General features: G+C 35.1%; 1 protein-coding gene across 4 annotated transcripts; it reads right to left on the reverse strand.

Moving 5' to 3' along the window:
- Positions 1–10,777: 10,777 nt before the first annotated feature.
- PCM1 (pericentriolar material 1) lies at positions 10,778–97,232 on the reverse strand. Of its 4 annotated transcripts, XM_069484907.1 has the most exons (41): positions 96,914–97,232; positions 95,200–95,270; positions 87,344–87,461; positions 85,639–85,884; positions 84,021–84,290; positions 83,141–83,311; positions 82,839–82,955; positions 76,076–76,253; positions 71,931–72,040; positions 69,826–70,042; positions 67,658–67,859; positions 66,533–66,706; positions 65,874–66,031; positions 65,515–65,750; positions 64,455–64,606; positions 64,183–64,312; positions 63,085–63,225; positions 62,000–62,190; positions 60,662–60,862; positions 58,744–58,963; positions 58,490–58,635; positions 57,795–57,985; positions 55,523–55,694; positions 52,552–52,910; positions 41,921–42,085; positions 39,249–39,305; positions 36,387–36,559; positions 35,904–36,035; positions 32,014–32,134; positions 31,430–31,588; positions 31,041–31,177; positions 25,121–25,255; positions 21,749–21,946; positions 20,083–20,142; positions 19,673–19,808; positions 19,231–19,391; positions 16,159–16,231; positions 15,378–15,634; positions 12,995–13,087; positions 12,795–12,909; positions 10,778–11,081 (listed from the first exon to the last, which is right to left on the reverse strand). In XM_069484907.1, exons 3-41 carry the CDS (start codon positions 87,437–87,439, stop codon positions 11,056–11,058), a joined length of 6,276 nt encoding a protein of 2,091 aa, XP_069341008.1. In that variant the 5' UTR covers positions 87,440–87,461; positions 95,200–95,270; positions 96,914–97,232; the 3' UTR covers positions 10,778–11,055. The 4 variants fall into 4 exon arrangements, with proteins under 4 accessions (XP_069341008.1, XP_069341010.1, XP_069341011.1 ...); XM_069484909.1 differs by lacking the exons at positions 10,778–11,081; positions 12,795–12,909; positions 12,995–13,087; ... (9 more) ...; positions 32,014–32,134; positions 39,249–39,305 and adding an exon at positions 32,422–33,054 and having other exon boundaries at positions 67,658–67,844; positions 95,200–95,267; XM_069484910.1 differs by lacking the exons at positions 10,778–11,081; positions 12,795–12,909; positions 12,995–13,087; ... (10 more) ...; positions 39,249–39,305; positions 82,839–82,955 and adding an exon at positions 32,422–33,054 and having other exon boundaries at positions 67,658–67,844; positions 95,200–95,267.
- Positions 97,233–105,557: the final 8,325 nt, after the last annotated feature.

Raw genomic sequence — 105,557 nt, forward strand, 5'->3', positions numbered from 1 at the left:
TGAGCAAGACCAAGCAGGTGCCCTAGCACCCGGCCTTCCGGAGATCTCACCTCTGTCTGGTGGACAAGGGACCTGTGGCATAGCTGGAGTGTACGTTCTAGGTACTACGGAGCGCAGCACACAGCCCCACTGCAGAGGTGGGTGAGAGGCACGGGGGCAGTGTGGGCTCCCGGTGAATTCAGCTCCAGGTAGCAACCTTCATATACAACTGACTCCTCTGTCCACTTGCTGACAGGCCAATTTGGAGGCATGCAAGCTAGCTGCCTGTGACCATTCTAACAATGTATGTGCTTTCTACAAAATAAGGCATCATTATTTTGAAAATACTTGATATGCAAATTTTGACTGAATTCAAAACACTTTCCCCAATATATTTTAGTATTACATTTTTCAATGAAAGAAAAGGTTATTAATCTTCAAATATAATTTCAATATCTGTAAATTCGTGGATGGTTGTCAATATATTTCTTTAAATTTATCACCCAATTGAACATACAAAATTGATCTTCAATGATTTTCAAAAATTTAAAGCGATTATAAAGTCTCGATCAAGAATTGTGTGTAGCAATTTCAAATAGAAAATATACTATAAAAAATGTTAAGTCTGTAGTTTAAAATATTTGATGGGTAATATCTTCCCTGATACTGTCTTTTGTTCGTAATTTATACATTTTATATAATTATTTAATATAAAGAAAATGTAATGAATTTTTACCAAATCCTCACATCCACTCCAATTTACCTTGGTGTCCCTTACAAACATGTCCTTGCTTATGTGTGCTGTGGCATGCAAATGGGTTGGAAAGCATCAGAGCTCTGATTCCTCCATCACCAGCTAGGTTGATGGGGGACACGTCATTTAACTTCCTTGTGCCTTCATATCTGCCTTTGTAAAATGAGGGTTTAGTCCCAATTTTCTCTAAGGGTTCCTCTAGCTTTATAAATCTACATTTAAACTTTATTTCAGGTTAGCAGGGAACTCAGTAGTGACCAACACCCAGGTGTGGCTGGACACATCAGGACCATTGTAGTGTGTGTTACTCATACACATAACATGGGTGAATCCAGTCAAAATTTTCATACCAAGTATTTCAAAATGATGATGCTCATTGGCAGAAAGCACGTTGAGCAGTCATGGGCAGCTAGCTAAGATGTCCGCAAAACTGCCTGTCAGCTGCAAATGACATTGTTTTTATACATACATAACATGTATAATACCATGTTTATTTTATATACATATATAGAATTTATATATATAATATATATATATGTCATTTGTACAGAGACTGACAGTAAATGTTTAATTTTGAAAACATAGTATCTGAGTTCAATGCCAACACTATTTGAATTTCAGAAAAACATAGTAAATTGAACTTACGCTCTATGATAGTCCAGTGAGCTACACAATTTCAGCCCTTCCCATATTAAACAAATGAGACTGGGCTGATAGCATTATTTCAAAATACTATGATAAGAGATAGGAGTCCTAACAAATCAACATGCCCAAGGTGTGAGGGGGTGAATGAAATCTCACTACATCAAGGAGTAATAACCAACGAGAAATAACTTGATGCCAATACCAGTTTCTGTTTTTCACATACTCTGGTACAATGGACTGTATTACCAAATGGAGTAAGTGAGACTTTTTACCTTAGTTACTGAGAAACAGTCTGTCAATCTAACATCCAGTGATTGGCTCTGTCATTATCAGTAGAGACTTAAATTTATTGTCTTAGTACAGAAAATCAAGTTTCAGTATTTGAGTTTAATTACATTTTTGTTTCTAATTATTAACTTACAGTTGCTGGGTGGGATCCATCTTCATGGATCTTAAGAAATGAAACGAAGAATCCTCCTTTCCATTTTTTTCCCTTTTTTTCCACTCCTGGTCACATAATACCCACACTCCCTCTCTGGTGACTATTGTGTCACAGAAGGAAGTTGCCATCATCAAAGAGGATCAATTAAATCATTGCCTCGGGCAAGGGCTGTTAAAAGTTGCTTGATAGAAGAGTTTGAAGCTAGACTTTGCAGCTATTTGGAAAAAGACATAATTCTCTTGTCTGTTTACAGATAATGTTATAATCATTTTTTTACTCTTAGTAAAGCCTACTAGTTTTCCTCAGAAAAGCCAGCACTGGGTTAGCAACAAAGGCTCAGTTCAAAGATAGCTATGAAAACACTGAGAGGATAAATGTGTTCTCTGGCTGCAGGTGAATAAAGGTTGGATACTCCATGGCTTCCACTTTGCCCATGTACCTTGGGGTTGGGATGAGGGGGTGTGTGAATAGCAACTAACAGCAGGCCTGGGGCAATAGTAATTAATAACTACAGGGTTGACTCAGGTGCTAAGGCAAATTCCTTAAACATTCAGGTACAGGGTGGTTTGTGTCCATATGGCTTAGCTCACAAACCACCAAAAAGTGGCTGATCACAGATTCTGTGACTCATTCACAGGCTTTAAATTCTGGTAGCAGCTACTCTTGACTGCTTGTTCGTATCACCACGAGCACTATCAGCAAGTAGGCAAATGAAGAAAATTAGGCTGAAATAAATTAAAATGTTCCTTGCTAGTATCGCTAAAACAGGAATAAAAACTAGGATGGGAAAGAAATTACAATATCATAATGACTTGTGGATTCTTTTCACAAATTAGTTACCAGTTATTCCTAACTAGCACCCTCTGAAAACTTTCCTTTACAAGCTTCCTGACTGGTAAATATTTAACCATGATTTTACAATAAATTATTTGAGTATCTTACAATTTTTTAACATTGTAATTGTATTGATTTTAAAAATCTCTGTGTATTTACTACACTCATGAGAATAGCAGCTAATCTGATGAGTTCTGAAAGATTTTTGGATGCTGGCTGTGTAAAGCTTCAGCTATCTTTTCATACTCCTTGCAAACTCTACCTAATGGGAAACACCAAAAAATCCTCTAAGAGCACATTGTAGAAAGACTTAGTAAAGCCATAATTAATGGGTCAGCTGTAATTAGTGGGTCAGTAGAGTTTATTAGTACTGTTAAAGCCGAATTACAGACCACTGGCAAGCTTATGGAGGCTTACTGAGGACGTGGATTTTCTGTCTTCTCCTAGGTTCCCTATCTCCCCAGCAGGTGCCTTTTGGCACACGGCCACACTTGCCGCAGCACACATGGCAGAGATTCAAAGGCAGCAAGCCTGCCCTCTGGAAAAGCACAGGCTACACAACAGGCCTCCAGAGTAATATACTGTGGGTTGCTCTCGAAGATCAACGGAAAATTTGACTCAGCACAACGGGTTAAGTAAAAATATTTAAAACCAGGACACAGAGGAAGAATTAGACAAATTCTTCCAGGCCACAGCGAGCCTAGCTAAAAACTGTGGTGTGTGGTTCATCTGAGTGGTGTGTGGCTAGGAGGGAGGGAAGTAGAGCAAGTAATCATTTGGCTTTTGATGTTTCAGTCACCCACGTTAAACAGAAGTCTTGGGGTTCTGAACTGCCTGGCCAAGCAGGTGGCATGGGGCTTCAGTGGTGAGCATGTCTGCTGGTGGTGGGCAAGCTCCTAGCTGCTCCTGCTTTCAAAGAGAGGCGCTGTATCGTCCTCCTCCTCAAAGAACAGTGCAGACAGTTCTAGCCCATGGTGATCAGTCTAAAGGCAGCAAGTTCTCAAGCCACACGTGGCAGAAGGGCCCACAGAACCTACATTATTATATTGAATACAAATTCTCAATGGATATAGTAAAGTACAAACTCAACCAGTTATGTACAGATTGAAGCACCCATGTGCCCAGTCAGCTTAAGTACTCCAAGCCAGAGGTCCCCAACCATTTTGGCACCAGGGACTGGTTTCATTGAAGACAATTTTTCCATAGACCAGGGGTGGGTGTGTGTGGGGGTGTCATGGTGGGGGTGTGTACGTGGTGTGGAGCTCAGGTAGTGATGCATGGCCCATTTCCTAATAGGCCACAGACTGGTACTGGGCTATGGCCCAGGGGGTGGGGACTGCAGCTCTAAGCAGAGTCATAAGCCCTTTTCCACTGGCTTCTCAGGTATGGCTTTCAATTAGTATTGTCCTCCAACCCAATCCCTCCCCAACATCAGTAGGATCATCTTACTGAACTTGATTTTGTCATTGTGGTGTATATTGCTTATGTCCTCAAAATAAGGAAAATCATTCCATTGATTGACCCTTTATCATTCCCCAACACTCTACCCTGATGTTAAAATAATACACTGCTAACCCATTTTGTCTATGCAGAGCAAACTTCGATTTTCCAAGGTACGGTAAAAGAACAGTAATCTCCCTGTAACAGACTGGGTTGGAGGAGGTGAAGCCTTGGGACATTTGGCCTTCTATTTGCAGAGATAAATAGGTAGAGGAGAGAGAATCCATTTGCTTAGAAGAAGAGCTGACATAAAGTTGTTTTTGTTTCCCTTAAGCTAGAGGTTAATTTAGCCACCAGGCAGTAATAGTGGTGGTGATTTAACAATTACCTCTGTTCTAGAACAACAGTTTATTTGGAAAAACCTACCTACCTCTTTGGCTTTTAACATGTCAGTATCTGACACTGAAATTGGCAATGTGAGAATACTGTGGATAGGCAACGTAAAGCACTGGAGTTATTACTCAAGTAGTGAATACTGTAGGCAAGCTGTGACACAAAGATGACAAATAGTGAGCCCCAACGCTGCCAGGCCCTGTTTGGCTGCTGAAAACACAGGCTCAACAAGGCAGATGTAAGATTTTACTTTTTAACAAAGAGAGATGGATGTGAATACAAAGACCATGACAGTTTCAAATAGTGACAAGTGTAAGAAGAAAAAAGATGATGTGATAGAGAATAACCAGAGAGTGTGAGACAAATTTGATGGAAACTAGAAATCTACTTAAGTTCAATGAACCCCAAGCATGACAAACACTCACACACAGACTATAATCAAATGGCTGAAAATCAGCGATAAAGAACAAAACTTAAAAGCAGCCAGATAAAAGACACATAACACAGAGAAGAAAAACAACAGCAGATCTCACCAAAAACACATGTAGGCCAGAAGATAATGAAATAACATTGTTAATGCTCTGAAAGAAAAAAAAACATTAAATTTCTATACTGAGTCAAAAGACGACCTAAATGAAGGGAAAGCTCTATAATGTGCATGGACTGGAAAACCCAATGTTGTTTACATTTACATTCCTCCAAACTGATCTATATGTTCAACACAATTCCAATAAAAATCCCAGCAGGTTTTTGGTTTATGAAAACTAAAAAGTCCGTTCTAAATTGGAAATGCAAAATATGGAAACGCAAAGGACACAGAATAGCTAAAACTTTGAGAAAGAAGAGGATTTATGATGCTTAATTTCAAGATTTACTATAAAGCTACAGTAGTCAAGATAGTATAATACTGATATAAGAATAAACATATAAATCAATGGAACATAATAGACGTAGACCCACACATATATGGTTAATTGACATCCACAAAGGTGACTGATAATAGGGAAAAGAAAGTCAACAAATGGGGCTGGTGCTGGATTTCCATTAATATATAGGAGGAAAATAAAACTTAATCCTTACCTTACACCATACTAAAAAAATTACTTAGAATAGATGATAGACCTAAATGTAAATGTTAACCATATAACTTCTAGAAGAAAACACACAAAAAAACCCTCAATAATCTTGGCATAGGCAAAGATTTCTTAAGACACAAAGTACCAACCATTAAAAATGTATATAATAACATCTTCTGATCTTAGAGAAATAAAAATGCAAGCCACAGACTGGGAGAATATATTTGCAATAAATATATATGACAAAGAACTATTATCCAGAACACATAAAGAATTCTTAGAACTTAAGTTGTCATTAGGATAAATTTCTAGAAATTAAAATGCTCTGCCAAAGACTGTATCTTGAAAAATTTTAGTACATATTGCCAAACTACAGGTGGTACCAATTTTTATGGAGCTTTTTAGTGAGAATGGAAGCAGCAGTCTCTTTCCAGAAACCCTTAGTAAATATTCTTAAATTTGATTAAAAACTAGTCTTTTTGAAAGGTTTTCCAATGACTAGTTTAAAATCAATTTATCTCATGTACCATTGAATTTACTGCATTTTAAAATCCACGTTAATTTCAAATCATAACAATGAATATGATTTACCTATTAGCAGACTTGAAAGCAATAGCTAAGTATGTATTTTTTTCAGCTGAAACTTTTCTGTCTGAAATGTACTATTATAGGAGTATTCCACCTGTCAAAACTGTTGAAGTAGAGAAGATTCCATTTGCCGTAACTAAATAAGATGTCCAATCCTTTTCAGTATTTCAGCATTTTAAAGACTTTGAACCTCTCTTTGGAATACCTAGAAAATTTACTCATTATTCAGTAGATATTGAACAACTCTACATTCTAGGAACTGCTCTAAAGACTAGAGATATTGCAGTAGACAAAGAGAGAAAAATTCCCGTCCATACAGAACTTATATTCTAATTGAGTGACAGTCAGACAAAAGTATATGCTGTTAACACCTGTGTCTTAAACATTTTTGGGAGATGCGGGGGCGGTAAGGGTGACAGAATGGAAAGATGGGGCAATAATTAAACTGACACTGTGGGAAAACTGCACATCTAAGATCCATGACAATAAAAGCTTTTTAGCTTTTGCCTCCTTAGCTAAGAAAATGGAAATCTACAAACAATATTTAGCCAGGACATGTTCACAAAGAACACACGGAAGCAACTGTGGGTTCTGGTAGACACTCAAGTGTTTAAAATTCTGCCTTGCAAATTGATTTATGTTGGTTAGAACATTGAAAAGTAAGCAAAACATCACTACAGGTTGAGCATCCCAAATCCAAAAATCCAAAATGTTCCAAAATGCGAAACTTTTTGAGTGCTGACATGAAAGTAAATGCTCATTGGAGCATTTCAGATTCTGAATCTGGGATGCTCAACTGGTGTAGTGCAAATATTCCACAATCTCAAATACTTCTGGCCCCAAGGCATTTTGGATAAGAAATACTTAACCTGAATTGTCTGAGAAAAATTTTGGCTCTTCTTTTCCTGTGCCTCCTCCTCTGACATGGATATATACCTTAAATTTGTACAGCACTTACAGTCAAACATTTTTATGAACACTACTCCAATTGACAGAATAATCCATGCCTATTTCTAGTCTAGGAAAATTCTGAATATGACTGAGACAAAGGTGATGGTCACATTGGTGAGTGAAATTTTTGTAAATAGTGACAGAGATGGGAGAACTCTAAGTTTATGCATTCACTGTCTCACTAAAGTGAGGTTTAACAAAAATGTTGAATACTACCACTGTGAATTGATATAGCACTTTGTATCTTTCAAAGCCTTTTTATGTTACCTGATCAACAGAAAAGCCTTAAGCAGGTAGCTATACTCTGGAGATAGTTATTAAAGTTGAGGACTTCTAGTAAAATAACTTAATATTTACAAATATATGATTTACTTTCAAATTAATCACATGTGACTTGTTACACATGTATATAAGGGACGACACTTAAGAAAAGCCTCAATGCAAGAAATGCATTTGGTATGTAAGAGAGATATAATAGAACTCCATTGTACAGAAACTTTATGCTGTGATTAATTTTTCAAATAACCAAATCAACAGCTCTCTAAATTGCTGGCCCAAAATTTCTTTTGTTACATTTCTAAGTCTGTGACGATGAAATGAAATGAACTGGTAAAACAATTAGAAATATATAAGTTGACTATCCCTCAACCAAAATGCTTAGAACCAGAAGTGTTTAGATTTTGAAAGTTTTCAAATTTTTGAATATTTTCATATGTACTTACTGGTTGAGCATCCCTAATGTGAAAATCCAAAATGCCAAAATGCTCCAACAAGTATTTCTTTTGAGCATAGAGCATTTCAGATTAGGGATACTCAACGTGTGTGTGTGTGTGTGTGTGTGTGTGTGTGTGTGTGTATGTGTGTACGTGTACACATGCATCAAAGTCATTTGTAGGCACAGAGCTTCCTTCTGTTCCTTAATTTTCAGAAAATGAGCCAGTTAGTAACACCAGTGAGTCTGAGGAAGAAATCATATATGTAAAATCAGGGAATGTTAGAGTAACAATTAGAGTTGCACAAAAACAGGAAATGCTGACTCTTCCAGTCCAGGCAACTGGGCACCTACTTTTGTATAGTGAAATAAGTAAAATCCAGAGTCAATATCCTTTTGACAAATGAGCTACTTATTTTAAAGAAAAATGAACAAGAAACAAGTCAGTGTAATTTTGAGTAAATATAAGACTACTCTCAATATAGTACATGTATTAATCATGCTTTTTATTTTCTGTATTTTATGATGTTTTGACATCTTAAAAAGCTTGCTGGTTAGTGAGGAACCACCCCTCACAGGGCTAGCCCGTTCTAGAGATAGTAAAGGGCTTGGCCAACAGCAGTTCTTTCATATACAACCAATCAATCCCAGGTCTATAGCCCCAACCACCACCTTATCTAACTCTCCTCACACACAAAGCCTGTATTTCCCCAAATCATCCCAGGGCAAGGTACCAGGCAATCAGAGACTATTCCTATAGCCAAAAGCCCACTGGAATCATTCACACTAGCCAATCTTAAACTGTTTGCCTTGCCTTGCCTTTCCTGAGGAAACTTTAATAAAGGCTCTAACTAGGCTTTCCCGTTGCTCTTGTTTCCTGCCACCTAACCAAAATTTGGTGCTTTCCCCTATGACCCTATGGGCATATGGTGACCTCCTCTTTAGAACCTGTGAGTATAATAAACTTCTTCCTTGCAAGTCTAATTCTCATTTTCTCCTGTGGCCACACTGAATTTTATCATACATACCATATCCAACATTTACATTCTTAGAACAGTATATAAAATGAATGTAACTAAAAAATAATAGAGTATATGTTTCACTGCAAGAAAAATGGTTACAAGTTGAATCAATCTTTCTGGCTAATCATATGTCATTTTTCATGTCCTGATTTTTTTTACATTTAAAACTATCAAGCCATGATTCTGGAACAGATTCTAAAGTATAAATGAGTATGTTAATTTAAATGAAAATACAATTCAGAGTTGTACATAGGATATACATTTATTAATAGTGAAAAAGCATTTACCCAAAAAGTGAATGTTTACAAAATACAAAGAGTACCTCCACAGTCTGGCTAGCTTATTATTTTAGGCATTATCTCAACCTGCATAGGGTTCTCTCTCACTCATTTGACCATTTCTCCCTCTGTCTCTAATCAAAATTTTATCTTAAAAATTAAGACAAACAGGAATATTTAATGCCTAACCCTTTAGCAATAGTTAATATGGAAAAAATACTAAACAAATTATCTGCTGTCAAGCCCTAGGTATTTTAAAACTAAATTATCTACTAAAATAGAAAAATAATAGACTAAATAGCAGCTATAACACAAATAAGCAATTTTAATAACGCTCATAGGTATTATGTTAATAACTAAGATATAAATACAATTCTTCCACTGTATCTATTTTTACTATGCATGCAGAGAGAGAGAGAGAGAAAGAGTGTGCACAGAAGCTGCAATATGTAAGGCTTGGCTTGAGTATACCAAGATGAAGTTTTTTCCCCCTTCCTGCTTAAAATCTAGAAAATACAGAATTTGAGTATTCACATAATGTAACTTACTGTTTCAACTTCCTTGAAGTTAGGCCAACTGGATAGGAATTCCTGATTCTGAATTGGTAGTTTTCTGAACAGGTTTTATTCAAGTTGGAGACACGTCTTACATAATTTAAATTAAGTAGCAACACACCTAGGGAAATCCTCATTTAATACTCCTTGATTTGACATTATAGTTTTATACTGAGGTATCAAGCAGGTAAGAATTTAAAGGAATATCTACCAAGTTCTTTTTTTATGGAGTATTTCAGTCAATTGTTAACAAATTTAAAACTACTTGGTACTAATTCTTCATATTTTATTCAAGGAAGAATCTATAAAGTTGACTTATTCACTGTTGACTGGCTCTTTGAAGCTTTACTGAGTATACGGAAAATTTGGGATAAAAAGGTAAATCATCTTTTAAAAGTTGATTTACTTAGTAATGAAGAAGTCACATAAATTTTTTTACTCAATACTTTATCTGTGAACCTGCTTTTCCCTCCCTAAACACAAAAGCAACTGCTGTGCTTTGGGTCTTAAATTATCATCTCAAAAGGCAAGTCTGTCTGAAGGCATACAGAGTCTCACTGTTCTGTTACATAAACTTAGTTGGATTTATCCCTACTTGAAAGAGTTTAGTTTTTCATTTTAAAATTAATCACATATTACTTGTCTGTGCAGAAATATTCTCTGATTATATAAAGATTTTAAAAAATTTTTAGACTGAGGCAATATATATAGGATTTGGAATTCCAGAAAATATCTAATACATAATGATGTACGTTCTAGATACTAAAGACATATGTTCTAAACTTATCCAATTTGAATGGATTAATATATATCTACAATAACTTCCTAGGTATCCTGGATATGTTTTTAACCTGCCCTATTCACAGTAATAGGATCTGCAGGTTTCTAAAAGAACTTTAGACCCCATAGCAGCAACACTGGCATTATTTGGAAGACTTGCCTAATGGCTGGGCTTTATAATAAATAATACAGTTCTCTAACTCTTAACCATTGCTCTTCTCTGAATAGCCTAAAACTATACATAGAACACTGACTTGCTATATAGAATTCAACATAATTTCCGAAAAAGATACTTTATAGATAAGTCCGAACTTTATTTAAAACTACATTTTAAATATAACTTTATCAAACATCACAATGAGAAAAAAGAATGAAGACCAAAAAGGAAAAAGAAAAATTACACAGTGTATCAAGGCTTAAATCTGTCCAGAATTCAGTTTCTGATGTTTTAAACTACCATGGGCAGAAATTAGCACACCTATCAAAAATGCAGTGTCAAACTAATTTACATTTTTATACAGATCAAAACAGATGTTTATTTAGTATCATTTTCAAATATGCATTGACTATGTAAAGAAAGAGAGTTAGATGAGCCTCTGAAGATATCTCATATAGTTTGGGCTCCCACAGTTTCTGAAAAACAGAATAATAATTAATGCCTTATTAATTATTATTGAATTACTAGAAATTAATTTAACATTGTTCTCTTCCATTAAAGCTTTTACTTTTAATCTCAGGTTATTTTATAGGAAATCTTGACTTAGCTTGCTAAAACAATTCCCTGATAGCTCACAGTAAAAAAGAACACGTGAGAGTTTTGGTTTCAAGTAGCAGACTAGCACTCTGGGAGGCCGAGGTGAAAGGATTGCTCAAGATCAGGAGTTCGAGACCAGCCTGAGCAAGAGCGAGACCCTGCCTCTACTAAAAATAGAAAGAAATTATCTGGACAACTAACAATATACATTAAAAAAAAAAATTAGCCAGGCATGCTAATTTTTACATGCCAGGCATGCCTGTAGTCCCAGCTACTCGGGAGGCTGAGGCAGAAGGATTGCTTGAGCCCAGGAGTTTGAGGTTGCTATGAGCTAGGCTGACACAACAGCACTCTAGCCCTCTAGCCCAGGCAACAGACCAAGACTCTGTCTCAAAAAAAAAAAAAAAAAAAAAAAAGATAGCAGACTGAGAAAATACTTCCTGTCTCTGTAAAAAACTCCACTAGAAAAAAAAACTGTAAAAAAGAATAAATCTAGATCAACAAAAGAAGAGTAGTTCTGAGAAAACAGAAAACAGAAGATATCAACGCATTACTAGAATGCTCAAAGCAGAGAGGGGAATACTGAAAGAGAGCAGAGGAAGCTGCAACCTAGAAGCACTATAAGAGGCTGCATTAAGATGGGGATCATATTCTAACAGGCAGAACTGGGCTGAAAACTGGGAATTCACTGAAGATTTGATATCTGAATGGTCTGTCCTTCTCCTAACCCTATTCCCAAGAAAAACAAAACAAGAAAATATCATATGCTTTTAATCAATTGATGAATTGATGGAAAATAACAAAAAGAAAATCCTTTGACCTTGATACAAGAAACATTCTGAAAGCTGCCCAGAGGTTGAGCTATCACACTCGAAAAGGAAAAAATATGGGATTATTGCTTGGCTTACAATGAATATTTATATAGAATCATCCTCATAAAAAGTGCAGAACATTTATTATAGTTGCTAAAAGTAAATATAAGTGTACTTTACAAGTATTACTTTAATAACCTTAATAACGTAAGAATATAGGTACAGGTGAACAGAGAAGGTGGAAGGAAGGAGAGAGGAGAAGTAGAGGGGTAATGACTAAAGTTGACGGAACTAGAAAAATGTATAAATTTAAAATAACGATAAAAAAAATAACCAAAAATAATACAAACACTGAGAGGAGGAGAAGAGGTAGGACTAAATACATACTTGTCACAAGAGAGTAAGAGACATTATTATCTGAATTTAAAACATTAAGAAAAATCATAAAATATTTACTCTCCTCCAAAAGAACTAAAAAATCATTTTAAAAAGTAGGTTTTTTTTGGTATTTATCATTAATTATTTGTTCCTTTCTTTCTTAAATAATGTGTATGCATATATTACTCTGCTAAAGCTGATGAGTTTAAAAATAGAAAAAAATCATCTGACAATGATGTTTTATAAATTATACAGCTGAACTAAAATTTTTACAGAATTATGCTTTTTTTCCAATATTTGGTTTAAATTTCCCAGGTACTAGTAGCACATTTAAAAAACAAAACAAAATAGAATTGAGATTCAATAATTTTTCAGTATAAGGTTAAAATTAGTAATTCTTACCAGGTTCTTTTAGTGTCTGAGAATTTCCAGCTAATTCTTCAGTCTGCATTTCACATATTTCACCAGATAAATGGTTTTTCTGTTCTTCCTCTACCATTTTCTTCCTTAGATCTGCCTTTGGAATGAAAATTAAAAATACAAATCATTTTTCACTTTAACAATATGTGTTATATACAGATAAGTTTAAAGAGAGCCAATACCTCTGAATATATTGTCAGTTTAAGTGGTAAATCTTCAAGTTTTACAAAATCTTCTTCATCAGACTTCTGACTTATGTTACCAGATTCCGCTTCCTGTAAGATAAATCATATTTAATGAAAAACATGCACTGTAACTCTGGATCTAAACCAAAGTCATCCATACCAAGAAATAAAGTGGATTCTTAAATATAAAACCATTTATCAGTAATTCTATCCATATTTGGTTTTCTTCTCTATTCAGCTCCATAAATAATTCAGAAACATAGATTTCTAAGGAAGGGCTACATGTCATAGCTGTGAGCATACTGTCAAGCTTTTTTGTTCTCATTTTAACAAAAAAAAGAGCCAGTTAATAAACACTAAAGGAAGAAATAGTAGTTATACTGAGGGTTAAAATAATTATAGACTACATCAGAGCTGTATCCAGCAGAATATAAGCAAACATTTACAAACATTTCAATATATCAACTCTGATGAGGCTCTATTAGAAATCTGAGATATGAATTTAGTAACTTCCTTTTGTGAACACCTCAAACAAACTGCCTTTCTTAAACTTGAATTCTTTTCTTCTCCTACTTCTCCCTTCTCATTTTTAATAGTATCATTACTCTACCAATTACCCAAGAAGAAATGTTAGGTTTTTCTTTTTTCTTACAATATTTCTCACCCATCCTATTCTCATTCAGCTCGTATTTCATGCTTATATAATAGTAGAGCCTCCTAACATATCTTTCTTGACAATATATCTTCCAGAGTCATTAGCTTTATCTTCATAGACTATATAACTTTGACCATTTCACTTTCTTGCACAAAAGCCTTCAGTAGGGATCCCTGCCTAAAATTCAAATTCAAGAGTCTCTATAATCTAACTTCAAGTTAATTAATTTCAATTGAATGTCTTCTACAGCAACTCTACACACTGATCAAATAATAAGAATAAATCTGGCCACATGTGATGGTTCATGCCTGTAATCCTAGAATTTTGGGAATTCAAGGCGGGAAGATCACTTAAGCACAGGAGTTTGAGGTTGCAGTGAGCTATGATGACACCACTGCACTCTAGCCTGGGCAACAGAGTGAGACTCTGCCTCAAAAACATACATACATACATACACACATACATAAATCTAACAGGTAACTCTCACGAGTTTTAAATGCATCATTTTACTGGTAATGAGGCAAACAAAACAGTTAAAGAGCTTCTCTTTCTATTAATGTTTTTGAAACATTAAAAACTACCTTTCTGAGAAATTATGAAATCATAACTGTAAATATATTTACAAATTGAAAATTTTTAAAAATGAAGCATATTCCTTAAACCTAAAAGTACTTACCTTGGTTTAAATACTGTTATAAATCTTTTCATATTTGCTGATAAGAGAAAGTAAATCATGTAAAACATATACAGCACAAGGATCCAAAAAGATAACCTACCTACTATAAGATTTAGTGGAAACAAAGGTCCAGAGTAAAACTAAACTCACAAACTCCCTACTGTTGAAGAAAAATCTGAGGCACAATAAAATTTTAAAGACTTTAATTGAGTAAAAAGTAATTTATGAATTGGGAAACACCAGACCAAAACAAGTTTAATGTTCCAATGACAAAACATCAGACGAAAGTATTTATTGGGAAAATGCAGAAGCAAAATAAATTGATTGGCTTACATTATAAAATTTCCTTGTTTTAGGTACCTAGTTGGAAGTTCCTAGTCACATAATTATGTTAGTTGGCTGTTTATGATTGGCTGGGATTAAGTGTTTACTGCTAACATAAGCATTTATCAGAAATGATCCAAGTTAAGTTTTGTTCATATTTGCAATTTAAGCCAGATTAAGGCTATTTTTAAGGCCTTTCGAATTCTTTGATCAGGAATTTTTTAAGCCTGGTCTCCATTTTAATTTTCATTTAATATTTCCACAAATGTGTATTTCCTAACATATCTTTCTCTCATTTACTGTGTAGAGATAAGGACTCTACTGCTGTCAAATTGTTTTATTTCACAGCCCAAATGCAAACCTTTAGGTTTATCAAAGATTTAGTGAGGAAGTCAAGAATGGGTAGTGTAAAAGAAAAATGATGATTCATGTATCATTATCATTTCAGATAACTTGAACTCTCTCAAAATTGCCACCTACAACTCATTTCTTAGGTTCTCAAAACTATAAAAACTAGAACAGCTTGTAGGTTTTGAGATGGTGATCTCAATTCACTATCTCCCTTCTGCTCAAATTTAAAGTATGAATAAAAAAATGTTACAAAAGGTTCTAAATCTACACACAAAATGGAGTTTAGTTTATATGCTGAAAATGTTAACCTGAAAATGAAGAAATACGCACAGAAATGAAAAGCAGAAAAACTTGGAAATGTAAATGATACTTACATAGTCATTTACTAACACTGGAGATTCAGTATCAGGACTTCCAGCCAGAGAACTTTCAGGAGTTTCCTGAGCAGACTTAACTTCTTTGACTCTAGGCACTAAGGTTTCAATTTCAGTTAAAGGTAATGGCAAAGGGTTAGGCTGTTTAGATGAATCAACAGTAGTAAGCGAGTCCTTATGGGCAGTGCTATTTAAAGGTTGCTCATTTTCCAAGATATTGAGGTAACAGGGTTTCACAGGAGAGTTATCTTGGTCATCTGTCATCAAAAGACATGCTTAGTATTAGTGTAATGCAACAGTGTTAAATTTTACCCTCCATTATTACAATATGCAAGAATGAGAGTAATCAAGATATTTAAGACCAAAAAGAAAAGATAACTACAAATTTTTCTTATCAATGATTCCCAAATTTAGTAAATTAGAAGCATCTGGGGATGTTTCAAAAATTAGATTCCTAAAATCCACCCAATTTCTAATGAATCAGGACTTTTAGGAATAAAACCCCCACAAATACGTTTTTGCTTTTTTTTTTTTTTAAATCCCCCACATTTGTACCTAAAGATGCTACTTACAGAATTTTTCTGTGCAGGAAAATATTCGTTGACTTTTCTTTAACTGCTGTTTGCAGTAACAAAGCCTCCTTATGTTTTCTACAAAGGATTTACATCAGGTCCAAAGTGCCTTCAAACTTACATTTGCTAAGCATTTAGAGTTTTTTAGCTTTTAAGTACATAAAGGGCACTTTCAATAATCTTAAAATTGAATACTTATTTAAATTTACCTTTACTAGTGAGTTCTTGTTCTGATGGGACATTTTTGCTTTCTGCTGTTTTTTCAAAGTCATGTTGTAGAATCTAGAAGGAAAAAGATTTTTAATAGTAGGGTCTAAAATACATGGTCATTTTATAAAGAGATGGTTACTCATGTGTGGCTTTTGTCCAACCAGAGACTTTCATACAAGGGGAATTTTTCTCTTTTGCTACAGACGAGGTCTCACTATGTTGCCCAGGCAGGTCCTGAACTCCTGGCCTCAAGTGATCCTCCTGCCTTGGCCTCCCAAAGGATTATAGGCATAAGCCACTATCCTTGGCCCCAAGAGAATTTAAAAAATATCGTTTAAAAGTATTTCAAGAAGGAGGCTTTGGCTGCAATTTCAAGATGGCTAAGTAAAAAAGGTTTCCTTTATTTCTTAAACAACCTCAAAATAATACACAGAGCTAGAATAAAATAGATTCTATTATTTCTTTCAGACTCTATCTTAAATGAAACTACAAGACACATATATAAGTAGACATTAAGTGAATGGGAAAGGAACTAAGTAGGAGGAGGAGAAGATTAACAAAGTTAAATGCCTTCAGCAGAGGAATGGAACAAAAACTGTGTTTCACCTCATAACTGGAAGTATCAGATCAACAAAGAACAGAGTATGGTGCGGGGCATGGGCTGGTGATGAAAGGGGAGTGGTGGTAGTTGTTTAGAACTATTTAAGAAAAATGTGGACATCTGGGTTCCCTGCTCCAACTTCAATATAAAATGGGAGATTATAATAATATTTTAGAGAATTGAGATTATAATAATATTTTAGAGAATCAAACTGGTGAGCCTCAGACCTGGGGGCCAACTGGGACTAGGGGTGGGGTACAGAAGGCACAAATGAAGTATCATACTGAAAACAGAAGAATTTAGTGCAAGTCTGTATAATGGTGGGATCTCACCCTATTCCCACATCTAATTCCAGAATACCAGAAACCAAGCTTATATATAGCAGGCAGAAGACTAGAAGATCCTTCTTTGGAGAATCTAAACCACCCCAAAGGGAACACAAATAGATTCTGACATTTTGGTAATTTCTATGAAAATGCTGGCTCTCCCCCAAATGCCCTGCAGTGAAGCCCAAGAAACCCTCAACCCACTTTTTGGTACATCATTCTTTACTATAAACAACCAAGGTTCAGCACATATTTGAAGAAAGCCTCTAGACAGATAAAAGAAGATACTGCTTCCATAAAATAAAAAAGCACTATAAAAATGGAACAATCAGGGAAAAAAAAGAAAAAAGTGTTTATAAATTAAAAATATGACAGCTAAAATAAAAATAATTTCCTATAATACAACTGTTAAGGTCAAGAAAATCTCCCAGAGAGTAAAACAAAAGGTAAGGCAATTAAGGACAATAAAAGGAAGAGAAGAGAAAATTAGACCATCGCATGAGGGCTAATAACGTCTGATAATATTAATTCCAGGAGAGAAAAGAGAAAATGGTGTGGAATAAAGAAAATAAAAGAAAATGTACCAAACCAAAGGACATAATACAGACTTTAAAAACTACTCGTAACCCACTACAGTGTATATCACTGTAAAATTTCAGAATTCCAGGAGGAAAAATACACTAGGGAGGAAAAATAAGACATACCATAGTCCCCTCTCAACCATGGGAGCATACTATGTTTTTCCCTATCTATGATAAAGTTTAATTTATAAATTAGGCACAGTAAGAGATCAACAACTAATAATAAAATAGAAAAATTATAACAATGTGCCAGCATCACTACTCTTGCACTTTGAGGCCATTATTAAGTCAAATAAGGCTCACTTGAACACAAGCACTGTGCTACTGTGAAAGTCCATCTGTTAACCTCAACAGCTAGTAAGCGGCTGACGGGCAGGTAGCGTATACAATGTGAACATGCTGGACAATGGGATGACTCATATCCCAGGCAGGACAAAGTGGGCCAGCCAGAAATTTCATCATGCTATTCAAAATGGCACACAACTTTAAACTTATGAATTTTTTATTTCTGGCATTTTCCATTTAATATTTTCAGGCTGCAGTTGACTGCCTGTAAATGAAACGGTGGAAAGAAAAACTGTGACTAAGGGGGGGACCACTGTGAACAAAGGATGAGAACTAATAAAGGCATCAGACTTCTCAACAACACCAGAAACTAGATAAAGATGGAGTAACTTCAAAGACCTGAGGGAAAATATTTTCAACATGGAAGAAGATTTTCTCAGACACATAAAGTCTCAAAATATTTATATTTTATGCACTCTTTCTCAGCAAGTTACTGGGATGTGCGACACTAAAGTAAAGCAATAAACCAAGAAAGACAAAGATAAAAAGTGGATTCCAGGAATAGAGATAAAGAAAAATGATAAGGAGATTTCTAGGCTGACAGCTATTCAGTAGGTGTAAGGAACAGACAAATCGGGAATGAACCAGAAAGTGGGAATGCATCAGGAAGGAAAAAAATGACAAATTTCATTCACGTAGAAAATTCTACTGGGAGGTTATACAGCTATTAGAGGATATAGCAAAGACTTGGGTATATGTTCAAGGAAAATGGAGTAAATAAAAAATTGGGACAATTATTAAACTCAAGAGAGAAATAAGACTAGGCAATAAACAATATTTACTTGGTTCAGCAGTCAGTAATATTTACAGTTTGGTTAACTCTAAATATTTGGTTAAATATGGATTTAATCCAAAGACATATACACACACGTGTGCATATTATTCAGAAATACAGAGGTAACAGCAGAAGAAATTGTACAAAGTGTTGCCTATGAGGCAGGATGAGGTGGAGGTAAGAAATGGAATAATTTCATTCTTGTTACATACTATTTCCATGTATGACTAGAAGAAAAATATAAGAGATTAAAGTGCTTTTAAAGTTAAACATTGAAGAACATAAAAATAAACTAGTGTTTCAGATTCTAACAAGCATATTGAGACTTGTATTCGTGAAAATGATAATGAGGAAAATGTAAATTTTGACATTTTTCAGAAGGATCTGCTTTCAGTAGTTAAAATAAGGCTGGTGAAAGGTATGTTGGTCTACAATGGAAATACCTGATCGTCATGTTCATTTTCTTCTGTAGTTTCCGTGTTAGCCTGAAGTGAAGTCTGCACATCTACAGGGCCCTCTTCAAATTCTTCTATTTCTTCATCCTCATTCTCATCTTCTCCACTTCCATAATTAGTTAAAGCCTGAGTTTCAGCCTTAGACAAATCTAAGTTGAGTAATACATAATTTTTAGCAAATTTCAGTACTTAAATCTTAATAGCTACCATTTGTCGTATTCCCGCATGACACAGGTGCTTTACATACAATATGTGAAATCCTTAAAACAGTAAGTACAAGAAAACTGTGGTGCAGAAAGAAAAGCCAGTGAAATTCAAAATCAGAGTTCTTTGACTCTTAATTCTATACTTGTTACAGTCTGCCAAACTCTTCCAATAAGTGATCTACAAAGAACTAATATACGAACATAGTACAGAGCCTTTAACTTACTAATAGACACTGGGCATCCTTCACTTTCTTCATCTTCCTCTTGATCAGAAATATCAGATCTTACATTTTTGGGACCTTTGCCATCATACACCTCAGATGTTTGAGCTTGCTTAACTGTTTCAGTCTCATCTTTGTCCTAGTCACAAATAAATTTGAGTAATTAATTCCTTAAAGTACATTTTAAAAAGGTCTATAGTAAGTCTATCATAAAAATAATCATCATTGTCTAATAAAAGTACAAAAAAATCAATTCTGATATCTAGTTTTGTTTTTAAAAGAAAAAGGTTTATTAAAAGAGTAGACATTTGATGATGTACACTGCTCTCAAACACTAAGGTAAAAGCTACTAAAATTATTTAATACTGTGTTTCAAAAGCATTATTTTTAGGCAAAAATTAATTAGCACATACTTTGTCTTCATCATCAATCTCTCCAGCAGGTGAGCCATGATCTTCAAGAATCCTTTTGGCCTACAAAGCAAATCAATTAAACACAATTTAGCAATACACTTAGGTATTCGGTAAACTTTAAACCATTATCTAAAGAGCTGAATGCTTTCTTAAAAATGTAAATTCAACTCTTTTATTTAAATCTTTTAAAAAACAAGACAAAACCAACACTGTACACCTGACTACTCCTTGACTATCGAACAGGTGTCTCAAACTTACCAAGTCAAAAACAAAAATCTTGATTCCCTTCTCTCCAAACCCCATCCTCCCTCAGTCTTCCCAATCTCAGTAAATCACACTTCATTCACCTAGATGCACAAGCCAGAAAATTAGGAACAGCCTTGGTTACTATCATTAACCACATATTAATTGACTCAATTACACTAATCTAAGACATTAAATTATCATTTCTTACCCGAACTACTGCAACAGCCTAACAACTGGTCTCCTTGCTTCCATCTCTACTCACCCACAATCTCTGTTCAATATGGTATCCAGACAAATCTTTTAAACTGCACATGGGATTACATCATTCCTCTATTTTAAACTTTCCCATGGGTTTCCATCATACTTAGAACAAAAGGCCCTTCCCACAATTTCTTAGGCCCCATAATTTGACTTTACCTACCTCTGTTACCTCATCTCCTACATTCTTAGCATGTAATGTGTTCCTGCCCTCCCTGGCTTTCTGTTCTCCAAACTGCTCACTCCTGCCTTAGAACCTTTACACTTAGTTTTCTCTACATGGAATGCTCTTCCCTTTTATCTTCATTATGAATTTTCTGTCTTTCACGTCTTACCTCATGTTTCATCCCCTCAAAGAGCCTCATGAGACTGTCTATCTAAAGTAGCCTGAAAGGAGACTGCTTTCCAATCATTTATTATGATATGTTATATTATTTTCCAATCATTTATTATGGTATTATGACATTTTATTTTCTTCAAGTTCTTAGCAAAGGCTAAAATTATCTGAAATTAATTTACTTATATCTAGAATATAAACATGGCAAGTGTGAAATAGATAGCTTGACTTTGTTTACTTTTGATTCTAAGGAAGAATGGCTATCTTTTTCTGTCTGGGTCTTGGCTTGCTTTCCCTCTCATAATAGAGGGTTAAGAAAAGGGTGCAGATCTAGGGGAAAAGCCTGCTGGTATGCCTCAAGTTTGGGGGAATAAACTCACCAATTTCACACGTGATCAAGACTAATGTGACAGTGTAGAACAAACTACAGGGATATGCAACCAAAGCCCTAACTAATAAACAAGCATGTGTGTTGGCTGGGAGTGACCTCTGGGTAATATATATTTGCAGAAAATATATATGGCAGGCAGCAGGATCCTAGTCCTCCTCTCCTCTTTGGAGGTCTGAATAAGGGACAATAATGTGAACTGGCTATCTGACAACGTACATTTAGCATCAATTCTGGTCTGTATTCCTGATCTTTAGCCAGTGCTGTTATTCCTGAGATTCTGTATGTGGCTAGCACATGTACTAATTTACAATCTGACTGATTACTAAAAATAACTTACTTTTGCTGAGGTACAATATGATTATGGTTATTATTAATAATGATCAAGAACTATACATATGTGCTAATTATCCTAAAATCAAATGAATGTTATTTACCTCTTTGGCATAAGACTGTATCACTCCAGCTGCTTCTATTTTCCTTTTGCATCTCTGTTTAACAGTTATACTATTATTATCCAAATCTTGCATGAGCTTAAAGAAAGCCAACTCATTAAACAACACTTCAGATATCTCTACAAGAAGATCTTCTCCACAGTCTTTCAGTTTTCTGCCAGCAAATTTTGCCAGTGAATCCTATTCGAAGGAGACCAAATAAGTTTAAGATGATAGTAAAATTCAGTTGTGGGTAGAGCAATACAGATGATTAACAATACCTATGTAGAGGAAAACAATTTTATTACTTTTAAGTATTGAAAAACTCAAAACTAATAGCTAAGATTCCTAAGGAAAAATAAGTTAACAGTATAAAGAATATTACTAAGCAGGAATCTTGCTAGTTCTGCTTAAAGAGTATATACAGGGAAGGAAAAGAATAGATGTGGTCATCCGTAAGTTTAGCCTCTACCTAATATAATTGGTGGGCATAAATGAGTAAGACAGGGGATTCTTAATCCCAAGAAAGCTTCCATACAGTACAGTAATAAATGACATGAGAGGAAAATACAAAGTCTTCCATATCTAAATGGTACCAATAGAGTACTTTTTAAAAGGCTGTTATTTCACATAAGCCAATCAGTCATTTTAATTTAAATTTTTCTTCAGAATCAATTTAAAAGTAAACTTTAGCTCTATTCAGGTTGAAATAAAGAATCATGGCTGGGCGTGGTGGCTCACGCCTGTAATCCTAGCACTCTGGGAGGCCGAGGCGGGTGGATCCTTTGAGCTCAGGAGTTCAAGACCAGCCTGAGCAAGAGCGAGACCTCGTCTCTACTAAAAATAGAAAGAAATTATATGGACAACTAAAAATATATATAGAAAAAATTAGCCGGGCATGGTGGCGCGCGTGCCTGTAGTCCCAGCTACTCCGGAGGCTGAGGCAGGAAGATAGCTTGAGCCCAGGAGTTTGAGGTTGCTGTGAGCTAGGCTGACGCTGCGGCACTCTAGCCCGGGCAAGAGAGTAAGACTCTGTCTCAAAAAAAAAAAAAAAAAAAAAAAAAGAAAGAATCACATTAAAGAAAATAAAATTTCAAGATCCTCTAAATTTATTGTGCCAAGGAGGAAATGAAGCCCTGGAGACTGAGTAGCATGTTTGCAACTTCTGTTTCTTAGTTTATTAATTAACTCTCTTCCCTCATTGTTCTTGTTCTGTAAATATTAATAACTCGGAGAAACCAGAGACTAGACCTCCCCCCATTCTAATCACTGATCTTTGGTATAGATTAACTACCTCCTTTATTGTCCTATACCTAACTCAGACAAGAAGGCACCAAAGCCCCCATGACTGCTGCATCTTCAGTGTGGAATGTTAAACATACCTTTCACAAAAGAAAAAAACCGTTTCAACTTATCATATCGTTGTAGCTATGCATTAAGCCTTACATAAAAAGATGTTGAAATCCTGTTATGCTTCCTTAAACACTGTCTACATAAATGATCCCAAACTTCTACACTTTGGAAACACCAAGTTCCATTCTTTGGAATCTATGTTTCCCAGGTGGCTTTCCTCAAACTTTGTGCATAAACTCTCTTTAAACCAGATTCTGACCCTTTTGATTATTCAAGATTGACAATCCTCAAGTAAACAAGTCTACTATATTCTAAAAATTTTTTTTTATAAAATCACTTCTCTTTTCTTTCTTCCTAAAAATATAGACTATGCTATTTAAAAAACAAGCAAATGACTATGATGTTCAATGTCTGTTCCTCTCCCCTGTCAAAAGACTAGCTTACCTAGTATTACCATAGGAAGAAGTACATATGCTGGGTGCTTGGTGAAAAGAAATGCTTGAACTGTTTTCAGAAGGGAAAATGTAGACAATAGTAATTTAAGCTTTAAAATTTTCAATATTCTGGGCAATATTTAATATAAATTACTTTATTCTTCAAGTATGTCCCCTTGTGAAAATATCAGGATGGGGTAAAGGAAAAGCAGTCAAACTTTCTTAGACTTTTATTTCCAAATTAATGCTTTGGGATCTGCTCACAATTATAACAGCAAATAAAACTGAGGAAGGGCTGACTGGATTTTGATAAAAAATATTTAAATTATAAATAATTTCTCTTTCAGCCTCATTCTAAAATGGAGTTATTTCTTTCTATAGGAATAAACTAGCTACTGAAATTTATAAAAATACATGTAAAAGTTATCCTAAACATTTTTAATACTTCAGATATTTCTACAAGATCTTCTCCACAGTCTTTCAGTTTTCTGCAAGTAAATTTTGCCAGTGAATTCTATTCAAAGGATTCCTACATGCACACCACCATCAATGTCTTATATTCCTTATGTGTTAGTAGTATTAGATTAAATAAAGTGAGGACAATTTAGGAACTAATATTGAACGTATACTTTAGTCTTAATACTAACAAAATGGAAAATTATATTGACAGAAATTTGCATCAAGCCTAGGTTTTAAAACAGTTAAACAGTGATAATGCTGTATCTCTAATCAGCTGTAAACACAGAAACAGAAATAAGTGGATGTTTCATAAGAAAATTTTGTAATATAGATGAAAAGAAAATGTATCATCTAATTTGGAGTAACAATACACATCACTGAACTATCTCAATGGGGAAATATTTGGGTAGATATAAAAGTAAAGATATTTGTTATATGAGGTAAATAAGGTAACCTTACTTATTAACACAGGATCTCTCAACCTTGCCCCTATTGATATTTAAGGCCAGATAATTCTTTGTTGTGGGGTACTGTCCAATGTACTGTAAAATATTTAACAAGATGCCTTAGCCTCTACCCATTAAATGCCAGTACCTGCCCTTCCCTCTATCCTCCCTACCTCCTTTCAACCTATTTTCTGTGATAAACAAAATGTCTGCACACATTGCTAAATGTCTCCTGGGAGGCAAAATCTCCCCTAGTTGAGAACCACTGCTTTAATATAAGATTACTGTTACAGCTTAAAAAGTCTCTACAATTAGTAGCTGATTTCTGGCTTCCAAAATTTCCCAGATTAGTCAAAAATTACTTTAGAAAAAGTCACAGAATACTTTGTAAATATTTCAAACTTAAAATGTTCTCATTAGATACAAGAAAAATCAAACCAATCAAATTTTGTAAGAGTTGAGACATGCCTTAGAGATGATCAAGTTATATGAAGATACAGACAGGTCCTAATACATATTTTTTTTTTTTTTACCCAATTAAAGGACTAACCTAGAAAGTATTAAAATATCATCTCCCAAATGCCTACCTGAATAAATCACGTAATGTCAGAAAACTGCCCACCACCAAAAAAACCCTAACCATATGGTACATAGTGGTAAGTCATAAAAGTATAAACTCTTACCTGTAATATACTTCCAAGCTGTTTATGAAAAAACTTTACAAACTCTTTGCTCTCATCATTTTGCTGGGTAAGGGTCAAAACCATGCGTCTTACTGAAGTTAAAAGTTGAGAAGAGCATACTTCATCCATGTGCTCCTGAGAAAAATCCTAGTTGGTTAGGATATAAACTTACCTATTGTTTAAAAAATATTAATCCATATAACATGAAATTTTATTTTTCTTGCACAGATGCTTCTCAATTTTCAGATATACGTTTAGAAATATATATTCATAAGAAAAGCCAGACTCCCACTCTACACACGTTGAGAGAGGTTTGGCAATTCTGACACACCAGAGCAGATAATAGCCAGTAAAAGATCTGGCTAATCCAGTACGTTTCATCACTTCCTTTTTGTACCTTAAGGAGAATTACCCATGCTATAGTTTCTATTTTGACTATCTTCTTGTTTGCAGTTCAGTTAATTTCAACTACTCTTACAACCATACTCACTTTCTACCAAATTCCCTATTATCTTCTAACTCAGGGTTTCTCAACCTCTTTACCACTGATGTCCTGTGCACTGCAGAATGTTTAGCAGCACCCTGGCCTCTAATCTCTAGATGCCAGTAACACCTCCTCGCCCCCTCCACACATCATCCTGACAACTAAAAATGTCTCTAGATATTATGAAACGTCTTGAGGGTCAACATCACCCCCTAACTTTCGTAACAAGCCACTTCAGGCCAATCTCTTCTTAATCTTCCTTTAGAAGCAGGTGTGAACTATAAAATAATCCAAATCATGGTTAACTTTTTGAGGTGAGTCTATAAATCATCTATATTAAGTAATCTCAAGGTTCTAATCCCTCTTCTGCTACTAAATTCATTTAAGCAACTTCTATAACGTTTTCTCAGTTCTTTTTCCCCCACTATACAAACCTATAAAATGAGGTGGTCAAACTAGATGATGTCTAAGGTCCCTTCTTTAGAATTAAGTTCAATTTAAAATAATTCATGTGTCAAGACAGGTGACTTTTAAAAAACAAAAAACGGTCTCTGTCTTCAAAGAGTCAAATATTAGGGGAGGGATCAGATATATATTAACACAGAATTAATCACTACAAGCTCTGTGCTATCTAGCAGATAATACTTTTAACTGCAGGGACTGTTTCTTATTTATCAACTAATATAGAGGCTACCTCACAGGAGACATTACTTGTGGAACAAATAAATACACAAAAAGCACACATCAGGTGCCGTAAGGAGCTATGGGAGCACACTAGAGGCAACAACAAATATCTCTGAAGAAGTCCTATTTCAGCCAGGCAGAAAAAAGAGTATTTTATATCTTGGAGAGAGGAGACAACTTGTACAAAAGGCTCATGTGTGAAAAAGTAACTGCAGATACAGGAACTGTTGAGTAATTTGAAGTGACTGTACCTAGATGGACAGTGGGGAAAATATACCAGATCCACTGGTGAAGCCTTTTGAAGGCTAAGGAGTTTGGTTATGACCCTGATTAGTAAACACCTGCTTCTTGCCTATTATGACAGGTAGCCCAGGCAAAAGATAAGGGTATAAAATAAGGTTATGCTATTGGAGAGCAATAAAACTGATTGCTATTAGGGAAAAGAGTCCATTTTTGACTGGCGAAAGCAGGATAAGTCTAACTTAGGTAACTGTGTGTAATGCTGACTAGGTATAACTAAAAAAGAATTTTTATAATCCTATAAAAAAGTCAAGATCTAACGTAAAATGAGACAAAATAAATAAAATAGTTAAAATCAGATCATTAATTCTACTCATTTTCTTGGCCTCAGAAACTTCTGAAATGCTGAATTACTAAGAAAATCTTCATAAAATATCACTTAAATCAGGGCTATATAGTTGAAGTGAAGAGGAACAATTCAGATTTTAAGGAATATGTCAAGATAAGTCTTGTGTTTCAGGTAACTGTAGCAATTCTAGTAGTGTCATCAGACTTTAGCCAGATAAAGTATCATTAATGTTTCCCAATATCTTAGACATTTAAGAAAGATTACTTTTAAAAAATGATTGCAATTCTTTTAAACTCATGACTTTTTGAACATTTCATAAACTATTTTACTCAAGTATTAAATGTCTTATCACCTAATAGATTCTAAGCAGAACATATGTCTTAAGTAACTCTACCACCAAATCAGACACAAAATATTAAATGCAATAAATTTCCTAACTGAAGGCTGCATTCCCTAATCATAAGGTTAAATCATTTAGATTTTTTAACCCTTAGAAAATAATTGTACATAACAAATAAATATTACTACAAATATACCTAATTTAATAAAAAAAGACATGTTTATAAGTATTCATTGTATTACTCATGAAAGAATAAAAGTGCAAAAGAGGTAACACTTTATGCCTGGGATGAAAGCAAGCCGTAACTTAGATAATTTAAGTCAATTCACTTGAAGCAATGGTTTCAAACTCTTAAATAAATATTTACCTATCTATAAAAATATTTATATTTTTATTACTCATAAGAGTATATATTCTATTTTGCAAATATATATTTATAAGTAACAGGAGAGAAATGCACAGAACTGGTAAAACTTATTTATGCTCTATCTCCTCAAATTCTCTCTACCCTGTCTCAAGTCCTTTTTGGGTGGTAAGTACGAAGAGATAGTATTCTAGTGGGAAGATATATGCAAATAATTATGATCCTTTGTCATAAGTGCTATAATGAGGGTATATACCAAGTACCCCAGGAACAGTGAAGAAAAGGAGGAATTATGCCTGTAAAGACAGGCAATTACATCTGCACAGGCTTCTGAGGGATAAGATTAACTGCCAGAGAAGAGGGTGAAGGGGATTCTAGGCAAAGGAAATAACATGGGCAATGTGCCTTTTTCAATAACGTCAAGTAGGACACAAGGTACATGGGAAGGAATAGTTAAGAGGCTGGGACCAAGAGGTAAAAGGTTTTGTGAGTGATGCTGACCCTGATCTTTATCCTATGGGCCAGTGGTTTTCACACTGTACCTTATAGAGTATAAACAACCTGATTAGTTTGAAAAACACAATTGAGGTGTGAAGGGTCCATCCATTCATTTATTAATTCTTCCAGTAAGTACTGAGTGCCTAATATATGCACATACTGTTTTTTCTCAGTAACCAAAAGAGATGACTATCTCTGATATCACAGAGACAAACATCAGACATTTTTTTTTTTTTTGAGACAGAGTCTTACTCTGTCACCCTGGCTAGAGTGCAGTGACGTCATCATAGCTCACTGCAACCTCAAACTCCTAGGCTCAAGCGATCCTCCTGCCTCAGCCTACCAAGTAGCTGGGACTACAGGCACAAGCCACTGTGCTCGGCTAATTTTTCTGTTTTTAGTAGAGACAGGGTCTTGCTCTTGCTCAGGCTGGTCTTGAACTCCTGAGCTCTAGTGATCCTCTTGCCTCGGCCTCCCAGAGTGCTAGGATTACAGGCCTGAGTCACTGCACCTGGCCCATAGAGCTTATATTTTAGCAGGGAGAGACAGATGAAATAAATAAGCAAATATTAAATAGGTTACAAGGCGAAGTGCAAGCGCTATGGAGATAAGGGAAAAGCAGGTAAAGGGTAAAAGGGAGGTTTATTTAACAAAAAGTTAATACGTGACCAAAGACTTGAGGTGTTCTAGGGAAAAAACCATGCAGGTAGTCGAAAGAAGAGCATTCTAGGCAGAGGTATGTATTAATGCAAGCAAGTGCCATTAATATAAACACTTTTTAAAAGTGCTAACAAGTCTAGCATGAGAGCTAAAAGTTTAGAAGATGTAGCAAACAGACAGTTAAGACCATTTAGGAACTATTGGAATTGCTCAAAAAAACGCTGTGTTTCTGTTTTTTACATGGAATAATTTAGGCACGCAATAAGATGACCCTATTTCTCCTCTTGACTATAAAGTCAGATAGTCTGCTGTATCTTCAGAAAAAGCAGTTTCAACAATTGTTTTCTCAAAGATCTCTCTTCTCTCAAAATATCCCAAAGAAAGCAATTACTTCCACTGAAGGAGGAAATATAAGTGCAAAGAAGCAACTCTCTGTTGTCAAAGTACAAGTAGGTTGTATGAAATGAGCCCAATGACAACGTATTTTGTAGTTTCCCATATCTGGATGAAAAGAGAACACTGACTTTTAATTTCTAATTTTTTAAATGTCATTTTAAATTAGAATGCAAAGAGTGCCATCTCAGAAAGTAGTTCTGTCTTCCTATTCCATTTTTCGCACACTTCTTTCTCTGCCCTAATCAATGTTATTAAACAAAAGTAATAGTACTGCTTACCAGTCTGATATTCTTACCATTGGTAGGAATATAAACTGCTTAATTTTACTGAAGGACAATATAGTATGTATCAAAAGCTTTAAAAATGTTCATGCCCTTTGAGCTAGAAATTCTATGTCTAAGAATTGTTTCTAAAGAAATAAAAGTGATTGTTACCGACCACGAGAATTTTAAAAAAGTGAATATATTTTTAAATTTAGTTAAATCATCGAAGAAGTGTTTATAATAGTGAAAAAGAAATCAGAACAAACATGAATGTATAACAATAGGGACTGGTAAAATCATTAACAGAAAATTCTATTCTGTGAATACTCAACACTCAAAGCAGCAATCAACATAACTACCTGTTGGCAGACTTGGTCAAGTCTGGCTCTTGCTCTTCTGCACAACTTCTAAATGTTGGGTCACCTGATGCTATGTCCCAGTTCTAGGTCCCTTTCTCTTCTCATATCTAATGCTATAGCTGTAAGGGGCATCTATATGCTATAAACTACCCTATGTCTATCTCCAGCTGTGCCTGGAATTAACTGAGTAACCAAATGGCTACTTAACGTCTTTACATGTTTCACTAACAACTCAAATTTAAACTCTAAAATAGAACTCCTGATCTCTCCCTTCTCCCAAGCCTTCTTTGTTTCAGTAAATCCTATTTCCTCCCAGCCAGTTTTCTCTTATCTCGCAACACGCTAACCATTAAAAGAACCCATTGAGTTCCACAATATATCCCTTTACTGCTGCCCTTGGCTAAACTACTGTTATTTCTCATCTGATCTCATCGCACTCCTGACCCCGTATAATCAATTCACCCAAAACAAACCAGACTTTGTTTCTTTCTTGCTTAAAACCTTCAAGGAGTTTTCCAAAGTTCAAACTTCTAATCGTGGCCTATAATGTTCTACATACCCAGCCCATGCCTCCCTCTTCAACTTAATCTCTTAATCTCACAAACTTCCTCCAACCATACAGGCCTTCCTCCAGTTATTTCAACATGCCAAGCTAATTCCTACCGTCAGGCCCTTTTACTCTGTCTAGAATGATATTGATTTAAGCTGACTCCTTATTCATATCTTTGCTTAAATGTTCCCTCTTCAGCTTTCCCTGACTATCCAATCTAAAACAGACACCATCATATCATCAAATTTTAAGTCTCTGCATGGTATGTATCATTATCTGATATACATTTACTTATATGTCTTATATTTACTTATGTTATTTTAGTCTGTATTCCTATTCTAGCATGTAAACTCCATGTGCACAAAGGCCTTGACTTGTTCACTGCTATGTCCACAAAACCTGGCATAAAATAGTAAGTCTACAAATATTTTTGAATGAATAATGTATGAATATTGTATAACCATTAAAAAATATGAGAAAAATAATGATTTAGAAAGAAGTTTATGGTACAGTAAATGAAAAAAAGCAGAATATGCATGTATGTGTACAAAACAGTACAGAAAAGCTCACAAAATGCTGACAGGGCTATAGCTGGGTAAGAAAATTACGAGTGATTTTCAGTTTTTTTCCTTTTGTTTACCTGTATTGTCAGAAATTGTTACAATGAAGCCTTTTACATGAATCAAAAAACAAAACACAGAAAGTTTATTTGTTCAAAAAAATTAATGCTTACCTTCAAAAAAGGAATAACTTCCTTCATAATTGCTTTAATTTGCCGGTCCAGCTGCTGAGTATCAATTCTAGGACATGGGACAGTAGAAACTTCACTGATAGGTGGTTGTGAACTATAATTTTCAATAATAGGAGTTTCTATTTTTAAAAAGAAAATGATACATTAGCAAAAACAAAGCCTAAGACATTATACATATGTCCTTATGAAAAGTTTTAACCACTAAATTCTGATGATTTTATGCTAAAATAACACAAAGAAACATTTATGTAGTTTTATTACCCCTAACAACTAAAAGAAAGCAGTAATAAAATTACTGTTATATATCAGGTAGGGTTTTAAATTTTTTATACGGAATTATGATTATTACTTCTAATCAATAAAGCACACACCTTCTAAATTATTAACTGTAGTAGCAGCAGTAGCACCATCTTCATCCTCAATAATCCTGCAGGCGCATCTCATATTTGAGTTACTTTCGGCTTCAGTCTTCATACGCTCATACTCTCTCATTCTGGCTAATGCTTGATCTAGGTGAATCACAGTGTTGCCTGCATTCGGAACAAAAATATTTTAGAATACGTAAAGCAGACTTTTTCATGTATTCATCAAAATGTATTAATAAAAAAACAATGTCACAACGTAAGGAAGGAAAATTTGCTTTGGTAAGTTCCTTCCAGACACTATACTAGTTGGGCATTTCATATACATTATCATATGTATATATTTTTCATAAGAACATAGCAAGGTACGTAACGTCCCCATTTCTATAGTATATGCAGAGTCAGAAAGGTTAGATTGTTGGGCCACAGTAAAAGAGTTAATATTCTTGAATTTAGACTGATGGACACTTAAGTCCATGTTCTTTCAACCACATCTTGCCTTTTTAGACTTTTGTTTCCTTATCAATGCAGTTCAAAGACCGTACTGGATCAACTTAAAGTTGTGTTTTAAGGTTATAAAAAACTGTGCTTACCTAGATCATCTGTTGCAAAAGGCTCGAAATTTGAAGATACAGACATGACACTAGTATTATCAGCATCATTTTGTTCACTTATTTTATTTGTTTCTCTTTCAAAGTTCTTCTCAAAAGTTTCCTAAGTTATAGTAAAATAAACAAACAAAAATCACTAATATTTATTTTAAAAATTTTATAATAAATATTAAGGATCTAACAGGGAAACTAAGTATTTGCACAAAACTATACACCTGAAAGAGATATTCATAAGTTACACAAAATCCAAACAAGATTATGATATAACCAAAGTTATTAAAGGTTGAATACAGAGTCACAGAACATAAAAATATTAAGTAGCCTTGCAGAACATCTGTCATTATGTAGTTCAAAATATACAGAGCCAGCTAATGATTAAATTCTAAATTGGCAAAGTTAACATTTTAAGTTATTTTTATAACCTCATGGACATTCTGCTATCTCCAAACTCTAATAATAATGTCTAGTACCTTAGTATATATACCTGGTTGTCTCATATCAGAACAAAAACATGACATCATTCATATTTTGTTAAAAATTAACTTTATTGAAATATAATTTATATACAATGCACCCATATTAAATGTACAATTCGATGAGTTTTGACAAATGTGTACACTCATGTAACCAGCTTCCCTAAGATAAAGACCATTTCCATCAGCCCAGGAAGTTTTTCACAACCCTCTACAGTCAAGTTCGACCACACCCCACTAGTGATTTCTATCTCTGTAGATCAGTTTTGCTGATTCTAGAACTTAATATAAATGGAACTATACAGTAAATGTTCTTCAGTGTCTGGCTTCTTTCGCTCAGTACTGTTTCTGAAATTAATCCATGTTGTTGTGTGCTTCAGAAGTTCGTTATTTTTAATGGCTGAATAGTATTCCATTGTATGGATATACCACAGTTTATCCATTTATCTGCTGATGTTCCAGTTTGAGGCTATCATGACTAAAGACGCTATGAACATTAGTGTACAAGTATTTTTGTGCACATATGTTTTCATTTCTCTTGGATGAATACCTAGAAGAGAAATTGCTGGGTCACATGCCAAGTTTATGCTTAACTTTATAAGAAACTGCCAAACTGCTTTCCAAAGTGGCTGTGCAATTTTACAATCCCACAAGTAGTGTGAGAGTTCTAATTGTTCCACATTCTCACCAACACTTCTTACTGTCAATCTTTTTAACCATTTTAGCCATTCTCATGGGTGTAAGCTGGTATTTTGTATGGTTGTAATTTGCATACTAACCACTCATACATCTTGTTTCATGAAGTGCCTGTTCAAATCACTTGCCCATTCTTTACTGAGTTGTTTGTCTTATATTTGAATTGTAAGAATTCTTTATGTAGTCCGGACACAAGATATTTGTCAGATATATGTACTGGGATTATGCTTTCCTAATAATATCTTTTGAAAAGCAGAAAGTTCTTATTTTCATGAAGTCTTATTTATTAATTTTTTTCTTTTATATTTGTGCTTTCTGTATCCTAGAAAATCTTTCCCCATGTCAAGGGAATGAACATTCCCTTGCATTTTCTTTTAGAAGTTTTCTAGTTTTAGCTTTTATGGAACTTTAAGTCACTTCAAACTCATTTTGTATATAGTGTGACGAGGAGTAGGGGAAGTCTCACATTTTGATTTGATTTCACAATTATTTCTTTCTCCTAGCTATTGATCTTTTTAAGTATTCTATCTTGAATTATGAAATAAAAGATTTGTCCCTGATTAAAGGAAATTCAGGCATTAGGGAACATATTTTAAGACCTAGGCAAACCATTTTGTTGCTCTTATGGATGTGCTTTTATCATTTTATTACATCTAAAGTAGAAGATGCAAAGTATTCTTTCTTCTTTCTAAACTTCAGTTCCTCCACTCCGTCCTCAACTTTTAATTCCCAGATGCCCATTCTCACTTTCATTTCTCTCTTCCCTGGGCAAGACTCTTACATACCTTGAAATGTGTATATAAAAGATCCATAAATTGAGTTCAAAGGGCCTTGCCCTACAAGCACAAAAATTAGACTCCAGATCTATCCAATATGGTAACCACTAACCATGTGGCTATTTAAATTAAATAAAATTTAAAATTTAGTTCCTTAGTCACAATAGCTACATTTCACATGTTTGCTAGCCACATGTGGCTAATAACAGCTACTGTATTAGACAATGCAGACACAAAACATTTCTATCACTGTGGAAAGGTCTACTGGACACTTCTGCTCTAGAGCTATGGGTACAAACACCGAACGTTGTGCTGCTGATGATGATTAAATGGCATTAGTAAAGGGAAAATGGTGATATTAATGCTGAATTTAAGTTTTAGAAGAAAAATTAAAGAATTGATTTAGTTATTTAAAAGTAATACTAAGTACAATTATTTATCCCAAGTCCTTAATTATCCAGTATTATAGCATCTTTAAATTTCATTTAACTTTAAAACCTTCTCAGGTTAACTTTATCCTAAATTGTACCTCAATTTTCAAAATGTGCTACTGATGGTACAGACCAATGTGCTCAAATCTTTTAAAATAAATGGAAGTAATGCTGCCTATGTGAAACTTGGATAAAAGGGAAAGCAATGGAGTTAAGGTTATAAATAACTGAAAAATATGTCTGAGAATGGAGACTGTTCATTTTCTTCCAAGTCATTTCATTGCCCAACAAATCTTAATAAAACATCTACTTTTTATGTATTTAGCTGGACCACATTTCCCACAAAAATTAGTATACGATTTTTAATTAGTTATAGTAACAATTAGTCAAAAGGAACAATTACATATATTAATTTATATAGGGCACTGTAGAGTCAATTAATACTATGTAGTTTTGAGACAGAGGTTTATGATCATAGTAGTACAGGAGTTAAAGCCTAGTGGGAAAACATTTTAAGCAGAAAAGACGATATGAGGAAATGTTGTTTTAAACATAAGTATAAACTAAAGAGCAAAAATTCAGAAAGTCTGAGTACTTATAAGGAAATTACTGTATCTGAAAGAGACAAGATAATCTTTTGAGAAAACACTGTTGTTTCAGAAAAAACTTACTGTGTTAACATTTCAACAATGGGCAGAAACACAGTAATATCCTTCCAACTCTCTACCTACAGCAGATATTTACTAATCAATATACTTTTACCCATCAATCTCCAGGTACAAGAGTTGTCATAAAAAAGAATGTATTTGCTATCCCAGGACCATATACAATATTTTACAATAAAATCAAGATTTTAACCTTTAAAAAGGTGATTCCCAAATCCTTAGCACATTATCTCCTCAGTATGCTAGCAGTTTTGTCATTCATTTAATCAACTATGTGCTAGGTGCTATCTGGAGGGCAAAGTTTACTGAATTTACCATTCTCCTCGCCACTCAAGTCCTCCATTTCCAGGTCCTTTATACTCCATTCAAAATTTTCTCCATCGATTAGAATACATTAAATTACTTGTTTTCCCCTACATGAATTTCTTTGGTCTAGGCTTCCTTTTTACCCAAAGACTTGATTTACCTTGTATTAATTTATTCAAGGGTTCTTGCTGTAATATGATTGCTGTGTGGTTTATTAAATGTCTTAAATAAACATATGTTTATTCAAAGTATGTTAAGAATTAGCCCCTATGCTGAGCAATGAAAATATGACTATTTTAGACCCCATAATCTATCATTTATACATTATTTTTGGTGTCTGCTACCATATTTTGATTGCATTCATACTTCACCCTCAAAATAAAGTAATATATTACACCCAGCTTTTTTAAAAAAAGCTAAAAATCAAATATATTAGGTATACTCACAATTTGACAATAACCTATTTAACTTTTGTTTATGCATACTGAAATTATGCCTACATTTCACTAATCATTATCAGCTTACATCATCAGTAGTAGCAAGGCTCTCACTGGGAGTAAGTTCTGAGTTTGATGCTATCCAAGTACCGGAGTTCACTGACTTTACATTTTCTCCTTCTTTGTCATGGCTCTCAGAAATATGTCTGGATACTATGTCCTAAATAAGGAAATAAGACAGTTATTTATACAAAACATATAAAGCTTAATCACAAATTGATGGTGCAAATTTAAAAGCAGAAGCAGATAGAAGAACAAATGCAATATTTCTCACCTCATAGGCTGAGTGTGAGGAAGAAATAACATTAAAGATAAAACATTGAAAATTGCACAAAAGGAGACTTTATCTAAAGCTTCTTAAGCTATACGTGAAGTTTTAAATAAAATGTCAAGAAAGCACAAAGAAAACAGATCAAAATGTATATGAAACAGGGACATGCTTCAGTTTAAGAAAGTAACCAGGTATAAATTCATAAAGAAGGTGATAACAAATAAGGGTAGTTGTAGTTACCTGCAATGCATATAAAGCCCTCTGTCTCAAGTAGTCTGTATTAAGTAGCTGAAGCTCATGGAAGAGTTCAATAAGAAAATGAGGACGAGATTCATTTTGAGAAATTAATGTAGCTACTTCAGAATAAATAGTATCTCGCAAAGCTTCAAACATGGAAAAATCACTCCCAGTTTCTGGAACATATTAAAAAACAGCACGTTAATATTGATGAAATACCTTCATGACTATTTCTATTAGCTTACATCATTACTCTCAGCTTTAAATTACTTAAAAATCAGAACACAATTCTATTTCAGGGCTTTTAAAGTAGAAAAAGCAGCTTGAAGTTGCCAAGATAAATATATATTTAAAATATCAAGATAAATATATTAAATAAATCTTTAAATGTATGAATAACATTACCCAGCATTACTAAGGACCATGTTTATTTCTGGCTATATAAAATATATGGAAAATTTTATATACTTTTAGCACTTGACTGAAACAAGCTAAGTGCAAATAATTTTTTTTTGTTAATATGAACGTTATTATAGAAAAGTAAACTTGCTTATTTTTGTTAATAGTAAAAAGAATAAATTGAATGCTGTCAATGAAAGCTACCATTTTTAAGATCTACCTAGTTTCGTCTATGAGATAAACCAAATTCTCAAACTTCATCTATCATGCAGAAAAGTATTATGCTTATAAATAACTGAATATGTAACTAAAACATAATAGGTCAATTTCACTATAGTGTCTTTTCTACACACTTGGTATAAATTGGAGAAGGCAGTGATCCAACAGAATCAGTCCACCATTTAGCTACAATTTTGATATATGCATTTGTTGGTAACACAGAATTATCGCTCAAAGATATATAAGTCATACCCTTAATTTTAGGAATACAAATTAGGAACCATTTCCATTTTGAGTTCTCTATGGAAAAAAAAAAAATCTCCAACCAGTTCCTGTAGCTATCAAACTCTGTAACTCTTCTAGAGCAATGAGAGCAAACCACAAATAGTTAAATAATTCAACTTCCCCAGAAATCAGGGGTAAGTTTCTAAGAAAGAAAATTGAAAATGCTTGTTTTTATATATTGCTCTCTCAAAAAGTGTACGAAGATCATAAAGATTTAATTCATTTTTGCCAGAGAGGGATAAGAAAATGCAAAACGAATGTGCTCTGATGGAAAAACTTTCCACTAACTCACTAAGTAATTTTACATCTTCAAGTCTCGATTTTCACAAGCAGAAAATAACACTAATAATGTAAAATATTAATATATAATAAAATACTAATTCTATATATCTTAACAATAAAAATATGCAACTTCCCTATCTTGCCTCACTTATGAATTTGAAGTAATACATTAAAGTTCTCTTAGTTTTAAAATGCTCAGATGTGATATATTATTTTAAAATTACTATCATAAGCAGGAATCAAAACTATCTCTCTAAAAAAATCTCTATTAATAGGAAAATCTAGATAAAAAGATATAGTTCATATGCAAACTTTCAATTTATATACTATACTTCAAAAACGTTTATTTCAAAGCTATAAAAACAAAGTATATTTAATGACATCTTTAATATCTCTTCATGTGATAAAATTATCAATCTAAATTACATATCATTAAAAATTAAGTTTTTCCCAACAATAAATTATGCCAACACAAGCTTCATCCCTCCTCCAACCCCCGCTTGCAGTCAAGAGGTGGAAAGTTTACAGTAGTTACTCCTCCTGGACTGAAACTGATTAGCTGTGGCTAGAAAAATCCCTAATTTCAGTCAGATTTCTCTGATTTTTTTTTTTTTTTTTTTTTTGAGACAGTCCTCACTCTGTTCCCTGGGCTAGAGTGCCGTGGCATCAGCCTAGCTCACAGCAACCTCCAATTCCTAGGCTCAAGTGATCCTTCTGCCTCAGCCTCCCAAATAGCTGGGACTACAGGCATGCGCCACCATGCCCGGCTAATTTTTTTTTATATGTTATTTTAGTTGTTTGGCTAATTTCTTTCTATTTTTAGTAGAGATGGGGTCTCGCTCTTGCTCAGGCTGGCTCTTGCTCAGGCTGGTCTCGAATTCCTGAGCTCAAATGACCCACCCGCCTCGGCCTTCCAGAGTGCTAGGATTACAGGCGTGAGCCACGGAGCCCGGCCTCATCTTGTTTTTATATACTATTTTCAGAGTTTTTTTCTTTTGGAAGTGCCACTGATATACTCAGCTTTGTCAGTTCTGGGTCCTTGTTTTACTTCTTTATATTCCCCTAAAGGTTCAAATAGGCTTTTATTTTTAACTCATGCACAGCTGCAGGAGGAGTTAAAAAAAATGTACAATTCTAAATCATACGTATTTAATGAAAATACGTAGATTGGAGACAAAAATAGCATTTTGGAATCTCTGCAATTTTTCATGATCTTTATTTATCATAGTCTTTGCATGTCATACTTGTTTGTGTTTGAAGGTTAATTTTTTTTATAGATGTTGACTGGAAACAAAAAATAAACAATAATACAAAAATAGCTATTTTTGTATTTCTGTTTCTAATAATTATAATGCTTTTAAGCATTTAACAAGTACAAAGTAAACAACAAATACTTTATCATAAAAAAGGTTTCTACTACCCTGATGAATGTGTTGGTTAGGTCACATACACTAACAGAAAAGGAAAACAAGAAAAGCAGTCAACTTTACCAACCGAGAATTATAAATGTAAGGTTTCAGAATTTTGAGTTTGAACTCTCTTTCACTTTTACAATAGTTACATAACATATATACACTAAGCTAAATCTAAAAAAAAAAAAAATCAGAACAATAAAACTAAAAATTTTAGGACCAATGGAAAAAAATTAAAAGTGGACACCAAAACTAAGCAGATTGTTACCTGGCGCTTCATTGCATGCATTTCTGTTAGACTGCTGTAGTATTCTCCTAGCATGTGCTGTAGGAAAGGGCAGACATAAGGATGAACATAAAATGTGTATGAGTAGTAAAGACAGGGTCTATAATATGAATAAGTGAATGAAAAAAAGAAATAAGCAAATTTCTTCAAAATTGCTTGCCTCAACTAAATGTTATCACAAGGTATGGCCTATGTTCTATTTAAAAATAATCTCATCAAGAAAAAATCTCAAAGGGTTTGCTATAGATTTATACTAATGTGATTGACAATGACTAACAATAATAAACTTCTATCATTTGTTTTCAGAAGCATACACATCAGGGTGAACCTCCTACAACTCCTGCGGCAGAAGATGACTGTATAATTTCATACTGGCAGTCACACATGCTACACTCTAGTAATCATACATCATGGGTAGAGTTACAACATGTTATGCTGTAAAGAGTTTTAGGGTAATGGTTACAACTAAAAATACATCTTTTTAGAATGTGAATATGTAAATACACACAAATGTAATTACACTATTCAAACATTTTTTTTTTTTTTTTTTTTGAGACAGAGTCTCACTCTGTTGCCCGGGCTAGAGTGAGTGCCGTGGCGTCAGTCTAGCTCACAGCAACCTCAAACTCCTGGGCTTAAGCGATCCTACTGCCTCAGCCTCCCGAGTAGCTGGGACTACAGGCATGCGCCACCATGCCCGGCTAATTTTTTGTATATATATATTTTAGTTGTCCATATAATTTCTTTCTATTTTTAGTAGAGACGGGGTCTCGCTCTTGCTCAGGCTGGTCTCGAACTCCTGACCTCGAGCGATCCACCCGCCTCGGCCTCCCAGAGTGCTAGGATTACAGGCGTGAGCCACCACGCCCGGCCTCAAACATTTTTTAATTCACCAAAATTCAATCATTATATTTTTCCAAGTGACAGTAATAAGGTCTGAATTACTATGATCAATTATTAATTTTTTAAGTAATTGATCCTTGATTTATTAAGCCTTTCAGTTTAATGCCATTTCCCAACCTACACTCAACTATTTATTCTAAGATATCACTACTTGGTAAATATATTGAAAGTACATGAAAATTATAAAATTTTGGTGACATTCTAGGTTTGAGACAATAGAACTGACATTTTTGCCAAAAGGATCCTGGACTTTACAGACCAGGATTCAAAGTTCAGCTCTACCATCTCCTAGCAATCTGAGCTTGAAGAAGTCATTTCAAAATACAAACAAATGTGATGTTTCCTTTCCAATTACAAAAATAATAAATACTCACTATAAAAGTTTTAGAAAGTAGAGACAAGTTTAAAGATAAAACCACAATTAATTAACCCTTTGGTACATTTTCTTCCAGTCTTTCTTAATTCAAATTTTTGTTTATATATTAGAATTATATTGTTCAGACAACACTAAACCCCAATTTTTTTCTCCACTTTGGTTTCTTTAGAATAGATTCCTACAAGTAAAATTACTGGATTAAGGGCATGACTTTTGAAGCTTTCCAGAAAAGTTGAACCAGTTTATATTACTGGCCCTTTATGAGTGATGGAAAAAACGGGTACCCTCTCTGACCATGTTTCCTCATCTGAAAAATGGAAATAAAACCAACTCAACATTATGAGGTTCAAAATAGATGTGTTGGTAATTTGTAAATAATAAAACATGATACAAATGGTAGTAGTTATTATCATTTTCAACAAGGTTCTTGACAACTGAGATTATCAGTCTATATTTACTGTCTCCCTCTCTATATTTCTTTGAGATGTATTTATTCTTTATAAATCAGGAAGTACAGATACTTAAACTAGAATGGTAGCAAATACACGATCTCATTCAATCAATAAACAGAGAGCCTATCATGTGTCAAGTATTAAGCAGAAATTTAAGATACAAATATGAAAAAGTATTATCTGCTGCCAGGGGACTCAAAAGGGTGAGTACAGACACTTAAACAGGTAAATACTATATAATATGATACAGGCAACAAAATAGGTTTACACAGGCTACAATGAAAACAAAAAGGGGAAAGGAGAAGCTATCTCAGCTTGGATTAGAATGCAATTTCAGAGTTCCAGAATTAAAATTTTACTATTAGTCCAAAACAGAAAGGGGCTTCCACAGCGCAAAAAGGACTTGAGACAAAAAAATAATTATTGAGGTAAAAATTAGCTATAAAAAAACCTTTAGTGCCGCTGAAAGAATAAGGCTCAAGGTGGAGGGTGGAAAGAAATGAGTCTGGAGGGGCAAGAAGGAACAAAATCCTCAATGGCCATTTATGTTATATTACGGCATTCGGCCTTTATCCTGTAGGCATGATGAGCCAAAGGTTTTAAGCAGGTGGGTGATATGATTTCACATCTAATTCTTATTCAGATAAGATTTTCAGAATTCCAAATTAGTTCCACATTAATGTCAACTATCCTTTGTTTAGAAAGAATTTTTATTAAAATGCGTTGAAAACTAGTATCACAAAAACAAAAAATATTTCCAGTTTACATTTCTTAATACCAATGAATGTGCACTGTAATCTCTACTATAAAACCTTCCACATGACAAATGTGTGATAGACCAGTTTTAAAACTTGGTTTAATACAGCTTTTTAAATCTAAGATGAAGACCTCCTTGAATTAAGGCAAACCAAAAAAGAACATACCTGAAGATATTTCTGTAGACCTACTATGTTTTATTATTTTTTCCAGCTGCTCATGATTCTTTCTGCTGAATACTTTTGCTTGAACAGGCTCTTCAGTCTGGGCTGAATGTCTGTTCCTACTTTTGCAAGGTTCACATGTGCTAGACATACTGGCACTTTCATACCCTTGAGTAAAAAAAGTGACAACTGTTATAAGCTGCAACTAACTCAAACTAAAAGGGAAACTGATTTCCATAGTGAAATAGTACAGGTAACTCAATTTAGAATGCTATGATGGCCTGGTATAAATAGAATACAAAACAGTAAATATTACGTCTTAGAGATATCTTTGCAATAACCTTTGGAAGCATGGGGTAACTAATAAATTCTAACACTTCATTGTCCTTTGATTATCTGTCCTAATGAGTACATCCCAATTCAAAGTATAAGGCAGACCTTATATGATCCAAATTCTCTACTACACTCCAAGTTAACAGGTTTTCAATATTAGGAAATACACAAAAGAATCACATTCAACCTATACAAATATCCATAGGGCATGGCGTGGTGGCTCATGCCTGTAATCCCAGCATTTTGGGAGGCCGAGGTGAGAGGATCACTTGAAGCCAGCAGTTCAAGACCAGCCTGGGCAACATACCAAGACCCCGTCTCAAAAAAAAAAAAAAAAAAAAAAAAAATATATATATATATATATATGTATCTCTACAATAGAGAGAAGAGTAATGGGCATTAGTCAAGTATGTCTGCCACTCTTATACCTTTTATGTGACACGACTTAGCTTAAAAGGTCTTACCCACACATAGGTCATACATATATTCTACTAAATTTTCCTTCTAAGTATTTTTTAATATTTATTTTAATATATGATACAAGGTAGGAATTCAATGTCTTTTGTTCCACATGTATAGTTGGTTATGCCTACCCTCTTCCCATTGAATTAAAATGCACATGGTCAATATCTTAAACTCCTGTATTTACTGGGTTTTATTTTTAAACATTCTGTTCAACTTATCTATTCCAATGCCATTTTCATTCTTTTAGCCACAGAAGTTATACAGTATGTTTAAACATCTGGCAAGGCAAGTCCTACCTGGCTTCGCTTCTTGACTATTCTTGGATATTTGGTCTTCCATATAAGCTTTGAGATTTTTTTTCTATTTTAAAAACAATCCCGGGGGATTCAAAATGTAATCAAATTAAAAGTATTTATTAACTTGAGGAGAAATGATGTCTAACAATTTTATGCATATCTACCTAGGAATATGGTTACATTTTTACATTTGTTCAATCTTCTTTAGTGTTCTTCAAAAATATTTTATAGCTTTTTATAGACCTAGTACTTTCCTTGTTAAATTTACTCCTGAAGTTTTTTCCCCTTCAATGTCTTTGAGTACTATTAATACCATGTGAAAGGGCAGTCTTACTAACAGACTAACAAGGAAAAATAAATTTCTAACTGGCGGACACTCAGAGTAGCATAAACCCTGTCTCTAAGGTTAGTAACGTGAATATCTCTCCTACAGAGGTGTTCACCTAACAATTAAAAGAAGCTAAGCTAACAAAAGGAGCATAAATCCTCATTAACATTCCAAAGGGAAAAGTAGTTTCCTGGAAAGGGGAGGAAAGGAAAAACTGTCTGATGGACCCTCACTGCCTATATAAGTCTTTTTGAGCTTGTTTAAACAGCCTTGAAGCATTCCTGGGCCAGCTGAGACATGAGCATCCCCCACCTCTTCAAGGAGAGATGACACCAGATGTCTCCCACTATTGAGAAGAATGAAGAAAACAACTCCTGTTATCAACGTACTACATGAGAGACAGAAAAAGACAAACTCCGCAGTTTCTCAGCTGCCCTCTACTAATAGAGCTACAATCTTAACCAATCCCTCCCACCCCTCCTCAGCCTGCCCTAATAAAGAGGCAGAGTCGTTTGGCCTCAGGGCCAGCACCCTCTTTATTTTCTGGGGCTGTGCCCTCCTCTTCGGAGAAGGAATAAATAAACTTGGTGCTTCTTTCTATCCTAATCACTAAGAATTCTTTCTACACCTGTGAATGGACACACTTCACACCCGAACATTTGGCTACCCTTAGTGGGACTCAAGATATTACTTCTCTAACCCATATGGGGAGGGAAGCTGAGTCACTCAATCTAAACTGCTTCCTCCCCTCAGGTGGAGCTCTTAGGATTTCCTTTTCCTTGCCTTCAATATCATCTGGAACTCGGTGAGTCTCTTGGTCTCTGGAAATTCTGGGAATGGTCATGTGCACAAGGTGGAAACTGCTTCCTTTTTGGTTTGGTCAAGGGAAAACCCAGTGCTGGGTCTACCACTTGGGAGGGTAGCATGGAAGGATACTTCCCAGCCACTTTTGGGGCAGGGGGGATCTCCCCCCATCAATCTTCATTCACCGTCAGGGATGCCTGGCTTTGGGGGAAGATCAGAAGGTTCAGGTCTGGTTCAGAACTCAGGACACCTGTTTTTTTGGCCAGATCCAGGTCATGGTCTGACTCAGGCTTCATGGACACCTGATGTCTGGTCAGAATTCCGCAGGTCATCTGAGTAGGTGACGCCTTTTCATATTTCTGCCTTCCACGTATGACCATCCCTAAAACATCCTTTTCTTTCCCCTAGCTGTCATCATGGGCAGTGTTCAACTGGCTCCACCCAACGTCTCCCCATTGGGCTGTCTCCTTTAGAATTTGAAAACCTTGGAATTCACTGACCTCTGTCCCAAACATTTAGTCTTCTTTTGTAATACAGCCTGGCCATAATACAGGAGGTGTGGCCTGAGAACAGATCTCTAAATCGTAACACCATCCTGCAACTTATTGCTGTAAGCCTGGCAAATGGTCAGAAGTTCCCTACATACAGGCTTTCTTTGAACTTGCTAAACATTCTGTTCTCCATTCTACCTGCCGTATGCTACTTCTTATTTCTATTTCTCTACCCCCTTCTTCTTCTGATACAGATGACATTTTTCTTTCAGCTCCCCGTTTTCCCTCCATACCAGCCCCCTCCTTCAGGGTCACCTGCTTCCCCTTTAACTCCACCGTCTTCATTTCCCCCTACTTCTCCCTCTCCTGCTTGCTATTCTTCGTCTCCACCCCTTTCTCCTGGCTGCACTGGTTCTGGCAGGCCTGTTTCAGGATCCCTCTCTGACTGTGCATCACCTACTCCTGCTGCCGCAGAGGGTATTCTCTGAGTCCATGGCCCTTTTTCTATGTCTGATCTGTCTCAAATAGAAACTAAACTAGGCAGCTTCTCAGCTGACTCTTCAAAATTCTCTAAAGAGTATGAATATCTCACCCTTTCCTATGACTTGTCGTGGGGAGATATTCGTATCACTAACCTTAGAGACAGGGTTTATGCTACTTTAAGTGGCTGCCAGTTACAAATTTATTTTTCCTTGTTAGCACGTTAGTAAGACTGCCCTTTCACCATGAGAAGACTATTTCCCCCCACTTCCATTCTACTGGATATTACTATTATAGAGAAAAATACATGCATACTTATTTCACAACCAGCCACTTTAACAGTTTAACCCTGTAACTCTAGTAGCTATTTTCCAGTGTCTCTTGGGCTCTCTTGGTATACAAAAATACTAATAGAAAAAATATTTCTAGAATATAGAATTTATTTCCCTCCTTTTGCAATATTTATTCCAATTATTTAATAATTCTAATTATTTGTCATAACACTTTCCAAACAATGGTAAATAATGGTGGTGGTAGAGAGGGGAATCCCTGTTTAGTTCCTAATTTTGATAGCTATATCTTTGCAGTATTTTCATTTACAATGGTGCTTGTGATTGACATTGGCTAATAGTCTTTATTATATTTAAAAATGTCTTCTTACACTCATTTTATTTAGAATTTTCATTACGAAAGGCTTCAAATTTTGTCTGCTCTACTGCTATATTACATGACTTCGTTCTTTTAATTTGATATAATAAACTATGTTGACAGATTTCCTGGTAACAAATCATATTCCTAAAATGAACTCTAGTAACAAATCTAATGTCCTTTCGATACAATGACAGATTTGATTTGCTAGTGTTTTGTTTTTACTTTTAAATTTACATTAGTGAGATTGATCTGTTTTCTTTATTGAACCGGTACGTCTCTTCTTTACCTTCCCCTCTCTAAAGATATCTATTCTGATTCCTATGTTGTTTCGGTAGTTTTCCTCAGTTAGGATACACTAGTATCTTCTTTTCATCCTGACAGGGGAAGGGTCTCTTGACCGAATACAAAATTCTTGAGTTATAGTCCTTTTCTAACTGTGTATGGGTCATTTCACCTTCCTCTACTTCTACTTGTATGGTAAGATTGTCTGATGTCAGTTTGGTTCTTTTTCTTTGTATATAACTTGTTCTTTTGTATGAAAGCTTGGGAAATTTTTACTTTAAGTCAGTAATTTTATCAGACTATACATAGGCAGGTGTTTGTGTTTTCCTCCCCCACTTCCCTCCTGGCTGGACAATAGTCAGCTATTTTGATCTGCAATCTCAAGTCTTTCTTTATCCCCTTTATTATGTATTTAATTATTGCTTCTCCATTTTTTTTCCTTTAGAACTCTTTGTATATCAGATATCTAAGATTTGCCTTTAAGCCTCTAATCTTTTTCCTCTTGATTTTATCTCTTAATACTTTTGTTCTGTGTAATGACATAATTCTTCCCCTTGATTTTCTAGGCCAGTAATTTGATAGCATGCATCCTCTTTTTCAAACCTAAAAATTAAAAGTAAAAATCATTTTTTCTACTTTTAAAGAATTTGTTATAATCCAATCTGCTTATGTGCCCTTCTTATTTTGTTCAAGTGTGTATTTCCTTCAATAATTCTGTTTTCACTAGCTTTCACCTGTTCTAGTCTGCTTCTGTCATCTCTCTGGTCGCGACGCTAGCTCCCTTTTATATGCACTGCTATATTCACTGGCCTAGTCATGACTCTCACCTTCCCTTAAGGCCGGACCCAAAGGCCGGGTAGCCTTAACGGTGGCACGCTGAGAGTATGTGATCTCATTCCCATGGTCAAGCAACATTCTGCCTAGCAAGTTGTCAGTTTCCAAACAAGGCAATGAGGGCACGCTTCTCTCTCGCTTAGTCTCCTCAGCTGCAAAGACTAATGCTCTTCCACTTGCAGGGGTAAAGAGGATTGCCACCTACTTGTTTAATAACACCCCTGCCTATTAGTAGCTTGAAGTGGCAAAAGATTGCTCCTCTTAAAGGTGAGGGGAAGGGCCCATAATAGGAGGAGTTGCGTAGATCTCCTCCAACATAGCTTTCTCCATGAACCAAGAAACTCTGATCTTTGCCCCGACAGTCTACGGAAGCGTCAGCAGAACCCAAAAAGCTTTACATCTTCCAGATCACGGCAGCTGCTCTGCTAATAACAAATAGGTTCCCCAAGATATTAATTCATTCTCTATGATATCCTATCTGGATTCAACCCTTCCTTTCTATTTCTAAGGCTATCATTCAAGTTAGGACTTCACTGTCTCAAATTTAAGTTCCTGGTTTCTTCATTGGTCCTTAAAGTCCAGCCACTCCTACCCAATCTGCATGAAACTTACTAAAAAAGGGGGCCTGCCCTCTTGATTACTATTGATCTTCACATAAAATTCATCTAGCAACAAAGGGTGTGACTGCCAGAAGTAATATGTAAAATGACATGACTGGTAGTACTACTGTCTCTCTCTCTCTCAAGACAGTAATTTAAGTCCCAGTATGCCGGTCTATTTGTTCATTTAATAATATGCAACGCTCCGAAGAAAAAAATGTTAAGTATGTTATTATAACAAGAACATTTACATAAATGAAATTAAACTTTTGACTGCTGTTACTGTATCACATGAAAAGTGCTGAATGACTTTTAATCGAAATTAAAATATACGTTATGTGGCATATACAAAATTCTCTTTGGGGAGCCCCAGTATGCACTTTAAAAAAGACATACATACAGTCATCCTCCAAAACAGCTGAAACTGTGAAGAGAAGCACGCTATAATTATTAAGACGCTATAAATAGAGGAAAAAACTATGATTTTATATGTGAGTCCCAAATTAAAAATATCATGGGCTAGATTTCCAAAGTTAAGGTACTAATGAGTGATTGAACTGTTATTCTCTTGGGCACTTTAATAGTAATCATCCAGGGAGAGTAGCAGAATTAATGAAGGTTAGTATTTCAGAGTAACACGGGCTAGGCCAGCCAGTTTAACAGCAATAGTAACACACAATGCTCATCACTGTAAGAGTGTTATTTCCTATCCCATTTCACCACTCTTTCCCTTATCTCTATTCTGTTTTTCTCAGCATGAGTGGCTGACATAATTAGAAGAAACAGTACTACTTTTGCCTCCACTGAAAGGAAACGGCTCAGCCACGGCACCCTGGAGATCTTACATGTATCCAAAGAGGTCACAGAGGTTAAAGACTGAACCGCAGCTAAATCTAAGTCATGGCAGAAGGCCATATGATCTTCCTGGAACACGGACACAAGAGGCTTGTGAGAAGTTGTTACATGGCCATTTCCCACTCTCCCTCCTCTCTCTCTGAGATGCTGTCAGGAGATAGTTTCTCATCTCCTCTCAGGTTTGGATAAAACATGAAACCTTTCTGCCTCACCCTCCCAGGGTATATCTGCAGACTACAAAACAGCTTAACTGACTCTTTAGCAGAAGGGTGTCCTGCCCCTCAAGGCACAATTGTCACCTAGTCCCTTCTGTGTCACATTTTTCAAGTGTAGAACAGGGAAACAGAGAGCTGGCGCCTTTGGCTATTCTTCCTTTCTCTGCCCATGTAAGTAATAACTGTCTGAATGTGAAATGGGTTTATTGTTTTTCTACCAGCCAAATTTGTCAAACTTTGCTTTTTTTAATGCTTGACATCCATTTCATGCCAGTCTTCATCAGTGAGAAACAAGAAAGGGAGGAGGGAAGAAATGGAAAGAAGAAAGGATGGTTAAGAACCCAAAGTCAGTACATTAACAATTCTATCCAATTTTCCAAAAAGAGAATGAAGAAAATCTACATTATATGCTCCTACTCCTCTCTAATAATATCAAAAGAGGGACTGGGCCTGGTACAGTGTAACCAAATTATAGTTCTGACAAGTGAAAAACCCAGCAAGGCAAGAAATCACCCTCAACTACTTATAAGGTCTAAATATGAGCTAAAGTTTAAAAGATGATTATTACATAATTCATAAATTCTTACTTCACATGCAATTTGTATTTTTACATATAAAGACCTAAGGATTAAAGTACCATCATGGGAAACTTAAATGATGATTTAGCATGCCACTTCTGAAAGACTATCAACATGTACAAAAAACGTAACACCAGTTCAGTCTAGTAAGTTTGTGACAGTATAACTGGCTGTACTTTACCTCTCGAGACAGTAATTTAAGTTCCACTATGCTGTTCTACTTGTCATATCCTTTACCCTTTCCCAATTCCTGTCATCCTGCTTCTTCCCGACTCTATTTTTCTTATTGTTATTACAATTTGGAATGCTTCCCAATCTTCTTTCCACCAACCTCCATTTACCACTTCCTTTGAGACAGAATAAACATCCTTTTTTTCAAACAAATCTTAGCTATTCCTACCCAACAAAAAGAACAAAAACAACATACATCAGTGGTTTAGTTCAGTATTTCTCAGAGTTTTATGAGCATATACTCATACTGAAACACTTGGAATCTTGCCAAAATGCATATTGAAGAAAAATGCGTACTGATTTAGTTGGTTAAGGTAGAGCCCACAAGTCTGCATTTCTGATAAGCTCCCAGATGATGCCAATGCTGCTTGTTCATGGTTCACATTTTGAATAGCAAAGATTTAGCTGATTAATTTGATCCTGACACATATTAATCTGGCTCAACTATATACAGTTTGATTCTGCTGTCTTTTATTTTTATACTTAAATATGAAGGAAGAGAGCACAAAAAATACAAATGCACCAATATTTCTAGACTTAAACCTTAGCCTTAAGTTGGCTAAGGTTTCTCTAAAACCTTGCCTCTCAAAGTGTAGTCCACAGACCAATTCTGGCAATACATAAGAGTCAGGGCCGGGCGCAGTGGCTCACGCCTGTAATCCTAGCACTCTGGGAGGCCGAGGCGGGTGGATCGCTCAAGGTCAGGAGTTCGAGACCAGCCTGAGCAAGAGCGAGACCCCGTCTCTACTAAAAATAGAAAGAAATTATATGGACAGCTAAAAATATATATAGAAAAAATTAGCCGGGCATGGTGGCGCATGCCTGTAGTCCCAGCTACTCGGGAGGCTGAGACAGGAGGATCGCTTGAGCTCAGGAGTTTGAGGTTGCTGTGAGCTAGGCTGACGCCACGGCACTCACTCTAGCCTGGGCAACAGAGTGAGACTCTGTCTCAAAAAAAAAGAAAAAAAAAAAAAAAAAAAAAAGAGTCAGACTCTCATGTTGTAAGAGAAGGCTGAAATTTAAAAATGTTAGTTTTTCTTCATTTACGCATATGACAAAAAGCATTTTTATGGGGGCAAGGCACTAGGGAATAAAAAGTTATGAGTTACCTAAAGGGCCTCTCTAAAATGGTCATTATTTACTTAAATGTTCTCTGGTGGCACCAAAAATAATCTTGGAGAAAGCACAGTATTAATAGTTGCCTAAATGGTTTGAGATCACTGATTAATTTAACTAAATAAATCGACTTCTCCCAAACCTTTATAACTGGAAAATTATTTCAAGGATGTTAATGTGTGTGTTGAGAAAAATGTCACTCCTGTTCAAATCTGCTTGTTTAGCCATCAGTAAGATTCTTCACATGGGTTAGGAGCTAGAGCCAAGGACTTCAAGGACATGTGAATTACTGAAAGGAAAAAAATATGCAAACATTCTTTTCTACATCTATAGTTTTTATCAGATTTTCCAAAGGTTCCCTTACTCAAAAATGATAAAGATGAATGCTGCCAAAGTTTACAAGTGTATTTTCTACTACAGGATTTCCCCATATTACTTATACGTATTGTGAACTTTCAAAAGAGGGAGTTAGGAGAGTGCAGTGATTTTTCAAACTTCCCTGTTTACAAGCCTCGAAAACTTTGTTCTTAAGCACCAAATATTATCTCCATAAACTCAGTACCACCTCTTAAGGCCACAGCCAAAAAGTACCACTCGCAAACTTGAAAAGAGTATCTTTTAGCCATAATATTACAGATTTCAGTTAATAAAACTATTTTTAACATCGTACTAGACTTTAGTAAATTCTTCAAAAATCATATAAAACCTATTTTTTAAAAAAGAGATACACACTGTGAAATTTCAGTACGCTGGAGAAAGAAAATTCTGAAAGTTTTTGAATGTCAGCAAATAAAAACATTCCACAAAAATCAAGAATTAGAATTAGAATGGCACTCGATTTCACAACTGTAGCACTGGAAATTGGAAGACAATGGAATAATGTCCTCAAAATTTTCAGGAAAAATGTATTCTAACTTAGATTTCTATAACCAAGAAAACTATCCAGCAAATTAGAGTGTTGCAAATATTTCATGTCCCCAAAAATATATTCTCATACACCATTTCTAAGAAAGCTCCTAGAGGCCATATTCCACTAAAACAGGAAAGTAAATTGAGAAAGAAAAAGTCTGAGATCCAAAAATGGGGGATGAAAGATAGATGGGTAAAAAGAATCCCCAGAACTATGATTAAAGATCTCCAGGATGACAGCTGTGCAGCAGGCCAAGGAAGCAGCAGTCCAGAATGGCGCAGAAGGAAGGTGAGCTCTGCTAGGGAAGTGTCCCAGACAAAAAAAGGTAAATGGTATATATTTGAAATATTTAAATATAAAAGAGATTTTTCTTCCCTTAGTCTGGTGATTGATTCATAGATATATGAACAAAATATGGACAGAAAAATGAGACAATCATTAATCCTAAAAGGGAAAAATGTATATAAGATATATGATACCTTTCCTAGGTATCATAGCATATGATGTATTCAACTGTGAACATTAATATAGTTATCATGTAAACACTGAATATTTATCTAATTAAAAAAAGGTATGCAGTTAACACCATAAAGAGAACTTTAATATGATACTCAATAGCTAGACTTAATAAAATAGGGGTTTAGTTCCTAAATGACTAAAAGGAAGCCTGTTTTAAAAGTAGTTTCATCTATATGATATTCAAAAATTGCAATCAATGTATTTAAGAAACCCACACTTCTTTAAATGAGTCAATCAAGAATCTAACCAAAAGTTATGGCTAAAGAGTTGGATGCAAAACCAGATGTAATATCAAAAGAGAAAAAATAGTAAAGCTTGGCATTTCTGGCAATTTTTCAATAACCTAAAAAATTTGAAGAACATCCTCTGAGTTCATAATGATCACATACATAGGAAACGTAAGCAGCTTTAATACAAAAAAGAATAAATGCCATGTTATGCAACATTAATCTACACCATTAAACCCAATTTCAAATATTGAAGTATTTTATAAAGAGAAATTAAAAAGGTAACTAAAAATGACTGTTCAAGTAGGTCTAGAATAGCATCTGCCCCATCTAGCTGTAATGAAATTAAATGTGTCAACATGTCACAGTAAGATTACCAACATTTATGCTGATCAACATTCAACAAATTTCAATACTTACCAATATTTTTAACTCTGCTTTTCAGCTGAGTAGAATTCCTCCTCTTACTCTTGGACTTGGGAGTTTTATCTTTAGAAGCCAGGCTGGCCTGTGCAGATGCTTTTCTTGTCTTGAATGTTTTAGTTACTGTTGCTGGATCTACTGGATCAGGCATACTGCTAAAACTTTCTAATGATTCTTCATCAAACTGGCGTCTTCTCCTGCTTGTATCTAACTGATTTTTGCGGTTACCGTTTGCAGTTTTCTCTACAGACACTGCAAATCCAGTCTTAATAAGTGGTTTTTCTACTTCACCTTCTTGGTCATACAACCACGGTGTCCTACTACTTTCTACATCCTCTTCAGGCAATTTTTGATTCCTTAACAATGAAAATAAGTTTTTATAAATTATATTTATAAAGTCCCTTATATACTGAAAATTCCAGATGAACTTATAGTTTACTAATGATTAGATTTAGGTGAATAAAAGTCAGCAGGCTGTAAAAATATTTACACAAAAATATGCACTGAATATGCAAATATTACATAATATTATTACAAATATTACATAAGCTAATATAGTAAATTACTTTAAGCTTTACTTCTGAAACCCTTCTCACTAAACCATTTTCACTTTCATTTCAAAGTTCCATACCAAAGATCCAGCAATTCATGATGGAAAATAAAGAACAGTGGGAAAGAGAAATCAGGGAGGATGGAACATACAAGAAAAAAAACACAGAAGAGTGGCTGGGAAAGAGCAGACGGTCTGGGAATATAACATGGACCTGTGTCACCTAAAGCAGTTGAAATAAAACCAGAATTTGGTGAAAACAATTAGTCACTCAACTAGTAATCTGTTTCTCCACTCATTAAGTCTATTTTAATTCCGTTGGACTAGAGTCAGTTCACAAATTTTATCTGCTGAATGCTGATATCCCTTAATATTTAATGAGTAATCACTGGTCATCTAAGTTTGGAAGAAAATAGGCAGAACAAAGTTAAATAGGCCTATAAGATATCAAAATTCTTAATATGTCAACATACTTTATAAACATCTTAGAGGAGCAGTGAGTGAGAAGTCCAAAATGTTGTATCACAGAACCTAGCATGGACAACAACAGTGTTCCTAAGAAAAGTCTGGGAGACAATGACCTACAGGGTATAATTCAAGACAAGGGTTAGAAACTAAATTCAAGCTGGTGCCTGTTTTTGTATGGCCTGAAGGTAAGAATGGTTTTTATATTCTTAAATGGTTGGGAAAAAAATCAGAAGGAGGAAAATAGTTCAAGAAACATGAAAATTATATTAAATTCAAATTTCAGGGCCCATAAATGAAGTATTATTAGAACACAGCCCCATTCATATTTACATACTATGTCTGATGTTGTGCAAAAACTGGCACAGATGAATGGCTTGCATAGACACTGTATGCCTGCAAGGCCGAAAATATTTACCATCTAGACCTTTTACAGGAAAAGTTTACTGACTCCTGAGCAAGACTACACGGTTTCATCTGACTTCTTGTTATTTCCAGTCATTTAATTCAAGGAACCTATGATAGTTGAGATTTTGAGAGATAAGGTCTAACCTGAAGTACGTCAAATATCTAAAACAATATTAGATACTCAGATCCATCTTAAAAATGATATAAATACCTAAAGGAAAACCAGAATAATTATTTACTATCAATTATATTTAAAACATGGATAATAATGAAGCAGAGACCTTCCAGTAGGAAGGCCTATTCACTGAAGCTTTGAATAAATGTTTACTGCTTATGATAGATATTCATCCAGCCATCACTTCTGAATGACAACTGCACTAACTAAACACTGTTAGGCTCTGATGATAGAATACTTTTAGATAGCATGAGATATAATAGGAAACAGTGGTTAAGACAGCTAAAAGGAGTCAACAAAGACATGGAGGTTAATCACAGGATTTCTAAAGGTGAATATAAAATTGGAATTCTAAGAGTTTCTAATCAATTAAAACATCCCCAAAGTTCATGATTTAACAATTAAACATTGTCAAAAAGCTAATTTAACAGCCTAAGACATGCCCAGACACAAAGCTAAAGAGAAATGTAATGTGAATTACATAGTTCCAAAGGACTAGGAAAAACAACCATAAATTTCTGACAGAATATTAGGCTCATTTACCTCTAATATTTCATCCTTCTAAAAAGTGGGTTTTTTCTTAAGTAAATAACAAATACAATAAAAATGCTACATGATTTTTACCAATTGGCTATTTAAATCTTTTTCTGGATTAACACAATCATTAAAAACATTACTTATCTAGCTATAAAAACACCTACACAGTGATTGGCCTAAGCCAATCTTTCACACTATTTCAGTCAAAAATTGTATTTTGGAAGTTTATCACATTAAAAAATAATAAATGTAAGAAACACAGAGGAAGGCCGGGCATGGTGGCTCACGCCTGTAATCCTAGCACTCTGGGAGCCCGAGGCGGGTGGATCCTTTGAGCTCAGGAGTTCAAGACCAGCCTGAGCAAGAGCGAGAATCCGTCTCTGCCAAAATTAGAAAGAAATTATATGGACAACTAAAACTATATATAGAAAAAATTAGCCAGGCATGGTGGCGCATGTCTGTAATCTCAGCTACTCGGGAGGCTGAGGCAGGAGGATTGCTTGAGCCCAGGAGTTTGAGGTTGCTGTGAGCTAGGCTGACGCCACAGCACTCTAGCCTGGGCAACAGAGTGAGACTCTGTCTCAAAAAAAAATAAATAAAAGAAAGAAACACAGAGGAAAAAAAAATACTAATTATGATTAATAGCATGATCATCAAAACTTACAAAAAGCTGTTTTTATAATCTAATAGTACTCAACATTATATTCCCAGCACTATCAAGCCAAACAATCATACACATTCTCCCTAATTGTGTTTTCAAACTACATATAATTAAACGTAATCACAAAAGTGAATGTTTAAGCAAATAACTGGTTATGTTCATAATCAAGTACCTTGGTTTTTCTGCTCCAACAGAGGAACTGCTTTCAAATGGTTTTGGAAAAGCCATATATTCTGTCTTCCCTGAAGAATTTTGGGCTAATGGTTGCTGCTGTTCACTGGGTGTAGAGATATTCTGAGAAAAATCTCCGAAATTAGAAGGAAATAAAGGGCTGAAATTCATACCTAATAAATAAAAGCAAAGGATAAGAACAATAAAGTGCCGTTAGCCTTAAAATGAAAAGACAGTTTTAATTAATTATGCCATTCAAATTCATCAAAAAAATTGATAATTTAAATAAAGTAGTATTCATTTATTCCATCACTGTTTACAGCTCAGCCCACTATAGTATAGGAATTGGTGTTACAAAGATGACTAACAATCCCCACTCCCTTAAAAGTTAGAAATAATAGAACCTGATATTTATCCAATTATTGCTGGGTGCCAGACTCTATTGTAAGTACTTTACATGTTACTTTGTTTAATACTAAACATGTTCTGAAATAGGTGTTATGTTCATTTCATCAGTGAGAAAACTGGCTTAGAGATCAAGTGTCTAATAAATGGAAACGCTGGTTAGATGCTGGGTCTGTATGACTCTAAAATTTATGTTCCTTCTACTCTAATTTGGGGAGTAAAATAAAATTAAATGATTGTTACCGAATAGTGCTACGTATCACATGAGTCTGTAAGGGACTACAAACTTGGGGAGGAGGGGATCAGGAAGGCTTCACAAAATCAAACTAGGTTATGAAAAATGAACAGTCTTTGCACTGTTGGTATAGATATGAAGTATATTACAGTGAAAAGGAACAGCACATGCAATTTCTTATTTATTACTTAAAGCCTACTCATATTAGGTTTACTGCCAATATTAACTGACACTTAAGACCTAAAAAGCTTATTAAATTTTTTAATGCTACTGTCTTGAAAATACTGTTAAGAATATTTATGTTCACAAAGCCCTCCCAACCTTTTTTCTCCTTCTATATTTCCTGGCAAACACCTTCAACTCCTCCTCCTTCATGATTCACTCATGTAACTAGTCACTTAATTTATTCATTCTACCTGTATGTCTTTTTCAGTTACTTCTTTTTCCTTACCCTTACTGCCAATATCTTAGGTCAGGCTATCATTCTGTCCCTGATGTTACTACAACAGCCTTCTATTCACCAGCTAGACTCTCAGCTCCTTCCCTCCCATTTCTCAACACTCCCACCAGTGTAATCTTTCTAAAACATAAATCTCATGTTATCCCCTGCTCAAAGTCATTTGATGGCCCCCTCTTATCTGCAATACCAAGTCTAAACTTCTTTGCATATCACAAAATGCCCCTGCCACTCTTCAGCCAATCACTTACTCTTGCCCTGCCTTACCCCTAAACACTAGCAACAATTCATTACCTCTAAATTCCCTTCCTGATATACTATTTCATTGCTTTGTAACTTGAAGCAGTTTCATTAATTAGAAAGTCCTTTCCGTTTTATCTTGCTAGAAATAAATTCTATTCATTCTTTAGCTTAAATATCACCTTTTCTGGAAAAAAACTGCTTTCCTGACACTTCCACAAGCATTTGCACCACGGCTACAGCACCCGTGAGACTGCATTATATGCATTACTTAACATTCTTTCCTTCCTCACTAGATTCTTAAATTCCTTAAAGAATTAGTGTTTCTCATCTTTGGATCCCAGTAAATTATATAACATCTGGCATATTAAGAGTACAGAAAAAAAGTCAGAATAAAAGCCTATATTATACGTGCTCACCTTTAGTTTAGCAGTATAATCTCCCTAACTAGACATGCTGCTCAAGAAGAGCATTGTCTTATTCATTTTTACTCTCCCAATGTTTGACATAGCGCCCTTGTGTACAGCAGTTACTGGGTAGGTTAACTCTCTTAATAAAAAATTGGAGCAATCATTCCTAAGTAGTTTACCCAACTTTGTTAGTAACTGTATCATTCGGTTTAAATCATTCAGCTTAAATTTTCATTATAAAGAAACAATGTAGAAAAGAGTTTGTAACTTTCTTTGCAAACATTTCCTACCATTCCAAAAGAAAATGTTAAAAATCCATGCAATAGACAAATTATATTCCTTTTCTTAAAGCATGAAATGAAATTTATTGAGGAAGGACAAGATAGGTTCACAGAGCAAGAGAAATTTTTTCCGAAAAAGGTGGCATTTTCACCATAGACAAACAGAATCTCCTATTGTAAAAAGAGGCCAAGAAATCACATTCTCACTTTGCTTTTATTTTCTCTTTAGGTTTTTAGTTACCTACCTGGTGCAAATGGTGAAAAGTTAGTAAATCCAGGTAAATTAAACAGATTTACAGGCTGTGTTGGAAAGCTGAAAGGACAAAATAAACTGGGAGAAGGGGGGTGTGATCCACTACTGCCTCTTTCCTTGCTTCCAGGTTTTTCCGTACATCGACTTTGTTGGTGCATAAGTTCATTTAGCATTTGTTTCAACCTACAACAATTTAGGTCATCAATAAACTAAAAGTCAGTTATATTACCATCTATATAAAGTACATTCAGAAAGAATATATGTAAGAAATGATTCAATGGCACACAGGACAGACTGACTCTGATACTACAATACTTCCTTGCTCTACAGGCTTAATTCAATAACTTAGCCTTTAAATAACAAGCGCTAAAGCACTTTTGCTAGAAAGCTGGTGTAACTGTAAGAAACTCACTTTTTTGCCTGTTTACAGCTTTATTGCGGTATAATTTACACATCATACAATTCACCCAATGTAAGCGTACGATTCAGTAATATAAACTTTAACAAACAAAAGTCCACAGTATTAAAAGGAAACATTATGCAAATTATTGCTTATAAACCTCTCAGGTGATAAAGAATGTCCAAATATGCAATTTGAGGTCTATTTCTCCCAGAAGATAATTGTAAAACCTTCATTCAATTTTAGTTCTTATAATACAGTCTCAATACTTCTAAGAAAGAGATTACCTCTGAACATTATTCTGTTGCCATGTTAGCTGAGTATAGCACTGGTTCAACTGGTGCATTATAAGGTGTACTTGAGGAGATGCTACATTGCTGGGCATAACACTATAAGGACCCGTGAGAAGAGTTTGTAGCAGACAAGACAGAGTCTATTAAAAGAAAATTTTTGTTAACAGTTATTGATGACTTGAGAAAAATTTGTATTGCTTCGAAAGTAATGAAGATAAAGAAAAATTTATTTTCATATTAAATTGTACCTGCTGGTCTTGCATCAAAGTCTGACAAATATTGACACTGAAATCAAGCTGTTTCCTTAGCTGATTGATCTGTTCTTGCCATTGTTCTTTCTCTTCTACATAAGAGAGCTCTGACATCCAACGAAGGTTTTCTTGCCGTTGCATGCTGATATTCTGTTGCCTTGTCTTGGCTAAAGGACGATAATTTTCATCTGTTGAAAAACGGCGATTGTTCTTCCACCTAACACAAGATTTAAAGCATTAAAAGTCATCATATGTAATAATTTGATTTTTAAAATATGGCAATAAGCCCTGATACCTTGGTCTGTGAACTGCTATTTTTTTTTTAAGGGACAGGGTTTCCCTCTGTCACCCAGGCTGGGGTGCAGTGGCGTAGTCATAGCTCACTGTAACCCCAAACTCCTGAACTCAAGCAATCCTCCTACCTCAGCCTCCCAAATAGCTGGGACTACAGGCATCAGCTGCCATGTCTGGCTAATTTTTTTATTTTTTGTAGAGACAGGGTCTCACTGTTTTGCCCAGGCTGATCTCAAACTTCTGGCCTCAAGTGATCCTCCCACCTAACCCTCCCACAGTGTTGGGATTACAGGCACTAGCCACTGCCCAGGACCTCAATTTTCTCTTTCAAGTTCAAAGGACTTATAAAGTATGAAAAATAGAAAAGGGGAAAATTCCAATTTTTTACCCATGTACAATTATCATTTTTAATTACTTTCCAGTCTTTCTCATTTATGTTTTTATACAGAAGTGTCCAAATAATTTTATATTCTACAAAATGAAAATATTTATAACAAGCACTTTTCCATTCTTCACGCTTTAAGTTTAGCCACACAACATTTCATCAAGTGGGGCTACTATAACTACTTTACCACCTTTTACTCATGAAAAGATTTTCACTACTATAAATAACAATTTAATAAATATATTTGTTGACAGTCCTTTTGCACTAACTACAATTTTGTCATTTTTGCTTAATTCCCAAAAACAAGAATGAAGATGAAAATTCATGAATCTTGATCCAGTCCAGCTGGGATCACAGGATTGCAGCCACACCCTTCTGGTACAATAAATAATATATCTGTTCTTTGTCCCTGGTTCCTGACACAGAATTCCTAAAACCCTTAGCATCTCCTGAGTGATAGACTTAGGCTATTCAGAACAAGCCCCTTTCAAGCAGACCTCAGTTTAAGTTAATGAATAGACTCTCAGAGAACCCTACATAGCTTCATAATGGGAGAGAGGTGGTGGTCACCACAAAAACCAACTAGGTCATGAGAGGGTTATAATTTCCAGACCCACTCCCCTGACTTCCAGGAAGGAGAGAAGGGTCAGTGACCGAGCTCAGCCACCAATGGCCAATGATTTAGTCAATCATGCCTACATAATAAAACCCCCATTAATGAAACCTCTGACCAGTGGAATTCAAAGAGCTCTCAGGGTAGTAAACACATCAAAGTACTGGGAGGGTGGCGCACCCAGTGAGGGCATAGAAGCTCCACATACCTCCCTACCTCATACATTGTCCTAATACACCTCTTCAATTTGGCTGTTCATGAGTTGAATCCTTTATAAACGGCAAACGCAAGTGTTTTCCTGAGCTTCGTGAATTGTTCTAGTGAATTATCAAACCTGAAAGAGGGTGTCAAATGAACTCCCAAATTTGCAGCCAAGCTGGACAGAAGTGTGCATACCCTGGGGACCATGCACTTTAGGCTGGCATCTGAACTGAGGGCAGTCTTGTGGGACTGAGCCCCTTAACTTGTAGGGTCTGCACTAACTCTGAATAGGTAGTGTCATTATTGAAAGGAATTATAGAACACTGAATTGGTTTGGAGAACTACAGAATTACTTGGGTGTCAGTCAGACAGAAAGACCTGAGACTCTAAAGCAAACAAAAAATTGAAACACTGAAACTAACCTATTTTTAGTTTCCTTTACATTATAGGAATTATGAGTCACACTGTTAGAAGGATATGTAGAAAAGTTATCATTGGAACTGGCATCTTGTTCTTCTTCCTCCTCTTCATCTGTCCGAATAATTCCTTCAGAGAGGTAACCATCTTCATCTCCTTCTTCATCTAGGGCACACTGGGTAGAACCTCCCCAAGTTGCCATTGTTCTGGCAAGTAAAAAGCATAAAACAAGTATTCTGGAGATAAGCAAAATACTTTACTATCTACTGTATGCCAGACATTGTTTCAAACATAAATATACATGTCTATATAAAATTTCATTTACCTATAACTCTATGAGATGGGTAATACTCTCCCTATTGCTGTAATATAAAATATATTTAGTTTGTCTTCCACAAAACAGTTCTTTTTTTTTTCTCTTTAAAGAGACGAGGTCTTGCTCTATCGCCCAGGCTGGAGCGCAGTGGCACCATCATAGCTCACTGCACTCTCAAACTCCTAGGTTCAAGGGATTCTCCTGCTTCAGCCTCCCAAGTAGCTGGGACTACAGGTGCACACCACCACACCCAACTATTAATAATTTAAAAAAATTTTTTGTAGAGATGGGGTCTCCCTATGTTGCCCAGGCTGGTCTTGAACTCCTGGCCTCAAGCAATCCTCCCACCTCAGCCTCCTGAGTCACTGGGATTATAGGTGCAAGCCACCATACCCAGCAGAAAAGTTCTTCTAAGAAGAAAATGAGGCTTGGTGCAATGTTCCAGAAATGCCATCTGAGGACATCAAAAGGTAAGATCATAAATAAATCTGGATTTCAAAACTTTAGACCTGAAAATTATTATATAGCTAAGTATTTGATCTTACAGATGATCAATTCTTTTAGAGATACTCTAAACATGGCAATTTCAAACTTAAATCCTAAAAGTAAATGTTTTACATAATATGTTTTAAGATCCTTAGGAACCTTACAAAGAGTAGATGTTTGACTTAAGCAAAAAACTGCTTATCTCTGGCCTGCCAGAAAAGACTACAAAATATCAAGCATTTTCTTTTCATAAGCTTAAACCTTAACTAAGAAAATAAGGCCTATACATACAAGGGAATCTATATCATCTGTTTGATCAAGGGTCACAGTAATTTAAAACAAAAGAGAAAGCTGATGCTATAAGAAATCAGAACAGAAAGTGGCTAGACTCAGTTAATTTAAGTCACAAAAGTGATATTTAACACTAGCCTCACTGAAATAGCATCTCTTGTGCTGTGGTGCGGAGGGGAAAAGAGGCTGCCTAGCCTACACGTCTTAGGTAGGGGATGTTTAAAAAAAGTGACTTATACAACTCTCTTACTTTTCTGTTCTACTTTGTTGAGGAGTACCCAGGTTCTCAGATCCATTGCTTCTCAGTGACACAGCCACTGGAGATGTGGTTTCAGCCAGACCTTGCCTCCTCTGATGTTCAGCCATCAGAGCTTCAAGCTGCTTTCTTCTCTGACGCAGCTCTTCCCTTAACATTTCGTGTCTTCGCATTTCCGACCACAACTAAAAATTAGTCAAGTAAATATTGGATTTGCTGTAGCCTTAAAGAATAACAGGCCAATAATACTGGCAGTATCAACAAAACTTCCTATCCTTATTCTATCCTTTTCAGACTAAGATATCCATGTAAAATAATATTTTAGTTATGAATAAGAAAAATTAGGCAATCATTAATTCTTAATAAAAACAAGCAGTACCCAAATATACTTCAGAAACTATTTAGAAAAAGTTATGACATTTTCTACAAATTACATATATAAGTAGAATGCCAAAGAATAGGTCTTTCTAACCGAAATGATTACTCTCTGCTACAACTACCCTCTTACATGTAATTCTGCCAAATATTTACTAATAAAGAACGAGAATTTTTTTTTTTTTTTTTTTTTTTGAGACAGAGTCTCACTTTGTTGCCCAGGCTAGAGTGAGTGCCGTGGCGTCAGCCTAGCTCACAGCAACCTCAAACTCCTGGGCTCAAGTGATCCTCCTGCCTCAGCCTCCCGAGTAGCTGGGACTACAGGCATGCGCCACTATGCCCGGCTAATTTTTTCTATATATATTTTTTTAGTTGTCCATATAATTTTTTTCTATTTTTAGTAGAGACAGGGTCTCGCTCTTGCTCAGGCTGGTCTCGAACTCCTGACCTTGAGCGATCCACCTGCCTCGGCCTCCCAGAGTGCTAGGATTACAGGCGTGAGTCACCGCGCCCGGCCTAGAACGAGAATATTTTGAAAAGATCCAAACGTAGGTATTATTTAGAAAAAATTGGTTTCCTCCCCCAACGAAAGGACACAAAACAGACTACCATTTAAGAATATGTTTTACAGATAATCAGTTTCCCTTCTGAAGATGTGTCTTAAGACCACCTCAAGAACAACAACAGGGTACAATTTACAATACCTCATTATCCACTACTGAAGAATCTTCTGGCTCAAAAACAGATTTGCTTGTACTGATCTCATTTTCATTAACAGTTGGGGTTGAAGTAACAGCAGGCATATATTTTTTTGTGGGACAATTACCCACACTAGCAGCTGACAGCTAAAAAAGAATTGATAAAAAATTATTGTGAGGAATTAAAGCAACTATATTAATTTCACAGAAGTAGTTATTTTACTTCTTCTTTAGAGCTCTAGTGTCAAATTTAATCTGTTATTACCAGATTCCAATTGTCATCACCATACAAACATAATCTGATATAAGAAAACAAAGATGTCTAAAGTTGATAAATATAATGGTAACTCTCAGGAAGAACAAAGACAATATAAATAAAATATTATGGAAAATTTTATATATTCAACACAACTCTGCCACATTATTCCTCCATTATTCAGATTGGGGATGAGGGGAAAAAGGATTAAAGTGAAAAAGAGTCTAGAAAGTAAACACTTATATTAGAAATACGTCATTTGATGTATTTCTCTTTCTTTGAAAACAAAATCTAACTGAAGATAACGCTAACCAATAAATTTTAGGAAAACATCAAAAAGAATTGTTATTCCCTTCCTATATCATTATCTGATTATCTGATAAATGGTCAAAGATATCTTATTCTCTGTTCAATCTCAAAGACCCATGTATACACACATTGAATATTCAAACTACATATAATTACTTTCCTTAGATAACTCACAGGGGCTTAAAGGCTTTATTATGTAATTTTAGGACAGTAAAAGATGGAAGCGCTGGTCCATAACTGCACAATTTGAAGCAGAATATTTTAATATAATAAATAGTTATAACTACTTATGTTCTCAATCTATTAGCCTGCCCAATAAGTAAAAGAATGGAAATAATCAGACTCAATTCCTATGTGCCATCTTTCATATCGTAAATATATATCCCCAACCCATGTCATTAGTGCATCCATTTCAGTAACCACAAAATTGATATACATCTGTCACTTAAGCACTTGAAAAAGACAGAATACTTCTAGCTGACATTAGGTTTTAAACATCTTCTGTCAAACAAATGGAAAGAAATAAATTTCATAATTACCTGCAGGTCAGGACATGCCTTTTGCAATGCTTGAATTTTCTCTTGAATCTCAATCAGTTTCTTTCTTTCTTCCTGTAATTGTTTTAGCTCTTTCTGTTGCTGCTGTAGTTTAGCTTCGTAAAATTTCTCTCTATAATTAAATTGATACATTTATGGACTCTAATAAAATCTGACGACAGCATTAAGCACAACATAACACATTACTTACCTGAGTACCTTCTCTATGACAGGCACTAAATTTTTATTAAATGAAGGCCAAATGCTTAACATACCTTGCCTTTTCATTTACTCCAGCATCTTTCTGTGTTTTATTGGCATTTCCTCTAGTATTATTTGAATTTTGTTTGGTGTCTTCTTCAGCTGGGTAGAAATCATCCAAATTTGAAGTATTGGCAGATATGACTCCTTCAGTTGCATCATCATCCTAAAACAGCATCATAATGTTAAAACAATCTTGATATCTAAAGACATTATCTAATTCACACCTTGGTAAATACTACTGGTCTATAAAATTTACACAACATTAAAAAATTAAAGCAATAGAGAAACTATATGAGTTTGCATACATGTTTATGCCACCTCTTCCTATAACAGGAAAAATTTGGAAAAAGCCAATTCCCACCATGGTTAAACAAGCCACATGATATCAATATAATAAAATGTCATCAAGGGTATGGAGAAATGGGCTCTCTCATATACCACTGCTTAGAATATCAAATTATACAGTCATTCTGGAGAGCAATTAAGCAGTGTCCATTAAAATTTAAATGTACATAAACTCTAACGTAATAATTTCATTTCTTCATATCTATTCTTGAAAAACACAAATGCATCGAGGCTTGTAAAAAAATGTTCGCTGGAGCATTATTTTGAATAGTGAAAGATTGGAGAAAACAATTATCTATATATAACACCTCTTCAATCTACTTCACTGAGATATTATAATAAAAGTTCTACATGATATAAGGCCAGAGTCCTCAGCAAAAAACAACAACAAAAAACCCTTGTTTTTGTAAATAAAGCTATATTGGGCCAGAGTCACACTCATTTGTTTACACATCATCTACAGCTGCTTTTGCATTGAGAAGTTGTGACAGAGAGTGTATGACACACACAAAGCCTAAAATCTACTAACTCACCCTTAAGAGAAAAAGTCTGCTAACCTCTAATGTATGGCACATACAGTGCTAATAAGCATTTAAAGCTGGCATATAATAAATAAATGTGTATGAGTGTAGTTATACCAACATAATTACCAGACACATACACAAATTTTACTTTATGACTGCACTATTTGACAAATAGTTTTTTAATAAACCAAACAATATTCACCTGTACCATGGCAACAAGATCTTGTAACTGTCTAAGTTTCTGTTTCGCAGCCATAAGTCTATTGATCTTCTGTTCAAATTCAGCATCTTCTGGAGCCTCATCAACCAGACTGCTCCTATGACTAGATAATGAGGCTCCACTACCTCCCTCCTCTTCTGCTTCTTCCTCCTCTTCCTCATCGTCTTCCCCTTGTGCAACAGGAATCCCCTGTTCTCCTTCTCTATTATATCGACAATCTGCTGAAAACATGTATACTAGAAATCAATAATTTTTTTTACAAACTTAAGAATACTAATGAAAGAGAATCCACTTCACAAGAATAATATGGCAAAAGTATCTGTGAATATAATCAATCATACCTAAAGGAGGAGGCATGTTTAGAGCCCTTATGTTAGCAGCAGATCTGTTGTTAATTTCACAATTGGAATTCACTGATCTCCCATCTCTATTATTAGAAGCACAATGTGCATTACTATTACTATTGACTTCATTCCAGGTGGCAGCTACTTGTGGATTTCTAGAAGAAAACAGTCTGAAGTTATTTAAAGTACAAAAAGAATATATATCAAAGTTTTAGAACTGCTGATAAATAATTTCAAACTAAGAACATCATTGGCTATTCCATTTAAATTCAAACTCTGAATAATCACTCCTGCTTTTCATTAACTTCTGCATATGGGCTACTTGGAAATTTAAGAAGAAAAACAGCTGAAAAATCAAATTACACCTGAAAATAAAAAGGTAGAAAAGTGCTAAAGTTAGATACTTCTTATGATTTATTTGAATTTGATCTAACAAACAACAAATTACTAACCTACTGTACACAATACTTCCCTATTTGTTTTTCTTTATAGGGCAATAGTATACAGGACATGCTCTGACCAAAACAGTAGACTTACAAGAGAAAAGCTTAAAGAAAAGGCACATAGTGAGCACTCTAATGAGGCATTTTTTTTCCACATTAAAAGTATTAAGTTAGGATAAATATGTTGGGAAAACATACAAAAAAAGTTCTTACCGAATGTTAGTAACAGGTTCACAATTTTCATGCTCAGAATCATATTCTGACTCTTCAGTTTCTTCATCTTTCGTGTTTTCATTTACAGCATCTGTCATCATATCTGATGTTTGTTCATAATAATGAACTAATTCTCTTAGTTCATTCAATCTCTTTCGAACTTCATTTAACTTCCTGATAAACAAAAAATATGTATTAATACCCATTTTAGCACAACGAAGCATACATTATTTTCATAAAATAGCAGCCAGCATAAACAAAACTTAGACCTAGTCAAATATCCAGGGGGTGTGACTATAAAGTTTTGAGTTTAATGTCAAGTGTGGCTTACTCAAAATCTCACCACATTATTTTCTTATGTTGTGTTAGGGACAAAAATATAAGAAAACTAATTTCAATTTAATTGTTCACTTTAAGCAGGTACAAATATTAACAGCAGAAAACTCAATGTCAAAAATCTTTCCAGGTTTCTTAAGTATCAAAAGTGTGAAGTATTATTTAATTTAAATACTACCTCACAGGCAAATCAGGTATGCAGACATTATTAAGCATTTACAGAAGGTTTCTAATTTGTCGACACATATGAGATTGGTACACCATAAAATATGTTTAACAAAACTAACAATTAAATTTGTTTAGTTCTTACTAAGTTCCAGGAACTATGTCAGTTTTTTAATCCTTAAAACACATTTATGCAAGTATATTATTATCCCTATTTTGTAGATGAGGAAACAGAGGCTTAGTAAGGGTAAGTTATTTGTCCACAGTGACACAGAGTTATGATACAACTTCAGGTCTGTCTGACTCTAGAGTCTGGTCTCTAAACCATGTAAATATACACATATTTTTAACTATAGTCCTATTTCTGATCCTTTATTTTAAAAACAAGAAAGTAATATCAGTTTGCAGAAACTGCCTGCTACAATGTCTTATTTCTCTTAGACAACTCAAATAATGCACACAGAACACACACCCCACTCATTTACCCTATCACTTAAGAATGTTTATCATGTTAAATAAATACAGTTTTGCCATAATTTTCAACACAATCAAAAAAAACCCAGCATTTATCTTTATTATTTAATTTTAATCTAAGTAAACAATGATTGTAAGAAAATGTTTTACTGGAGTTTTTCAGTTGAATTTAGATGGCCTTCATTTTCATTCTCATTCTGAGAGACTAGAGAAGCAGCTGGATAAGGAACAGATGACATGAGGCTATTGGACTCTCCATTAACAACGGGTGCCAAGCCTACAGGAGCAGAGGGAGCTGAAGTTGTACTTCTCTGATCCACACTCCTTTGTGGAGAGGCTGAAGAAGGCACAACTACAAAAAAGAAAAAAATTACCAGTTACCGTGAACAAACAAACATGGCATCAAGCAAGATTTATTCAGTTTGCTCACATATAGAAAAATAAATGGTAAAAACCATTAACATCTTAATTTCTGCAGATTTAAATTTTAGAAACATATGGATAAATCCAGGGCACTTGTTTATCAGCATACTCCACAACTAAACACATCAAAATGCACACAGAAGATACATTTGTACTTCTTTCTTCCAGAGTCTCTATCATTTTTACATTATAGTCACTAGTTAAAACTAAAAGAAAAAGACAAGATAGAAATTGATAAGAACTATGAAATTCTACCTTGGAAAAGTAACCAGAGGAGTACTCTGATAACTTGGTTCTAGGTTAAGTTAAACAGGGCCACTATGTATAACTGTGCAAGATTCAATCTCTAATCTTTATACGGTAGTCCTAGGTGATAGATCTTTATGAGGTTTTCAAACTTACAGCCCAGAGGAATTACATCTGGCCACCAAGAAGGAAGTTTTCCGACTCCAGGAGACAAAGCAAAAGTGTTAAAGTGACTGTGATATTCCCATACCATGAACTACTAAACAGCAATATCATTTTCTAATTAGATGATGGCAAATCCTCTATAGTCCTTGATCTAAATCTTAATTACTTTTCTATTTAATTTTACTATCAGACAAAGATATCTTATGCCTTCAAGGGCAATTAATGAAGATTAAGAATCTTTGCACTGCTCTGCCTCCTACCACTTAAAAGCTATTGTCATTTGTCAGGAACTTTCTCACAGGGACCACCATTATTTGTTGTTCACTTTAATGCCACAATTACTGTAACTGGTTTCCAGTAGTCTCTTCACTATATTCCTTGACCATTCTACCTATTGCTACTGCTCTAACACTGTTTCCCAGTATATTCCTTGACCATTCTACCCATTGCTACTGCTCTAACACTGTTTCCCAGTGGGAAAAAAATGACATTTACGAGTCATCAGAAGGCAGTGTTACTTTCTTCATGTGTGCAAAACTGACCACAAAGCCTGAAGCACAACTTTTGAATTTTAAGTTTTTCTTAGTTGTGTTCATCTGTTTGTAAAGGATAAGGACTGGGATTATGCTCTAGAGAAGGAGCCTAGCAGAAGTCAGGGAAATGAAAGGAATATAAGAAAGGAGTATGGAGCAGGAATAATAAGGTTCTTTTAGGGGTGGCAGTGAAACATGTGTGTGGAGAACAAGAAACAAGGATTCCAGAGCTGATGTTTTTACACCTTGTCTTTTTCTTCAATAACAGAGCAACTAGAATGTTGAAAAGTAACAACCAGTTGAGGTTGCCCCTACTGACTCCAATTTCCAATGTTTGAGCCCCTATTACTATTTCGGTAAGTGACAGGGACCAGGCTTGACAAGGTAGTAAGATACCAACCAAAGACTAGTAACTAGGTCTGACTTAGACATAACAAGTAAAGTATCTGTAGAGCAGAAAAGATAGTTTCTATAGTCATAGCTGCCTGAGATTCATTTTTAAAAAATGAATACAAGTCCAGTGGGTTGTAAGTTGTGGACAGACTTTCTGCACTAAACTATGGGCACTACATAAGTTTTTCATACCTCATTATGTTTTTGTGTAAACACTCTAAATCTATGTTTTCACGGTTTCAGGACTTTTAAATCAAAGTACTAAATGTATTAGTTTTTCCTTAAGAGAACATTTTGAATATGCTAAAAAATATAGTATTATTATGTCCAAGTATCAAATAGTTACCTCCTCTTCTACAATTTTCAAGGCCCAACTTTATTCTTTCCATTTTCTGAATTATAAAACAGATTTAAATCTATTTGACTATTATTGTATATTATAATTTTCTTGAGGAACCATATATTGATTCATTCATCAACTATTTACTAAACCATTATGTGACAGCATATATACTTCTGTTGTCCTCTACCTAATATTGCTGAACCAGATTTACTTACATGATGAATTATTTAGATGCTGATCTCGAAGTGTATGAAGTTCTCCAAGCAATTTGTCCATTTTTTGCTTCTTTTCCTGTAACACTCTCATTTTGCTAAAAAGTTGTACTTTCTCATCGGGTAAATGTTCCGAAACCGATGGATTCCTGCTCTGGGAAACCTCCCTAGTTAGTGAAAGACTTTCTGCCTGTCTTCTATTGTCTGGAACAGCAGGAGACTTATTTAAAAAACAAGAAGAAAAGTTAAGACTAAGGCAATTACAGGTTGTATTCTCATTTTTAAAATGTATAAATATTCTTTATAAAAAGAGAAATATCTGCCTACGTTATGCAGGTGGCTATAAGTGTATGCCCCTCCTATTCCCAAATTAAATACTATTTCCTGATATGCCACTATAACATATACATACAGTCATCCCTTAGTATCCACGGGGGATTGGTTCCAGGACCCCTGGGACACCAAAACCAACACATGTGCGAGTCCCTCATATAAATAGTATTCACATATAATCTACACACATCCTCCCATATACTTTAAATTATCTCTAGATTACTTATAATACCTAGTATAATGTAAATGCTACATAGTGTTATACTGTATTATTTTTTAAATTTACATTTTAAATTGTTGTATTGCTATTTTTAGTTCCCCCCCCACAAAAATACTTTTGGATCTTCAGTTGGTTGAATCTACAGACGTGCAACCCACAGATATAGAGGGCTGACTACATGTGGTTTTACATATATGTATAGCCAAACAGTGGTCTTGAATTCACTGGACATCTTTACCTGGATCTAAATTAAGTGGTAGCAATACCATATGTTACATAGAAAAAAATCTCATTCTATCTCTTGTATCTTTTTAGAACTACCACTATAAACTTTAACTTCTTAACCTATCAATTTTTTCTATCACTTCTCTCCTATCTTCCTCTATTTAAAAAAAAAAAAAAAAGAAAGATTCCACTACGGCTTAGGGAATCATATAATGAATACCTCCCATCACGCTTAGTCAAATTTTAACATTTTCCCATATTTGCATCAATTCTTTCTTTTTAAGAGAAACATTAACATTACAGATTTATCCAAAGCTCTACATGTAACCTTCCCCAATGTCATTACCCCTCTCCACAGACAACAATAATCTGGCATTAGGTATCTACCATTCTCATACATGTTTTTATTTTATAAGACCTATGTATGTATCCATTAAAAATGTACATTCTTTAACATACTTTTAAATATAAAGTAAGTGGTATCCTTTTTAAACTTGAATTTTTCATTCATTATAGCTCTGGTTCATTTACTGTAACTACTATATAGAATTTCACTCTATGTTTATAATTCATTAATCCATTTTCCTATTCATGGACATTTAGGGTGTTTCTGGTTTTTTGCTATTAACACAATGCTGCCATGAACATTCTTATATTTACTTCCTTGTGAACATGTAAGGGTTTCTCTACAATAGGCCATGGCAGGGTCACCAGAAAAAATTTACTAGACATCGCTAAATAACTCTCCCAAATGATTGGACCGTATTCTTTTATTTTCACTTGGTCAGCAAGAAGGCAGGAGACACTTCATCATCAAGCATACTCATTTCCAGTGGAGAGGTATTAATTCACCCTTTCTTACCCAGGGCCCATATATTGAAAATTTGCATTTATATTATTATTTATAAAGTTCATGAAATTTTAACACTTACTCTCAAATCACACTTAAGAACCTTCTTAAAATTATTAGTAAACTATTGTAAGGATATAGATTTAAACCTAAGTCTTAAAGGTTGTGACTAATAGTCTTTTAGAGGAAAAAAATGTGTCACCTAGTAACTTACAAAGGGAAAACTTCACTAATCACTTCATTCAAAGTAGATGTGCCTCTAATTAAGTGTTTCTCAAATATAGTCCCCAGGGCACCAGTACTGAAATCACAGGGGGAAAAGCCCACCCCAAATCTATGGAGGTAGAGGGACCCCACTGACCAGAAACCTACATTGCTTAACAATTATGCCAGGTGATACTTATACTTACTGTAGTTTGAGAACCCCCTGTACTAATTAATGTGATTTTAAACTCAACTATATTGAAACAATTAAGTTACCTGAGAATCACGAAGCTGATTATGGAAACGTTGAATTAAATCATTCAATTCTTCATTTAGTTCTGATGTGATACTAACTCCAGATAAGCTACCTGTAGTTTCTGCAACAACTGGAGAGAAAATTAACAACTATTCATTAATATAAATAAGTCAAACATCTTTTTTCTAATTTCTGAGAAGCTAAAAGTTTTGAGAAAAAATTAAAAATCTCACCTAACTTGAAACATTCATATTCATCTACCAATAATCACTTTATTAGAAGTTTCCATCTAAACTAAACATAAAGGGACAATCACAAAACTCTAGCATAGTGGTTCATCCTTTTCTGTCCCAACATGCAAGGAGGGCTACTATTACATCCCAGTTAATAACAGTGACTCAATGGAATGGGGGTGGGGCAGGTCTATCAGTCTGTTTGTGTTGAGGCAGTAAGTGGGAAAGTGTAGTCAGGAAAAGCACAGCTGATTCTCACAGGTCTCAACCTCCATATCCTCTGATAGAATCAATGCTCTAAGTACAGGGACTCGCGAACTTTTCTTAAAGGTTCAGATAGTAAACATAACAGGCTATGTAGGAAATACGGTTTTTGTCTTAACCACTCAACTCTGCCACTGTGGGGCAAAAGCAACCACAGATTTGTAAATAAATCAGCATGGCTATGTTCCGGAAAACTTCATTTCAGGCAGTGGGCCAAATTCAGCTGCTATAGTTTGCTGACCCCAGCACAGGAATGGATAATTTATTCAAGTGGCTGCTTGTGATACAAGTCATACTAAAAGGCTGTGGTTTTTACCTTCTTAGTTTAAAACAAACAAAAAAAAAAGCCCTCATATTTCTAAAGCAGCTTTCTGATGACAATTTTCATAAGTTATTGTTCTACTACCCAACCACCTCATACTTATTCTCACTTCCAACTCTGCAGCTCTAAAAGAGACACTGGTTATAAATTGCTTCTATTTTAAAGGAAAATACTTGCTTTTTCCACCAAAAAATTAAAATTTCAAGGCTAGATGGAATCCCATGTAGCTAGTCCAAACTCTATGTTGAAAAGAACGAAATGACAGTACAGATAACAAATGCACGACTTCCTAGGTAAATGGTGAAAGAAGCGTTCTCTCCCAAGATAGTGATGTTACCTCCCTTATACACAAGAAGATTAAATATTAATACTGTAATTATGGTTTTTCATCATATTTCCCTACAAAATCTCATAAATATAAGAGCAAATGTTTTACAATTACTAAACTAAAATTCTTTTTGAAGTATATGAAATAAATTCAAACTCTTATTCACCCTGATTTGTAATAGTATACTATTTAAAAAAGAAATTATCTGCTTACTTTTAATAGTGCATATCCAGAAATAGAAAGAAGACCCCTGACTTAGAATCAAAGAGATTTGATGCTACTAAAATTCTGTATAAACCCAGGCAAGTCAAAAACTGTGTTAGAGTCCCTTCTCTACAAAACAGAAGAATAAAAGCTCTGATTACTAACCTCCAATTCTGTGATGAGCAAAGATGATGCAAATGTAAATATAAGTATTTGAGATTAATGTGACTATCAAAGGAATCTTTGAAATCTGATACTCTAATTTTGAAAAACACTTAAAAGGTTAACCAAACTAGTATTAGTCATTATGTTAAAATATTTTAATTATCTATTTCTTAAATATAAATATAAAAGCTAACAGTACTTTCAATTTTATAAGGAAAAATGGAGACAAAAATCTTTGTAATTATTACTACATACTACACTATATAACACTATCTAATTATTACAAAAGAGTAAGTTACTTGAAAGTCATAAAGTGCTGGGAAATAGGCTAAGAGACGTGAAAACTTTCAGGGGTTTTGCAGGGCTTTGCCTTGAAGGAATCTGTGGACGTGTTAGTTCACAGAACAGAAGCTGCTTCCAACAAAGGGGGGATTGTCAGAGAACGTTTGCAAAGCAACGTTTCTTCTTTGCTGCCAGCCATCGCCTTGAGCTTTTTTGCAAGGCAGAAGTTCGGTTTGGGTCCTTGGCGGAGAAGCTGATTAAAACGCCTGCCCAGCAGATAACGTGCAGCTGGAACTATCCTAGACTTCAGGGCTATTCCTGCTTCATTCCTGACTACATGTCTCTGTGCTCAGAAGAAATAGATTAGAGTAGTACACAGACTCAGTGTTCTCATTTTATACATTTTATCTTTAATTTGTATGCTCAGCTAGGTCTGTTTCTAACTTAGGGCTTAACTTGCTTATCTTAGAAAAATTGTGTAACCGTCTATTCTTGCAGACAGAATTAGGTAAGGTTCCCCTGGGAACCTCAAAAAATGAACTGTACACGTAATTCTCTAACAAAAGACAACTACTTGCTATAACAATAAATACTGATGCAGGACTTCACTTGTGGTCTCAGAGTTCACGAGAATGCCGGAGATCCCCTAACTCCCCCATCATTTAAATTGCACTTTGTCTCCGTCTCAATCATTTCTCCGTCTATATTATTTTTTTCTTTATTTTCCATTATTTTCAAATCCCTTGCGACGATCCTGCCTTGGGACCTGTTTATCTGGGAGAGTAGCTAACTCCTGGCAGTAAAGTTCCTTATGAAAATGCAAATGTAAATTAGATGTAAGAATGATCAGACAGCTGAGCCAGTGGGTTAGGTTTGGACTGCAGGACAAACTGATTAATAATGTCAGTGAGGGTAGTCTCAGTGAGGACCCAAACTCACTGGCAAAAATAGAGTGATCAAAGAAGATAAATTATTATTAGAATGGAATAGTGGGATAACTACTAGAAAACATAGCTTAGTTTTACTGAGCTTTAGTAAGTTATAATCTTATTTTCAATTTAATGAGAAATTAAAACACTTAGGTTTGAGGGTGATGAGACAAACTTACAAAATTAGACTCAATACTAAAGAATTCAATACAATTTTCACCTAAATCGTACATGGTTATGAAAGGAAGGAGAAAGAGAGAAAAGAACATTTCCAAGTCTCAGGAAGGCTGTATTTTATCTCAACTAAAAAAAAAAAAAAAAGCCCTCATATTCCTAAAGCAGAACAGGAGGTCTGTCCAGAAAATATCCAGCCATGTAGTATGAAAAATAGAGGCATCTACTGAAGAAGGTACAAGATACAGGAAATACTGTAAATAGGACACAGGACAATGACGCCTCAGTCCCTTCAAAGTAGACACCTTGAGACCTCACACGATTCTCCCAGTGTCTCTTAACCTAACCCGTACACGTTCACAACATTCTCAGGTGTTCTGCTTATTGCAGGCCTTCCAGAATGCGGATCACTTTCAACAGATTCTCGGCCATCTTCGAAGTGTTTGTGCCACAATTGTATTTGTGCTACGCTCATTGCATGGTCCCCAAAAGCCTTCTGAATCATCCAGTTTCCACTTAGGACTGTTTAAAGTTAACATAAAATTTGACGCAGATTTGTTGCTCTACTCACTCAGTCATTTTGAACGCAACAGCCACACAGTACACATGCTCACCCAACAGTGTCTAGCACCCCACTGACTAGTACAACGAAGTCATCATTTGTTCACATATGCGCACCATTCCACTCACCTTGGCTTCCAGGTTACAAGTATATCGCACAATATTCTCATTATAATAACAGCTGGATGCTTTCCAGACGGACCTCATAAATATAGTTCAAAGGAACTAGCATATCAATTGGATACCTAATTGAAATAACAGCTACTACTAAATTTGAACACTAAAAATGCTCTATAAATTTATTCATTGCCTCACTTAAGGTTTTAACTCTTCCCTGGGAGACAAGCAAAGAACAATCCTACATGAATAAAATACAAAAAATGGAAATAAAAGCATCAAGAGCCCTATCAGTTTGAGGTACAAAAACAGAACTACAGCCTGTCTCTTTTACCTCTTAAGGGTACTCTCTGATGAAAAGGAGAGTGAGCTGGCTGGCTGCACCGTACGGTATGATGGCCAGGAGTTGTCCCTGCAACTTTTTCTGCATAACCAGAGAAAAGTACAGGACAGGGTAAGCCTCACACGTAGGTTTCTAAACTAGTCAATGATCAATATCTGATTATATAACCACCAGCATCCACCTTGCAATATAATTATTTATTGAGCCCTGCTTATAAAAACAACATTCTAAGATGTGGCATACCAGAATCATCCATCACAGCAATAGCTTGCTCTGCTTTATGCTGCAAAGCTAGAAGAGCAGCTTGTCGTCCCTGCAGAGCTCTCAGTTGCTCCTGCTGTTGTAACATCCTTTTTAATAAATCATGTTGTTTCTTCAAATTTTCTATCTCTTCCATAGGTTCTTGCTGAGGATCTCTGGCCTGGAAAATAAAACCAACAATACTTATATCTATTAATACTAAAATCCATGTTGCTGTTTCAACTATCAATGGCAAAGTACATGTAGAGATAATAAATTAGTATTAAATAATACAACCTAGATACAGTCTTAGTAGACTTGAAAAAAAAAAAGAGTTAGAACAGAATGATGACACAGAGACAGCCTGCCATGTTAAAAGTTAAGTAATTTCACAGTAAAAGACTATAAGCAATGGCTTAGCAAGAAAAGGAATTATTAACAAAAGAAAAGAAAAATGCATACAAAAGTTAAGACACGAAGGCCAAGAGGGCAAAAGGAGTCACCACACACAGAGACACACACACACACACACACGCTGAGGGATCCAGGCCCTACAGGAATGTAAAAGCATGTTATACTGGACTGATACCCTGAAAGTCTCTTTAAAAACAAATCACACTAAGAATCTTTCTGTGCCACTCCAAGAGATGATGTTTAAAACATCACAAACAACAAAACCCAGAAAACAAACAAACCCACTAATGTCTAATAAAAAACAAATTTCAAAAATACATTTTTATTTGATAATCTTATGAAAAATATTTTAATTGCATCACATCAGGCACATAACAAAACAGAAAATTTTATATTCTATATCAAAGGCATCATTACTTTTTTTTCTCTTAAATTATGCCTATCTCTTAAAATATGCCTACAACATAAAATAGAAATACTTCCAAATTCCCCGAAAATGCTAGGAGGTTATCATCTTGTTTCAAAGTAGAAAGATTAAACAGGTGCCAATTATAAGAAATAATTAAATTTTAAATGTAATATTAAAACTATTCAAAATGTAACCCAATAAAAAAAAAACTAAAGCAAAGAGACAAATTTAAATACAACCTGGAAACAATACAAGCCAAATTATGCATCAAATGTATACCATAATGGTATTTTTCATCATTGATTTACCTCTAAAAAATCTTTTATTTGAAAAATTCAATAATTTTACATAAAATATTCCACTTTTGTTGCACGCAGTCAATTTTAACTCTGAATTGCTAACAAATTTGTGTTGGAGTTATATACATTTTAAATAAATGATTCCTGCCCATCTCTCTGCCCCAAGTTACTAAGGAGAGCAAAGTTGTTCAAGGATTTCTTTCGAAAGTAAAAATGCACTGATCTATATTCCCTATGCACATTTGAACTCTACAAAAATTAGGGAGAATACAAATGGTTCCAAAGAAATTTCCTTCTGAGTGATATCTCTTACCAATACTACACAAAAATCTCTTACATTTACCTCCCCAAGTAGAAGTCATCAGTATTGCAAATAAATACACGAGTAACTGTGATAACATTTTATACAGTGACTTGGAAACTTGGAAATAAATAAAATTAGTAAGTGAATAAATAAGTGCATGGCACAAAGTTAAGGACTTAAGAAAGTTAAGATCAAACAGGAAGCAGACTATGATTACACTATTTGATATAAATATCAGAGGAATATGTTCAGTACCACATCTACCCTGGACTATCTCTAGACTCCATGAACTTGGGAGAGAAATATATACCTAGATCTTGGTGAAGCCAATATTTATTATGGGTTTTTCTATCGTCTTGAATTTCTAATAAATGGAATCCCTTTTCAAATTAACTACTGTTTACTCAGTTCTCTCCCATCCTAAACAAGTGGAGTTACCTGGTTAAGATTTACATTCAGTCTGTCAAAATTCACCTTCTTAGTTCTGTCTTATTTCAAGACTGCTTACATCTTAGGAAAAAAATGTTTTTGAAAGGGTACGGATAACTATCAATAGCTAATCCTCTCAAGATTCACCCAAAAATATTTCATAATAACTTCATCAAAGTCATTGGTAAAACTTTGTAAAACCAGACCAAAACAGGTACAGATATCAATGGAATGGCTCAGAGAAATCTTTCCAGGTTGATATCAATCAAATACTCCTCTGGCAAAGTATAAATGATAATTAGGAGAAAAAATAATACGTAAATTAAAAAAAGTCATCTAGGTGGGAAAAAAACCCTAAAGAATGTGTATTTCCACCTAATTTATGATATTCTCACCTCCCCAAAATAGCTTAGACTCAGGGTTACCATAAAACAATCTTATTTTAAAGTTTATTAAACAATTTAATAGTATGTAGTTTTAATTTTTAACAAGGAAACTTTTAAAAAACTTCTTCAATCCTTGTTAGCCAAATTTATTTGCAAAATTGTGATGCCCTAATTATAAAGAATTCTAAACTTTTTATTAAAATAAACACAATTATCTTCAGATTTTTCACTAATCCAAAAATAAATTCCCAACACTTTTGAAATTAGTGGAGTATTACTACTGCTTAATAACTTTTGCATACATATAAATAAAATTTGAGACTGATACTTAGGAAGGCTGAACCAATGGAAGGGGATGGGAACTATGATCAAATATAAAGGACAACAGGAGAAAATAGAAATAAAAATATCTAGGAGTAAGAACATGCCAAAAAGATGGTACTTAGAATAGAAATCCAAAAAGGATACTAGGAATATAGCCATCCTTCAAGCATTTATTTTTATTTGAACTTATATTGAGTCACCTTCACCAACTACATTTTTAGTTTACAGATAAAAAAAAATAACTTAGGCATGAAATCTTGAATTGCATATATGTAACAGTCCAATTTCAGAAAATCCAAACTCTTGCTTTTATCTACTCCTGAAGTACCCCTAATGATTATTCACAGATCCAAACATATTTTTACAGCTTCTGACAATTATGTACTCCAACTTTTTCATGTGAAAGATGAGGAACTATAAGCCCAGAGAAGATAAAGCTATGATTTATCCAATGTCACAGTTAGGAGAAGTCAGTTTCCTAGGCTCTAGTTTAATGTTCTTTACACATCATACTGTCTGCCCCAAAATTATGTGCTTGGGTTCTAAACACAGAAGTATAAGAAACAATCTCTAAAAAAGCATAGCTGGTTTGGGTGACAAGTCTAGCTCACATGAAATAACTAGAAATGATGAAAATAATAGCAAAACAAAGGGACATGGTACAAAGAAAGCTTCTAAGTTGTCTAAGAGCCAAGATGGGGTATGGGCGATTAGTGTGGGAAAACAACTGGGGGCATGGATACTTGTCAAAGGCTTCTTTTGTAAAATTATGGGAAGTGTCATCATGTCTATAAAATATTCCATAAAATGGAATTTGCCCTTGGAGGTAGCTCTAGAACATCAATCATTTCATATCAAGTATAACTCACAGGCTGCTTTCAACTCTGAATCTCATGTAAGACCTCAACATTTTTTTTTTTTTTTAACTATTCTAACAGAATACTACATCTTGAAAGGAGTCCAAGGAGGGAATGAGGATGAGGTAGAAAGAATAACAGATCCCGCAGAGCAGAGAAAAAATAAAGTTAGGTAGTAGGAGTTAAGATTTTTTGTAAGAAATTAAAATCACTTTATGAATAGAGTACTAAAATAATAATACAACTACACTGGCATGGCCTTAAGAATCAAGATTAAAGAAAGTCAAATTGGAATAAAATCCAATATTCAAGTTGAAGAAAGAATAATCTTCGTTCATAAGGACACTATTCAAAGAAACTTAAAAACAGAAAAGTGGTTTTTAAAAGTAAATATAATGCATCAGGTGAAAAAAGAACTGGCAGATACTATGCTGTAATAACTATCAACTCCTGTATTTCGTCTGTCACTGTTCAGATGGATTAGGAGAAGAACAAAATTCCAAAGATATCATCGGGTTTCACGTTCATTGGCTCTTCTCTAATAGTACTAGTTTTTAAAGCAATCAGCTATTTTATTTACTTTTCTGTTGAACTGGGGCACCTTTTGCTAAACACTTTATGTAATAAGATCCCCATAATTTCAAACTTCATCCTCAAACTCCTGTGGGAGCCAGAAAAAAACAAACTGCCAAAATACCTAGAAGTTAAGTTTTGCCATTTTTAAACAGCCACACACACACAAAAACCCCACATAAAATAGCTATAAAACAGAAAACAAAGACTACTTTGGTAATAAACTAGTAATAAAAAATACGAAAGTTGTCTTGTCTACAATTATTAAAATAATACTTTGCTCTTGCAAAAGGAGATGAGCACTTTTATAAATGCTACTTTTATTCAAACTGTTTTAAGTGGAACTACAAATAGTTGCCTTTATACCTATCTTGAATTCCTTTATCCAAATCATGAAAAATTAAAAGGATATTTAAACAAACATTGGAGAAAAACTTGTAAAAACATTAGTAAACAAGCCAACTGGCTAAATACTTTAAAAAAAAAAAAAAGAATGAAAGGAGTTTCCAACAACAAAAGCATAAACCAATATATGTATATATATATACACACACACACAAACACACACGTATATATACACACACACATACATATAAGCATTTCATTCTTACAAAGACAGGAAAGCTAATAGCTTGCTCTATTTTTTCTTTAATGGATGAACACAGGAAATAAGACAAAAATTAAAGCACTATCTTAATTCCTAAACACAAATATCAGAAACAAAAGGCAACTGATGTGGAGGTTTAAGAATGTATTATATTTTGAGCCCTCAACTGCAAAAAAAGGAAACGAATAACATTCTGAAAACTGTGTTAATGTAAATTAAAAACAGCTATCAGATATAATCCTTGGAGAGATATATAAAAAAGAAGAACTAAGAAAGAACAACACTAAGGGACATTTTACTAAAATTACAGTATGATAATTAACAATATTAATAATTTATATATGTAAGAGTAACAGCAGTAACAGAAAAGTAAATAAGGAAGAGGAAATATGAACAAGAGGTGCTCATTTAGACTTCCCAAGTTAATATTATGAAGTATACCTTTGAGGGAAATCCACGTTTTCGGCTATATTTCCTATTAGGCCTCAGTTCCCTGTCATTCTGAGGAGGTCTGTCACCTTTCCCTTTTGGACTTGTAGTAACGTCAATGTCTGAAACCTGTTCTTGTGAAGCTGAATTCCCTAGTTTGTCCTCAATGCACGGCCGAATTCTCAGACTAAAAGATGCCTCCTTTATTAAATAGTGTAGCATATTAATTTCTTAACACAAACTCCTGTTTAACATATAAGCCAGCCTTGTAAACAAATATAAAAAATTTAATAGTCCATCTTTTTAAAAAAAAACAATCCACCACCACCCCCAATTGAGTTTAACTTAATTAATTAGACTTTCAAGTTTCTGTAGACTAGACTGTTGCTTAGTGTAATTAAAAAAGCATCATTTCCTAGGCAATTTCCAAGCTATACAGCAACTGCTAAAGCATATTTTTTTAACATTTATTCTGCTACATGTTATTAATCCACTTTCATGATTTTATGTTACGATTTCATGTTGAAAGGAAATTTCATTATGAAGGAAATTTTCATCATAGTGAATAGTTTCAATGCCAGTATATAAATTATAATAATCAACTATACAATTTCCCACTCTTCCCCAACAGAATTCCTTTACCCACATTACTCCAACCCTTCCATTTCTGCTGGAATATAAGGAAAAAATTATTCCCAGCACCACTGTAATTAGAAAAACAATTTCCCCACGGTAGAATCCATTCTTGAACTGTTTGGATCAGACCCTCTGAGTGTCTCCTGGTGAAAATAATATAGAGAAAAAAAAAAATTCAGATTTCCTCTTCAAATTAGGAAGGGCAGGGAAGAGAAGAGGCAGATAAGAAACTATGCAGACCAATACTAAAAGGAAACAAACCCTCAAATTCCTGATGCTGAATGGTATTCTGGAACATACCACAAAGTAAAAGATACACAAGGTTATCCTCTCAAAAGAAAAGCTTTACTGGTCTGTTATAGGTTTTAAAGCTTAAAAATGCATCGTTATAAGCCCATCTATTAGAAATGCTTAAAAGCACACTAATTCAGAAGCATACTAAGTTTATTTTATAAATCTTTCTTCAAAGTTTTGTAAATTCCTAATTATTTTTCCTAAAAACAGAATTTTCATAAATTTGATTTTGCAGAGTCAGAAATTATAGTATTATTCTGTGAATAAATCACAATGTAAATGCTATCTTTTTCCCATTTACTAGCCTTTAACTCATTTTTTCAGTCATCTAATTTTGCTACTGTACTAGACTAGAAATTGAGAGATGAAAAATCATAATACCCTTAAAGAGCCCTCACTGGCAAACGAACTTGGGAGACTTTTCCAATAGACCATATGCTAAATAATCACTAATGATACCTACAGCCCTTATATTCACAATGAATTTTAACTTTCCCAAAGCTTCTCAAAATTAGCAAAGTTGTGCTTAACAAAACAAACTAGAAAAACAATGTTTCTGTAAGCTGACCATCAAAAATTACTGGATTTTCAAATCAACCAATAAAACTATTTTTAATGTTAATAAATAAAACTTGTAAATGTCTGTGATTAAACACAGAAGAATATATACAGCATTAACAATTTGAAGGTTTCTTCCCTGGAATACATTTTTCATTAAGGAACACCTAAAAAACACCATCTTGAAAACTGGGGGAAAAGTTTAAATCTTCATTTCCAGCACATTAGTTACCAAAAAGCCGCTTACCGTGGTATCTGAAGCCTCAGACTGCACATCTATGTTTAGCGATGTGCTCTCAGCTACAGAACCAGATCCCACAGCTGAATCTATAGTCCGAACATCCTCCTCCTCATTTTCTCTAGCCTGAAATATTTTAGTGGTATAAATCATACAACTATTAAAAAGGGCAATAAAATGTTATAATGGATGGCACGATTTTCTGAAAATATGTTAACTCCTCTGGGGTGGCATCAGAATGTCATCAGTATATATACACTGATATACCACAAAAATAACTCAATACATTATTAAAAAGGTCTAAAACTTACTAGGATTTTTTGGAGAAATTTCATATATGACTTTTCTTGCTCTTTAAGGTGATCTATTAGATGAGTAAGGCGCTCAACATTAGCAGATCTTTCATTTTTCTCCACAAGATCTTCCCTCATGGAACTAGCTTTAGTAATATAATCACGAATTTGAACAAGCCTGCTTACAATCTGCCAGGGAAATAGTAAAAAGAAAAATAAGTATGAAAATACACAATATATAAAACTGAGTAGAATTCAACAGCAAGAGTTTATAAATTTTTATTTCAAAGAAAATAACCAAAAATATTTCTAGGTTTATTGTGTGAATTCATACATGCAAAAAATCTAAATCAAACTTAGATTTTAATCAAAACATAATTGATTTCCCTGAAAACTTCAATCACTGTCAATTTAAAAATAAGTTTCAAAATTATTTTAATCTACATTACCTGTATAAACTGCACACCAAACTAAATATTCTTTCTATAAATTTTCCTTCTAATGTTCATATATTTCTTTATTAATAAAGTATTTACTTATACATACTTTTGAAAGTACTTTTCAAAATGATTACAATGCCATTTAAACAAATTCTTACAAAAAAATCCATTAGCAGTTTGCTCCCAAATCCCCCTTTACTACAAATTGGCAATACAGTTTTTGGCAAACAAAAAGAAGCCTTAATTAGCCTGAATATGCCACATCTACAATGACTTTGGATTAAAAAAAAATTACTCCATTTTAAATAAATCTGGTAGATTAAAGAGGAGGGTCACGGAAACACTTTTAATTCCACCTAACTAAAATTCCTGTAAGTATAACCTAATATAATTTTTAAAATCATGTTTATACTTTGAGGTTTGTGAAAACAATGAGCAAAAGAAACAAATTTTATCACCTGACTGCTCTCCATTGCAGGTTCTCCTCTCCCATCTTCTTCAGAGACTTGACAGTTTTGCAAAAGGTCATTACTTAGAGCAGAAGCAAACAACTCTTTACATTGTGCTGATCCAATCGTTTCTCTCTTTGGAGGGCTTATAGCTGTATCTTTGCTCTTGTTAGTATTAATCTGCATAGGCAAAAAGTTGAAGGGCTTTCGGTTTTCACTAAGCTGACGTTTGTTGTTAGCAGCTGTTGCTCTACCTTGAGAATCACTTCCAATGCTTCTCTATATATGGAAAAGAAATCAAATCACACAAACATTAATCTTTCAACATATTTTTTTAAATTCCAATGTTCTTAGTTTCATCATCATATATTGATTTAGGAGGTACATAAAAACAGCTTTGTAGTAACATTTGAAAGAGCTTCAGATCTACAAAGTTCTGTCATTAAGATATCAAAATTTGATTAGCATCTCCTAGTCCCCATTTTGTTGACACAATTCAACTGATAAATATGAACAAGATTAGTCTAAACAAAGTACAAACTAAGTATCCCTTATCAGAAATGCCTGGGACCAGAGTGTTATAGATTTCAAATTTTTTCAGCTTTTGGGATATTTGCAAATACACAATGAGATATCTGGGGATGGAACCCAAGTCCAAACATGAAGTTCATTTGTTTTATCTATGCCTTACATACATAGCCTGAGTATAATTTTATACAGTATTTTAAATAATTCTGTGCACAAATCAAAGATATGACATTTTTACTGCAACCCATCACATAAGGCCAGGTATGGAATTTTCCACTTGTGGCATCATGTTGGCACTCCAAAAATTTTGGATTTTGAAGCATTTCAGATTTCTGATTTTCAAATTAGGGATGCACAACCTGTACTAGGACTATGGACCACTTTTGTAACTCATATTGCTATTTATTACTTGTTAACAGAAGTTTTATAGACCTTAGACCCAATGAAATCAATTAATATGAACATTAGCATAAAGATTTGTCTATGTGAAACACTGTCTGAAAAAGTATTCAGCTCAGTGCCTGGCATACATTTAAGTGTTCAATAATTAGTACATAGATGTAAATGACATACGATTACCACCACTGTCATATTAGACTTGAATCTACCTTTCCGCATATTTGGAAACCTGTATATCTCTGCAAAGTACAGATGTGATAGTAAAATATTTGTCAAGAGTTCATTATCAATTTTAAACTGTATTTCAGTGATTATAAACACAAAATAGTTTTACTTCAGATCTGAGGTAATCCAGCACATCCCACACTTAACCAAATATAATAAAGTGGATCTTTCCATTTACTTAATAGCAACTTTATTGAGCTGCTAAAATGTAAAATTTAGTTTCATAATGAAATCACATAAGTTGGTCATATGACATAGTAATAAAATCCAGAAATACTTTGCTTTAGAAAGTTTAGAAACAGGATTTCATTTCCCTCCAAAGGACATAGCATGGTATCATCATCACCAATTAAATTCTTTCCATACGCACAGAAACTAAAGAAAATAAACAGCTCAATTTTTATTCCTAAAACAAATTAATCCATTTCAAATATTTCCCATAGTCATAACTTGATTTTTAAAATAATTCACAAACCTGATCTAAATCACTGAAGTTTATCCGCTGTTTAAGTTTCTCTAATTCTGCCTGCTCTGGGACAGACATCTGAGTCATATATCTACTGTGTGGAAACGTATGTGGAGTCTTTGTTCTTCGTCTTCCAACGCCTGGTGATGACTCCGGAGAAATATCATTAGTTACCCTTTTATCACTTTCTACACCAAACTTTTTCTTATTCTTTTCTGATGATCTATTTGCTTTCTTCTGTTGGCCACACCAGTCCTTTAAAAAAGTAAAAGCAAAAGTTAATCTCCTCTCTATCAAACTAGGAAAATAATCTGGTATGCTTAAAACATTTTAGTCAGTCTTAAAATTAAAAATGACAAAACATTTTTCACGTCAAGTATATATGCTTAGAAACTATCATTTACTTCTATTAACTCATTTTTCCCTCATTACATTTACCCTAATTTTATAGCCTATCCTTTAGAAATAGATTACTTTCCTATCAAAGATCATTAATGAATACAAATTCCCAAATCCCAATGCTAGAATCAATCTGAATATTTTCAAAGCATATTTAAAAATCATTCTTTCCTCTTTATAAACTGAATAGCGAAATAAATTATACATACATTTACTGGCCACCCTTAGATTTAAGTCAGTATGTATAGTAAAAAGGATACAGACCTGGAATCAACCTGGGTTCTAAAGTGATTACTGTTTACTGAAGAAACACTCCATTGTGTGACCCTAGGAAATTTACTTAACTTCCCATAGTCTCAATTTCCTAATCTCTAAAATAATTTCACCTTTAAAATGGGATTAAAACATACATAAAACATCTAGCCTAGCATTTAGTAAGCATTAAATATGGTTCTTATCTTATAGACAAAAATGTACTACATGATAATATCTAATATGGAATAACAAAGAGTGCTTACTGTTTTAACTAGAAAACATTTTTGACTTAGCTATAGCCACATAATCTAATTCATTCAATGAAAAGGTCTATAATTCCCACCTTATCCATACTGGAAGAATCTTTCAGTTACTACTACAGTGAAGTCACTTGGGATATTTTCCTCATTTATAACAAAACTCCCTTCTCTACAAACTGTCTCTCCACTCAATCCATGAGTGGGTGGCTCCTGCCAACCTTTCATACTATTTAATTCACCTGATCCTGGCCATAGAGTATTAGAAAAAGAAATGCATATATAATCCAAATTGGGATAATCATACTTTAAAATTTAAAATTGGAACTAGGAGATAACCAGTCAGTATATAATAGCAGCCACAGCTGAAAACTTGATGTGACAGCCATAGTATACTATGTGGACCACAGGAGGAGAGAAAGCTGCTCTGTGAAGAGAAAGTTGTGTTAGGCAGAGGCACTCAGAAGCAGAGTTAGGAAAGTGAAAAAGTAATTCTTGACAACTTTCTAGTTCCTTTTTCCAGTCCCTTCCTAAAATCCAGCTGTATTCCTTTAACATGGTTTCCATAAAACACCTTTATATCCTTATAATAAATCGGCATTTTTGGTTTAAGCTAACTGAAGTTAATTTCTGTTCCCTGCAACCAAAGTGTCTTCAACTAATATAATAAGTAGCCCAGTGTCCCTTAATATCTTGGCCAACAAGTGTTTACGAAGAGTTTCAGTGAGTTAGATTTGGTCAGGGGAAAGTTGCATTTTAATATTAGTAGTCAGCAATACACCATCGACAGTAAAGCATCATACCATATTGTTGAGTCGGTCATCAACACTTTCATTGCTCCAGTTTGGTAAATCCTGATCATTCATGCCATCTTCAAAAGGACCTCCTCCCGTGGCCATACCGACTGTAACAATTAATTTTCTGTGAAACAAGTAAAAACTGCTTTTTAACACACAAAAACAAATTCCAATGTTTAAATCATTCCATGAAGTTCGGCAATATAAAGGAATCTCTAAAATGCTGATTTTATAACTACAAAGAGGCATGATAAACCACACGTCACAAACAAATTGATTAGCTGCTACAGATGTACTATGATTAATATAACTTAAGTAGCTAGACGATGGAGAAGGGAAAGAAAACCTCTGAATATCCACTATGGACATTGGCCTGCATGCTATAAGGTTATTTAATTTATCCAACACATTCCTAAAAGGTAGACCAAGGAGGTAAGAAAGAAATTATATACAGCTAGAATCAAAACTTCTCTTAGGAAAGAAATAAAGTGTCTGTTCTGACAATGAGCTTGGTATAAAGGCCATACCCTTAAGGACATGGGAAATAGTTTTGTGCAAAGGATTCAAAAAGGGTAGACCCACTCTGCATGAAACAAAGAGAATGTTTTGGTTTTAATAGGAAGGAAGGTACACCAGAATGGCAAACAAGATGATGAGCAGGTGGGGCAAGAGAAGCAGGACTGGGTGGGGTAAATGGCCAATATAATCCAGAGTGCATGCCTGAAAGGCATTTTAAGAATAGTGATGCTTACTGCCCTACTTTAATTTGCATTACTGCTACCTTATAGCTGTCCCTAAACCTTGGTAAAGACTACCAAACTCAAATCTTCCCCACAAAAAATAAGTGGGATGTTGATGTATGTGAAAATCAAGAAAGGAGCTGAATTTCATACCTGGGTCAAAGAGATGAAAAACAGAAGCAGCAACGGTGAAAGCAGAGGTTTAGTGCAGAGATGGTCATGAGAAAATAAGATTTCTACATAATCTTATGGAAAACTTTGGATTTCCACTACCTGTGGATTTGTACAGGTTCAACGGGTACAGTATAGGTGAAGGAGAGGTTGAGAAAATTTTATCTAAAATTCAAAGGGCAGGGAAAGCCATTAAACTATAAACAAAAATGCTAACATTCAAGAGAGAGATTTTTGCCAAGGTCATTTAGCTAAAAATGTCTAAAAGAAATACAAATTGTTGCTCTGATTCTAAGACACTAACTCATCCCATTCACTACAAAATCCCAGTGGCATTCTTCTTGGAACTTGATAAAATGATTCTAAAATTCATCTGGAAGAATAAATAAGTCAGAAAAAAATTTTAACATCTTAAAAATAAAACCAAGAGTAGCAACAGAGGTCAGCAGGGCAGAAGAACTAATCCAAGTTTCAACCACACTGTCCGAATCGTTAAATTAGTACCAGGCTAAGAACAAAAATCCTCCAATATACCCAACAGAAATATTTAAAAGTTAATCACAGCTAACATTTATTTTGCGTACTGTTACCTATATGCTAATCACTACACTAAATATTTTATGTCCATTATATCATTTAATTCTCACAACAATTCCATGATGTGGGAGTGTTCAATGGATGGAACAATTTACTAACAATTTTGAAAAAGATTTTTTTAGAGCTTTAACAGTTTTTCCTTAACTATTAACAGTATTCTTCATTTCAATCACAGAACACAGAAAACTGAGTCATTATTTTCTCAGTTCTCTCAGGGAAGGTATATATCTTCAGTACCGCTTCAGACAGAGAAGTTAATTCACATTAAATAATAGATGCCTTAGAGCACTAAAACTTAATTCTCTCCCAACTGAGAAAGGCTGCCTTATAACACCAAAACAGAAAGCAAATTAATAATAGATATGATTTTAAAAAATCGAATAAGCTTTAAAAAAGACAAACAAGAAAATAGAATGGACTTACTAAGACTTACTTTAGTAAGAATAGGTATCTTACTAAATTTAGAACATCAAGAACAACAGATTTTGTTCACATAAAAGTAAACAATATAAATGACAAACGGGAAAAAATCTGAAAGAAATACAAAGTACATAGTCAATACCTTTATCATATGAAGAACTTGTCTGAAAAAACAAGCAAAATAAGCTGATATAGGTAATTTACAAAAAAAAACCCTAGTAAATACAATATAATAATATATAAAGTCCAGCTACAATAAATACTCCCTTAAAATAACGGAGTATTAAATTTGCTAAATTTCATATAAATTACACATTACCTAATCCTAATGACAGTAAAGTGAAACTAGAACTCTCAGACACTACAGTGAGAATGTAAACTAGTAAGTATAATCTTTTTGGAAAGCATTTTGGCATTACTACATCAAGAACTAAAACTGAGTTCTTGACTGAGTAATTCCCTCTCTCCATATCTAATCGAAGAAGAAAACCTTAAATATGGGGGAGGAAAAACTATAATGAAGTTGTTTATTATTCAATTGTGATAGATTGAAAAATAACTAAATGTCAAATGACAAAATGAATGCTATTAGGCAAACTGTCCTATACCCACGGGGCAGAATACTAAGCATTCTTTGAAACATTTAATTATGAAGGCTGGACAATACCGCCTGTCCTGATAATGTGGGAAAAGTCATAAAAGAGGAAAAAAAGCAGTATGGAAATTGTATATAGTTTTTTTAAACAAAAAACTAAGAAAATATATCAAAATGCTTTCACGAAAGCAATTATTAGGGTAGGAATGTGATGAGTCTCTTTTCTATGTGTCATGTTTTCAACAATAGTTTACATTATTTTTTATTCTAGAAATAATTTTAAAACTTTTTAAAAAATTAATACCCTTAGGTACGGTCAGTGAACTGAAACAACTCATTTAAATGAAACATTTCACAACTACTGTTCTCTACATGTACTGACACAATATGTAATATTAAAGAAGTAAAAAAATAAACATGCAATAGAGCGATACCATATTTAAAAGTACTCAAAGCAAATTGTTCTAAAATGTAAATTAGGAGGGAAAATTGATATGCAAGCAAATTATTCTTACATATTTTTATCTTAAAATAGAGCACGTTATACTTTCTATCAATAGAATTATAAAGTAAGCTTACTTTCAGATAAATTCATTAAGAATATATTTGGAGAAAGAATGGTTTACATTATATTCTTATATTAATGAAAAATTTCCCCTAAAATGCAGAGCTTATTTTAAAGATCTACTTATAGGCCAATGACTTTAAACACTATTAAAATAAGTTTCTAAAACAACCGAAAAACTGTATACTATAATTAGTTCAGAAAAAAACAGATCAAATATATTTTTAAATTTTTTAAAAAGACCGTTTACTAAATAAAATCTTGTCAACTAAGTTAGTAAAATAAACAGTTTTGTCCACTGTCACACTATGACTGCCATAGGGGATATAATATTTAGTAACTTAAAAATAATGATACCTAAATAAATTTAAAAGGCACACTATTAGAGAAGTGAAATTTGTACGAAGCTCAAGAAAAAGGTTCATGTGACTCAATTCTTAATATATCAACATTCATAACATTTCTCAAAGACAATAAATACCTCTCCCTGTAAGAGTTAGAAAATAATGGCAAGTCATTTCTCTCTTCTTCATGCCAACCTCTCTGACCATCTCAAAGTCACCATTAAAAATACAGTATCTCTGCTTTCTAAATTTTGTTCTGTAGACACATTAATATAAACTAGCATTTAGACGTACAGAAAGACTCCCAACAATCAAAAGACTAGGGATGTAGAGAAGATCAAGTAAGATTTCTGTAGCAGAATCAATAGAACTTGGTGACTATAGCTCCCCTTATCCAAGGCTTCACTTTCCAAGATGTCAGTTATCCGTGATCAATCACGATCACAAAATAGATGAGTACAGTACAATATGATACTTTGAGACAGAGAGAAACCATATTCATTTAACTTTTACTACAATACATCGTTATAATTGTTCTATTTTATTAGTTATTATTGTGAATCTCTTCCGGGCCTAATTTATAAATTAAACTTTATCATAGGTATACACATATAGGAAAAAACATATATACAAAGTTCAGTACTATCTGTGGTTTCAGGCATGCACTGGGGGGAGGGAGGGATCTTTGGAAGGTATCCCCCGTGGAAAATGGGAGATTATTGTATTAGTAAGTGGGAGATGAGGAATTAAGGAGTTAAAGGATGAACCTGAGGTGGCTAGCAACTGGGTATGTGATGACACAGGCAAAGTGATTAGAAAAGGAGCAAGTTTTAGTTGTTGAGAGGAGAGGATGATGAGTTCAGTTTTAGAAATGTTGAGTCTGAGGTGCCTATGGTATACCCAATTACATTTTTCTAGTGGACAAATACTGATCTATCTCTCAAGAGAAATCTGGGCTGGAGAGAGACTTGCAATTCACCCACTCATAAAAGTACTTGAGTGGGACAGAGGGCTCAGGGAGAAGAGAAAAAGAAGATTAGATCTTAAAAGACACTGTATTAAAGAGAAAGGCACAGGAAGAGGACACTGAGAAGGTAACAGAAAGACAGGGGGGAAACCAGGAGAGTGTGCTAAGAAAGGAAAAGTGTACTGAGGAGGATGTGATAAGAAACCAAATGTTACCTTGTCAAATAACAGAGGACACGAGAGATGTCCACTTGGATTTAGCAATAAGGTTATTGTTGAGCTGGTAAGAAATTTCAGTACAGGTAGTGAGGGTCAATACTAAAAATGGAATGCATTATTGAGAGGAAAGGGAAAAAAATAAACAAACTCGTCAGGTAATATTTTTAAGGAATCAGCCTATGAAGGGAAGCAAGCAGAGATGACCAAAAAGAAAGTTTTATTAGAATGGAAGTATCTTGAGTATGTTTAAAATTTGCTGGGAAAAAGAGGGAGATACTAAAATGCAGAAGAGGAAGGAGATAAGCAAATACCATGTGGTATCTGAGAAAATGGAAGCCACTGGGATCCAGGGCAAAAGAAACATGATTAGCTTCAGACAGGAAGAGAAACACCTTTTTCACTGAAACAAAAGCAAACAAAAAAAAGATGGAATGAATAGGTTGGAGGCTGGTTGGGAGATTTGGTAGCAGGAAGTTGAGGGAGTCCATAAGTGATATGAACTAGGAAGGACTGTACATTAAATATGAGACGATGAGATGGCAGTGTCTGAGAGATCTGAGAAGAGCAGGAAACAGAAAATGACTGTGAGCAGCACTAAGGACTCAGGTGAAACCAGAGACTACTCACTGATATCACTAACATGCACTGCAAATATTTTTTCCCAGCCGTGCTCGTAAGCCTCAATATAAACACTCCACTAAATCCACCCAAAGCTAGGATTTTGCCAGGCAGGCTTAACAGAAAGACATAAGACAAGAAAGCTGAAGCTATTAGAAAATGATGCAGGTGGATGGCTGATATAGTATGAGCAGTTGAATGGGGATAAAAATAAAATTCTTCTACTCTAAACAACCACTTCCTTTCATACTTTGTCCTACTAAATGAAGTTGAAACTATTATTTTTAAGTCTCATTTAGCTATTTTTCACGGCCTTATTGGGCTTCTTTACCTTATTTACAAAGATATAAAATGAAAATTCACTATGGCAATCTTAAGCTATTTTCAGTGATTAACCTTTCTGAAGAAAATCCTGTTATAGGATTCATACTATAAAGAAGTATTACATATGTCTAAGTAGAATATCACTGCATTAATTACCACAATATGCCTATGACTAAAGTTCACCTTTGAAATAGGAATATAAGGTGAAGAAATTAAAAGAAATCAAAGAATCAAAAAATTATTTTCCTAAAATCTTTAAACTTTAGATATTATTTCTCGAATGGCATTAAATTACTCAACCACTTCTGGAAATATTTACTCAAGACAGTCTTCCATTATTCTTGATAACAACTAGCACATGGTTTCTTTCTCCCCTTCATTCCCTGCTTTCATGACCTGAACATCTACAATGATTTTTTTAAGACTATGGCCTCAATTCCAATGTCCATCTCATCTTCTCCATTCTAATATTTTTTTTTCACTCTGAACTTGTAATTTGTTCAAGATCCTAAACTTCTAAAATTCCTTTTTCTGATAATAAGTTCTTGCATTCTACTACTCTCACTTCCTTATTCCTGCTGAACCTACTGTTGGCCCTACCGCACACTACCAGTCCCTTGATCAGTTCTCTCTCCCTGAATGCATTATTGCCTCGCATCCTTGCTGAAACCCAAACCCAAATAAGTCATTCTTGACCTCCCCACCCATTCACCCATTCTGTCAACTCAATTCTGGATAAACCCCACTACCTGCTTTTTCTGCTTCTACTCTCAAACTGTCAAAACAGTGGGGAAACAGTCATAAAATGGCATGAAATGTGTCCACTAATAAGGAATACTATACTACACACACAAATACTTTCAAAATCTAAGTTTACTCCATGAGGTAAGGCACCTTGTCTGTTTTAGTAACTGCCTATCTCTAGTACTTTACAGTCATTACATAGCACAGTGTAGACACTCAATTAAATTTGTAAAAATGAGTGTATTGCCATGTATCTCTTGTTGGCTTCTTACTGAATTCCCCAGTGTAATTATCCCACACCCTTTCCAGTTTTTTAATAAGTCTCAAATCCATTTACCTCCGTCAGGAACAAATGGCCAAACCCTATTGCAAAAACCCAGGCCTTCCAATGTGAGTTAACATAATTACTGTATTTTTTATTCCACTTACCCATCTTCTCTCATGTGCTAAAAGGAAAACTATAACTGATTTTACGATTCTATTTTACAATGCCCATTATACAGGAATCACTCTAGTGCTAAAAACTATAATACACACACTCACATTTGACCTTTCCTGAGTTTAATATTTCTTGTCCTGTTTTGTTATAGTGTTTCAGTTTAAAAAACAAAAAAACCCACTAAAACACTGAGAATTACAATTAAGATATAAATCAACTACCAATTTTTATTTTCTCATGATAGTCTCATTTCTGGTCCTCATAGGGGAACTAAAAATCTCTCTGCTTTTGTAGAAAGCAAGATATATAGTAAACAAATTTTGAAAATGGACTTTCTCAAAATTTTAACAGTAAATTGAATTCAGATTCTTTCTGAGGTTTGTTTTTTAAAGAACACTTATTTCTAAATGCTTTTTATAAAATTTCTTCTAATTCTCACCCTTTAGTTATTCAATTTTTTTTTTTTTCCTTTCAGAGACAAGGTCTCACTCTGTTGCCCAGGCTGGACTGCAGTGGTGTGATCATAGCTCACTGCAGCCTTGATCTCCTGGACTCATGGGATTCTCCCACCTTAGCCTCCCAAGTAGCTGGGAAAATACCTTTATATAACCAGCATATAACCATACACTATGTACAAAAACCAATGTTTAAAGTAATTTTAGACAACTAAAAGAACTTCAGTTAAGGTATAACAAGTTCAAGAAGTAGAGGAATTCACAAATAAAAAATAAACAGCCAATTAATAAAAATTGTACAAGACAACTTCAGATTAAAAGGGTTTGGAAACAGAGGCTATTCAGAGAGTTGTTGTATGACAAATTCAAACTCAAATAGGCTGAAGAAATTCTGTGAAGACAAATTTCAAGAAGTACTGCATAAACCATTCTAGTATTTAAAAATTAGGAATGGCATGGCTCTTTTCTGAGAAAGGTACGAAGGCAGACCAAAGTGGCACACCAAAAAGCAGGCAAACAGGGTAGCAAACCCAGAATGTTTACTGAACAGAGAGGGTCCTCAATCTTGCACTGTTACTTTGATATTAATAGTAGTCTCCATCAGAATCTCCTTCAACTATGATACAAAGGACAATTATATATATACATAAATGATGTCAAATTACCTGTTTAGAAACTAGTTTTTGCAGCTCAGAAACGGCTCCTTTCCTGCTCCACACGTCAAAGCTGTTGCCTGCTTAGGATGTTGTTAAAAAATCACTTTAGTAAATTCCTTACATACATTATGAAGTATAACAAATACATTATTTACGGTCTAAAACATATTTAGAAAATCAACAGAAGAGGAAAAATACATTTTATCAATATTTTAAACTGAAGTTACCTCAATCTTCTTAGAAAATGTGATACACATCCTGAATCATGTCAGGGTCAAAAAGAAAAAAAAAAAATGTGATATACATATATGTTTAAATTCCCCAAACTTCTAAAATCCTACCAAATAGCAAAGTGTTATCGTAATATCTATTTTGGAATAGTATAAAGAAAACGGTTAACCCTAATTATAATTTAAAAATCCATGCCAAAGTTTACTTTTCTGATTATCAACTCAGTAACTTCCTGTCACTCAAACTATTTAAGAACTTTGTATATCTGATGATAAAAAATGTTTGCTTATTTAAAAGCTAGCTACTGTACTTCATCATAAAATACCCTCGTCACATGAACACAAGGTTTACCTTCAGTTTAAAACCTCAGTATTACAACGGTGCTCAGTGGCCCCCAGCAGGAAGGTGATAGGGAAAGAAAGGAGCAGGTGCACCCGAAGCGCTACAACACCCACTCCAGTAACCAGAGAACCCGAGAAGGCGGAGTCTGGAAAGCGGTTATGGGGCGGGGGTGGTAGTGGCGCCCCAAAAGCCCGCTTCTTCCAGCGCCCAAACACGATCCGTCACTGGCAGGACACACGACACAGACCTTAAACCGACCAAAAACAAAACAAAACAAAACACACTCAGACTAGGCAAACTCCCGAGGAGTGGGCCGCGGGATGGAAAGTCCGAACGACCAGCTTTCCTAGAGGGGCCTAAGACCTAATCCCCAAACATCAGTTTTTTCTGCAAAGCAAGCTACGTTTCCCAAATCCCACTTGGCATTTGGTTTTCCTGGCTCCTAGGCCCATTCTAACTAAATCTGCAGTCAGGGATGGAGAAGGTGGCGATGGGAGGGGCGTGGGGGAGCGTTGTTAAATTAATTCCCTTCCCCAACAAACTACCTCTTTGCCAAAGTCAGGAACGCCTCCCCCGGCCCTTCGGCTCCAAGAAAACCAGAGACAGCAGAAATCCTACTCCTCACAGCTCAACTTAAACTCTCAAGAGTCGCCTCGCTCCCCATCCGCCTTTCTCTACCCAAAATTCTGGACATCGAGAGCCCCACTGAATGGAATTTGAGGGAGCGCGGTCACGGGGACTATGGCCACCAAGGCCTCTTTGAGAACTCGACCCCGTGCCCCTAGCACCCAAACCAGAACCCCGCTCGGCCTCCTCCACCCGCAAGGGGCATTCCCGGAGCACCCGGGACGCAGGCCGGCCTCGTCCCCAGGGCCAGAAAAAGAGGGGCGGGGAGGTAAGAAGGGGATTCTGCAGTCGCCAGCCCGTCCCCAGAGGCTCACCCGGAAGATAGCGTCGGCTGGTCCCGGGGGAGGGGGCGGATTGTCCGCCTGGGGGACGTGAAGGTGGCCGCAAGAAGACCAGGAGCCTACAGAGGAGGGATGGGCCCAAGGCCAGGCCCAAGAGGGTCAAGTGTCCCAGAGCCGTTACTCTCCCGCCCCTGTGGCGCGCTGCCCTCGGTTGCCAAGGGCTGCAGACGCGCAGGCATTACCTGTAAACGAAGCAGCTTCTCCTGCCAAGGGCGGAGTGGCGGTCAGCCCCCACAACCCACCCCCGCGGCAGCGGTCCTCCCTGCGAGACCACAGCAGAGAGGTCCACACGTTGCCTGGCTGCCGCGGGCCCAATGGCCGCCCTTCCCACCTCAGCTACTCGGCGCCAACCGCCACAGCCAGCGCCATCTTAGGATCTCATTGTGGTGGGAGAAGAGGGGCGGGGGGACTGCAGAGGGGGCAACGCGCAGGGAGACATGCGCCGTCTCCTCGGCAACGGCCGCGCGGGGGCAAGAACTCGCCCGGGCGGGAGCCGCAGTGCGACCGACGCTCTAGCCTGGAGTCATGTGACCCGCCGGAGACTGTGGTGTCACTTCTGGCTCTTCAACCGGGACCAGATTACGCAAACGCACAGCCAGAGACTACATGTCCCAGAATACCAGCTCGAACTCGGGTTACAAATACTCGCCCTCCGCGAGCTGGAGGACTACAGATCCCAGCATGCTGTGCTCTTCCGGCGCAGAGCGCGGAACGAGAACCTCGGGGCCTGTGCGGAAGTGGGCTGACGTGTCCTCGGCCGCGGGGAAGGGTGCGGAGGCGCGCTCTCGCTTTTTGTGGGGGTGTCAGCCCCGGACCGTGCCGGAAGAAGAACAGGCCGGGGTAGCTCTTCCATTCCCTGCCCACCCACGTCCCAGTCACGAAGGGATGAAAACAAAAGAGCCCTTGTAATCTAGTCCAACCCTCTAATTGCACACGTCAGGAGATAAATCCATGGAAATTAAACAATTTGCCAAACATCATATATAGCTAGTCAGTGGAAGAATCATAAATATTGTTAATAATTAACACTCCTTTTGATTAATGCCCTTTTTTCTTAGAAGAACCAAATCATTTCATTCAGAATTTAATATCGGTAATTTTCTCTGAATTCACTTTGTATTTATACTCTTACGTTAGCAGATCTATTAAGATTAGTAAATTGGCAGGTCTTCCCTTTGAGACAACAACAAAAATTTGGTAAAGTGACAATGAGAGTCTTCATTGTGCCCGGCTGAAAAGTTAAAACACCTGTCAATTTTAGTTGAGTGCAAGGGTAGTCTATTTTTAGACAGTTTGTAATTGTGGGATAAGATGATTTTTTAAAAAAGCAAAATAAGCGTGGGGAGGAATGAAGAATGGGCTTCTGGGTTCCACCAACAGCCAAAATAAATTGTTCTCAATTACCAACAGGAATTGTTCACAAAATCAATTAATAGAATTGAATCTCCGTACACAATTCAGATAATAAAAGTCTTCCAGCCCACTGCAATTTGCTACTGTTTCTAGGTTTAGTCATCAGTGCAATGATCCTTGACACTACCATTCATTTGTAATTTTTCTTTTTTTACCTTCTGTGTGTCTAATATTACTAAGCACTGAGGTAACAAAAACTTAGTCACTTCCCTTGAAGAGCTCATATTTTAGTGAAGAATGGGGGAATGCGGTGTGATGTAAAGAAATTCTGTATTCTAAAAAATTCTATGGGAGCACAGAGCAAAGAGCAATTAACCATCAGGTGTTTACTGTAGTCAAGAATGCCCTATCCTAATTACACCACTTTAAGATCTTGGACTAGTTACTTAACCTTTCTGACTCTCAATTGCCTCATCTATGAAATGAGGAGGAAGAAATAATACTGCCTACTTTAAAGGGATTAAAAAAACTTTTCTTCGAGTTTATTTTATACTAGACACAGTATTAAGCACTTCAGCTGTTGTGATTTTCTTAATCCTCACAACTACCCTGAAGAGGTTGGTTCTGCATCTAACACATTTTACAAATGGAAGGTTCAATAAATCAAAGTTTTAGCAGCTCCAAGTGGTAGAGCCTAAATTTAAACCAAGGTCTGCCTGATTTCTTGGAAGGATTTTTTTTTATTATTATATAAGAAAACACATAGAAAAAAGCACTAGCAAATGGTAAGGCCCCAAAATAATTAGCTATTGTCATCATCATTTTATTTTACACATGTATATTATTTTTAAATGTATGTAGAAACTGTTGTCATTAAAACAATTCAAATAAATTAAAAAACGTGACTGAGGCTGGGCGCAGTGGTTCATGCCTGTAATCCTAGCACTCTGGGAGGCCAAGGCAGGTGGATCACTTGAGGTTAGGTGTTCGAGACCAGCCTGAGCAAGAACGAGACCCTGTCTCTACTAAAAATAGAAAGAAATTATCTGGCCAACTAAAAATATATATAGAAAAAATTAGCTGGGCATGGTGGTGCATGCTTGTAGTCCAGCTACTTGGAAGGCTGAGGCAGTAGGATTGCTTAAGCCCAGGAGTTTGAGGTTGCTGTGAGCTGGGCTGACACCATGGCACTCACTCTAGCCTGGGCAACAGAGCGAGACTCTGTCTCCAAAAAAAAAAAAAAAAAAAGCGTGACTGAAATTATCACAGCTGGCTGTCAGTATGTTTTCTGAATTTATGAAGCCCCAAAATGTTAATACTATTATTTGTTAGGTGGTAGGAGGAATTTGAGAAATATTTACATTAAAAAGGTCCTCGTACTCAAGTATGGGTATTGCTGATCTTTGTAGAGGAAGGAGAACAGAAAAAAAAACTAAAAAACTACAAAATTATCCCTGGCTTCCAAAAATTTAACATCTAATTTAGAAAACAAACCTTATGTTCCAATTCATTCCAAAATGAATCAGTTCAGTATCAGTAGTGTGTGACCATACCAAATAAATTGTATAGACAGTAAGTGCTTTACTAATTCAAAGAAAAAGAGGGGATCTATTGTCTCAGAGATAATGATCGCTCCAGGATTTCTATGTAGGAGAAAATTAGGGGCAGAAATCTGTGGAAATGTAGATAGGAAACAGAAAAGTGGTCCCTAAGAGATAAACATTGAAACTGTGTTTTAGTTTTCTACATTTAGGAAAACAACCTAACATGTGCGTTAAAGATGGGGGTGGGAAGGGGATCTAAATGGCAAAATGGTGTTCAAGGAAATGGGGCACACTACGAACACAGAAAATACATCCAGAATAAGCAATGGACAACAAACAGACTGGCTGAAGTAGAGGATTTATATGGGGGGAGGGATGGGGAGATGGGATAAGGCAAGATTGATTAGCAGAAAGTCTTAATTACTGATCTGAAGAGTTTGGGCTTTGTTCTGCAGATAGCATGAAACCACTTGAGATTTTGGAAGAGGGCAATGCTATAATGAAATGGTTATTTTAAGACTTCAATCTTGTGGCGATGTATAGTACAGACTAGGAAGAGAAGAAGAGAAGGGAGAGACAAGGAGAGCAGCGGTAACTGGCGTGAAGTAATTAAGGACTGGCCTAAGGTATTAGCAGAACAAATAAAGGACTGGAATTTCCATTAACATAATCTAAATCAGTTGTCATGAGATGTAAACTATTTGTTTCTGTTCTTTGGTATTTAGTAGGACGCTGATCAGGTGGTACTTACAGTATAACATTTTGTGCTGTATTGTTTGCCTCTTTAATATAGTCTATATGTTGTTATCCACAGATGAATTGTAAGCAGGGCTATAACAAAAACCCTGTCTTTTATACTTCTGTTTATCCCAATGCCTTGCAATTCATTTATTTTGACGTTTATTAATTTGGTCTTAGAAACAATAGCTATCTGCAATACCTAGTTTTAACCTGCAGATGGTGCTAGAACCCAGAAGAAAAATTTCCAGTGACTAATACTACCATTACACCTGAATTTTCTTGTTTTTATTATGTGAGTTTTGACACACCCAAAAGAATATATGACATATATGTAAACTATAACGTACAATAATGAAAGAAACACTCGAGAACCCATGATCTAACCTTAAAAATAGAATTTAATCAATAAGTTTAAGGACCTCACATGCTTTTCTGTAAACTCATTCCTCTTCTTTTCAGACATAAATACTATCCAGAATTCAGGGATCATTCACTCATATATTCTTTATATAACTATGGATCCCTAAATAATATGTTGTTTTGTTTTGCTTTTTTTCAAGCTTTATATAAATTGTATCATACTGAATATATTCTTGGTTGACTTCTTTCATTCAACATTATGTTTCTGAGATTCCTCCATGTTGATGGGTGTAAGCACACAATCTATTAAGAACAAAATGTTAAATTAATTTTGGAATATTTGTAAAAGGGTATAACTGATTTTAACTTGGATTTGTAGGTAACTTGATGGAGGAAGAGATTGGTCATGCCAAACAAGGGACTAGTTGGAAACCTTTGTCCTAGTTCTTACACCTGTTGGTTAAACTTAAGGACAATTACTTCTCTGCCTTAACCTAGCCCAGAGTTTCTTAACCTTGGTACTATTTACATTTGGGGCTGGACAATTTTTGTTGTGGGGGCTTTTCTATGCACTGCAGATTGTTTAGCGACATCTCTGGCCTCTACCCACTGGATGCCTGGAGCAATCCCCTCCCCAGTTGTAAAAAGCAAAAATATCTCCTGACGTTGATTGCCAAGTAGGCCCTGGAGTTGGGGGAGGAGGAGGGATTTTTCTTATGTACCTCTTTTGCTCAACGACCTGAAGTTAATATATAATTAAATCAGGTAGCTATTATATAATTATATCAACTAATTATAGCAAATCCCCATGCATAAGTAATGTTTCCAGACTTTTCTTACCTTGCTCTGTTTTCCCTATATCTAATTACCATGACATCTCTCATTACTGCCTACTTTGGACTTTTTATTATTAGATTTAAAAACACCTAATTACTGCTGTCAGCATACAATAGTAATGTTTATACCAGTCTGAACTGTCCTTTCCTTCATAACCAATTTTCTTTCAAGAATCATTCGTTCAATAAATGTAACCCTTGTGATTCTGATAATTCCATCCATACTTGCAATTTCTTCAGTCTTTACATGGCTTTACTTCTACAGAGTTGTAATTACTGTACAATTCTTCCTATATTTTCCCTGTATGTACTCTTGGGAGAGCGTTATGATTTTACCCCAACTTGTCCATTCATTGCAAATCTGGTTAGAGTGCAATAGTGTAGTCCTCTGTAAAATGCTCACTTCCCAGGACGTACCAAGTTGGAGAGGTTTAAACAAAGATATGAGTAACAAGAAAAAAACTACAATGAAAATAACCTATATTTTTTTCGTAGCCTCCCACCACCCCTACAGCGGAACTCTATTAAATATAACTAGAATGTAGATTGTTAAGTATGTAGAGAAATTGAGTAATTAGATGGGACAGTTTACAAAATATGGAAATATGAGCTGATACAGATTTTGTCTCCTGCTTCATATGAAAAATGTTAGAAAGGCATGGAAATTAAACCTCAGCTTTTACTTTAAAAATCCTGTTATAGAAAACAAAATTATATGATAAGGACTCGCAATTGCCATGATTATAAGGGAGTAATCTGGAGTGGCCTTATAGAAGATGAACTCTGGGTCAGACATGTGTCCTTATTCAGAAAAATAAGCAGAGCTGCAGGTGACAACTAGACTTGGTATATGCATGCACAGGAGTATGGCCCAACAGAGGAATATGCAGGGTGATTGGAGTTACAATGATCTGCATTACAGTCATTGCATTATGTAGGGAAGCTACAGCTGTATATGTTATCATTTTTTCTATTTTACCATAAAAAGTCTTCCGCACTGCATTTCTTCTTCCCTAAGAAAGATTCTAGGGTCAGAGGAGAACTACCAAAACATGTGTGAACTGAGATTAACCAGGTAAGAGAAGTTAGACTGCTCTCTCTTTACCAGGAGAGCACTAACAATTTCCAGGGTTTAAAAATGGTGATGTTGGATGATGGGAGTGAACCAAGACTCCATCCTTGATCTCGATGAAGAAACAAGTAAAACCCTGTCATTAGATAAAGCAGAATGCTGTAGGGCAGGGGTTGACGAACTTTTTATGTAAAAGGCCTGATTGAAATATTTTGGCATTGTGGGTTATACAGTCTGTTGTAACTACTCTTGTTGTAGAAGGACAGCAGCCATAGGCAATGTGCAAATGAATGAGCATGGGTATGTTCCAATAAAACTTTATTACGGACACTGAAATTTAGATTTTATATAATTTCCACATGTCACAAAATGCTAACATTCTTTTGATTTTTTTTCAACCATTTAAAAATAGGCTGGGCACGGTGGCTCACACCTGTAATCCTAGCACTCTGGGAGGCCAAGGCAGGAGGATCACTTGAGGTCAGCAGTTCAAGACCAACCTGAGCAAGATCAAGACCCTGTCTCTACAAATAATAGAAAAATTAGCTGGGCATGGTGTCAGATGCCTGTAGTCCCAGCTACTCGGGAGGCTGAGGCAGGAGGATTACTTGAGCCCAAGAGTTTGAGGTTGCTGTGAGCTATGATGATGCCACTGCACTCTCACTGGGGTGACAAAGTGAGACTCTGTCAAAAAAAAAAGAGTTCACGGGAGAATAAGGGAAGCCAGCCATGTTCAGCTATTCGGATCAGGACTACCAAGGAAACTGGTGGGGTCCTTGTCTAGTGGAAGCCCTGGAGTCAGTTCTGGTCAGCAGAGCTGGCTGGCACTCAGGAAGGAGAATAGAGTGTTGGGGAAGGGAGCAAGGACTAGCAGGGACGTACTACTGGCACCACTATGTCACAGTAGCTAACCATGAAGACTATGAGGAAATAAGGGCTCCTGCTTCACTTCTGCCTTCCAAACCTCACAAAAATGTCTCTTTTCTCAGCCCTAACCCAGAGCAATACAAGGAATAGTATTCTAGGACACAGTTCTAGGTTGGCCAAGTTTGCACAGTATGAAACCACCACATTCTTGCTACAGTCATGCACCACATACTGGTTTGGTCTATGATTGATTGCATATACAACGGTGGTCCCATAAGACTATAACGGAGCTGAAAAATTCCTATCACTTAGTGATGTTGTAGCTGTGTGACATCCTATGGCAATGCATTATTCAGGTGGCTGTGATGATACTGGTGTAAACAAACCTACTATGCTGCCAGTCATATTAAATATAACATGTACAATTATTTACAGTACATAATACTTGGTGATGATAATAAATGACTATGTTACTGATTTATTTACTATTCTATGCTTTTTTAAATCATTATTATAAAATGTACTCCTACATATATATGTAAAACAGCCTCAGGCAGGTCCTTTAGGAGGCATTCCAGAAGAAGGCATTGTTATCATAGAAGATGACAGTTTCATGTGTGTTACTGCCCTTGAAGACCTTCCAGTGAGACAAGATGTGGAGATGGAAGACAGTGATATTAATGATCCTGACCTAGGCTAGTGTGTGTGTTTATGTCCTAGTTTTTAACAAAACAAAGTTTAAAAAGTGAGGAAAACAAATATAAAATTTCAAAAATAGAAAAAGTTTATAGAATAAGAATGTATAGAAAGAAAATATTTTCGTACAGCTATACAATGTGTTTTAAGCTGTTATTTAAAAGGAGTCAAAAGTTAAAAAAAAAACTAAAAAGGTTACAAAGTAAAAAAAATTACAATAAGCTATAGTTAATTTATTATTGAAGAAAGAAAAAATTTATAAATGTATTGTAGCCTTAATGTACAGTATTTATAAAGTCTATAGTAGTGTACAGTAATGTTCTAGGCCTTCACATTCACTCACTGCTCATTCTCTAATTCACCCAGAGTAACTTCCAGTGCTCCAAGCTCTACTCATGGTAAGTGCCCTATACAGGTGTACCATTTTTTAAAAATCTTTTATGCCATATTTTTACTGTACCCGTGATATGTTTAGATATGTTTACATACATAAATACTTACTATTGTTGGTTATGGTATTCAGTACAGCAACATGCTGTATAGGTTTTGTAGCCCAGGAGCAGTAGGCTGTACCACATAGCCTAGGTGTTTATTAGGTTATACCTTCTAGATTGTGTAAGTACTGTCTGTGATGTTGGCACAATGATGAAATTGCCTAATGATGCATTTCTCAGAATGGAGCCCCCTCATTAAGTAACACGTGACTGTATTTGTTTTCTATTTGTCTTATTTATTATGTTCATTTTTTTCTCCTTTTCTTCTTTTGGGTAATTTATTATTATTATTCCATTGTTTCCTTCTATTGGATATTCTTTTAATGATGACCATAGGGATTACACACGAATCCTTGACTTATTACAGCCTCATATACAATAGGCCCCTTTATCTGCAGGATATATATTCCAAGACCTCCAGTGGATGCCTGAAATCTTGGATAGAACCAAACCCTATATATGCTATGTTTTTTCCCATACCTACATAACTAGGATAGTGTTTAATTTATAAATTATGCACAGTAAGAGATCAACAATAATAACTAATAATAAAATAGCACAATTATAACAATATACTGTAATAAAAGTTATGTGAATGTGATGTTTCTCTCTCTCTCTCAAAATATTTTAGCATTTTTGGACCACAGTTGACCTCAGGTAACTTAAACCATAGAAAGTGAAACTTAAGATAAGGGAAGACTGCTTCCTAAACCTTGTTAAAACCTTAGAACACTTTAACTCCGTTTACATTCCTCTGTTACTGAGTTACGTAGAAATTGGAATAGGCAAAAACAAGGTGACTTAGAATATGTACATCACAGGTACAGCAAAAGGGCACATGTAGTATGGTTGATTCATTGGTG

The sequence above is a fragment of the Eulemur rufifrons genome, chromosome 12 (genome assembly GCF_041146395.1).
Source record: "Eulemur rufifrons isolate Redbay chromosome 12, OSU_ERuf_1, whole genome shotgun sequence".
NCBI lineage: Eukaryota > Metazoa > Chordata > Mammalia > Primates > Lemuridae > Eulemur > Eulemur rufifrons.

Bases quoted from the DNA above. Each gene is read 5' to 3' on its own strand.
- PCM1 (XM_069484907.1), bottom strand. From the start codon at position 87,439: ATGGCCACGGGAGGAGGTCCTTTTGAAGATGGCATGAATGATCAGGAT. The intron at 58,964-60,661 runs GTTAGTTTCAGT...ATCTTGTGTTAG, and splicing joins GTAAAGGAAACTAAAAATAG to GTGGAAGAACAATCGCCGTT. The intron at 55,695-57,794 runs GTAGGTAACTAA...TTTATTTATTAG, and splicing joins CTTTTCACCATTTGCACCAG to GTATGAATTTCAGCCCTTTA.